This window comes from Toxorhynchites rutilus, chromosome 1 (assembly GCF_029784135.1).
Source record: "Toxorhynchites rutilus septentrionalis strain SRP chromosome 1, ASM2978413v1, whole genome shotgun sequence".
In the NCBI taxonomy this organism is placed as follows: domain Eukaryota; kingdom Metazoa; phylum Arthropoda; class Insecta; order Diptera; family Culicidae; genus Toxorhynchites; species Toxorhynchites rutilus.
In genome coordinates this window covers 106,939,958-107,084,136 of record NC_073744.1, presented here as the reverse complement: position 1 = coordinate 107,084,136, position 144,179 = coordinate 106,939,958, and the positions used below count along the sequence as shown (strand labels likewise).

Genomic DNA, 144,179 nt, shown 5'->3' with positions numbered 1-144,179 from the left:
ATTTGCTTTCAAAACAGGCTATTGAAATCACCAATCGGTATATAAGCGAGCGCCGCTCGGAAATCCACTCAGTTCTAATTGAACAGCGATTGGAGCATGTTGTCGCTGTTATGGTGAAGCTCTTCATTCATCATGAAAGCGCGGATGAACGGTGTCACCAAGAGCCTGTTTGTGCACCTTAGGCCAGAAGGGAATCCATCAGGAGGAGAGTGATGCCACAAACGGTTCCCCGGGAAGATCTCGAAGCAGCCGCTACACACACACACACACACATACACGCGCGGAATTCTTTCCGTTTGGCATTCTTTGTGTGGACACCGACTGGACAACATCGTTGCTGGACGAGCTGGACGGCGAGGGATCGAGTGCCTTTCTCAAGGCAAGAGGGTGGAGGTGGTAGCGCTGGATTAAATAGAGTAGAGTTTTCAAAAGGCTTTTCTCAAGGCTAGAGACGAATGAACTGCAAAAGTTTAAAGTCTCTCTAATACAAGACCTTCCTTCCTTCCCTCCCGTTTGGATGCCATTCAGCATCGAGAAAGATCCGGAAAATAATCTGCCAGTTCCTCTAGGAATTTAAAAATTCATTCATGTGAAAGAGTTTATTTGAATGTTTTCTATCCATGTAACACTGTGACCAAATATGTTTCAATCAAGTGCTATTAACAGATGGTTATCGAGTTAGCATAAACCACTGGTGGGCTTCCAGTATCGAGGAAAATGTGGAGATATCTAATCGTTACTGAAAATAATCGTCAGTTCCTCTGGGAATTTAAAAATACATTCATGTGAAAGAGTTTATTTTAATGTTTTCTATCCATGTAACACTGTGACCAAATACATTTGGTTTTGTGATTTTTCAATCAATCGCAATTAACAGGATAGCTTCTAAAGATTATTCTTCTCCATCAGTAGGATATTTCCGTATCCAATATTGTATGCGCCCGCAATCGATTATTGCTCAGTCGCCGAAAGTTCCGAGCTCAGAGAGTTCATTTCCCTCTAGTTTGCCTTCCAAATTGCCATCGTAAACCACACCTTCGCTCGATTCAATCACGCACCAAAAGCATACTTAAGCGATATTCTGATGGTGAGACGCATTCATTTTTCGTGAGGTCATCGACAAGACAACATCGTTGCTGAGGGTGCTGGATGGCGAAGGATCGAGATCTGCCCTGAAACGCAAGCAGTTTATTTGAAACTGTGAGGAGCACAGAGAAGCCGATCCTTCAGGAGAAGAGAAAGTGACCATCGAAGCAGCCGCTACACACACACATACACGCACGGAATTCTTTCCGTTTGGATGCCATTCAGCATCGAGAATGATCCGGTAAATAATCTGCCAGTTCCTCTAGGAATTTAAAAATACATTCATGTGAAAGAGTTTATTTGAATGTTTTCTATCCATGTAACACTGTGACCAAATATGTTTCAATCAAGTGATATTAACAGGTGGTTATCGAGTTAGCGTAAACCACTGGTGGGCTTCCAGTATCGAGGAAACTGTGGAAATATCTAATTGTTACTGAAAATAATCTGTCAGTTCCTCTGGGAATTTAAAAATACATTCATGTGAAAGAATTTATTTTGATGTTTTCTATCCATGTAACACTGTGATCAAATATGTTTCAATCAAGTGCTTTTAACAGATGGTTATCGAGTTAGCATAAACCACTGGTGGGCTTCCAGTATCGAGGAAAATGTGGAGATATCTAATCGTTACTGAAAATAATCTGTCAGTTCCTCTGGGAATTTAAAATTACATTCATGTGAAAGAGTTTATTTTGATGTTTTCTATCCATGTAACACTGTGACCAAATATGTTTGCATCAAGTGCTATTAACAGATGGTTATCGAGTTAGCATAAACCACTGGTGGGCTTCCAGTATCGAGGAAAATGTGGAGATATCTAATCGTTACTGAAAATAATCTGCCAGTTCCTCTGGGAATTTAAAAATACATTCATGTGAAAGAGTTTATTTTAATGTTTTCTATCCATGTAACACTGTGACCAAATACATTTGGTTTTGTGATTTTTCAATCAATCGCAATTAACAGGATAGCTTCTGAAAATTATTCTTCCCCATCAGTAGGATATTTCCGTATCCAATATTGGATGCATAAAACCTTGTGTCTCCAACGTAACGCTCTCGTTTTCGAAGGACTCCAAATATTCATTCATTCAGAATGAATTCAGATTCAACTTCAAACAAATGATCTCTAAATCAACGATAGTCCTACGTCACCCTTGCGGTTATACCATAGATATAACCCACTTCCTGTTTTTTGACGTAGAACTACGTCTTTCAGGAAGGGTGCCAAATCCGAAAACAGGTCACGTTTTTATGAAATAAAGTAAACGTTAATAACTATTATCACTGTGATCGAATTCTCATGATTTTCATACCAATCGAATCAGAAATTCTCTAAGATTAGTTTGATATGCTATACATTACAATTTGCTAATCTCTAAACGGTTTAAATTCATGAAAACTGGACGAATTTTCTTTTTCCCATATATTTGTTCTGCCGATTTGTGTGCTAACCCTATCCGTATTTCGAATGCTTATAACTCGAACATTTCTTAATAGATCGGAAAGATGTTTGCATCAATTGATAGGAGATAGGAGATGTACCTGTGGAAATCCGCTTTGCAAATATACATGCAAGTCGGGGGTATTTTTTGTTCCAACCGAGCTGTGTTTCCCCAACACGGACTTCAAAATCAATGTGCCTGGGGGAATCCGCTTTTCAAATACATGCAAGTCGGGGATATTTTTTGGTGTTGAATACTTTTGGACTCGCTTGTCGTTGTGCAGACCGGAATATGTTTCCCTAAAGGTACTTTTAAACTGAGAAGCCTGGGGAAATCGTCATTTCAGATACTAGAAGTGAATGAACTTTCGCGGTTCGAGAACTACGTAAACATGAGATGTGCAATAATTTCAGAGGGAAATGTAAAATACAATGATCGTTTGACAATTCTTCCGTTCATTTATTTTGGTAGTCCTAGGCTTCATATCAAATGTAAAAGGACGTTCATTAAATTTGCTTGTAACGAAGAACACAATCTATTACAATGCATGAATTGATCTTACATGGCAACTGTTCAAAATCATACAAACTTCTAATATGTAAATCTACGGTCTGGTAACGATATCCATATTATTCTCTATCAGTTTACCAGGCCAGGCCTACCAGTTTGAAATTGTGACAAGTCACCTTGTCCGCTCGGGTTGTTCGAGGCTCTGTCTCCTCCCACGGCAAATAGTGAATATAATAACAAAGGCAAACACACCAGTATTCAAAAAACGAAGCTAGCTAGGATATTAAAAAACAAACATATACCTAAAATCTGCTTCATCTATACCTGTTCCTCAGAAACGCCGATGTCAACGTTTAATGATGTTTCCTTCGTTGTGTCCCCGTTTCATATCCCTCCTATCCGATCGATAAACTTTTACTTAGTCGCGGCAATACATACACACACTCTTTACAGATGCACGGGTCAAAGGTTGTGCAGTCCACTGATCATTCAACAAGAGCCAAAGGTTGTACCGCTCATGACAACTCTACACGAACTGATGATTGCGCCGGCTAGTGACCATTCTATCCTGGATTCCTCGAGTCGAGAAAGACGCACCACGCTAGATATGGGGTACAGACTAGGGAGCGTTGCTGATTAATGGTCAGCTGCATCCCAATAGGAAGTAGCCCGTGTCGGGCACACGTATAGAGCATCGAAGACTGCAACATACCAATTATGAGAACACTTGTAATACTAACCTCGAGCCAACCGCGAGTAATCGGTTACATATTACTAACATAGTTGTAAGACAAAAATTGTCAAAATATTGGACTCCCGGCCCCGTCAGGCTAACGCCACATGTGCCTTAATAAAAAATATATTTTGGAAAAAAAAAAATATACCTAAAATAAATAAAATCTTAAAGGATTATAAAAAAAAATTATATAAGCTATCTAGATTAAAATGACGGCACAGGGTTATCACAACACAAACTAGAATTTATGTTCAGCCAACACAACACTACACGCCACAAACCACATCGCAACAGTTGGCAAAAGTGTACCATAGTCGGTGTAACCAGACCCGAATATTTCTTGGCGGGTTTGACAGAGTTCCGCCATGCTCGAGGGGCACTTAAGCTTGAACCACCGGACAGAACGTACTCAGAAACACTCGTTCCTTCCCGTTCCAACCGCACAAAAGTCCCCGTTTACGGAGGAAGTTCTGTAGCGAAAATTGTATCGCTTTGCTATCGGTTGAGCAGCAGATAGTGAGGACCTGTGCTTTCCACGAGTCCGGTTCCAAGTTCTCGTCTCCTGTACACCAGGCAAGGAGCGGAAATCGGACGTGCAGGTGCACTAGCACACTGAACCCACCCAGAAGAACTGAGATTATACTCTAGTGAAGCAGCGGATCGTGACCGGAATAATGTTCCGGACCGGAACCGTACCACAGCAGAGCAAGGATTCAGCAGCGGGCCCAGACACTATAATACACAAACACCGTGAGTAACGTGTGAAACAAAAAGAGTAGGGAACTAGGGAAATAGGAAGGTTAGGATAAAAAAATATAATAAATTGCCGTCGTAAACAATAGAGACACGTGTGTTTCCCTTTTTATAACCTCTTTTATAACGGGTTAACCTAGATAGGCTGTGATTGAGCCGACCCTGAGAGGAACCACAGAGTCCATGCGGGCAGCTAGGGCGTAACAGAGTCATGTTACAAAATTGTTCGAATCTCAAATGAAAATTTTAGTAACAATTTCAGTAGTAACAATAAAAAATGGGTGGGTTATATCTATGATATAATCGCAAGGTTGACGTGGGACTATCTTAGGTTAATAATCATTTGTATGTATTGATCAAATTTTTGATTAACTTAAACAATTTCCGAATTCAATATATTTGCGTTGTGAGTAAAAAGTTTGAACGAATGCCATGTCTCTAGTGTCTGCACGATTTTACTAGGTACCTAAGTTTAGAAGACCGTGTTAGGGAAACGCGCTCTAACACGGTCTTCTAAACTTGCTCTGCACAAAGGCAAGCAAGTACAAATGTACTCGCAGTTTGCATGTATTTGCAATGCCGATTTCCCCAGACACCTTGGTTTAGAAGTCTTTATAGGTAAACAGATTTCAGTCGGAACAAAAATACTCCCGATCTGCATGAATTTGCAATCCCAATTTCCCTAGACTCCTTGGTTCTGAAGCCTGTGTTGAGGAAACATATTTTAGTCGGAGCAAAAATGCCCCCGACTTGCATGTATTTGCAAAGCCAATTTCCTCTCGCTCCATGGATTTGAAGTCTGTGTTAGGGAAATACATTTCAGTCGGAACAAAAATGACCCCGACTTGTATGAATTTGCAATGCCAACTTCCCCACGCTCCTTGGATTTGAATTCTGTGTTAGGGAAACACATTTCGGTGGAAACAAAAGCTCCCCCTACTCTCATGTATTTGCAATTCCGATTTCCCCAAGGCTGCTTGGTTTCGAAGTCTCTGTGTTGGGGAAACCGTAAAGCGGGCCAATCAAAACGAGGTAGTTAGGGCGTTTAGATAACGCTTAACATTTTAAAGTTATTCAATTATTTATCTAATGAAAAATAACATTTTATTAATTGCGATAGATGCGTAGAAATATTCCCTATCAATTGATGCAAACATCTTTCCAATCCAGTAGAAAATGTTCGAGTTATAAACATTCGAAATCTTGCATTTTTTCCTGCATGTTCAGTGTTTATGTTTTCATTTTACCCCCCATATATTCCGGTTAGACGTAGTCCCACGTCAATAGAAAAAAATTATAGGAGGTTGTGTCCAAGATACGACCGCATTGCTGACGTAGAACTACGCTGTTATTTTATACAGGGATACAGGCTTCCGAAAGTATACAGCCCTGCGCTGACAACCGTTTGACATAGCTGTCAACCAAAGCGTCATATCGTTAGTTGAATGTCTGCCATTTTACAATATGGATCGTTTTAGCATCGCACAACGTGTTAATTTTGTTAAATTTTACTATAAAAATTATGAAAAACCGGCAAATGTTTTTCGAGCATTACGGACGGATTTTGGTCGTCATGGACGGCCTACAGAGCACACAATCGCTAATGTAGTGCGTAAATTCGAACAAACTGGATCCGTAGCGGATATTGTGATATTGTGCCTGTGCATCATCGTAATGTGCGTTCGGTCGAAAATATTGCTGCTGTTGCTGCCAGTGTGGAGGATGACCCAAATGTTTCGATTCCACGACGTGCTCAGCAATTGGGCTTGTCAAACACATCATTGTGGCGAATTTTGCATTTGGACTGGCACCTACATCCATATTAAGTCCAACTGGTACAAAAATTAGAGCGTAGAGACCATGGAATGCGTCGGGCATACGTCAATTGGGTGAACGAACAACAGCACCAAAATGCTGAATTTTCGCATCAAATTTTCTTCAGCGATGAGGCACATTTCGAGCTTGGTGGCTATGTGAACACCCAAAATTTCCGTATATGGGGCTCAGAAAATCCACACGTGATTGTTGAGAGGCCATTGCATCCGCCAAAAGTCACTGTTTGGTGCGCATTATGGTCTGGTGGAGTCATCGGGCCGTAAAATGAAAAAAAAAAGACGGATGGGTAATGTCGGGGACATAACCGGAGTGTCGTAGGACTATACAAAGGGGACAGCTTTTGTTAAATATATATTTTAAATATATTGTTTTATTTTCTTCTCCTACGTGAATACCTACCTATCTACCTGAAAATTGGATTAGTTTACTGTTTACTCTTTATGAATATGTTGATGGTTCTGAAAAGAACCTTTGGTGTTGTGTTTTTGTTATCACTCGATATTCCCATCTTGTTCGGTTAAACCTTCCTGTTTAGCTATTGCGTTTGCCACTCGCCACAGCTTTCACAGTTGGAAAATTTCTTCCCATCCAGCTTGTGACATATTGTTCAGTAAATTACATTTAATGCGACGTGCCGGAGAAACACTTTGCCACTCACTGAAACTAATTGTTGCCTTAATGAGCGCCGAACCGAAGCTGCTCTGTTCTTGAAGCGGGTTTTCTGATTGTCGTGAGCAGCTTTGCAAGCCAACTCGAGCACTCCGACGGCCGAAACTCTATAATCGCTGTTAGGTATACTGGTGCTCCGGCACCAATCCGTTCGGCCTAGTTACCCTTGCGGAGCAATTAGTGAATGCGACCAACAGGGAACTGGAGACCTGCACGGTTCGAGTGAGACTTTGCCTTTCCCTTAACTTGTCCTCCTTTGTTACGTCCACGATGCCGATGACGTACAACCACACGGGTTTACGGTTTGAAAGAAAATAAGATATTTTTTTGAGGTCCGCGTGTTTTATACTCTAGCGGTACACACTCACAGGATAGAGACAAATCGGCAGACTCAGCTAGAGGGGCGAGTCCAACGAGACGAACGAATGAGCGTTAAAAGGGAGCGATGGCAAAAAAATACATCAAAAACAACATACTGATTTTAACCTCCGACCGAGAAGGTCGTTCTTTTGACGTAGGACTACGTCTAACCGGAAGATACAGGTGGTGAAATGGAAATCTAGGCACTGAACAAGTAGGAAAAAATGCAAGATTTGGAACGCTTATAACTCGAGCATTTCTCAATAGATCGCAAAGGTTTTTGCATCAATTGATAGGAAATATATCTACGCATCTATCATAACGAATAACATATCATTTTTCTTGAGATAAATAATTGAATAATTGTGAAATATCAAGCATTGTCCAAATGCATTTTTGATTGGTCCATTTTGTGCTCCTCAAATCATACCGACCAAAACGGGCAACCAGAGCAGCAGCGAAATAGAATGAAGCACGATTGGAAAGGAAAAAGAAAAAAAAGACGGGTGGGTAATGTCGGGGACATAACCGGAGTGACGTAGAACTATACAAAGGGGACAGCTTTTGCTAAATATATTTTTTAAATATATTGTTTTATTTTCTTCTCCTACGTGAATACCCACCTATCTACCTGAAAAATGGATTAGTTTACTGTTTACTCTTTATGAACATGTTGGGGTTTCTGAAAAGAACCATTTGTGTTGTGTTTTTGCTTTTTTTTTACAAACTTTCTCAATTTTTTCTCACTATTTCATAGTTGATTCTTGATTTTTTTCTGAAGGCTTTGTACTTATTAAATGTTCAACGCCGGGCATCTTTTGGCGTTAGCACATATCGTACAATCAAAATGATGGCTGTGATAGGGAATGCATAGGTGGTCATCAGCTCATTCACTATCATATATTTCACTATTGAGCACATTACCGTACCTTAAACTGTGGTTTCGGAGACGAATGAATTGTAAGATTTGTAGTCTCCGCAAACAAAGTAAATAAAAATGAAAAAGAACTGATGTTTTGAAGACGAACTCTACGATCTGTCGAGAAATAAACGAGCTATAAGCATTCTGAAAAACCAACAGTAAATACAGGGACGGATGACCTTCGGATTAAAGTCCTTTAAAATAAGAACAGAGCAGCAGGAAATACATAGCTCATCATGTTGCTCCTTAGTAATGTTTCTATACAATGCAGATGTAACGTCAGTCAATTTTCAACATCAGTTATCAACCAAAGAAAGCAGTTCTTGCTACCGAGAAAATTCGTTAATGCCATCCTGCATACAATGTGTTGTAATTTGAAGCCACTTTTAATTCGGAAACCATGCATGGGTTTGTGAAAACTGAATGATCAATTTAAAAGACCCCAAACCAATAAATTCAAGAACAAGCATAAACAAAATAAATCAGTTTATATTATATGTCATATTATGTAACTTTAGAATGCATTGGTATTGTGAAAAACTTTTAATAACTCTTCTTCGAAAGGTTTAATGGCCCTGAAAAGCGCCGTGTTTTACGGTGGCTGGTTTTGCCACCAAAACAGTCAGTATAAACAAACTTTTTCCTTGTTCTACCTGCTGCCGTTTTGCGATTGCGTTTGCCACTCGCTGAAACTAGTTGTTGCCATCGAACCGAATGTGCTCTGTTCTGTAGGCGGGTTTTCTTATTGTCGTGAGCAGCTTTGCAAGCCAACTCGAGCACTCCGGCGGCCGAAATTCTATAACCGCTATTAGGTATACTGGTGCTCCGGCACCAATCCGTTGATGCGATGTGATGTGAAACGATGCCATACAACTACACTGATTTACGGTTTGAAAGAGAATGAGATATTTTTCAGCGGATTCGCGCATTTTGTACTTTAGGGGTACACGGTCACAGAATAGAGACAAATCGGCAGACTCAGCCAAAGGGGCGAGTCCAACGAGACGAACGAAAGAGCGTTAAAAGGGAGCGATGGCAAAACAATACATTCATTACGATTTGTTCGCTCGTTGGATTCACATGCAGGCTAAAAAGGGTCCTTTTCAGGATCACAAAATTATCTTCAATCTAAAGAGTTTATTGTTTTGTTATCACTCGATATCCCCATCTTGTTCGGCTAAACCTTTCTGTTTAGCGATTGCGTTTGCCACTCGCCACAGCTTTCACAGTTGGAAAATTTCTTCCCATCCAGCTTTGTGACATGTTGTACAGTAAATTATATTTAATGCGACGTACCAAAGCGCCACTCAGTGTCGCATTGGAGGCGATTTTAACCTGTAATTGAACATTTGCGATGACAGTGGTACAGTGTCGACTTTCAATGTGCGGTCATAATTTGGATCTCTATGTTTACAAAAATGTCCACCTAAATAAGTCGCATTACATGTCCGTCCAATTAGCTAAATGTCGAACTAATTGTAAATTACTGTACTTTTAATCTGGAAACAATTTAAGAGTTGGTGAAAATTGAATAATCTGGAAAGTCCCCAACTATCAATAAGCTCAGAACAACTGCCAAATTCACATACTCATCAGATCCTGGCAAACAAATTATGAAAAAATCAATTTATTATTATTTTGGATAATGTTTTAGAAAGCATTGAACTGTATTTCCTAAACTCTTTTTTGGAAGGTTTAATGGCCCTGAAAAACGCCTTGTTTTATGGAATGGTTCCAATTTAGAAAACTTTGTACTCGTGGTTTTGAAAAAAAAGACGGGTGGGTAATGTCGGGGACATAACCGGAGTGACGTAGGACTATACAAAGGGGACAGCTTTTGCTAAATATATATTTTAAATATATTGTTTTATTTTCTTCTCCTACGTGAATACCTACCTATCTACCTGAAAAATGGATTAGTTTTCTGTTTACTCTTTATGAACATGTTGGGGGTTCTGAAAAGAACCTTTGGTGTTGTGTTTTTGCTTTTTTTTATACAAACTTTCTCAATTTTTTCTCACTATCTCATAGTTGATTCTTGATTTTTTCCTGGAGGCTTTGTACTTATTAAATGTTCAACGCCGGGCATCTTTTGGCGTATGCACATATCGTACAATCAAAATGATGGCTGTGATAGGGAATGCATAGGTGGTCATCAGCGCGCGTTTTGTACTTTAGCGGTACACGCTCACAGGATAGAGACAAATCGGCAGACTCAGTCAATGGGTCGAGTCCAACGAGACGAACGAATGAGCGTTAAAAGGCAGCGATGGCAAAAAAATACATTCATTACGATTTGTTCGCTCGTTGGATTCACATGCAGTCTAAAAAGGGTCCTTTTCAGGATCACAAAATTATCTTCAATCTAAAGAGTTTATTGTTTTGTTATCACTCGATATCCCCATCTTGTTCGGCTAAACCTTTCTGTTTAGCGATTGCGTTTGCCACTCGCCACAGCTTTCACAGTTGGAAAATTTCCTCCCATCCAGCTTGTGACATGTTGTACAGTAAATTACATTTAATGCGACATGCCGAAGCACCACTCAGTGTCGCATTGGAGGCGATTTTAACCTGTAATTGAACATTTGCGATGACAGTGGTACAGTGTCGACTTTTAATGTGGGGTCATAATTTGGACCCCGAACTCTATGTTTACAAAAATGTCCAACTAAATATGTCGCATTACAGGTCCGTCCAATTAGCTAAATGTCGAATTAATTGTAAATTACTGTACTTTCAATAAGCTCAGAACAACTTCCAAATTCACATACTCATCATATCCTGGCAAACAAATTATGAAAAAATCAATTTGTGTTTTATTATTATTTTGGATATTATTTTAGAAAGCATTGAACTGTATTTCGTAAACTCTTTTTGAAAGGTTTAATGGCCCTGATAAGCGCCGTGTTTTATGGAATGGTTCCAATTTAGAAAAATTAGTACTCGTGACTTTGAAAAAAAAACATTTCGAACGCCCTCGATGCCGCCTTCTTCTGGATTTGCCACCAAAGCAGATTGTATAAAGAACAAACTTTCTTCTTCTGCTACCTGCTGCCGTTTTGCGATTGCGTTTGCCATTCGCCACTCGCTGCAACTGCCTGTTGTCTTGATGTCCACCGAACCGAATGTGTTCTGTTCCGAATGCGGGTTTTCTTATCGTCGCGAGCAGCTTTGCCAGCTAACTCGATCACTTCGCCTTTCCCTTCACTTTTCCTCCTTTACCATGTCCAGACATGACTGCTTGGATTGGTTTGTTGATGTGTTGTGATGCGAAACGATGTGGTGTACGGTTTGAATGAGAATGATCGTTACGGCAGCGGAGCGGGGATTTTTAAGCTGACTGGCTGGCTCAAGAATTACGCATGTGTGAGACTGCGACCAATGTTTCGTTCATTTTTTTCTTTTTCCTTTCCAATCGTGCTTCATTCTATTTCGCTGCTGCTCTGGTTGCCCGTTTTGGTCGGTACGATTTGAGGAGCACAAAATGGACCAATCAAAAATGGGCACATAGTGCATTTTGACAATGCTTGATATTTCACAATTATTCAGTTATTTATCTTAAGAAAAATGAAATGTTATTCGTTATGATAGATGCGTAGATATATTTCCTATCAATTGATGCAAAAACCTTTGCGATCTATTGAGAAATGCTCGAGTTATAAGCGTTCCAAATCTTGCATTTTTTCCTACTTGTTCAGTGCCTAGATTTCCATTTCACCCCCTATATATTCCGGTTAGACGTAGTCCTACGTCAAAAAACCATTTCGAACGCCTTCGATGCCGCCTTGTTCTGGATTTGCCACCAAAGCAGTTTGTATAAAGAACAAACTTTTTTCTTCTGCTACCTGGTGCCGTTTTGCGATTGCGTTTGCCACTCGCCACTCGCTGCAACTGCCTGTTGTCTTGATATCCACCGAACCGAATGTGTTCTGTTCCGAATTCGGGTTTTCTCATCGTCGCGAGCAGCTTTGCCAGCTAACTCGATCACTTCGGCGGCCGAAACTATATAACGCCGGCTAGGTAGACTGGTGCACTGGTACTAACGCGCTCGGCCTAGCTACCCTTGCGGGGAACTCCAGATCAACACGGTTCGAGCAGGATTTTGCCTTTCCCTTCACTTTTCCTCCTTTACCATGTCCAGACATGGCTGCTTGGGTTGGTTTGTTGATGTGTTGTGATGCGAACTGATGTGGTGTACGGTTTGAATGAGAATGATCGTTACGGAAGGAAGGAAGGAAGGTATTGTATTATAGAGACTTTGAACTTTTGCAGTTCATTCGTCTCTAGCCTTGAGAAAGGCCCTTTGAAAACTCTACTCTACTTTACTCCAGCGCTACCACCTCCGCCCTCTTGCCTTGAGAAAGGCACTCGATCCCTCGCCGTCCAGCCAGTCCAGCAACGATGTTGTCCAGTCGGTGTCCACACAAAGAATGATCGTTACGGCAGCGGAGCGGGGATTTTTAAGCTGGCTGGCTGGCTCGAGAATTACGCATGTATGAGACAGCGACCAATGTTTCGTTAATTTTTTTTCTTTTTGCTTTCCAATCGTGCTTCATTCTATTTCGCTGCTGCTCTGGTTGCCCTTTTCGGTCGGTACGATTTGAGGAGCACAAAATGGACCAATCAAAAATAGGCACATAATGCATTTGGACAATGCTTGATATTTCACAATTATTCAATTATTTATCTCAAGAAAAATGAATTGTTATTCGTTATGATAGACGCGTAGATATATTTTCTATCAATTGATGCAAAAACCTTTGCGATCTATTGAGAAATGCTCGAGTTATAAGCGTTCCAAATCTTGCATTTTTTCCTACTTGTTCAGTGCCTAGATTTCCATTTCACCCCCTATATCTTCCGGTTAGACGTAGTCCTATGTCAAAAATGAACGAAACATTGGTCGCAGTCTCATACATGCGTAATTCTCGAGCCAGCCGGTCATTCTCATCCAAACCGTACACCACATCGGTTCGCATCACAACACATCAACAAACCAACCCAAGCAGCCATGTCTGGACATGGCAAAGGAGGAAAATTGAAGGGAAAGGCAAAATCCTGCTCGAACCGTGTTGATCTGGAGTTTCCCGCAATGGTAGCTAGGCCGAGCGCGTTAGTACCAGTGCACCAGTCCACCTAGCCGGCGTTATATAGTTTCGGCCGCCGAAGTGATCGAGTTGGCTGGTAGAGCTGCTCGCGACGATAAGAAAACCCTCATTCAGAACAAAACACATCAAGACAACAACAGGCAGTTGCAGCGAGTGGCGAGTGGCAAACATAATCGCAAAACGGCAGCAGGTAGCAGAAGAATAAAGTTTGTTCTTTATACAAACTGCTTTGGTGGCAAATCCAGAACAAGGCGGCATCGAGGGCGTTCGAAATGGTTTTTTTCAAAACCACGAGTACTAAGTTTTCTAAATTGGAACCATTCCATAAAACACGGCGCTTATCAGGGCCATTAAACCTTTCAAAAAAGAGTTTACGAAATACAGTTCAATGCTTTCTAAAATAATATCCAAAATAATAATAAAACACAAATTGATTTTTTCATAATTTGTTTGCCAGGATATGATGAGTATGTGAATTTGGCAGTTGTTCTGAGCTTATTGATTAATTTTTTAATTTTTTTAATTGATTTATTAAATTTATCACCAATTCTTAAATTGCTTCTAGATTGAAAGTACAGTAATTTACACTTATCTCGACATTTAGCTAATTGGACGGACTTGTAATGCGACATATTTAGTTGGACATTTTTGTAAACATAGAGTTCGGGGTCCAAATTATGACCCCACATTGAAAGTCGACACTGTACCACTGTCATCGCAAATGTTCAATTACAGGTTAAAATTACCTCCAATCCGACACTGAGTGGTGGTAATGCGACGTGCCATTGAATGTAATTTACTGTAAAATATGTCACAAGCTGGATGGGAATAAATTTCCCAACTATGAAATCTGTGGCGAGTGGCAAACGCAATCGCTAAACAGAAAGGTTTAGTCGAATAAGATGGGGATATCGATTGATAACAAAACAATAAACTCTTTAGATTGAAGATAATTTTGTGATCCTGAAAAGGACCCTTTTTAGCCTGCATGTGAATCCAACGAGCGAACAAATCGTAATGAATGTATTTTTCTTTCTTTCTTTCTTTGTTTTTAAGAGGCTTTAAACTTTGAAGTTCATTCGCCTCTAGCCCAGTGGAGAGCCACAATAAAACCAGCCCAGAGGGGACTGTCGAAAGGGAAACCAAAAAACGCAAAAACACAACGCCAAAGGTTCTTTTCAGAACCACCAACATGTTCATAAAGAGTAAACAGTACACTAATCCATTTTTCAGGTAGATAGGTAGGTATTCACGTAGGAGAAGAAAATAAAACAATATATTTAAAATATATATTTAAAAAAAATATATATATTTAACAATATTTAACTGTCCCCTTTGTATAGTCCTACGTCACTCCGGGTTTGTCCCGACATTACCCACCCGTCTTTTTTTCAGCTCGGCATTCTGAATTCCTGGACAGTGGACTAGGACGTCTCTCGTTGGCGAGTTTTCATTATTGCAGCGCGGCAGCAGAAGAAGAAGCAGATAGCAACGGCTAGTTTCGACCGTTAGGAGCGGGCGCTTGCCGGCAAACCGGAAAAGCGCGCGCTTTTCGGCGTCACCAACTCCACGCCCCCTTTTTCTTTTTGGGCAGTGTTGGCAGTTTATTTGTAGCGATTAGTGATCTTGAATATAAATATAATTTAAAAAGAAGACGTGCGCTTACGGACAGTGAAGTGACTGGTGAAAACAATTTCAATAGCTTATTCGCGATATTGGCGGTTTTTCAAGTACTTTCTTATAAAAAGTAGTATTTTCTGGGAACATATCCCCAAGTGTCAAGCCCCCACAAGAATTATTCAGTGGTTTAGTGCAAAGTTAAACCCACTTGTCGGCTATACCTAGGGTGTAGCCAGACAACAAAATGGCTTCCAGTAGCTCCGGGCCTCCTAAAGGCCGGGCTACAAACCTATACGAAGGGAAACCTACCCAACGTACCTCTCCAAAGTGGGCCGACCCACTCAACGGCAATTTGCAGATTCTGCTCCTTCGTGCAACAGGAGAGAACGTGATCCCTCCCAATCCGTTCATAGTTAGCCAAACTATCTCCAACGTTGCTGGGGATAAATTTAACAGCGCGCGACCACAACGAGACGAAAAAAAGAGGACGCAGTATATTCTTACAACCAAGGACAAGGATATTATTGGTAAGCTCCTTTCTATAACTAAATTAATAGATGAAACCCCTGTTGAAGTTATCTTTCACCCAACATTAAATCAACGCAAATGCGTTGTCACTTGCCGTGATATCATTGACATCAAAGAATCCGAACTGGTTACTGAGCTTTCCGATCAAGGTGTGATCGATGTCAAGCGTATTATCAGGAAGGATAACAACATTGTTTTTCCACCGGCAACTTTAATTTTGACCATTCGTGGAATGGTTGTTCCCGATTTCATTTATTTCGGGTTCATTCGAGTCGGGACTAGAAACTTCTATCCTAATCCCATGCAATGCTACAAATGCTACAAATTTGTGCATACGACCAAACGATGCAAACGAGAAAATCCGCTTTGCAGAAACTACGGTCAAGAACACCAGGAACAACAAACAAAAGCAATCAAAGTATGCAATGCTTCAGCTTTTTGTGTCAACTGCCAAGGGAACCACTCCTCTTACAGTAGGAATCGTCCCGTATGGCAAAATGAAAATAAAATTACCAGAATAAGAATCGATAATGGAATTTCATACAAAGAGGCAAAGGAACAGTTTCAACTTCAAAACAATGGCTCTACATTCGCAAGTGTTCTGCAAAACAGACTCAACAACTTGCAAAAGCCAGCACCCACATGTAACTGCAAATGTAACTGCGCCTCGGCTGCTTCGGCCACTTCTAGCCGCGAAAGCACCCCCCCAATTGACAACTGATTCTGAAAACGAATCAGTCGTCTCTATGGATACGTCTGATGTTCCAAACAAAAACAAAAACAAAAGAAAAATTACTAAAATCTTCAGAGTCAGATAAAAAATCTGAAGATGAGACCCAAACAAACAAGGACAAGAAAAGAACAAAGACAGGCACCAACAACAAATAACAATACAACCCCAACAGAAAACAACAACAACAACACACATCAAACAAAAAACAACAATAACAACAACAGCAACGCACATCCAACAAAAAACAACACAAACGCAACAAACACTCCAAAGACTTCTACACCAAACAAAAACAACACCAATACCTCAAAGAAAGCTTCTCTTTCCAAGGGTAAAGGACCATCGAACTAATTCTCTTTGAATAGTTCAAACATACACACAATTAAGACTTAGGAATTAGAGTTAAAAACACCAACACATTCACTCCAACACAGAAATTCGGGATACAATGGAACATCAGAAGTATCCGACAAAATATTCTAGAATTGAAAATGCTTATTTCGAACTCTAATCCCACAGTCATAGCCCTTCAAGAAACTATGACACCAAACAATTTCAATAAACACGTCATCTCAAAATACATCACATATTTCAAAGAGGGTCCCAACCCCTCAAAACACGGAGTTGCAATCGCAATCAAGGATGGCACTCCACATGATCTTCTTCCCATTACCACCGACCTTCAGGCAGTGGTAGTGCGCATTAAACACCCCTTTCCAATCACCGTCGTTAGCATCTACATCACTAATGATTCCGATCTGAACACTCTACGCGGCCAACTGGACCATCTGTTCGTCCAACTTCCCGCCCCAATCATGCTTATGGGTGATTTCAACGCCCACTCATACGCCTGGGGAGGTGCATACCTCGATCGAAAAGGATCCATCATTGAGGATTTCATATCCGACCATTCTCTTCTCCTCCTTAACAACGGCCAACACACCAGAATCCATTATTCTGGTACTACTTCAGCCATCGATCTCACTATAGTATCAGACAAACTCTCTTCAAAACTTTCTTGGAACATCCACGATGATACTTGCGGAAGCGATCATTTTCCAATCTTCACTTCCTTCGGCCAAACTTCTCCAGAGTTTTCAACAAGGCCAAGATGGAAATTTGAATACGCTGACTGGGCTGGCTATCAGTTTGACATTGAAAACCGCCTCTCCGCTAAACGAGATTGGACAGCCGAGGAATTCTCCAAAGTTGTCCTAGAAGTTGCAATGTTGCACATCCCTAGAACCAGTGGCATCCCTGGCAGGAAGTGCGTCCCATGGTGGTCGCCTGAGGTGAAGGCAGCGATCAAAGGTCGACGTAAGGCCTTACGCAAACTTAGGCCCATCCGGATAACCCCCATAAGCCCATTCTGCTCACAGAGTTCCAAAGGGCTCGCAAAGAAGCTAAGACTGTTATCAACACAGCCAAGCACAACAGTTGGGTTAAATTCGTCAGCGAAATTAATCCCAACGCGTCAACAAAGGAGTTATGGAGTAAGATTGGCAGGCTTCATGGCAAGAAAAGGAGCAAAGAATATAATCTTCTAATTAACGGTCAATATACCAATGACCGGAAAATCATCGCCGAGGCGTTTGGAGATTTCTTTGCATCCGCCTTCTCCAATCAAAACTACGACCAAACCTTTCTAACCCACAAAACGGAATGCGAAAGAATTCCCATCGATTTTCATACCGATGTGGAATTTGAATTCAACAAAAACCTCTCCCTCAAAAGCTCGATTGGGTACTGAACAAAGTCAAAAAAGGATCCACAGGACCTGATGACATCAGCTACCCTATGCTTAAGAATCTACCCCATCTCGGGAAAAAAGCACTTCTGAAGCGCCTCAACAATGTCTGGGACAGTGGAACCCTCCCCAGTTGCTGGAAAGAGGGTTTAATGATCTGTATCCCGAAACCAGACATGAACAACCATCTTCTTGACAATTTCCGCCCCATCACTCTCCTAAGTTGTGTTGGGAAAATCATGGAAAAAATGATCAATCGGCGCTTAACGACTTTTCTAGAGTCAAATAAGCTGATTGATCCCAGACAATTCGCCTTCCGTGCGGGAAAAGGTGCAGAAGATTGCCTTGTAGCAATCTAAAAAATTCTAGACGACGCAACTGAAAAATTACACCACATTGATATTATTTCCCTGGATTTATCCAAGGCCTTCGATCGGGCATGGAGGTACCCAGTGCTAAAAAGCCTTTTCGACTGGGGAATTCGTGGGGAGGCGATCTGGCGTAGTGGTAACATCCATACCTCTCACGCAGAGATCACGAGTTCAATTCTCACTCCCAACATTCTTCCAAAAATGGAAGTAAAAGTGACGAACCAGCCGAAATGTGTTGAAAGTCACTATAATAAAGAAAAAAAAATGGGGAATTCGTGGGAGGTTAGGTCTCTTCATTAAAAGTTTTCTAGAAAACCGGTCTTTCAAAACCGTTTTTAACAACCACCAATCTTTTCTAAAAATCCCAGGAAACGGCTTCCCCCAAGGCTCAGCACTTTCACCAACCCTCTTCAACATTGCCATGCAATCTCTATTCGAGATTATCCCGGACCATATAAAAATCATAGGATATGCAGATGACATCACTCTTATCTCTACGAGCTGCTTCGGCTTAATTCAGAGAAAGAGGCTTCAAAAAACTTTAGACTCCATTCAAAACTGGACTCTAAAAACAGGTTTCAAACTTTCCCCGGAGAAATCCAAACACATACACATCAGAAAAGCTCTCAGAAGGAGAACCTATCTTCAGCTCAACAAAATTCCGATCCCTACAATGAGGACATTGAAAATACTAGGGGTTACTTTCGACAAGAAACTCAACTTCCTATCACATTCCCAAAAGACCAAAATAGCCACCAGAAAGAAACTGAACATCATCAAGGCTATCGCAGGCAACCTAGTCAAAGCCTGCTTCAATAACCTCGTTGCATCCAATTTTCAAATTAATCACCAGGTATACACAGATGGTTCAGTCAGTGTCGATGGAGTTGGATGTGGAATTTTTGAGAGTAGATACACTGGTAGCTTTTCTCTTCCACCGCAATGCTCCATCTTCAGTGCGGAAGCTTTCGCCCTTTTAATTGCTACCCAAGAATGCACCCATGATTTTCTTCCTACCACAATATTCTCCGACTCAGCTAGCTGTCTCCACGATCTTCTGAGTGGAAACAGCAAACACCCATGGATTAAGCAAACAGAAGAGGCTGCTTCAGATAAAAACATCTCCTTCTGCTGGGTTCCTGGTCACTCAGGAATCCGCGGAAACACAGCCGCCGACATACTGGCCGGCAAGGGCAGCAAAATAGAACCCCCAGACATGCCCTGTCCTCCATCTGACATTGTCCGCTGGGTAAAACAGCAAGTCCGTGAAAGCTGGGACATAGGTTGGATAAACAGCCGTCCCACTCATCTTCATCAAATTAAAAATTCCACTCTTCCTTGGGAGGTCCGCCTCAATAGTAGGGAAAGGCGAGTCCTTACCCGTCTTCGAATTGGGCACACTAACTTCACCCACTCACACTTGTTCTACAGAGCCGAAAAACCCCAATGTGCTTGCAACGAAGCTCCGGTTTCCGTTAGCCATCTTTTACTTGAATGTCAACATACCAAAGATGCTCGAGTCCGACACAACATAGGTCAGAGTCTCCGAGATATCCTCAGTAGAGACGAGACCCAAGAAACCAATTTAATTGCGTTTCTGAAAGAAACCGACTTCTTTGGTAAAATCTAAACCGAAATAATAAATACCTTGGAAATTGCTTATTAAAGTTCGCCACTTCACAGTCATGTATGCGTGTTTATGTGTGTATACACGTGTATGTACGGGTCGGAAGGAAGGTATTCATACATGTATATACACGCATTCAATAATAATAAATAACAAATAATATAATATATACTTTCATACCCACATCTATCTTCTATCCATTACATTATACTTTAATCAACTTCCTATTCCTACAGCCACACTCACCAAGGAGGATAATTCATTAAATTAATCATTAATAAATTAATCATTAATCATTAAATAAACCTCTCCATTTTTCAGCTATACTATATACCATTAAATTCAAAACCATCATATTTTATTATCTATTCAAACTGTATTTCATTTCATTTCACCCCACCCCACACCCACTCCTCCCCTCTTTCCTTCCCATACCACTCCCACCCCCTTCCACTCCACTAATCCCACTCAAATCCTTTCCACTCCTTTCCTTCCTATCCTCCTGAGAAGGGCCTTTTTGTTTTTTGGCTTTGGAACACGCCTTTCGCTGGGTCACTTGTGCTTCGTTACTGCTTTGGTCCTCGGATCAGTAAATTTTTACTTTTCTTTACAGCATATATTAAATATCTTATGAAGCATAGGATCCCTTCCTACCTTCTTCTTTAACCGAGAGTCGAGCGGACAGATCTGATGAGTGATTTTTTTTGGTTTCCCTTTCGCCAGTCCCCTCTGGGCTGGTTTTATTGTGGCTCTTCACTGGGCTAGAGGCGAATGAACTGCAAAAGTTTAAAGCCTCTTAAAAACAAAGAAAGAAGAAGAAAAATATCTTATTTTCTTTCAAACCGTAAACCCGTGTGGTTGTACGTCATCGGCATCGTGGACGTAACAAAGGAAGACAAGTTAAGGGAAAGGCAAAGTCCCACTCGAACCGTGCAAGTGTGCAGTTCCCCGTAGGTATATCCGCCAATTGCTCAGCAAGGGTAGCTAGGCCGAGCGCGTTAGTACCAGTGCACCAGTCCACCTTCTTCTTCTTCTTCAATGGCACTAACGTTCCTAGAGGAACTTCACCGTCTCAACGTAGTATTACTTGCGCCAAATAACACGCCTTGAATGCATTCTGAGTGGCAAGCTCTAGAATACGCGTGATCACAGTGCAAGTCGGAGGAAATTTCTTTGACGAAAAATTCCCCCGACCAGAACGGGAATCGAACCCGAACACCCGGCATGTCCACCAGTCCACCTAGCCGGCGTTATATAGTTTCGGCCGCCGAAGTGATCGAGTTGGCTGGTAAAGCATAAAGCTCGCGACGATAAGAAAAACCGCTTTCAGAACAGAACACATCAAGACAACAACAGGCAGTTGCAGCGAGTGGCGAGTGGCAAACGCAATCGCAAAACGGCATCAGGTAGCAGAAGAAAAAAGTTTGTTCTTTATACAAACTGCCTTGGTGGCAAATCCAGAACAAGGCGGCATCGAGGGCGTTCGAAATGTTTTTTTTTCAAAACCACGATTACTAAGTTTTCTAAATTGGAACCATTCCATAAAACACGGCGCTTTTCAGGGCCATTAAATCTTTCAAAAAAGAGTTTACGAAATACAGTTCAATGCTTTCTAAAACAATATCCAAAATAATAATAAAATAATAATGAGCTTATTGATTTTCACCAATTCTTAAATTGCTTCTAGATTAAAAGTACAGTAATTTACAATTAATTCGACATTTAGCCAATTGGACGGACCTGTAATGCGACATATTTAGTTGGACATTTTTGTAAACAAAGAGTTCGGGGTCCAAATTATGACCCCACATTGAAAGTCGACACTGTACCATTGTCATCGCAAATGTTCAATTACAGGTTAAAATTACCTCCAATCCGATACTGAGTGGTGGTAATGCGACGTGCCATTGAATGTAATTTACTGTAAAATATCTGTAATTTACTGTAAAATATATTTGGGAAACCAAAAAAAATCACTCATCAGATCTGTCCGCTCGACTCTCGGTTAAAGAAGAAGGTAGGAAGTGGGATTAGTGGAGTGGAAGGGGGTGGGAGTGGTATGGGAAGGAAATAGGGGAGGAGTGGGTGTGGGGTGGGGTGAAATGAAATGAAATACAGTTTGAATAGATAATAAAATATGATGGTTTTGAATTTAATGGTATATAGTATAGCTGAAAAATGGAGAGGTTTATTTAATGATTAATGATTAATTTATTAATGATTAATTTAATGAATTATCCTCCTTGGTGAGTGTGGCTGTAGGAATAGGAAGTTGATTAAAGTATAATGTAATGGATAGAAGATAGATGTTGGTATGAAAGTATATATTATATTATTTGTTATTTATTATTATTGAATGCGTGTATATACATGTATGAATACCTTCCTTCCGACCCGTACATACACGTGTATACACACATAAACACGCATACATGACTGTGAAGTGGCGAACTTTAATAAGCAATTTCCAAGGTATTTATTATTTCGGTTTAGATTTTACCAAAGAAGTCGGTTTCTTTCAGAAACGCAATTAAATTGGTTTCTTGGGGTCGTCTCTACTGAGGATATCTCGGAGACTCTGACCTATGTTGTGTCGGACTCGAGCATCTTTGGTATGTTGACATTCAAGTAAAAGATGGCTAACGGAAACCGGAGCTTCGTTGCAAGCACATTGGGGGTTTTCGGCTCTGCAGAACAAGTGTGAGTGGGTGAAGTTAGTGTGCCCAATTCGAAGACGGGTAAGGACTTGCCTTTCCCTACTATTGAGACGGTCCTCCCAAGGGAGAGTGGAATTTTTGATTTTATGAAGATGAGTGGGACGGCTGTTTATCCAACCTATGTCCCAACTTTCACGGACTTGCTGTTTTACCCAGCGGACAATGTCAGATGGAGGACAGGGCATGTCTGGGGGTTCTATTTTGCTGCCCTTGCCGGCCAGTATGTCGGCGGCTGTGTTTCCGCGGATTCCTGAGTGACCAGGAACCCAGCAGAAGGAGATGTTTTTATTTGAAGCAGCCTCTTCTGTTTGCTTAATCCATGGGTGTTTACTGTTTACACTTAGAAGATCGTGGAGACAGCTAGCTGAGTCTGAGAATATTGTGGTAGGAAGAAACTCATGGGTGCATTCTTGGGTAGCTATTAAAAGGGCGAAAGCTTCCGCACTGAAGATGGAGCATTGCGGTGGAAGAGAAAAGCTACCAGTGTATCTACTCTCAAAGATTCCACATCCAACTCCATCGGCACTGACTGAACCATCTGTGTATACCTGGTGGTTGATTTGAAAATTGGATGCAACGAGGTTATTGAAGCAGGCTTTGACTTTTGGAGAAGGGTCTCCCGCCCGAACTGCCTTGAGAAGTTCAAGGTTAATGTTCGGCGGTTTGACGTTCCAATTTCTTCCCGTCGCAGATGAACGTTCACATATATCGGGAAGATCTTTGTTCGTGAGATTTTTGAACCATGTTTTAGCCCTATGTATTAATGGGACATTGTGGTCGCTTTCGGGGAGTGACAAGTGACGGATGGCTTTATTGGTGATGGCTTTTGTTACCAGGTGGGTGAAGGGAAGTTGCCCACTTTCTGCCATTACAGCAAGAGTAGGACTGGAGGGAAAAGCGCCAATTGCGAGCCTAATTGCTTTATTGTAAGTTGGTTGAATGGTGTTTAACACCCTGTCCCCTCCACGGCTGAAGGTGCCTATTCCGTAAAGGATTTGTGGGACCAACCAAACATTTACAACATTTAGCAGCGTCTTTCTATGAACAGAGGCTAGGTTGCCTGCGATAGCCTTGATGATGTTCAGTTTCTTTCTGGTGGCTATTTTGGTCTTTTGGGAATGTGATAGGAAGTTGAGTTTCTTGTCGAAAGTAACCCCTAGTATTTTCAATGTCCTCATTGTAGGGATCGGGATTTTGTTGAGCTGAAGATAGGTTCTCCTTCTGAGAGCTTTTCTGATGTGTATGTGTTTGGATTTCTCCGGGGAAAGTTTGAAACCTGTTTTTAGAGCCCAGTTTTGAATGGAGTCTAAAGTTTTTTGAAGCCTCTTTCTCTGAATTAAGCCGAAGCAGCTCGTAGAGATAAGAGTGATGTCATCTGCATATCCTATGATTTTTATATGGTCCGGGATAATCTCGAATAGAGATTGCATGGCAATGTTGAAGAGGGTTGGTTAAAGTGCTGAGCCTTGTGGGAAGCCGTTTTCTGGGATTTTTAGAGAAGATTGGTGGTTGTTAATAACGGTTTTGAAAGACCGGTTTTCTAGAAAACTTTTAATGAAGAGACCTAATCTCCCACGAATCCCCCAGTCGAAAAGGCTTTTCAGCACTGGGTACCTCCATGCCCGATCGAAGGCCTTGGATAAATCCAGGGAAACAATATCAATGTGGTGTAATTTTTCAGTTGCGTCGTCTAGGATTTTTTCGATTGCTACAAGGCAATCTTCTGTACCTTTTCCCGCACGGAAGGCGAATTGTCTGGGATCAATCAGCTTATTTGACTCTAGAAAAGTCGTTAAGCGTCGATTGATAATTTTTTCCAAGACTTTCCCAACACAACTTAGGAGAGTGATGGGGCGGAAATTGTCAAGAAGATGATTGTTCATGTCTGGTTTCGGGATACAGATCATTAAACCCTCTTTCCAGCAACTGGGGAGGGTTCCACTGTCCCAGACTTTGTTGAGGAGCTTCAGAAGTGCTTTTTTCCCGAGATGGGGTAGATTCTTAAGCATAGGGTAGCTGATGTCATCGGGTCCTGTGGATCCTTGTTTGACTTGGTTCAGTACCCAATCGAGCTCTTTGAGGGAGAGGTTTTTGTTGAAGTCAAATTCCACATCGGTATGAAAATCGATGGGAATTCTTTCGCATTCCGTTTTGTGGGTTAGAAAGGTTTGGTCGTAGTTTTGATTGGAGGAGGCGGAAGCAAAGAAATCTCCAAACGCCTCGGCGATGATTTTTCGGTCATTGGTGTATTGACCGTTAATTAGAAGATTATATTCTTTGCTTCTTTTCTTTCCATGAAGCCTGCCAATCTTACTGCATAACTCCTTTGTTGACGCGTTGGGATTAATTTTGCTGACGAATTTAACCCAACTGTTGTGCTTGGCTGTGTTGATAGCAGTCTTAGCTTCTTTGCGAGCCCTTTGGAACTCTGTAAGCAGAGTGGGTCTCAGTGGGCTGTCCGGATGGGCCTTTCTTAATTTGCGTAGGGCCTTACGTCGACCTTTGATCGCTGCCTTCAGCTCAGGCGACCACCATGGGACACATTTCCTGCCAGGGATGCCACTGGTTCTGGGGATGTGCACCATTGCAACTTCTAGGACAACTTTGGAGCATTCCTCGGCTGTCCAATCTCGTTTAGCGGAGAGGCGGTTTTCAATGTCAAACTGATAGCCAGCCCAGTCAGCGTATTCAAATTTCCATCTTGGCCTTGTTGAAAACTCTGGAGAAGTTTGGCCGAAGGAAGTGAAGATTGGAAAATGATCGCTTCCGCAAGTATCATCGTGGATGTTCCAAGAAAGTTTTGAAGATAGTTTGTCTGATACTATAGTTATATGATATATAGATCGATGGCTGAAGTAGTACCAGAATAATGGGTTCTGGTGTGTTGGCCGTTGTTAAGAAGGAGAAGAGAATGGTCGGATATGAAATCCTCAATGATGGATCCTTTTCGATCGAGGTATGCACCTCCCCAGGCGTATGAGTGGGCGTTGAAATCACCCATAAGCATGATTGGGGCGGGAAGTTGGGCGAACAGATGGTCCAGTTGTCCGCGTAGAGTGTTCGGATCGGAATCATTAGTGATGTAGATGCTAACGACGGTGATTGGAAAGGGGTGTTTAATGCGCACTACCACTGCCTGAAGATCAGTGGTAATGGGAAGATGATCATGTGGAGTGCCATCTTTGATTGCGATTGCAACTCCGTTTTTTGAGGGGTTGGGACCCTCTTTGAAATATGTGATATATTTTGAGATGAAGTGTTTATTGAAGTTGTTTGGTGTCATAGTTTCTTGAAGGGCTATGACTGTGGGATTAGAGTTTGAAATAATCATTTTCAATTCTAGAATATTTCGTCGGATACTTCTGATGTTCCATTGTATCCCGAATTTCTGTGTTGGAGTGAATGTGTTGGTGTTTTTAACTCTAATTCCTAAGTCTTAATTGTGTGTATGTTTGAACTATTCAAAGAGAATTAGTTCGATGGTCCTTTACCCTTGGAAAGAGAAGCTTTCTTTGAGGTATTGGTGTTGTTTTTGTTTGGTGTAGAAGTCTTTGGAGTGTTTGTTGTGTTTGTGTTGTTTTTTGTTGAATGTGCGTTGCTGTTGTTGTTATTGTTGTTTTTTGTTTGATGTGTGTTGTTGTTGTTGTTGTTTTCTGTTGGGGTTGTATTGTTATTTGTTGTTGGTGTCTGTCTTTGTTCATTCTTAGTTCTTTTCTTGTCCTTGTTTGTTTGGGTCTCATCTTCAGATTTTTGATCTGACTCTGAGGATGATCCTTTAGTTATTTTTCTTTTGTTTTTGTTTTTGTTTGGAACATCAGACGTATTCATAGAAATGACTGATTCGCTTTCGGATTCAGTTGATGAACTACCAGTTGTTGAATCTGTCATGGTTGTATCGAATGTAGTGTCAATTGGGGGGGGGGGGGGGTGCTTTCGCGACTAGAAGTGGCCGAAGCGGCCGAGGCGCAGTTACATTTGCAGTTACATGTAGGTGCTGGCTTTTGCAAGTTGGTGAGTCTGTTTTGCAGAACACTTGCGAATGAAGAGCCATTGTTTTGAAGTTGAAACTGTTCCTTTGCCTCTTTGTATGAAATTCCATTATCGATTCTGATTCTGGTAATTTTATTTTCATTTTGCCATACGGGACAATTCCTACTGGAAGAGGAGTGGTTCCCTTGGCAGTTGACACAAAAAGCTGAAGCATTGCATACTTTGTTTGCTTCTGTTTGTTGTTCCGGGTGTTCTTGGCCGCAGTTTCTGCAAAGCGGATTTTCGCGCTTGCATCGCTTGTTCGTATGTCCAAATTTGTAACACTTGTAGCATTGCATGGGATTGGGATAAAAATTTCTAGTCCCGACTCGAATGAACCCGAAATAAATGAAATCGGGAACAACCGTTCCACGAATGGTCAAAATTAGAGTTGCCGTTGGCACAACAATGTTGTTGTCCTTTCTGGTGATGCGTTTTACGCCGATCACACCTTGAGCGGTGAGTTCTTTCACCAGTTCGGATTCAGGAAGGTCGATAACTTCGCGGCAGGTAACAACGCATTTGCGTAGGTTTAGTGTTGGATGGAAGATCACTTCTACAGGGGTATTGTCGATCAGTTTGGTAATAGAAAGTAACTTACCGACTGTATCCTCGTCCCTAGTTGTCAAGATGTACTGTAGTTTCTTTTGGTCATCTCACTGCGGTTTTGCGCTGTTGAATTATTTTACCGTTGCCTTGATTGTGTTGCTAACGGTAAAGGGGTTTGTTGGAAGCACCTTGTCTCCTGTAGCTCTCAGAAGCAGTATCTGGAGATTACCGTTCGAGGGGTCCGCCCATAGTGGAGCGGTGGCTTCGGTGGGCCTGCCCTCATAGAAATTTGTAGCCCGGCCTCCCGGAGGCCCGGAGCTACTTGAAGCCATGCTTCTGCTTGACTATACCTAGGTTATAGTCAGCAGGTACGAATATCAAATCACTGAAATTCCTTATTGGGGGATTTTCACTAAGGGGTATTTTCCCAGAAAATTACACTTTGTTCTAATAAAGCACTTTGAAAAGCCACCAATAGCTGCGGAAAAATTGCAAATCACACTTAATGTAACAATTGCTTCAGTCACTTCACTGTTTGTATGCGTGTTTTTCTTTTTGAATTTTATTTAATAATAAAGATTCACTACTAGCACTACAATAAAACTGGCAACACTGCCCGAAAGAAAAAAGGGGGCGTGGCGTCGGAGACGCCGAAAAAGCGCGCGCTTTTCCGGTTTGCCGGCAAGCGCCCGCTCCTAACGGTCGAAACTAGCCGTTTCTATCTGCTTCTTCTTCTGCTGCCGCGCTGCAATAATCAAAACGATGCTCCTTCAAAATTCGCCAACGAGAGACGTCCTAGTCCGCTTGTCCAAAACGTCAAACTGCTGAGCTGAAAATAAAAGCGACCTTCTCGGTCGGAGGTTAAAATCAGTATGAGATATTTTTTTGGGGTTCGCGTGATTTATACTCTAGCGGTACACACTCACAGGATAGAGACAAATCGGCAGACTCAGCCAGAGGGGCGAGTCCAACGAGACGAACGAATGAGCGTTAAAAGGGAGCGATGGCAAAAAAATACATTCATCATACTGATTTTGACCTCCGACCGAGAAGGTCGTCTTTTTCAGCTCGGCGTTTTGGCGTTTTGGACAGCAGACTGGGACGTCTCCTGTTGGCGATTTGTGAAGGAGAATTACTTAAATTTTCACAGCGTGGCAGCAGAAGGCGAATAGGAGAAGGCATCAGCTCGTTTCGACCGTGGAGAGCGGGCGCTTACTGGCTAGCCGGAAAAAGCGCGCGCTTTTGTGGCGTCACTGACGCTACCCCCATAGTGCTTCTTTTAATGTTTTAAACCAAATAATATATAGCGTGAATATATGCAGACGAATTTAACGGTGAATTGATTGAACTGAAAGTGTATACGACTGAAAATTTTAGTACGTTCTTTCCAAATTTTTCGCGTTACAGTGAATCAGATTTGGGCTATTTCGTTTTTCTCCATTTAGTGTGTTAAGCGTTTTCTCGCACATATATCCGAATAGTGTTTTGTTAGGTTTGTGTAAACCGAAACCATTCTGCCGGCTATACTCAGGGTGTAGCTAGGGGTGCTGTTCTTTCCGGATCTCTTGTTCACTCCAACGAACAAACTAGCTATTCAGTGGAACATTCGAAGCCTACAAATAAATTTTCCGGAATTACAAACATTAATCAATAAATATAATTCCACAATCATAGCTCTCCAAGAGACTATGACGCAGAGAAATTTTCACAAAGATTCTATCAAATGTTACATAACTTATTTCAATGAAGGACCCAACCCCTCATTCAACGGGGTTGCAACTTCAATAAAAATCGGCACCCCCCCTAATTTTCTCCCCGTTAACACCGCTCTACAAGCAGTGGCAATACGCATAGTGGCAATACGCATAGATCCCCATTGATTTTGACACCGATGCAGATTTTGACTTCAATAGAAATCTTTCATTCAAAGAACTAGAATGGGCCTTAAACAAAGCAACACGCGGCTCCACTGGACCAGATGACATCAGCTACCCAATGCTAAAAAACCTACCCTATCTTGGAAAAAAAGTTCTTTTAAAACTTTACAACAATGTATAGAACAGTGGAATTTTCCCAAATTGCTGGAAAGAGGGCCTAATGGTCTCTCTGCCTAAACCAGACAAGAATAATCACCTGCTGGACAACTTCCGTCCCATCACTCTTCTGAGTTGCGTCGGTAAAATCATGGAAAAATTATCAACCGGCGCTTAACGACCTTTTTAGAGTCTAACAAGCTGCTCGACCCTAGACAATTTGCCTTCCGCGCGGGTAAAAGTACAGAAGAATGCCTCGTAGCTCTCGAAAAAGTCCTAGACGACGCCTTAGCAAGGCCTTCAATCGAGCATGGAGGTACCCAGTTCTGAAAAATCTTTTGAACTGGGGGGCTCGTTGTAGATCAAGATTCAGCTAGCTGTCTTCAAGACCTGCTCAGGCTTCTTCATCAAAGGGTTTCTGGAAAACAGAACCTTTAGAACAATCATCCACAATCACAAGTCTTCATTGAAAATCCTTGAAAACGGGTTTCCCCAAGGTTCAGTTCTTTCTGCAACACTCTTCAATGTTGCCATGCAACCTATTTTTGAAAAAAATCCATTCTTGTTTATGCCGATGATATCACTCTTGTTTCTGTCAGTGCCTTTGGGTTAGCACAGAGAAAGAGACTTCAAAGTACAATTGATTCCATACAAAACTAAGCCCAACACATAGGATTCCAATTTTCGCCAGAAAAATCCCGTTTCATTCACATTGGCAAAACACTCAAAAAGAAATCCGTCCTAAAGCTTAATCAATCCGAAATCCCTCAGAAGAGAACACTCAGAATACTGGGTGTTACCTTCGATACCAGGCTTAACTTTTTACATCATGCTCAATTGGTCAAAAAAGCCGCCAGCAGGAAAATGAATATCCTCAAGTCCATTACAGGAAGTTTATCCTCTGGACACAGAGAAACACTGCTTAAAATCATCAATATCTGGTTGGTCCCCCAAATCCTTTACGGAGTAGGCATCTTCAGCCGTGGTGGGGACAGAGTACTCAACGCCATTGAACCCATCTAAACCAAAGCAATAAAGCTAGCAACAGGAGCCTTCGTCACGAGTCCCACTTCTGCCGTCATGGCGGAAAGTGACCATCTACCTTTCAAATACCTTGTGACAAGAATTATCACAGGTAAAACCATCCGACAACTTTCACTTCCTGACAATGACCCCCATGTACCATTAGTAATTCGAGCTAAAAACTGATTCAAAGACCTCACAAATCAGGACCTTCCCGATATATGCGCACTTTCAACTGCCACGGGAAGAAAATGGAACGTCAAATCGCCGAACGTAAATCTTGATCTTCTCAAGTCTGTCCGTGCGGGATACCTACCACCAAAAGTGAAAGCCTGCTTCAATCACCTCACGGCAACCCACTTCAAATTCGAATACCAGGTCTATACAGACGGTTCTGTTAACTCCGATGGAGTTGGGTGTGGGATTTTCTAGAACAGATACACCGGTAGCTTCTCTCTTCCACCGCAATGCTCCATCTTCAGTGCGGAAGCTTTTGCTCTATTAATAGCTACACAAGAGTGTACCCATGATCACCTTCCTATGGTAATTTTCTCCGATTCAGCTAGCTGTCTTCAAGACCTGCTCAGTGGAAACAGTAGACACCCATGGATAATACAGACAGAAGAGGTTGCTTCAGAAAAAAACGTCTCCTACTGTTGGGTTCCTGGTCATTCCGGAATCCTCGGAAACACAGCCACAGACAAACTGGCCGGTAAGGGTAGCAAAATAGAACCACCAGTTATACCCTGTCCTCGAACTGATATAGTTCGCTGGGTCAAACAGCAAATTCGCGAAAGCTGGAACATAGGCTGGTTAAATAGCCCTCCCACCCATCTTCATCAAATCAAAAATACCACGCTTCCTTGGTTTGATCAAAACAACATCAAAGAAAGACGGGTGGTAACCCGTCTTCGAATTGGACACACTTTTTTCACACATTCACACCTAATGGAAAAAACCGAAAGACCACTTTGCGCATGTAACTCAGCCCAAGTTTCAGTTAGGCATCTTCTACTAGAATGCCAACACACCAAAGATGCTCGTGCCCGACACAATATAGATCAGAGTCTCCGAGACATTCTCAGTAGAGACGAGACACAGGAAACCAATCTAATTGCGTTTCTGAAAGAAACCGGCTTCTTTGGTAAAATCTAAAATACATTCTTATTTCAGTTAGTCACTTCACCGCCGCGTATGCATATACATGTAGATATAAATAAATAAAATGTATACATATGTATACATGTACATGCGCATGCATGCACAGGTATATGTACAAAATTACAATCTAACAAATAAATTGGCGTATGTATGTGTATGCATCTATAAACATAAAACATACAAAAATATTAAAACAAATAAAAATATATAAACATAACCATCTTCCATATATAACTCACAAATTAACTTTTTCCAGCATATGCAGCAGTACTATATAATCAAACAGCATACCTTTCAAACATATTATTATTTTATTTACTCAATTCTAACCACACTAATTCATTCTTATCCAGCATTTTACTAACACCATTAAATTTAACTACATTTATAAATCATCCAACATCACATCATTCCTTCCCACTCTATCCCACCCCTTTTCCTTACCTTTCCTTTCCTTCAATTTGTGTTTTATTATTATTTTGGATAATGTTTTAGAAAGCATTGAACTGTATTTCCTAAACTCTTTTTGGAAGGTTTAATGGCCCTGTAAAGCGCCTTGTTTTATGGAATGGTTCCAATTTAAAAAACTTAGTAATCGTGGTTTTGAAAAAACCATTTCGAACGCCCTCGATGCCGCCTTGTTCTGGATTTGCCACCAAAGCAGTTTGTATAAAGAACAAACTTTTTTCTTCTGCTACCTGATGCCGTTTTGCGATTGCGTTTGCCACTCGCCACTCGCTGCAACTGCCTGTTGACTTGATGTCCACCGAACCGAATGTGTTCTGTTCCGAATGCGGGTTTTCTATCTTCGCGAGCAGCTTTGCCAGCTAACTCGATCACTTCGGCGGCCGAAACTATAGAACGCCGGCTAGGTGGACTGGTGCACTGGTACTAACGCGCTCGGCCTAGCTACCCTTGCGGGGAACTCCAGATCAACACGGTTCGAGCGGGATTTTGCCTTTCCCTTCACTTTTCCTCCTTTACCATGTCCAGACATGGCTGCTTGGGTTGGTTTGTTGATGTGTTGTGATGCGAACCGATGTGGTGTACGGTTTGAATGATAATGATCGTTACGGCAGCGGAACGGGGATTTTTAAGCTGACTGGCTGGCTCGAGAATTACGCATGTGTGAGACTGCGACCAATGTTTCGTTCATTTTTTTCTTTTTCCTTTCCAATCGTGCTTCATTTTATTTCGCTGCTGCTCTGATTGCCCGTTTTGGTCGGTACGATTTGAGGAGCACAAAATGGACCAATCAAAAATGGGCACATAGTGCATTTTGATATTTCACAATTATTCAATTATTTATCTCAAGAAAAATGAAATGTTATTCGTTATGATAGATGCGTAGATATATTTCCTATCAATTGATGCAAAAACCTTTGCGATCTATAGAGAAATACTCGAGTTATAAGCGTTCCAAATTTTGCATTTTTTCCTACTTGTTCAGTGCCTAGATTTCCATTTCACCCCCTATATCTTCCGGTTAGACGTAGTCCTACGTCAAAATGAAAATGAGGACGGCGAGACGGTAACTGTGAATGGTGAGCGCTATGGCCGCATGTTAACCGATTTTTTTTTGCCACAAATTGAAGATATGGATACGGATGACATGTGGTTTCAGCAGGACGGCGCCACGTGTCACACAACACGACCGAACATGGCCATATTGCGAACGAAATTTGAGGGACGCATAATTTCGCGTTTTGGTGGTGCCAATTGGCCGTCCAGATCATGCGATTTGAACCCGCTAGACTTTTTTTGTGGGGTTATGTGAAAGACCGTGTCTATGTCAACTCTCCGCAAACTCTTGAACATTTGAAAGACAACATTCGTGAAGTTATGACCGAGATACCGCCCCATATGTGCCGAAAAGTAATCGAAAATTACCTGTTCCGGATCAAGGTGTGCGAGAAAGCCCTAGGTGGACACTTGAATAATGTTGTATTTCACACATAATGGCATAAACCAAACTTTAATTTGAAATAAAAGTTTCATCGAAATTCGAATTCTAAGTGTGTTTTATTTTAATTTACTTTCGGAATTTTAAGTTGAAAAACCATGTATAAGTCGCTTGTTTATACCTTCATATATTATTCTATAATGCTGTGAAATTTTAGAAACAACTTCTTAGTAGAATAATCTTTGAAATGGTTTTTTCATTGTAGAATCAGTTGACGATAATTGATTGATGATTCATTCCTGCCCTCGCAAAACAATACACTAACTGATCGTATGTCGCAATTTATTTCATGTCAATGCATTGAAAATTTACTACGAATGCTATTCCGGTGGCCTTTTTAGAAATTGACATAGACTCGGCTACAGTCGATTCTATACATGTTGCACCAGCACCATTATTCCACATCTCATAACTACATCAATATATCTTTGGCACCGCATGGAAACAACAACAATGACAACACTTGCAAGTATCAAATATCATGCTACATGTTATTTAGTATTGCCTCAAAGCAATCGCACCTCTAGGCATCGTTCGTACAACGTAAACCAAGCGCCAAACAAGCGTTCGCCATAGCATGCATACAGAACCATAAATTGGTGGCTTGAAACTACTAGGAATGTAAACACTTCTCATCATTTGGCGCTATTCTCAAAAGAAACGCTTCTGTTAATATTACTGGCCTCGAAAAAAAAAGCATTACTTTCTCATGCTCGAGAGAAGCGCAGCTGTCACCCTTAGTGGAGGAAGTTTTGCTACTGGCAAGCGAAACCTAATCACATACAAAATTCCAGAACATTTACTTGCTTGGTGACTAAACAAGCGAAATAAACTCTTCTTGTTAATAACAACCTCGAAAACAGTAGCAATGCTTCATTATGATCAATATTAGCGCAAATGCAATCCTATTTGAAGGCAGTTTTACGACTGGCACGCGAACCCAAATAACTTATAACATTCCAGTAAGACATTCAAGATGCTTGGTATGCCTCAAATAATTTTTTGGCGCACAACCTTAACGCCTGCTTCGCCATAACTTCAGGTTAATGCATTGATGCATTCTCAAAGGCACCAACGAAGCCCTAATGATGACGGAAAACAATCAATGTTAACAGCTTGGAAAAAGACTGAATTATGCCACACAGCTTGTACTCTGCTGTAACACCCGTCGATGCGAATTCGCTTAAGAGTTTGTCAAGAGCGACCGCCTTCACCACTAGCGGGGGGAGCTTGATTTTGGTTGCTGTCTGGGTAACGACATTTACATTTTCGACCGACGCGCCAAAATCGCCTACTTCGCTGTTGTTCGATGCGGTGTCACACTCGCGAAGGTTCGGTTCAGTGCGAGCGCTTTTCACTGCACCAACTTTGCCTCAGCAAGATCCACTGTTTATACTGTAGGCAAGTATTCCCCTTCATTCTTCTACTTTTCCTTTGTTCACGGAGACTTTAAATCCTACGATTTCCCCTCCGTTGGTCGGCGATAAGTTGCTCGTTATTGACAGTTCTGTTCGGGAAAGCACACAAATGGACAGAACAAATGTATGGGAAAATGGAAACGCTTAAAGTTTTCATGAATTTTAACCATTTAGAAACCAGGGGATTCTAATGTATAGCATATTAAACAAATCTTACGAAATTTCCGATTCGCTTAGTATGTAAATCGCCAAAATCCGTTCGCGGCAAAAATAGTTATTAACGTTAACTTTATTTCATAAAAACGTGACCTGTTTTCTGATTTGACAACCTTAATGAAAGACGTAGTTCTACGTCGAAAAACTTAAAAGTTATTTAAAAAATTTCGATGCATTCTAAAATAATATTCGACATGGTAAATAAGTGGATTGCATAATATAATTGCGTAGTTCTACGTCAAAAATGCGGTCGTGTTCGACATACAACACCTTACCATTTTTTGTGCTAGTGCGGATATGTAAGAGTATCCAGAATTTTGGAATATAGATATACACTGCATTCATTTAGATAAACGTATATTTCATGAAATATGCTTTCAAATTCCAGCAGGGTAACCTAACTATTACATGTTGTGGGGTTCGATCACATCTCAAGCGGAATATAGGAGCAAAAGAGTTCATAGTTTGTGATCGTAATCTGAGTGTGAAGAAGTAAGTCTGGTGCGATATTTGAACCAAATATACGAGAAGTGCTGATAGCTTTCGACTCTACTCGACTCTTTCGAGTCTACCGAAGTAATAAAAAATTAAATAGCTTAAAAGATATACAAAAATTTCGATGCATTCTAAAATAATATCCGAAGTGATAAACAAGTGGATTGAATAATATAATTCCGTAGTTCTCATCGAAAACTGCGGTCGTGTTCTAGATACAACCCATTACATTTTTTTTAATACGCAAAACAATCAAAAACATTGAAAAAATTGGTGGCAATATAGTTGCCACCTGTCCGGCTAGCGTAAAATGTTGGTGGCAATATAGATGCCAACTACCCGGTTAGCGTAAAATATTGGTGGCAATATAGATGCCACCTGCCCGGCTAGCGTAAAATGTTGGTGACCCAGGCTGGAGCAGCATATCTAAGTATCGATGTGGATACGCTAGCCAGAAGTCGCCTTTTACTGCTACTATTCCAGTCATTATTCGGCATGATTCTGGCTATCGTCGTTATGGCCTTTGTCACTTTTTTGCAGGCATAGTTGACATGACCCCTGAAGTTAAGTCGGTCGTCTATGATCACACCCAAGTATTTAAGTTCCCGTTTGGAGACAATGGTGTGGTCTCCCACGGTGATTTCCGCTCTTTGTACAGCCCTGCAGTTGCTGACCAGTATAATTACCGTCTTGTGATGCGCTATCTGCAGTTTTGCCTCGAGGATCCAGCTCTCTATCGTTCTTATCGCCTCGGAGGTACTTCCACCTCCTCCAGTGTCGCCGGTTACTGTTAGAGAGATATCATCTGTGAACCCGATGATGTTGACGCCTTTCGGGAATTTTCAGAAGACAAATAGGCCTGTATGATGACGGCTCTCCTGGTGTTTTCCCCGGCTTCGGCAGTAGTATGAGTTTCTGCCTCTTCCGTATATCGCGTAAGTCTCCTTCATTCAGACAATTTTGCAGAGTTTCAGAGTTTGAACATATTCGGGTTCGCTTGTATGGCCGCTTTTAACGCCACATTGGGGATTCCATCAGGGCCTGGGGATTTATTTCCCTTCAATCTTTTTGCTGCAGCTAATAGTTCTTCCGTGGTCACTATCTCGACTTCTTCTCTTTCTTGGCTGTATGGTGGACGTGGCCAACTCGTCGGTTCATGCTGCGGGAAGAGCCCCTAAATAATGCTATTTATCATTTCCTGGCACTGTTCGATGAAGGACGATGGGCTTTTGATTTTTGCCATCACAACTCTATACGCGTTGTTCCAAGGGTTTGTCTCAACGTCATGACAGAGTTCTTCAAAACATCGTCTCTTGTTGAGCCTGATTTCACGTTTTAGTGAAGATTTTGCCACTCTAAGTACTTCCCTGCGTTCTTCTCTGTCTGCGGGAGACCTAGCCATCTGCATGCTCCGCCTAGCTCGAAGACAGCTAGCGCGTAGAGAGTTAATCTCTTCGCTCCACCAATAAACTGATTGGCGTACGTTTTTTGGTTGTAGCATTCGTGGCATGGCAGTGTCACACGCTCTCGTCACAGTATCGGTCAGTTCGCTTGTATTAATGTTGGGCGGAGTTTGTACACGAAGTGCTTCGATGAAGAGATCTTTGTCAAAATTCCTCATTTTCCACTGCCGTTCTCTGGGCCTTGGCCCTCGAGTTGATGATGACTTCCGACTGCCGAGATTATATCGAATGGCTTGATGATCACTGTGGGTGTAGTCGTCGCACACCAATTCATATTCACCGCTAGCATTGGACTACAGAAAGTGACGTCGATGATCGATTCTCGACCATTCCTGCGGAAAGTTCACCCAGGCGTTGAAGTCACCGCCGATGACGAGGGGCTTCCGACCAATGAGCTCTTCTGTTAACTTGTTATTTTTGGTTATGGTTATTTTTAAAATTTCGTAGTATTATAAAATAATATTCGCATCTATAAACAAGCGACTTGAATTTAACTACAGCGTAGTTCTACGTCAACAATGCGGTCGTGTCTTGTACACAACCTCCTATAATTTTTTCCGACTGAAATGTGTTTCCCCAACACAGACTTCATAACCAAGATGCCTGGGGAAATTGGCATTGCAAATTCATGCAAGTTGGAGGTATGTTTGTTCCGACTGGAATGTGTTTCCCTAACACAGATTTTAAATCCAAGGGAATCGGCTTTGCAAAAAAAATGATGATAATGATGATGTTGAACTTAAGAGGCTTCAAACTTTTCAGTTCATTCGCCTCTAGCAAATAAATGCAAACTGCGAGTACTTTTGTACTTTTTTGTGCAGACTAGAATATGTTTCCCTAACACGATCTTCTAAAAAAAGGAACCTGGGAAAATCGTTCAGACACTAGAGGCGAATGAACTTTCAAGTTTCAAGCAAATTCGCGGTTTGAGAAGTACGTACACTTAAGAGATGCAAACTTCAGAGGGAAATGTCAAATAAAATAATCGTTGGATAATTCTTCCGTTCACACATTTTGCATCATACCAAACGAAAAAGGAATGTCATTAAATTTACTTGCAACGAAGAACATAATGTATCACAATGCACGAACTGACCTTATACTTATGACAGACATACAACTGTACTAGCGTTGTACTTCGAAAATTGTATGTCTGTCACCATGTACAGCGCTAGAACCATGCAAGCAACTCGGTACAATCGCTGTACCTGTACCGACCTATTTTACCGCTGTACATGGCTACAGTTGTACTGTGTGCAGCGCCATAGACGGTTAGTGGTGGGTAGCATGAACAAATCGTATCAAAACACTTGGCAAACAGTCTTTTCACTGACTTTCTCTTGAGTTAAGGTGGCCGTACACTGTTTGCCCGGAGGTCAAATATTTGTTATTTTTTGACAGATAAGGTTTGATTTGATATTTGTACAAACACTATTTTGTTTGCCACTCTTCAATTTTCAACAGTAGTAAACAATATCAAACACCGAACATGGAAAAAATCAACTGAAATATTCAAGGTAACCTTAACCATGTACCGACAGGTTCGAAGAACAGACTGAAAAAATATTTTAGGCATGCAATAATTGAATATTTGCTTGTCGTGTTTTGTGTAGAATATATTTGATCAGTACACGTTGACCAAATTTTATCTGTCAAAAAGAGTCAAATATTTGGCTTCGGTCAAACAGTGTATGAGCTCCCTTAATAACTCAGAGTGGAAATTTGCTTGTTGTGTTTGATAGTTGAGACGCTAAATAAAAACCTTTTTCATTGAAATATGTGGTGAAAATTGGAAAAATTCTGATTGTCAGTTTGACATACGGTACAATGTACAACCAAAGTATGTCTGTCATGGTACGATAGTACCTGTACAACGCTGTACTCTTACAACGCAAGTACAGCTGTATGTCTGTCCCTGGTATTACATGGTATTTGTTCAATCTTTGTACTCACAAAGCAAATATATTGAATTCAATTAAATTCGAAAATTGTTTCATTCAATCAAGAATTTAATCAATACAAACAAATGATTCAGTTTGTTGTAATCAAGATCTTACTGGCGTCGATCCTGATGTGCTTGGTACTCTTTCCGTTGCTCCTGTTCACGGTATTTCCCCCGTGTTATCTCCGTAGGCTTTACCGCACCCTTACTCGCGTTGTCACCCGATTAGTCACTTCTTACGACAGGGACAGGGACCAAGACCCGAAGTGCTATTCTAGGCCGGCAATTTCATTTAGGCGGCGTTACCACTTTCCACAACGCCCAAGAGAGCTGGTATTTCCTTAACAGTTGGTCTCCGCAACACTTAGTTTTCGGTTTTTAGGTCGACTTTTCCTTTCTGCCTATCTACACCAGAATTGGTAACTGGCCCGTGTAACCATCTGCTGCGAACCAACTCGTCTTCGATCACCGTGAGGTCGCCTTCCACGAACTGTCGTTCTTAGGATAAGGATAGGACGTGTTTCAGCAAATCCATCAAAGCTGTATACGTTCTCAATTCTTTCGTAGGTACATATAATCATTATTGGAGATTTTGGTTAGATTATTAGCTCCACTTGAACTCATGACGTCCCAGATAGTGACAAAAAACATTCCACGTTTCCAAAGCGCCACTTCCGTGATAGTTTGAGGAGTCAAACATGTAAAGACACAAAAAAAATTACCACGTGTTTCAGCAGGACATGCTGCGGACATGCTTACTGCGAATCTGGTTCAGAATTGATAACGGGAATGTTTTATCGAAAGTCCTAGTTCAACAGATCTAAACCCGTTAGATTACTTCGTATGATAAAGTTTTACCGAAAGACCTAGTTCAACAAATCTAAACCCGTTTGATTACTTCATATGATCATAAATACTGTCGAGTGTAAACGAGCACAAGGTGTCTTCTTTGGGCCTCCGAAATGTCGATGTATCTCCGATCGATGGTTATTTCGAATCCCATGAATTTTTGATCAAAATTAACAGAGGAATAGATGTAGCCAGAACAACAAAGACGGTTTGGAGTAAACGAAGAAGGTTCAACATGAAGAAGCATGAAGATGAATTCATGATACGAACTCATGAATCCAGAGTGAAAGTTTAGCTCGATAAGCCATAACCTTTCACCGGGTGAGGAATCGGACGAATGCACTTGTACTGTACTAATGAACAAAGTGAATTTTGTAATTGCTTCTTAAATATTTTTATTTACAGTAACACATCAATACATAAATCTTTTTTTTTTTTTCAATATACGTCTATAAAGTGTCCCAACGATATTGATTTCAGGATGTATTCAAGATCCAGCGTATTATCAATTTTTATACAACATTAAATAGTGCAAATAGTGTATATTTATTCACTTTCATTTGATTTCTTTTGATTATCGAACTGTTGTGATATGAAGACTTATATATATATATATATATATATATATATATATATATATATATATATATATATATATATATATATATATATATATATATATATATATATATATATATATATATATATATATATATATATATATATATATATATATATATATATATATATATATATATATATATATATATATATATATATATATTTATATCTATATCTAAATGATATTTCTCAAAACAATTTATGTAAATGTATGTTGGTATCTCTGGATCTTGTTCCTAGGTAAATATTACACTGTACTGCAACGGTTCAATATACGTTTAATATATGTATAAAGAGTTACTATGCTAAGTTTGGTGGGAATTACTTTTACTTTCAACCATCGAATATTGTAAATTTTGCCAACAATGAGCAAACTTTGATTTGTATTACCATAAACTTTGACTTTCTTCCAGATAGTTTGCTTATCATTTTACCATAGCCTTTCTCATATATACCAATATAGATTCACTCTTTTCGTGTATACCCGCGTTTTTCATATTTTGGCCGATTCAGTCTAATTACATTAAAGTGTTGTTTTTCTTTGATTAACATTCATTTGTATAACAGTTCGTCTGACTAATACTTCTAAACATATGATCACATTTTACTAACCAATTAGCTTATTGATAACAATTACCAAATGTGAGACACATGTGTTTTTATTCATTTTTTATAAGAACAACCTTTGATATATAATTGTGTTTTGTTTGGAAATCTTGAAGTATATTAATAAAATGTTAACACGATTCTTGAAGTTCACGATGAATACATTCAAAACATTCTTTATTCCAACTCTTGTATTCTAGAACATTATTTGTTATACTTCATATATCAGATATATTTCCTAGAATTTGAAACATGTTTATTAAATATATTAAACAACATTTTGATTATTTCATTGTATTGATTCATTCAATGCCATTTGCGAACCAGTGTAGAAATAGAAAATGCACAGTTCGTGTTATTTGTTGGTATTGTCATGTTTAATATTCTTTGAAGGTTTGATGTGTTTTAGCGCGACTAAATGTTTCTAGGGCTATCAGAAAGTAAACTAAAACTTAAACGAAAAAAAATTATGCCCATGATCCACAAACCAAATTGAAAGAAGACCATTAAAATGTTTTTTTTTTCTGTTGATTTTTGTTAATATGTGCAATCTAACAAAATAATAAACAATCTTCTGTGGAATTATGTGCTGTTGAGTTACATTATTTTTATTTTTGATCTGAAACCGATTTAGTAATGAATTTACTCGAGAAAATAAAATGAAAATAGTTCGCTGTTTAGGAGAATGAATGAATACAACATACGTGAATGTTCTATTATTACTGAATATATTAGCCTTCTTTAAAACTTCTAGTATCACGGCTTTGTTTTTGAAAATATGATAGCAAATTCATGATTGTCTGTTTTTTCTTTGGGTTTGATGCTTCCGATTTCGATTATTGTATAGATGTTTCATTTCCAATTTGCCGGTCATGTGATGTTATGGGTTTCCTTAATGATGGTTATATTCGCGTATTCGACCGAAGAGTCAAATGGTGTATTTCGTGTGTGTCGTATATTATTGCTAGGTAACGTTGGGTAAAGTTTGAGAGCATCATGGAATGAAAAATGTAACAATGTGCCAATGTAAAGAGAATTGCTGAGAATATGTTCAATTTTGGACAATCTAGGTTCATTTACTTAGCGTCAAAATCTAACGATCCAGGTTATCCGTGATTCATTTCCAGTCAACACCCCGTCTCAATTTAAGTGAAGACTGAATTTTTATTTCCTTTGTATCCTAATTTGTTAACATAACTCGAATGATCGAAATCAAATTGTGTGTCTTTTAAACCATGCTTTACACATACGCGAGTAAACTCGTGGTTTATATTAGTACTTGGTTGGAAAACACACTTTTAATTAATTTCTGGTGAAAAATTCAAAGTTACGTATATCGGAAGATTCTCATACAGCAAAAATGGATAAATTTGACCAAAAGACTTTAGCTGTTCATAATATTTTTTAATTGCTCACACTTTTTTTCCATAACCAGAAATTGAGAAATTTGCACCGGTCTCATCGGAACGACAATAGTTTGAAGAGTGTCAACACTGGGAACAACAGCAACAAAATTAGAAAACGTTTTTTTGCTGTATTATAGTGACCCTCAGCCTTTGGGTGGTTCGTCACTTGGACCATCGAATTTACAGAGACCTTTAGCGTGAGAGGTACGGATGTGAACCACTACGCCAGGTCGTCTCCAGAAAATGATTTTTAGAAAAGTCATTGTCGATCTCCTAATTCTGTTGGGGCTCAACACGTTAATGATGCATGTTGGTGTCAAATTGATATCGTTATACCGATGTGAAGCATGCTCATTGTGTTATTGACATAGGGTCTTATCACGGATGCCACTTCACGGTGAAAACTAAATGGAGTGCATATAACCTTGATGTGATTAATGAAAAAATAAAAATATAAAAGAGATGGTGGGAAAAAAATAGTTTGAAGAAAAGGTGATTTCTGATTCTACAAGAACTGAAAAAAATTAAGCCAAGGCAAAACCTCAAAAAGCAGTAGAGAAAAAGAACAGTGCCAATCCACGATCATTTACAAAGAACTCGAATTCAAGATGCTGTTCGACTTCCGCTTATCCATCATCGATGCCGTTGGCATTGTGCTAAATACTTCCGATGAACCGATCACCATGAACTGACGGAACTTCGGTGCAAGGCTGATTTGACGCGGTGACAAGTTCGTCTTTTCCGGGGACATCAAGTCCGGTACTACAAACAAAAAGAAACAGGGCGGTGCTTTCTGAAGATCTCTAGGCGGATCACCATGTAGTTCTTCACACAGATACGATAAACTTCTACTCTTAAACCGATGCCGACTACCCGCTAGACATAACCGTTTCTAACATCAGCGACGACTGCTCTAGACCTACAACTACTTCCCGGTAGCGTCTGAACTGAATCAAGTCATCCACCAGCGGAGGCATTACCGCAGGCAGAATTATCATCGAACCAACCCGTCCCAGCGGTTCGTGGAGGGGCCGTAGCGACGAGAACTCTTGCCTTGCGATGACAGAAGACAGCACCAAGCACTCCCAGAACATGAATGAGCGCAGATCAAACGCCAGTTTTGAAGCACAGAAAACCCATCAAGGAAAATCATTTTTAAATACTCAATAAACAACAACTAGAGAAGAAGCAACGAAAATCAAACAATTCAAGCATGTGACTCCTCAACAGTCCCATTTCACGACGAATTGTAACACTTTCAGTTCAGTTTAATCATTCTAGCGACCTTCAAATGTCCATGGAATCTTGGTTTCTCTAGCAACTACTCACTTTCCGAATCTACGTTAGAAATTTGCCAGTTTGGAAATAAACGTTTTCAATTCATTGTCAGATGCTGCCAACATGTGTCTTGCTCGAAATGCCTTGAAAATTTCGGCTACTTAATAGGCGATTTTTACAACTACAGCACTTGTTCACTAAGTGGGTGTTCTTTAACTGGGTTGCTTTTCAGCTTGGCGCTCGCCCAGTTAAACGGTTAAACGTCAAATATAACATGTGGTGTGGTCCGAGACTTTTTGACGTAGGACTACGTCTAACCGGAAGATATAGGGGGTGAAATGGAAATCTAGGCACTGAACAAGTACGAAAAAATGCAAGATTTGGAACGCTTATAACTCGAGCATTTCTCAATAGATCGCAAAGGTTTTTGCATCAATTGATAGGAAATATATCTACGCATCTATCATAACGAATAACATTTCATTTTTCTTGAGATAAATAATTGAATAATTGTGAAATATCAAGCATTCTCAAAATTCACTATGTGCCCATTTTTGATTGGTCCATTTTGTGCTCCTCAAATCGTACCGACCAAAACGGGCAACCAGAGCAGCAGCGAAATAGAATGAAGCACGATTGGAAAGGAAAAAGAAAAAAATGAACGAAACATTGGTCGCAGTCTCACACATGCGTAATTCTCGAGGCAGCCAGTCAGCTTAAAAATCCCCGCTCCGCTGCCGTAACGATCATTATCATTCAAACCGTACGCCACATCGGTTCGCATCACAACACATCAACAAACCAACCCAAGCACCCATGTCTGGACATGGTAAAGGAGGAAAAGTGAAGGGAAAGGCAAAGTCCCGCTCGAACCGTGTTGATATGGAGTTCCCCGCAAGGGTAGCTAGGCCGAGCGCGTTAGTACCAGTGCACCAGTCGCCGCCGTTATATAGTTTCGGCCGCCGAAGTGATCGAGTTGGCTGGTAAAGCTGCTCGCGACGATAAGAAAAACCGCATTCAGAACAGAACACATCAAGACAACAACAGGCAGTTGCAGCGAGTGGCGAGTGGCAAACGCAATCGCAAAACGGCAGCAGGTAGCAGAAGAAAAAAGTTTGTTCTTTTTACAATCTGCTTTGGTGGCAAATCCAGAACAAGGCGGCATCGAGGGCGTTCGAAATGGTTTTTTTTTTCAAAACCACGAGTACTAAGTTTTCTAAATTGGAACCATTCCATAAAACAAGGCGCTTTTCAGGGCCATTAAACCTTCCAAAAAAAGAGTTTAGGAAATAAAGTTCAATGCGTTCTAAAACATTATCCAAAATAATAATAAAACACAAATTGATGTTTTCATAATTTGTTTGCCAGGATCTGATGAGTATGTGAATTTGGCAGTAGTTCTGAGCTTATTGATAGTTGGGGACTTTCAAGATTATTCAATTTTCACCAACTCTTAAATTGTTTCCAGATTGAAAGTACAGTAATTTACAATTAGTTCGACATTTAGCTAATTGGACGGACATGTAATGCGACTTATTTAGTTGGACATTTTTGTAAACATAGAGATCCAAATTATGACCGCACATTGAAAGTCGACACTGTACCACTGTCATCGCAAATGTTCAATTACAGGTTCAAATCGCCTCCAATGCGACACTGAGTGGCGCTTCGGTACGTTGCATTGAATGTAATTTACTGTAAAATATGTCACAAGCTGGATGGGAAGAAATTTTCTAACTGTGAAAGATGAGGCGAGTGGCAAATGCAATCGCTAAACAGAAAGGTTTAGCCGAACAAGATGGGGATATCGAGTGACAACAAAACAATAAACTCTTTAGATTGAAGATAATTTTGTGATCCTGAAAAGGACCCTTTTCAGCCTGCATGTGAATCCAACGAGCGAACAAATCGTAATGAATGTATTTTTTTTGCCATCGCTCCCTTTTAGCGCTCATTCGTTCGTCTCGTTGGACTCGCCCCTCTGGCTGAGTCTGCCGATTTGTCTCTATCCTGTGAGTGTGTACCGCTAGAGTATGAAACACGCGGACCCCAAAAAAATATCTTATTTTCTTTCAAACCGTAAACCCGTGTGGTTGTACGGCATCGGCACCGTGGACGTAACAAAGGAGGACAAGTTAAGGAAAAGGCAAAGTCTCACTCGAACCGTGCAGGTCTCCAGTTCTCTGTTGGTCGCATTCACTGATTGCTCCGCAAGGGTAACTAGGCCGAACGGATTGGAGCCGGAGCACCAGTATACCTAACAGCGATTATAGAGTTTCGGCCGTCGGAGTGCTCGAGTTGGCTTGCAAAGCTGCTCACGACAATCAGAAAACCCGCATCAAGAACAGAGCAGCTTCGGTTCGGCGCTCATCAAGGCAACAATTAGTTTCAGTGAGTGGCAAACTGCTTCTCCGGCACGTCGCATTAAATGTAATTTACTGAACAATATGTCACAAGCTGGATAGGAAGAAATTTTCCAACTGTGAAAGCTGTGGCGAGTGGCAAACGTAATAGCTAAACAGGAAGGTTTAACCGAACAAGATGGGAATATCGAGTGATAACAAAAACACAACACCAAAGGTTCTTTTCAACCCTCAACATATTCATAAAGAGTAAACAGTAAACTAATCCATTTTTCAGGTAGATAGGTAGGTATTCACGTAGGAGAAGAAAATAAAACAATATATTTAAAATATATATTTAACAAAAGCTGTCTCCTTTGTATAGTCCTACGTCACTCCGGTTATGTCCCTGACATTACCCACCCGTCTTTTGAACTTGGACACTTGTTTATGCTGGCACAATTTGCAGATGGGTTCACTTCCACGCTCGAAGTATTTTGCTGCTAAATGATTGGCGAGTTGGTAATGCATATATGCGCTGGTATTTTGTTGCCGGTGCCGTCTTGAGTGTTTGATTAGCACAAGAATTGGAAGAATTTCGCTGGCACAATATTTGTGCAATAGATGAAGTGGACCAGCTGAAGACTTATTGACGAACCCAGCAAACATTAAATCGTATAATCAACTGTATACATCATCATTTATCCAATATTTTGGGCACAAATATATAAATATTGTCATTCGAATACACGATTTATTACAGACATAGAAAAAAAAACATGTGGCGAAAAATATTTACGTCAACTGTGATTATAATCTCACGAATCGTAATTTGTATATATGAGAATATTTATGGGATATAAATGATGTATCAGGACGTTGTAAAAGTTTTTACTCATCTGTGCTTTGGTGGTTCCGTACGAACGAGAGCATGATGGGTGCATCGAATGTGGTCACGGATGTTGGAAGCAAGGTGGAGCACAGTGTTGCAGCCCGCGTAATAAGGGCATACGATAACGCGCATGATACGGTACCAAGTGGCCTGCGTGAAAGCATGCATAAAGACTGCATGCGATGCGCTCACCAAATGGTGGAACGCAAGGCGGAGCACAGACTCGCAAGCCTGCAGGACGGTCTCGTGTATACGATCGGTCACCAAGTGACCTGCGTATGATAACGATGACGATAGCGCATCATGGGCGCAGTTGCTCCGTGTGAGCATATGCACGACACAGTGTATGCCGGGTATAAATGCCGGGTGTTTAAAAAGCAATAAGATGTGCTACGCTTTTAAGTAATCAAATAACATGAAGTAAGAATTTTCATTTAAATTTTACCAATTTAAAGATGCTTTTAGGCCTATTGATCTGGTAGAGATTAATTTGTTTCCCTAAATCATCATATCACCACCAGACGTCGACACTGTATATACGACATCACGGAACTTGATATGTCAAATTCCTAATACGATGTAGTATGGCCTCAATTACGATCTAATATGATTTACTGTGGAACGATTTCCCACAGCATGTCCCAGCAAATATTAAATCGTATGAGTGGTCATAATTGGAGGCGATATATATGTAGGACGAGTGGGTTATCCCCCGTCTTATGTGACGAAGAAAAACTTTTTGATATGTATTCTAGTACTGCCACTTCCAGTTAGTACTTTTCGATGAAGCTACTCGCGTCGTGTCGTGAAATATCGCTGCGGCAATTTTATTAAATAAATCATGTTAAAGAGATTTTGTGTGTTATTTTACTAGCTCCAAATCCCATCTTTTCTACATGGGGGCTCAACCGGGATGGAGTTTCCGTAAAATATGTGCGAAAAACGGTGAAATCGAACATTAAAAGTTGTGAAAAAGTTGATCATAAAAATTCAAGATGGCTGATCCGGTGGTAAACTTGTGTGATTTACGAAAGTTGGATTGGAGAACGAGTGTAAAAAGTTGGGCTTGTCAGTGACAGGCAGCAAAACGGAGATGGCGAAGCGAATAGTTGCTCATAACACCGATACAGCTGCAAACGATGATCGTCTGAGCGTCAACGATGGGAGGCATGACGGTAGCCATGGTGACGGTGAGAATTATTCCAACAACGACGTTCCGAAGAATGATGAAGAAAAAGACGGGTGGGTAATGTCGGGGACATAACCGTAGTGACGTAGGACTATACAAAGGGGACAGCTTTTGTTAAATATATATTTTAAATATATTGTTTTATTTTCTTCTCCTACGTGAATACCTACCTATCTACCTTAAAAATGGATTAGTTTACTGTTTACTCTTCATGAATATGTTGATGGTTCTGAAAAGAACCTTTGGTATTGTGTTTTGTTATCACTCGATATTCCCATCTTGTTCGGTTAAACCTTCCTGTTTAGCTATTGCGTTTGCCACTCGCCACAGCTTTCACAGTTGGAAAATTTCTTCCCATCCAGCTTGTGACATGTTGTTCAGTAAATTAAATTTGATGCGACGTGCCGGAGAAAGAAGAACACTTAAGAAACACTTAAGAACACTTAAGAAACACTTTGCCACTCACTGAAACTAATTGTTGCCTTGATGAGCGCCGAACCGAAGCTGCTCTGTTCTAGATGCGGGTTTTCTGATTGTCGTGAGCAGCTTTGCAAGCCAACTCGAGCACTCCGACGGCCGAAACTCTATAATCGCTGTTAGGTATACTGGTGCTCCGGCACCAATCCGTTCGGCCTAGTTACCCTTGCGGAGCAATCAGTGAATGCGACCAACAGGGAACTGGAGACTTGCACGGTTCGAGTGAGACTTTGCCTTTCCCTTAACTTGTTCTCCTTTGTTACGTCCACGATGCCGATGCCGTACAACCACACGGGTTTACGGTTTGAAAGAAAATAAGATATTTTTTTTGGGTCCGCGTGTTTTATACTCTAGCGGTACACACTCACAGGATAGAGACAAATCGGCAGACTCAGCCAGAGGGGCGAGTCCAACGAGACGAACGAATGAGCGTTAAAAGGGAGCGATGGCAAAAAAATACATCATACTGATGTTAACCTCCGACCGAGAAGGTCACGTTTTTTTCAGCTCGGCAGTTTGGCGTTTTGGACAGCGGACTAGGACGTCTCCCCCTGGCGATTCCGAAGGAGTTAATTTTAATTATTTTTAAGTGGCAGCAGAAGAAGAAGCAGATAGCAACGGCTAGTTTCGACCGTTAGGAGCGGGCGCTTGACGGCAAACCGGACAAGCGCGCGCTTTTGCGGCGTCACCGACGCCACGCCCCCCTTTTTCCTTTGGGCAGTGGTGCCAGTTTTTCTTTTAGTATTGTAGTGATTTTTAACATAAACAAAAAAAACTAAAAAGAAAACACGCATTACGGACGGTGAAGTGACTGAAGGAAAACAAATTCAAAAGTTTATTCCCTCAAATTGTTCGCGATTATTGGTGGTTTTTGTAAGAGTTCTATAAAAAAAAAGTGACAGTGTTTTTCTAGATAATATCCCAAAGTGAAAAGCCCTCATAAGTGTTCTCTCCTTTAAATAATAAAACGATCTGTCGGCTATACCTAGGGGGTAGCCGACAACAGCATGACTTCCAGTAGCTACACAGCGCGACCGCAACGGGACGACAAAAAGAGGACGCAGTATATCCTTACGGCCAAGGACGAGGATATAATTGGTAAGCTCCTTTTAATCAACAAATTGATTGACGATACCCCTATCGAAGTAATCTACCACCCTACTCTAAATCAACGTAAATGCGTTGTTACTTGCCGTGATGTCATTGACATCAAAGAACCTGAACTAATTACAGAGCTTTCCGATCAAGGTGTGATCGATGTCAAGCGAATCACCAGGAAGGAGAATAACATTGTTATCCCAACCGCTACTCTCATTTTGACAATTCGTGGAACTGTTGTTCCCGATTTTATTAACTTCGGATTTATTCGGGCTGGGACTAGAAATTTCTATCCCAACCCAATGCAATGTTTCAAATGCTATAAATTTGGACATACGAGCAAGCGATGCAAACGCGAGAACCCGCTTTGCCGAAATTGTGGACAAGAACATCCAGAACAAAAGGATGGAATTAAAACCTGCAACGCTTCAGCATTTTGCTTGAATTGCCAAGGGGACCATTCCTCTTCGAACAGGAAATGCCCCGTATGGCAATCTGAAAACAATATAACCAAAATCAGAATCGACTATGGTATCTCCTATAAAGAGGCGAAAGAAAAGTTCAACGGTCAAAATAACGGACCAACTTTTGCAAGTGTTCTGCAAGACAGACTCTCCAATTTGCAAAAGCCAACACCCAGCTGCAATTGCAAATGTAACTGCGCCTCGGCCGCTTCGGCCTCTTCTAGCCGCGAAAGCACACCCCCAATTGACACTACAATCGATACCTCAATGACAGAGTCGACAACTGATAGCTCAACAACTGAATCCGAAAACGAATCAGTCATTTCAATGGACACTTCTGATGTTTCAAACAAAAATAAAAATAAAAGAAAGATTGCGAAAGGTTCATCTTCAGATTCAGATCAAAAATCCGAAGATGAAACCCTAACTAACAAAGACAAGAAAAGAACAAGAAATAAACAAAGACAGACACCAACAACAAATAACAATACAACCCCAACAGAAAACAACAACAGCAACAACAACACACATCAAACAAAAAACAACAATAACAACAACAGCAACGCACATTCAACAAAAAACAACACAAACGCAACAAACACTCCAAAGACTTCTACACCAAACAAAAACAACACCAATACCTCAAAGAAAGCTTCTCTTTCCAAGGGTAAAGGACCATCGAACTAATTCTCTTTGAATAGTTCAAACATACACACAATTAAGACTTAGGAATTAGAGTTAAAAACACCAACACATTCACTCCAACACAGAAATTCGGGATACAATGGAACATCAGAAGTATCCGACAAAATATTCTAGAATTGAAAATGCTTATTTCGAACTCTAATCCCACAGTCATAGCCCTTCAAGAAACTATGACACCAAACAATTTCAATAAACACTTCATCTCAAAGTATATCACATATTTCAAAGAGGGTCCCAACCCCTCAAAACACGGAGTTGCAATCGCAATCAAGGATGGCACTCCACATGATCTTCTTCCCATTACCACTGATCTTCAGGCAGTGGTAGTGCGCATTAAACACCCCTTTCCAATCACCGTCGTTAGCATCTACATCAATAATGATTCCGATCCGAACACTCTACGCGGACAACTGGACCATCTGTTCGCCCAACTTCCCGCCCCAATCATGCTTATAGGTGATTTCAACGCCCACTCATACGCCTGGGGAGGTGCATACCTCGATCGAAAAGGATCCATCATTGAGGATTTCATATCCGACCATTCTCTTCTCCTTCTTAACAACGGCCAACACACCAGGATCCATTATTCTGGTACTACGTCAGCCATCGATCTCACCATAGTATCAGACAAAATCTCTTCAAAACTTTCTTGGAACATCCACGATGATACTTGCGGAAGCGATCATTTTCCAATCTTCACTTCCTTCGGCCAAACTTCTCCAGAGTTTTCAACAACGCCAAGATGGAAATTTGAATACGCTGACTGGGCTGGCTATCAGTTTGAAATTGAAAACCGCCTCTCCGCTAAACGAGATTGGGCAGCCGAGGAATTCTCCAAAGTTGTCCTAGAAGTTGCAATGGTGCATATCCCCAGAACCAGTGGCATCCCTGGCAGGAAATGTGTCCCATGGTGGTCGCCTGAGCTGAAGGCAGCGATCAAAGGTCGACGTAAGGCCCTACGCAAATTAAGAAAGGCCCATCCGGACAGCCCACTGAGACCCACTCTGCTCACAGAGTTCCAAAGAGCTCGCAAAGAAGCTAAGACTGCTATCAACACAGCCAAGCACAACAGTTGGGTTAAATTCATCAGCGAAATTAATCCCAACGCGTCAACAAAGGAGTTATGGAGTAAGATTGGCAGGCTTCATGGCAAGAAAAGGAGCAAAGAATATAATCTTCTAATTAACGGTCAATACACCAATGACCGGAAAACCATCGCCGAGGCGTTTGGAGATTTCTTTGCATCCGCCTCCTCCAATCAAAACTACGACCAAACCTTCCTAACCCACAAAACGGAATGCGAAAGAATTCCCATCGGTTTTCATACCGATGTGGAATTTGACTTCAACAAAAACCTCTCCCTCAAAGAGCTCGATTGAGTACTGAACAAAGTCAAACAAGGATCCACAGGACCTGATGACATCAGCTACCCTATGCTTAAGAATCTACCCCATCTCGGGAAAAAAGCACTTCTGAAGCTCCTCAACAAAGTCTGGGACAGTGGAACCCTCCCCAGTTGCTGGAAAGAGGGTTTAATGATCTGTATCCCGAAACCAGACATGAACAACCATCTTCTTGACAATTTCCGCCCCATCACTCTTCTAAGTTGTGTTGGGAAAGTCATGGAAAAAATGATCAATCGACTCTTAACGACTTTTCTAGAGTCAAATAAGCTGATTGATCCCAGATAATTCGCCTTCCGTGCGGGAAAAGGTACAGAAGATTGCCTTGTAGCAATCGAAAAAATCCTAGACGACGCAACTGAAAAATTACACCACATTGATATTGTTTCCCAGGATTTATCCAAGGCCTTCGATCGGGCATGGAGGTACCCAGTGCTGAAAAGCCTTTTCGACTGGGGGATTCGTGGGAGATTAGGTCTCTTCATTAAAAGTTTTCTAGAAAACCGGTCTTTCAAAACCGTTATTAACAACCACCAATCTTCTCTAAAAATCCCAGAAAATGGCTTCCCACAAGGCTCAGCACTTTCACCAACCCTCTTCAACATTGCCATGCAATCTCTATTCGAGATTATCCCGGACCATATACAGATCATAGTCTATGCAGATGACATCACTCTTATCTCTACGAGCTGCTTCGGCTTAAATCAGAGAAAGAGGCTTCAAAAAACTTTAGACTCCATCCAAAACTGGGCTCTAAAAACAGGTTTCAAAATTTCCCCAGAGAAATCCAAACACATACATATCGGAAAAGCTCTCAGAAGGAGAACCTATCTTCAGCTCAACAAAATCCCGATCCCTATAATGAGGACATTGAAAATACTAGTAACCCCTAGACAAGAAACTCAACTTCCTATCACATTCCCAAAAGACCAAAATAGCCACCAGAAAGAAACTGAATATCATCAAGGCTATCGCAGGCAACCTAGCCTCTGGTCATAGAAAGACGCTGCTAAATGTTGTAAATGTTTGGTTGGTCCCACAAATCCTGTACGGAATAGGCACCTTCAGCCGTGGAGGGGACAGGGTGTTAAACACCATTCAACCAATTTACAATAAAGCAATTAGGCTCGCAATTGGCGCTTTTCCCTCCAGTCCTACTCTTGCTGTAATGGCAGAAAGTGGGCAACTTCTCTTCACCCACCTGGTAACAAAAGCCATCACCAATAAAGCCATCCGTCACTTGTCACTCCCCGAAAGCGACCACAATGTCCCATTAATACATAGGGCTAAAACATGGTTCAAAAATCTCACGAACAAAGATCTTCCCGATATATGTGAACGTTCATCTGCGACGGGAAGAAATTGGAACGTCAAACCGCCGAACATTAACCTTGAACTTCTCAAGGCAGTTCGGGCGGGAGACCCTTCTCCAAAAGTCAAAGCCTGCTTCAATAACCTCGTTGCATCCAATTTCCAAATCGATCACCAGGTATATACAGATGGTTCAGTCAGTGCCGATGGAGTTGGATGTGGAATTTTTTAGAGTAGATACATAGGTAGCTTTTCTCTTCCACTGCAATGCTTCATCTTCAGTGCGGAAGCTTTCGCTCTTTTAATAGCTACCCAAGAATGCACCCATGATTTCCTTCCTACCACAATACTTTCCGACTCAGCTAGCTGTCTCCATGACCTTCTAAGTGGAAACAGCAAACACCCATGGATTAAGCAAACAGAAGAGGCTGCTTCAAATAAAAACATCTCCTTCTGCTGGGTTCCTGGTCACTCAGGAATCCGCGGAAACACAGCCGCCGACATACTGGCCGGCAAGGGCAGCAAAATAGAACCCCCAGACATGCCCTGTCCTCCATCTGACATTGTCCGCTGGGTAAAACAACAAGTCCGTGAAAGTTGGGACATAGGTTGGATAAACAGCCGTCCCACTCATCTTCATAAAATCAAAAATTCCACTCTCCCTTGGGATGACCGCCTCAATAGTAGGGAAAGGCAAGTCCTTACCCGTCTTCGAATTGGGCACACTAACTTCACCCACTCACACTTGTTCTGCAGAGCCGAAAAACCCCAATGTGCTTGCAACGAAGCTCCGGTTTCCGTTAGCCATCTTTTACTTGAATGTCAACATACCAAAGATGCTCGAGTCCGACACAACATAGGTCAGAGTCTCCGAGATATCCTCAGTAGAGACGACCCCAAGAAACCAATTTAATTGCGTTTCTGAAAGAAACCGACTTCTTTGGTAAAATCTAAATCGAAATACTAAATACCTTGGAAATTGCTTATTAAAGTTCGCCACTTCACAGTCATGTATGCGTGTTTATGTGTGTATACACATGTATGTACGGGTCGGAAGGAAGGAATTCATACATGTATATACACGCATTCAATAATAATAAATAACAAATAATATAATATATACTTTCATACCCACATCTATCTTCTATCCATTACATTATACTTTAATCAACTTCCTATTCCTACAGCCACACTCACCAAGGAGGATAAATTCATTAAATAAACCTCTCCATTTTTCAGCTCTACTATATACCATTAAATTCAAAACCACTATATTTTATTATCTATTCAAACTGTATGTCATTTCATTTCACCCCACCCCACTTTCCTTCCCATACCACTCCCACCCCCTTCCAATCCACTAATCCCACCCAAATCCTTTCCACTCATTTCCTTCCTATCCTCCTGAGAAGGGCCTTTTTGTTTTTTTGTTTTTGGAGCACGCCTTTCGCTGGGTCACTTGTGCTTCGTTACTGCTTTGGTCCTCGGATCAGTAAATATTTACTTTTCTTTACAGCATATATTAAATATCTTATGAAGCATAGGATCCCTTCCTACCTTCTTCTTTAACCGAGAGTCGAGCGGACAGATCTGATGAGTGATTTTTTTGGTTTCCCTTTCGCCAGTCCCCTCTGGGCTGGTTTTATTGTGGCTCTTCACTGGGCTAGAGGCGAATGAACTGCAAAGTTTAAAGCCTCTTAAAAACAAAGAAAGAAAGAAGAAAGAAAAATACATTCATTACGATTTGTTCGCTCGTTGGATTCACATGCAGGCTAAAAAGGGTCCTTTTCAGGATCACAAAATTATCTTCAATCTAAAGATTTTATTGTTTTGTTATCACTCGATATCCCCATCTTGTTCGGCTAAACCTTGCTGTTTAGCGATTGCATTTGCCACTCGCCACAGCTTTCACAGTTGGAAAATTTCTTCCCATCCAACTTGTGACATATTTTACAGTAAATTACATTGAATGGCACGTCGCATTACCACCACTCAGTATCGGATTGGAGGTAATTTTAACCTGTAATTGAACATTTGCGATGACAGTGGTACAGTGTCGACCTTCAATGTGGGGTCATAATTTGGACCCCGAACTCTATGTTTACAAAAATGTCCAACTTAATATGTCGCATTACTGGTTCGTCCAATTAGCTAAATGTCGAGATAAGTGTAAATTACTGTACTTTAAATCTAGAAGCAATTTAAGAATTGGTGAAAATCAATAAGCTCAGAACAACTGCCAAATTCACATACTCATCATATCCTGGCAAACAAATTATGAAAAAATCAATTTGTGTTTTATTATTATTTTGGATATTGTTTTAGAAAGCATTGAACTGTATTTCGTAAACTCTTTTTTGAAAGATTGAATGGCCCTGATAAGCGCCGTGTTTTATGGAATGGTTCCAATTTAGAAAACTTAGTACTCGTGGTTTTGAAAAAAACCATTTCGAACGCCCTCGATGCCGCTTTGTTCAGGATTTGCCACCAAAGCAGTGTGTATAAAGAACAAACTTTTTTCTTCTGCTACCTGATGCCGTTTTGCGATTGCGTTTGCCACTCGCCACTCGCTGCAACTGCCTGTTGTCTTGATGTCCACAGAACCGAATGTGTTCTGTTCCGAATGCGGGTTTTCTTATCGTCGCGAGCAGCTTTACCAGCTAACTCGATCACTTCGGCGGTCGAAACTATATAACGCCGGCTAGGTGGACTGGTGCACTGGTACTAACGCGCTCGGCCTAGCTACCCTTGCGGGGAACTCCAGATCAACACGGTTCGAGCGAGATTTTGCCTTTCCCTTCACTTTTCCTCCTTTACCATGTCCAGACATGGCTGCTTGGGTTGGTTTGTTGATGTGTTGTGATGCGAACCGATTTGGTGTACGGTTTGAATGAGAATGATCGTTACGGCAGCGGAGCGGGGATTTTTAAGCTGACTGGCTGGCTCGAGAATTACGCATGTGTGAGACTGCGACCAATGTTTCGTTCATTTTTTTCTTTTTCCTTTCCAATCGTGGTTCATTCTATTTCGCTGCTGCTCTGGTTGCCCGTTTTGGTCGGTACGATTTGAGGAGCACAAAATGGACCAATCAAAAATGGGACAATGCTTGATATTTCACAATTATTCAATTATTTATCTCAAGAAAAATGAAATGTTATTCGTTATGATAGATGCGTAGATATATTTCCTATCAATTGATGCAAAAACTTTTGCGATCTATTGAGAAATGCTCGAGTTATAAGCGTTCCAAATCTTGCATTTTTTCCTACTTGTTCAGTGCCTAGATTTCCATTTCACCCCCTATATCTTCCGGTTAGACGTAGTCCTACGTCAAAACGGCGATGCTGCTGATGACGACGGCAGTTTGAGTGGTACGTCTGACCACGGCTTACAGAGACAAGGCTAGTTCTTTAGCGAGTAAACATTTTTTTTATGACGTCATCCGAGTCGTCAGTGTAATCAGTCGCCAGTTGTATTTTGTTTTCCGACTTACGCGTAAATGTTCCTGAAATGAAAAATCGAAAATGGTTCAATGCGCTGTGAGCGGGTGTATAAATTATGAAAATGACATTATCGGGCCAAAATAGAGATTCTTTCGCTTTCCGAAAAACCGAGAATAATGTTCTTTGTGGATAAATGTTTTATCAAATTATTCATGGTGTTAAATATAATCAGCTATATTATCAACGCACAAACTTACAAAGCACGAAAAATAAAAAATAAGAACAAATTGTTTACTTCAACGACTCAGATGACGTCACTAAAAAATGACTGATCCGGAGTAGCTAGCCTTGTCTCTGTAAGTCGTGCGTCTGACGACGTGGACGACCACAACGACGACGAAGAAAACGACGAAATGAACAGTAGCAACAACGAAGGCAATGTTTTCCTAACAGCTTTGCACTCAACACCAGCAACGAAGAGCAAGAAGACCTCAAACAAATATTCTCAGCCGTACTCTTTCCGTGACGTAGAGGACAGCATTGAATCATTCGGTGCTGAAGAAGGCCAAGACGTAAAGATGTGGATTCGTCAATTCGATGGAATATCAGCTGCTGCTTATTGGACGGACGAACAAAAGTTGATAATGCTGCGAAAGAAATTAACCGGAACAGCGAAACGATTTGTGTTTACTCAGCGCAATCTGGGTACCTATTCAAAGTTCAAAAAAGCTCTAATCGCCGAGTTTGCTCCTTTCGTGAGAGCGTGTGACGTGCATCGGCAATTGGCAGCACGTAAGAAAAAGATGACCGAACCGATAAGAGATTATATCTACGAGATGCAGCGGATTGCTCTTGCAATTGACCTTGACGAACCGAGTATCTGTGAATACATCGTTGACGGTGTGACAGATGACGAATACCATCGCTTAGAGATGGGCAAACCGTTCATGAACTGATCAAAAGAACGAGTTCACCCAAAAGAGTGAACGAACTGCCGTTCTTTTTTGCTGGGCAACAGTTCATATGAACTGTATACCCAGTTCAGAACGAACTGTGTACGGTGAATGATGAACTGATAATACAGTTCAGAACGAACTGTGTACGGTGAATGATGAACTGATAATACAGTTCAGAACGAACTGACCGCCGACTGAACTGTGTATACAGTTCAGACGAACTGACCACGTTCGAGAAAGCTCAGATGAAATCCAATAAGAAATCTCGAACCGACGACCGTGCTAGCCAGAAACGAGACCGCCGTGAAAAAGAAGAAAGAAAAACGAAGGATAAGTCGGAAGCAAAACGGCACTACTTCAACTGTAGTAATTCTACACATGTCGCCAGTGATTGTCCGCAGAAAAGTGATGGCCCAAAATGTTTCTCGTGTAACGGTTTCGGACATCGGTCGAAAGAGTGTCCTAAAAAGGGTGAAAAGCGCAGTGCGAAAGATAGTGCAAGTGTAAACACGATCGAAAAGGCGAAAAAATCACAGCCAGGTGTCAGTGTGATAATACTCGATCACGAAATATCTGCCATTGTGGATACGGGAAGTGAAATTACGTTGATGCGAAAGGATTTGTGGGTGAATATTGAGAAAAGAGGAATCAAATTGGAAAGATCCGACATGAAAATTCGTGGGTATGGTGGAAAGGTGGAAATGGTTTGCGGGGAGGTAGTTTTGAACGCGGAGATCGAAAAAGAGGTGTTCAATATTCGTTTTTATGTCGTGCCTCAAAATGCAATCGATGTGCAAGTACTGATCGGTATGGACTTTCTCGATGGCGTAAACTACTCGATCACCCCAGATGGTGTACGTGTTAGAAGATATCCAAGTGCAGTAGCGAAAGAAGACGAAGATACAACGTGGATCCGACGGATCGAAGAGTACGATGAGAACGAATTAACAGTGCCCTATCAGTATCGATCGAAAGTTTTAGAAATAATCGAACAGTATAAGCCGGAAAATACTGTGACCGCGAAGAAACCTTTGGCAATCAAGTTAACAGATAATGATGTTGTGCGTGAGAACCCCCGACGTCTTGCCCCGTTGGAGAAAGAGATTGTGCGAAATCAAATACGTGAATGGCTCGACAACGGTATCATCCAACCGTCTGATAGCGAATATGCTAGTGCTGTGGTTGTTGTGCCAAAGAAAGACGGTTCCCGTCGCGTTTGTGTCGACTTTCGTGAAGTGAATAAGAAGGTGATCCGTGATAATTTTCCGATGCCAAATGTCGAGGAACAGATAGATCAGTTGAGCAACGCTAGAGTTTATACGACGCTGGATTTGAAAAACTCTTATTTCCACGTGCCGGTGGAGGAAAGTAGTAGGAAGTACACTGCTTTCGTCACTAGTGAAGGACAATATGAATTTTTGCGTGCCCCGTTCGGTTTATACACCAGCGGCAGTGCGTTCGGAAGATTTATTAGTGAAGTGTTCAAAGACTTGATACAAGACGGTACTTTAGTGGTTTTTGTGGACGATTTAATTATACCATCCAAGACGGAGGAAGAAGGACTCGAACTATTGAAGAAAGTAATGAGTTTCGCCGAAAAAGGTGGGTTGATATTCAACTGGAAGAAGTGTGTATTTCTACAAAGTCGTGTTGAATACATTGTTTACGATGGCCGAGTGGAACCCGCTCCAGGGAAAATCGAGAAGGTGAAACAATTTCCCCAGCCAACGAATGTGAAGCAGTTGCAACGTTTCTACGGGCTTGCGAGCTACTTGCTTGCGAGTCCGTTGTCCAACCTGTTGAAGAAAGAAAGCGCTTTTGTTTTTGACGATAACGCTGTGGCGGCTTTCAACCAAATCAAGAATGTCCTGGTAACTTATCCAGTTCTACGAATATTCCAATCGGATAAAGAAACAGAGGTACATACAGATGCGAGTAAGATTAAGATGGCATTAGCAGGTATTTTGATGCAGCGCTGCGACGACGACGGTAAATTTCACCCATGCTACTACTACAGACGACCCCGCCTGAACAAAATTATCACTCGTACGGTTTGGAAGCCTTGGCGGTGATTGAATCTCTGAAGAAGTTTCGCTGTTATTTGTTGGGTCGAAGATTTAAAATAGTCACCGATTGTATGGCGTTTAAAGATTCCTTGCTGAAGAAAAGGGTTAATTCTCGCGTTGTTCGGTGGGCAGGATTATTAGCGGATTTTGATTATACTGTCGAACATCGATCAGGAGATAAGATGCCCCACGTTGATGCGCTATCAAGAGTGAGCGTTCTGACGATGACTGCTGTTGTAAGTGCCAAGATGCGTGCTGCACAAGACGACGATGAAATGGTGAAAGCGATTAAAAAAGCTCTGGAACAGGAGGGTACAATCGAAGGCTATTCGGTTTCAAATGGTGTGCTTTATAAGGAGAAAGACGGAGATCACCGATTGTATGTACCAGAAGCGATGGAGATTGAAGTGGTTCGTTCGGCGCACGAGAGAGGACACTTCGGCGTAAAGAAGACAATGGAGAGGATTGAGGCTGACTACTACATTCAAGGCATAGAGGAGAAGATTAAGCGATGTATCGCGGCGTGCATTCCCTGCATCATTGGCGAAAAAAAAGAGAGGAAAGCACGGTAAGCTGCAACCAATTCCCAAGGGTGATGTATACTCTGCATATGGATTATCTGGGTCCAATGCCGTCCACTAGGAAGTCGTATAATTATATTCTGAACGTAATCGATGGATTTTCGAAGTTTGTTTGGTTGTTTGCCACGAAATCGACGTCTGCTGATGAAGTTATGAAGAAACTCCGAATAATTACCGACGTATTTGGAAACCCAAGGCGAATCATTTGTGACCGTGGAGCTGCGTTCACATCAACACAGTTTAGTAGATTTTGTGAAGAAGAAGGCATTGAACTGCACACGATTGTAACTGGCGTTCCCCGAGGAAACGGTCAAGCTGAAAGGGTGCACCGTATTATAATACCAATGTTGACCAAATTATTTATAGCGAATCCCGACGAATGGTTCAAGCATGTTGCTTCAGTCCAGAAATGTCTGAATAGCAGTTGGCAACGAGCAATACAGACGACCCCATTCCAACTGATGATCGGAGTGAAGATGCGAACAAAGGAGGATGAGATCCTCAAGGAGCTTCTTACCAGGGAAATGCAAGACCAGTTTGAAGCAGATAGACATCAGTTGCGGCAGATGGCGCACGAAGGGATCCAGAAAATCCAGCACGAGAATCGGAAATATTATAACTCCAGTCGTAGACCGACGAAAGCATATCGAATAGGCGATATCGTTGCAATCCCAACTGGTCTTCAGGCCGACACAGTTCGGTGTCGGCCTGAAGGTGAAGCCCCGGTATTTTGGTCCGTACGAGATAGTCAACGTTTTGCCCAATGACCGGTACGAGGTTCGTAAGCTCGACGACGAAGCAGAAGGCCCGAAGGTAACATCAACCGCTGGAGATCGTTTGAAGCCGTGGTCACTTCCGGGTCGGAAGTGAGGTCATGAGAGACCGTGTAGGACGAGTGGGTTATCCCCCGTCTTATGTGACGAAGAAAAACTTTTTGATATGTATTCTAGTACTGCCACTTCCAGTTAGTACTTTTCGATGAAGCTACTCGCGTCGTGTCGTCAAATATCGCTGCGGCAATTTTATTAAATAAATCATTTTAAAGAGATTTCGTGTGTTATTTAATAGCTCCAAATCCCATCTTTTCCACATATATATATATATATATATATATATATATATATATATATATATATATATATATATATATATATATATATATATATATATATATATATATATATATATATATATATATATATATATATATATATATATATATATATATATATATATATATATATATATATATATATATACACAGCAAACATTAAATCGTATAACTTTTGCACATGCTACGTCGCATATAAATTCGTATCAAATAACAATCGTATAAAATATCAATTAAAGGATGCATCATGTATATCCGAAATCGTATAGAATGCCAAAACACGATTTCCTATATCATTGATGGAGTCGTATATTGGCATAACGATCATCCTAGTATCGCGATAAGCAATATTATAATGTCGAGTCAAATCGCATATCAGTGTAAAAAGCATCGTACATCCTTATATACGGCGTTGTATGCGTATAAAATATAGCATCATCGTATACCGTCTCCACTTTGCGTGTATATGCCAGTTATATGCATCATATATCATCCAAATTCGTCGTCGATGTATATATATATATATATATATATATATATATATATATATATATATATATATATATATATATATATATATATATATATATATATATATATATACCGAACTTTTGCCGTCTCAACGTATGCATTAACTAGCGTCATTTGTTAATACTTAGTTAAGATTTCTTAAGCCAAATAACACGCCTTGAATGTATTCCGAGGGGCAAATTCGTGAATACGCGTGACCACAGTGCAAAGTCGAAGGAAATTTCTTTGACGAAAAATCCCCCGGCCAGAACGGGAATCGAACCCGAACACCCTGCATGATAATGTGAGACGCTAACCACTCGGCCACGGGTGCACTAAATTTGGATGATATATGATGCATATAACTGGCATATACACGCAAAGTGGAGACGATATACGATGATGCTATATTTTATACGCATACAACGCCGTATATAAGGATATACGATGCTTTTTACACTGATATGCGATTTGACTCGACATTATAATATTGCTTATCGCGATACTAGGATGATCGTTATGCCAATATACGACTCCATCAATGATATAGGAAATCGTGTTTTGGCATTCTATACGATTTCGGATATACATGATGCATCCTTTAATTGATATTTTATACGATTGTTATTTGATACGAATTTATATGCGACGTAGCATGTGCAAAAGTTATACGATTTAATGTTTGCTGTGGTAATACAATTTTTAGGCAGTACTGCATTGATTAAATCTATATGTTCATGCGAATTTCAAACTACATCAGCCTGATATGCATAAATGATTTCGTATAAATCGGTTTTGCGATAGCGTATATCATAAAAGCGATGTTTGTTATATCTAATTAAGACTTAATCTTTAGTGAACAATGAAATACTGGTTTTCGCATTTTATATGATTTTAAATGTACACAATGTATCCTTTGATCGACATTGTATAAGATTTTGATTCGATCTCACTTTATATACGATTTCTAATATGCCAAGTTGAGCGGTTTAATGTTTGCTGTTTTGTAAAATGAATGTCAGATTCAATGGATAATAAGGTTAGTCTCTTAGACTGTGGTGTGAAAAGTGCGTATTAAATATTTTTATTGTTTGCATAAGGCAATACGGTAAGGTGAGAGGTAAGAGTTTTGATTTAATTGTAACACGTATATTTTCACTGGGTAAATTTAGCCGATATTCGGCTTTCGAATCATGGTGCTGCTTGACATATATGTTTAACAATTTCTCATTGTAGACCAAATTAATAAATATCACGGTAAAAAATGACAAGAAAAATGCAACCATTTTTCGAAAAGTTCGTTATATTTACTAATTATTTCTTTCAGTGTAGTTTTTGTTTTGCCCTCCCATATTTTTCAATAAATATTTTTGAGTGCATCATTGACGTTCCCCTCGGTGTTTTTAGACGTTTGAAAAGTTTGCCCAGTAATTCGATAACTGGGCTGTGCCTTCCGCCCAATTAGCGGAAAACTATATTGTATTTCCCAATGACAACGATAGTTTTTTTGGCAGCAAGAAGAATTTCAAGTGCACTGAGTCTGACCACACCGTTCCTCAGAGATAATCCTCTGATTGGCAAATAGCTCTGTGTTAGATCTCAAATCTCATCCAAAACTGTACAAAATTCAAGAAAGATTGTAAACTTTTCCATGAAGAAATTCCTCACTAAACAATACCACCAATCACTGAGCAGAAGCGAATGAACTATCAAGTATAAATATTCTATAAAATAAACAAAGAATAATCTATAAATTTTGGAAGTATTTTTTTCGAAATAACATAATATAATTATCATTGTCTTGGGTTTTGGGCAGACCGCCCCCTGTACACTACGCCACTGATTGTACCTAACATCCATTGAAAAGGTTAATGTGCGATTTACATAGAACGTTACGGAAAAGAACGTCCACGTTCCGTCACCGTCTCCACCAATTCACACATGCAGTATACGCTTGCAGCAGCACTGTCACGTTAAATGTCAAACAAATGATTTATTCAATGTTATTCATAATGTCGCCACCTGCAACAGTATTGAATTGCAATGCCTTCTTTCGTATCAGCATACCTAAAATCAGTTCTAAATTTGGAAAAAAATAAATGAAAATCATTAAACCCCGTAGCCCCAACACTTATTCATTATTGTTATTATAATATGTACACTATTTTTCTCAGCTAGTCGCGAATGATTTTTACTCCGAAATTTAGAACTAGGAGGTATGTTGGAATGAAAAATACAACTAAAATCAAAACAAAAGCCAAGACACAAAGCCCAGACAAAAACCCAACGAACCGTCCCTCTCCGTCAATTATTCTTTTCTACAAATCCTGCCGGTTGCTTTCGTTGAACGTATGCTGACGGGTCGTTACGTTGCCTGTGTATGTGAATGTTTTCATAAGAATTGCATGGTAAAATAACTGACGTAACGTGACGTGACGGGACGTGAACTTGACGTGGATGTTGTATGTGAATCGCACTTAACGGTATATCTAGTCATCCCAAAGCAGCTCACGAACTGGGTCGAGCGATGCTCAACTTGCGTTCGTGCCAAACGAGCTTGCCAGAAACAGCGGATTATGAAAAACGAAGCTCCCCAAGCCATCAAAAATATCCGATGTGCATTTGTCCTCAAAAACCCGAGGCCCAAATCGCTCATTCTCCTAGCGAACGTCTTTAACCGTTGTATGGAACTAGGATATTTACCAGCAACCTGGGAGGTGTCTAGAAGAACAGTATTACGTACCTTCACGCTATCGTCCGATCAGTCTCCTCTCGTCGGTATGAAAATTGTTTGAGATGTGTTCCTTGACGTGTAATTTGGCTTTCATCGTGGACACATCTCTTAAAAACCACAGTCATGTTCATGGTGGATATAGAAAAAGCCTTTCTTCAAGACGTTTCAACTATCCAGTTTACCTGGTACATTTTAGCGTTACCTAATTTGTATACCACACCTTATGGATCAAAATGTTTACTTGAACAGCCTGAAGGAAAATATGAAGCAAAGTTTTACCGAAATGGGATTGTATATGACCCAAAACCATGGGGCACATGAAGATCGTACATTGCATTACAATAGCTCAAAGGTTGTTGATACCACAATCTCTCAACATCACTCCTGTTAAAAAACTGTGAGAGTTATCTGCCTCGGAAAGTAAGAAACCATCAAAATTGATGAACGTTTTCAAAATCGAATTGAAATTTTTAAATTTTGAAAGCATCTATCGAAAACAGATAGCATACCTCTCATGCAACACTATGACTATCTATGTGAATAGAATGTTTTGAAGGCTTTAGAAAAATTAATGGAGAATAACAATCATGGTATCGTTAGTGTAATTATCTCACATTGAGAAACAACGAGTGAGGTTCGATGTTGTACGTTCTGGCGCAGTATAATCGTCACGAGTGTGGTTCGACGTTATACGTGAAGGGGTTAAAGATAAAGACAAAATCACGTGCCTTCTTCACAGTAAGTCAAATGGCTTCAAAATGAAGAAACATCTTTTTGAGTGTGTTAAATTTAGGTTGACTCAAAATACAAAGAGAAAAACCACGTCTTGGAGTCCTTGAAAATATATGGGCTGAGAATGTGTTGTAAGTTGTAACTAGGCGGATACTCTAAACAAATATTTGAATTGATGCAGAAGCTAATACAAAATTTTGAAAGATCCACCTGTTTATCATTATTTCCAGAACTTCTAGGGATGATGAATAAAAAAGGGGACAATAGGGTGTTCAATAAGTTCGCATACAACCTTTCATCATTGTGTAGGTGTGCGAGATCCAGGCGGTCGTGTACGGCGAGGACGCCAGCAACCATCAAGGTGGTGAGGGAGCGGGTTCGTCGAAAAATGAACCGCTCGATCCGAAAGATTGCGGTTGACCTGGATGTGTCGATCGGGATTGCCCACACCATTATGACGAAATACTTGGGATACACACCGTACAAGGGGTGAAGAAGAGGTTGGACAGAGCCAAACTGATACTTTCGCGGCACGCAGGTTAGTAGTTCTTGTTTTCTGATGAGATGCTCTTTTTCTTGCAACAGCCGCACAATGTGCACAATGATCGACTGTGGGCGCCGCACTTAGGCCAGCATCCCCTCGTCCCACATAAAAATCCACATGCTAGCCAAGCAGAGCGAACATAAAGTGAGCACTATGGACTAATTGAAGAATCTCATTTCCAAGATCTGGGACGAGATGCTGATGGACCAGGTGCGTGCCGCATGCGATTCTATTGAGAAATGTCTCAAGCTTGTAATACAGCACAAAGGGGAGGTGCTTCCAGTTATTACGTCGTAAAGGTTCTTAATAAAAATTGCCTCAATCAAAATTGACGCAGTAAAGGATATCTTGTATGTTAATTTTTAAAGTGTATTCTAACTTATTGATCTCCCTGTATATTACAGGCAAACCTTTTTTGTGCGGGGGATAGGACCGCACAAAAAAGTCGTATAAAAAATCGTGCAAAACTTCACCAGAAGCTTTAAAAAATCATGTTCGGTACACATTTTGAATAAAAACTTTTTTTTGTGCGGTAGATAGGGACCGCATAAAAAAAATTCCCCCAAGAAAATAACTCAAATCCACGCCATTCATCGTTCAATATCCTTTTGTTTCCCTGCTTTGCGATGGGACACTTTGCCTCTTCGGTTGCGCGTGACTGTTTTGTGCTTTTAGTCGCATGTCGAAACGTGCTGCTGTTAAGGCGGAATTCCATATATTCAACATGCTACATGCTACAAGTCAATTGTAAACAACAATGGATATGATACTTGCGCATTTTTTTTATTTTTTTCCACCTCAGCCACTACACAGCAGTATGCGAACGCTCACTGCTCCAACATATCTGTTCTGATGTTTTTGTTTTTATGATCAAACATTCTGTTGTTACATTATTGTCGTAAGTTATAATCGTCAACAAATGACGTAGTTGCTCCAACATTGTCGTGCTACACACGCCGCACCGATCCGCATGCCATTAGATAAGGCCAACATTGCTCGACAAGACCAATAATGGCGTGAAAAGAGACTCTCCAATAAGCAAAACCATTGACTTGTAGCATGTAGCACGTTGAATAGATGGAATTCCGCCTTTAGAAATCATGTCATGCAAAAACTTAGAAAAACTTAGAGCATTTGATGAGAGGAGGGGAATGATTTCAGAAGCGGTCAATTGAGACGTAAATATGCTTTATCCGCACTGAAATGCATATAAACTATCGAAAAAAAACTAAATGGACGATAACTTCGTCAAATATGCTTCTTTTCATACACCGCACAAAAAAAATCGCACAAAAAAAACCGCACAAGAGCAGAAAATCACACAAAAAAAACGCACAAAAACAGGTTTTACTGTACATATATTTCGACGCAAACTATATAAACATTTAGAGGCGAATTGCAACGAAAATTTGATTTCATTCAAGGTTTTCGATTGTTAATTACGTCAATCAATTTTGTTTTACTAATTCATGCTATCATGTGAATATGCAACATGATGTCACTAAACATGTGAATACTGGAGCAGAAATTCATTCTTTTGTGCGTTACTAACTCGGATAACCATCAATAGGTGACGCCACATGAACGTACTATTATTTATTAAAATGAAAATCGCCAATCACGATGTTATGTTGTAGTGACTTGTGAGGGAGTGGACGTATGATTGCGATGATCGTTCTTAAGTGCTCTTAAAACAAAAATTGTTTGTGAGGAATTTGAAAATATATTATGTATTATATGTGTTTAGTGCTTATTTCGTTTGCTTCTACAGGAAACCCGTTTTGTGGTTTTACTTTTTACAGGAACAGTTATTTTTGATATTTCTCGGTCTTTTTCTCTGAGACCATTCGGCTTCGGTGGCAGCTATTACGGATGGATGGCACCTAGAAGCATTGCACGAAGAAATTATTGTTTTCGAGGACAGTATTGACTGCATCTCTGTCTTAAGTAGGTTCGTTTTCCTTTGCAAGAGCAGACTATTAATTTCCGCAGAAGCTACTCTCTTGTGCCGGTTTTTACTTCACGAAAAGATCTTTGAGAGTTGAGCAAATTGATGAGTCACATTTATCATTTTGGTCATCGTCATCTGCTTTACCAAACCAACCAGATGAAGGTTTTTTCGGCGATTTCGATGAGGAATCTTTCGAACTCTTTTTGGATGAACTAGAACCAGTGATGAAATTTTCAATCGCGTGCCCGATCATGCGTGCGTCTACGATAGCACTTCTACCGTCCCACTTCAACTTGCTTAATGGTGACCGTGATTCTTTGGGCTTGGATTTATCTTCATCTCCTTTGGCATCGGCCTTATCCCGAAACTTATCTATTACTTCTTTGGCAAATGAAACTGTCGTATTAGGCGATTTCATTGACTTTCGTCGAGCCATCGGCTGATGTCTCTTGGTGAACCACCCTGGTTCCACCGTAGACTTTTCTGGATCAGTCGCATTCGTAGACGAACTGCTCGCTAATTGCTTAATATTGTTATAAAGAGAAATATCGAAACTGTTAGAGCGATTTTTCTTCAGATTGCTGCCGCTTAATTGTTGTTCTTGAGGGGTTTTTATGATGGATTTAAATGATGGTGATGATTGAGGGGTTTGGGGAGTTGGATAATCTTTATCGCCACATCTATTTATTTCTGTTGCCGATGAAGCTAGGGACGATAGAAGAGATATTAAATCAGTATTTGTACAGACTATTCCCGACTTAATGGTTGTTTTTGGAGATATGATCGATTTTGATGACGCTGTTGCCGGTGCTAGCGGATTTGATGGAGAAATAGGCATCTCGGAAGCACGCCTGAATGACTGTATTGGTGGTAAAGTCGTACCCACGAAATCCGAATAACGCCTATTCGTGTAACGCATCGGTGAACTTGAACCACCACCAGCTTCATCCAGCGTTTGAACTTCACATACTTTTTCATTGCTTGTATTCCACAACTTCATACGTGCCTTTCTGGCTTGGACTATGTCATCCATAATATCTAATTGTAAATTATGTATACTACCTCTATGATCTGTCGATGGAGGTGGACCTGTTTTGCTTTCCCGACGAGAGCTTGCTGTAGATCTACGAATTTATAAAAATTGTTCATATATACTGAGTTTATATTGATTTTCATCAAGCATATTACCTCTGTTCTGCAGGAAGCGCTGCAATCGATTCTCTGCGATTACGTCCAAAAATGGTTGGTGGAACTTTGCTGATCGTAACAACTGAGTGCCTTCGACCACCTGGCTGTGGGGCAGGTGCACTGTATAACGTAGCAAGAAAAGCCTGTTCACGAGGAGAGGGGCCAGATCCTTCGCCACCTCGTTCTGATAAACGTCGAACTTGACTGGCGGTTATACCACTAGTGCATGGTGGTGTTGGTAAGGAATGTTTGCGTGTTTCCCGTGGATCACGCCACGGAGATAGCAAGTATGGATTTTCAGGTGAGTCTATATCCAGACTCTGTCGAGGGGTTGATGTGTAACTTGTCTCCTCTTCTTTTTCACAACTCTCCGACTCTTCCACAACAATGAGCGGTTCTTGATTGCTTTGATTCATGGCAGGCGAGGATCGACGCATTCTGAAAAGCGAGTCTGAATAGGGGAAATAATAAAATTGGGTTTTTTTCCAATATAAGTTTATATCAAATACTGGTCATTTAGGTTTTTTTTACTTGTGTTAACATTAATATGTAAATGTCTTATTGACAGGAGTTGTGGAGAGCTTAAACGAGCATTTCACTCTTTGTGGAATGATATATAAATATCCACATGCCGCAGCTTGGTCGAAAGTACGCCGAATAGGTTGTTTGGACTGGTTGAGCATTAGGGATGGTCTAACAAATCTAAACTTATTGTAATTCATGGGAAATTGATGTTAATTTTATAAAGAAGTGATAGTTTTCCATCTGGTTTTATAAAGGGTCCGACAGAAAAAATGCGAAAACGTACCCTTTCAAACAAACTTATTCGACCAGAAGCTAGAACTCGTCTTTCGAACCTTGCTCTCCGATATCGGTTGCCATGTGCGCGTTGAGACAGACTTCAGGGTTTTCACACTACGGTGAGATATCTGTAGACTTGTATTTCAACATACGCCCAAATTCAATAAAAAGAATCATGCAAACAATCGGCAATATTCAGGGTAACCAAATTTTGTACCATTTCTACCAAGAGTTAATTCTAACAGTACGATGCATTGTAGAACAATAATCGAAGTGATCAACCAGCGAATTAAATAGAATAATTTTTAGTGCTACGTCAGCAAAGCAGTCGTGTTCTGGACACAATCCTCTCCAATTTCTATTATATATAATCGAAAACAAATATGCTCACCCATTTTGTACCGATCAATGCTGATATTCCAACAGTGTGTGTTCCGCAGCCGTATTCGTTTTACATGCCAATTTATATGCTTTCAAAACATAGCTTCCGCGTACATCTTAAAGCACGTAACCTGTCTGATGTATTATGGTTTATGGTATTCGATATAATGATATGCCAGCCTCATAAATCGACAGCTTCGACTGAAAAGAAAAATAAATTGTAAATTGTGATAGAATAAGTCCTTGAAGAAATTCGCCATATACTAAGTTACTTATTATATCATTTGTATTAGTAGTTATATATATATATATATATATATATATATATATATATATATATATATATATATATATATATATATATATATATATATATATATATATATATATATATATATATATATATATATGCCAAATAACATGCCTTAAATGTATTCTGAGTGACAGGCTCTAGAATACGCTAGACCAGAGGGCAAATCGGAAGACTCGAATCTCTAATAAATTTTTTGTAATGGATACCTATACCAGGTTTTATTATTATTTTGGATATTATTTTAGAAAGCATTGAACTGTATTTCGTAAACTCTTTTTTGAAAGATTTAATGGCCCTGATAAGCGCCGTGTTTTATGGAATGGTTTCAATTTAGAAAACTTAGTACTCGTGGTTTTGAAAAAAACCATTTCGAACGCCCTCGATGCCGCCTTGTTCTGGATTTGCCACCAAAGCAGTTTGTATAAAGAACAAACTTTTTTCTTCCGCTACCTGCTGCCGTTTTGCGATTGCGTTTGCCACTCGCCACTCGCTGCAACTGCCTGTTGTCTTGATGTCCTCCGAACCGAATGTGTTCTGTTCCGAATGCGGGTTTTCTTATCGTCGCGAGCAGCACTGTTAGGCTAGGCGCAAATTGAGAAGCGTATAGCGCTCGTAAGCGAACGCGAGACTACCAACACGACTCATACGTGCCACAAACGTAGCGTGGTGGAGCGCATATTGAGTCGCAGTTTGGTGTAAATAACATGCCACTCGCATACAATATATTAATCATTCGATTAACACAGAGTTGCGCGATATATTTATTTACTAACACAATCACCCGACCAGTACAGCCATACAGTGTCAAACCCACGGCGCTATATGATTGTTCACCAACACAACTACCACAACCGGCATGACCAGCAAGAGAAACTGTGGTTCAGCCACAGCGTCGCGCGAGTCGTGTCTCACGAGCGCTCCACCATCTCGCGTCATCTGGCCAATTTGCGCCGTATAATCTGTTTTCATTAGCCACAAAAACAGGCGCTATATCGCGCCAAGTTACTCACGCTATATGCGTCTCAATTTGCGCCTTGCCTTACTAACGCGCTCGGCCTAGCTACCCTTCCTGAGCAATTGGCGGATACACCTACGGGGAACTGCACACCTGCACGGTTCGAGTGGGTCTTTGCCTTTCCCTTAACTTGTCCACCTTTGTTACGTCCACGATGCCGATGCCGTACAACCACATGGGTTTACGGTTTGAAAGAAAATAAGATATTTTTTTGGGGTCCGCCTGTTTTATACTCTAGCGGCACACACTCACAGGATAGAGACAAATCGGCAAACTCAGCCAGAGGGGCGAGTCCAACGAGACGAATGATTGAGCGTTAAAAGGGAGCGATGGCAAAAAAATACATTCATTACGATTTGTTCGCTCGTTGGATTCACATGCAGGCTAAAAAGAACCCAGGATCACAAAATTATCTTCAATCTAAAGAGTTTATTGTTTTGTTATCACTCGATATCCCCATCTTGTTCGGCTAAACCTTTCTGTTTAGCGATTGCGTTTGCCACTCGCCATAGCTTTCACAGTTGGAAAATTTCTTCCCATCCAGCTTTGTGACATGTTGTACAGTAAATTACATTCAATGCGACGTGCCGAAGCGCCACTCAGTGTTGCATTGGAGGCGATTTTAACCTGTAATTGAACATTTGCAACGACAGTGGTACAGTGTTGACTTTCAATGTGGGGTCATAATTTGGATCTCTATGTTTACAAAAATGTCTCACTAAATAAGTCGCATTACATGTCCGTCCAATTAGCTAAATGTCGAACTAATTGTAAATTACTGTACTTTCAATCTGGAAACAATTTAAGAATTGGTGAAAATTGAATAATCAGGAAAGTCCCCAACTATCAATAAGCTCAGAACAACTGCCAAATTCACATACTCATCAGATCCTGTCAAACAAATTATGAAAACATCAATTTGTGTTTTATTTTTATTTTGGATAATGTTTTAGAAAGCATTGAACTGTACTTCCTAAACTTTTTTTTGGAAGGTTTAATGGCCCTGAAAAGCTCCTTGTTTTATGGAATGGTTCCAATTTAGAAAACTTAGTACTCGTGGCTTTGAAAAAAACCATTTCGAACGCCCTCGATGCGGCCTTGTTCTGGATTTGCCACCAAAGCAGTTTGTATAAAGAACAAACTTTTTTCTTCTGCTACCTGATGCCGTTTTGCGATTGCGTTTGCCACTCGTCACTCGCTGCAACTGCCTGTTGTCTTGATGTCCACCGAACCGAATGTGTTCTGTTCCGAATGCGGGTTTTCTTATCGTCGCGAGCAGCTTTGCCAGCTAACTCGATCACTTCGGCGGCCGAAACTATATAACGCCGGCTAGGTGGACTGGTGCACTGGTACTAACGCGCCCGGCCTAGCTACCCTTGCGGGGAACTTCAGATCAACACGGTTCGAGCGGGATTTTGCCTTTCTCTTCACTTTTCCTCCTTTATCATGTCCAGACATGGCTGCTTGGGTTGGTTTGTTGATGTGTTGTGATGCGAACCGATGTGGTGTACGGTTTGGATGAGAATGATCGTTACGGCAACGGAGCGGGGATTTTTAAGCTGACTGGCTGGCTCGAGAATTACGCATGTGTGAGACTGCGACCAATGTTTCGTTTATTTTTTTTTATTTTTCCTTTCCAATCGTGCTTCATTCTATTTCGCTGCTGCTCTGGTTGCCCGTTTTGGTCGGTACGATTTGAGGAGCACAAAATGGACCAATCAAAAATGGGCACATAGTGCATTTGGACAATGCATGATATTTCACAATTATTCAATTATTTATCTCAAGAAAAATGAAATGTTATTCGTTATGATAGATGCGTAGATATATTTCCTATCAATTGATGCAAAAACCTTTGCGATCTATTGAGAAATGCTCGAGTTATAAGCGTTCCAAATCTTGCATTTTTTCCTACTTGTTCAGTGCCTAGATTTCCATTTCCGTTTAGACGTAGTCCTACGTCAATAAGAAATCTTTGAAAAAACTATTCGACACAAAGGACAGTACGAGTTTGCGTGACGCCGGCCGAAAATTTCGCTACTCCCATTCCTATCCTCAAGCAGTAGGGCATCGTCTGTCGGAAGAAGACTAGGTCCCCAGAGGACACGGACGAGCAGATAGCGACCGTGGGGATATGATGAATGATCCAACGAGCTACGAAGAGATTCAGCGACGACCCGACCGAGGTCGTTGGATGGCGGTGATGCACAAAGAGATCTCAGCGTGAACAGGGTATGTGTGCTCACAAATCCGCCTGTAGGGCGGAAAGCAACCCCGAATAAATGGGTGTTTCGGACGAAGAATGGTCCCGACGGAAGGATCCAGAGATCAAAGACCTGGTTTGGATTACAACGAATTGTATTCTCCGGTCGTACGAAACGCGACCGTTTGATACTTGATGGCTCTGGCGGTGCGTTACAATTTGGACATCGATCAGAAGGATGCAGTCATAGTTTTAATGATTTGCTCTACAATAGTAGCGATGACAATGAATTCGAATTTGATCATTCTACTGAAAAATACTGTCTATGATGATTGGAAATGGGAAGTATATGCTATAACATGTAAGCCGGACAGTCATTTTCATGCTTGCAGGAGATGGCAGAGACTATTATGCTGAACGCAACCAGATGTTTATGCAGTTCTAATCTCAAACCCCTTCTCGCTCTAATTTTCCTAAAAGAATGGCACACTTTGACTCACAACTGTTTAGTGATTGAAACATATTTCGAAATTCTTCGACTATAATGAACCAAGTCTTAAAAAGTGCTTCATTGGTTCATTCAAAGTGCTGCTTGTACGTATAGGAAGGCAAATAACTGTCGGTTTTGGACATGAGAATTGATGTTTTTGCGATTATCATACATCACAGTATTGTTAGAGAGTAGCTTACATTTGTGGGAACAATATTGCACAAAAAAAATGAAAGTTTTGCAAATTGCAGAACGCTGAACTTTATGTTCGTTTTTTTCGAAATCATAAATATGTCAAATAGTCCGGTCTGATTCAACACCGACCATCTATATATATATACAGACATTCCATGTCAAACCGATATAGTGGTTCTCAGATTTTCGTGGGAAGTGGAAATTTTGTTCTTTGTCGCAAACCATTAGACTCGTATTTTTTTTATTTTTTTGTTAGGATGACCATTTCCATTTTAGGGTGGTCCGATAAATCCATTTTTTCGCATTTTTGCCAAAAATGACTTTTTTCAAAAATTTATAACTTTTGAACTACTGGACCGATTTAGATGATCGACATATCATATCGACATATATAACTGGTCTTTTTTAGAAAAATACTACAGTTGCAGAAAGTTTGAATCATTTTTTCGTTGTTATTGATTGTATTTGTTTTTTATACTTTCCATGGTCTCGGGACCAAAGGCGCTATATTTTTTTTCTGGAAAGCTGAGTATTTTTCACATAACATATTTTGAAACCAGGGAGGAGTTTTTTTCGTTTTTGAGTTATGATTTTTCAAAGTTAACCGATGGTCTAAAAAATAATTTTTTTCACATTTTTTTCCACTACAAAAAAATCACAACTTTTGTTCTACTGAACCGATTTAGACGATCGATATATCAAATTAAAGCCAATGAGCTAGTCTTTGATAGTCATATTGCATTCTGAATAAAAATGGAGTTTGTTTTTATAATTATTGATTATTTTTGTTTATTCTTTGTTTATACTTTACACCGTTTCGGGACCAAGGGCGCCATATTTTTTATATTTTTTCCTGAAAGCTGGGGTTTTTTTTACATAATATATCCAGATACCAGAGAGGTGTTATTTTTCGTTTTTATGTTATGATTTTTCAAAGTTAACATGTTTCCAGTTTTCGTTCGTATTTCTATGTGACTAGACTGGATGTATGTGACTATAATCCAATTAATTGACAAGTGTGTTATTTTTTCAAAAAAGGCTTGCTAGTAGGCTTTAATTTGAAATGCCGATCATCTGAATCGCTCCAGTAGTTCAAAAGTAATACATTTTTAACAAAGGTTGAGAAAAAAGGAAAAAATATTTTTTGGACCATCGGGTAACTTTGAAAAATCATAACTCAAAAACGAAAAAAAACGCCTCCCAGATTTCGAGATATGTTATGTGAAAAATCCTCAGCTTTTCATAAAAAATATAAAAAAATATAGCGCCCTTGGTCCCGAGATCATGAAAACTATAAATAACGAATACAATCAATAATGACAAAACAAAAACCTAAAATTTTTGCAAACGTTGCATTCTTCGAAGAATGACTAGCTAATTAGCTTTAGTTTAATATGTCGATATGATGATATGTTTAATATGTCCAGTATGATATGACCATCTAAATCGGTTCAGTAGTTCACAAGTTATGATTTTTTTAAAATGTCGTTTTTGGAAAAAAAAGACGGGTGGGTAATGTCGGGGACATAACCGGAGTGACGTAGGACTATACAAAGGGGACAGCTTTTGCTAAATATATATTTTAATTATATTGTTTTATTTTCTTCTACCTACCTATCTACCTGAAAAATGAATTACTTTACTGTTTACTTTTTATGAACATGTTGGGGGTTCTGAAAAGAACCTTTGGTGTTGTGTTTTTGCGTTTTTTTTTTACAACTTGATTCTTGATTTTTTTCTAAAGGCTTTGTACTTATTAAATGCTCAACGCCGGGCATCTTTCGGCGTATGCATATATCGTACAATCAAAATGATGGCTGTGATAGGGAATGCATAGGTAGTCATCAACTCATTCACTATCATATATTTCATTATTGAGCACATTACCGTACCTTAAACTGTGGTTTCGGAGACGAATGAATTGTAAGATTTGTAGTATCCGTAAACAAAGTAAATAAAAATAAAAAAGAACTGAGGTTTTGGAGACGATCTGTTGAAAAATAAACGAACTATAAGAACTTAAAATAAGAACAGAGCAGCAGGAAATACATAGCTCATCATGTTGCTCCTTAGTTATTTTCCTATACAATGCAGATGTAACGTCAGTCAGTCAACCAAAGAAAGCAGTTCTTGCTACCGAGAAAATTCGTTTATGCCATCCTGCATACAATGTGTTGTAATTTGAAGCCACTTTTAATTCGGAAACTATACATGGGTTTGTGAAAACTGAATGATCAATTTAAAAAACCCCAACCAGTTCAAGAACAAGCATAAACAAAACAAAACAGTTTATATTATATGTCATATTATGTCACTTTAGAATGCATTGGTATTGTGAAAAACTTTTAATAACTCTTTTTTGAATGGTTTAATGGCCCTGTAAAGCGCTGTGTTTTACGGTGGCTGGTTTTGCCACCAAAGCGGTCTGTATAAACAAACTTTTTCTTTCTTCTACCTGCTGCCGTTTTGCGATTGCGATTGCCACTCGCTGAAACTAGTTGTTGCCTTGACGAGCGCCGAACCGAAGCTGCTCTGTTCTTGATGCGTGTTTTCTGATTGTCGTGAGCAGCTTTGCAAGCCAACTCGAGCACTCCGACGGTCGAAACTCTATAATCGCTGTTAGGTATACTGGTGCTCCGGCACCAATCCGTTCGGCCTAGTTACCCTTGCGGAGCAATCAGTGAATGCGACCAACAGGGAACTGGAGACCTGCACGGTTCGAGTGAGACTTTGCCTTTCCCTTAACTTGTCCTCCTTTGTTACGTCCACGATGCCGATGCCGTACAACCACACGGGTTTACGGTTTGAAAGAAAATAAGATATTTTTTTGGGGTCCGCGTGTTTTATACTCAAGCGGTACACACTCACAGGATAGAGACAAATCGGCAGACTCAGCCAGAGGGGCGAGTCCAACGAGACGAACGAATGAGCGTTAGAAGGGAGCGATGGCAAAAAAATACATTCATTACGATTTGTTCGCTCGTTGGATTCACATGCAGGTTAAAAAGGGTCCTTTTCAGGATCACAAAATTATCTTCAATCTAAAGAGTTTATTGTTTAGTTATCACTCGATATCCCCATCTTGTTCGGCTAAACCTTTCTGTTTAGCGATTGCGTTTGCCACTCGCCACAGTTTTCACAGTTGGAAAATTCATCCCATCCAGCTTTGTGACATGTTGTACAGTAAATCACATTCAATGCGACGTGTCAAAGCGCCACTCAGTGTCGCATTGGAGGCGATTTTAACCTGTAATTGAACATTTGCGATGACAGTGGTACAGTGTCGACTTTCAATGTGGGGTCATAATTTGGATCTCTATGTTTACAAAAATGTCCAACTAATTATGTCGCATTACATGTCCGTCCAATTAGCTAAATGTCGAACTAATTGTAAATTACTGTACTTTCAATCTGGAAACAATTTAAGAATTGGTGTAAATTGAATAATCAGGAAAGTCCCCAACTATCAATAAGCTCAGAACAACTGCCAAATTCACATACTCAGCAGATCCTGGCAAACAAATTATGAAAAAATCAAATTGTTTTTTATTATTATTTTGGATATTATTTTAGAAAACATTGAACTATATTTCGTAAACTCTTTTTTGAAAGGTTTAATGGCCCTGATAAGCGCCTTGTTTTATGGAATGGTTTCAATTTAGAAAACTTTGTACTCGTGGTTTTGAAAAAAAACCATTTCAAACGCCCTCGATGCCGCCTTGTTCTGGATTTGCCACCAAAGCAGATTGTATAAAGAACAAACTATTTTCTTCTGCTACCAGCTGCCGTTTTGCGATTGCGTTTGCCATTCACCACTCGTTGCAACTGCCTGTTGACTTGATGTCCACCGAACCGAATGTGTTCTGTTCCGAATGCGGGTTTTGTTTTCGGCGCGAGCAGCTTTGGCAGCTAACTCGATCACTTCGGCGGCCGAAACTATATAACGCCGGCTTGGTGGACTGGTGCACTGGTACTAATGCGCTCGGCCTAGCTACCCTTGCGGGGAACTCCAGACCGACACGATTCGAGCGGGTTTTGCCTTTCCCTTAATTTTTCCTCCTTTGCCATGTCCAGATTTGGCTGCTTGGTTTGGTTTGTTGATGTGTTGTGATGCGAACTGATGTGGTGTACGGTTTGAATGAGAATGATCGCTACGGCAGCGGAGCGGGGATTTTTAAGCTGACTGGCTGGCTCGAGAATTACGCATGTGTGAGACTGCGACCAATGTTTCGTTCTTTTTTTTCTTTTTCCTTTCCAATCGTGCTTCATTCTATTTCGCTGCTGCTCTGGTTGCCCGTTTTGGTCGGTACGATTTGAGGAGCACAAAATGGACCAATCAAAAATGGGCACATAGTGCATTTGGACAATGCTTGATATTTCACAATTATTCAATTATTTATCTCAAGAAAAATGAAATGTTATTCGTTATGATAGATGCGTAGATATATTTCCTATCAATTGATGCAAAAACCTTTGCGATCTATTGAGAAATGCTCGAGTTATAAACGTTCCAAATCTTGCATTTTTTCCTACTTGTTCAGTGCCTAGATTTCCATTTCACCCCCTATATCTTCCGGTTAGACGTAGTCCTACGTCAAAAAAAGGGGTAAATGTCGATATTTGGGACCACCTTAAAATGAAAATGGGCACCCTAACAAAAAAATAAAAAAATACGGGTCCAATGTTTTGCGATAAAGAACAAAACTACCACTTTGGTTTCAAAACTACCACTGTATACAGCCATTCCATGCCAAACCGATATAGTGGTTCTCAGATTTTCGTCAAAAGTGGTAGTTTTGTTCTTTATCGCAAACTATGAGACCCGTATTTTTTATTTTTTTGTTAGGATGACCATTACCATTTTAGGGTGGTACAAAAAAACTTTTTTTTCCCAATTGTGCCAAAAATGACTTTTTTCAAAAATTCATAACTTTTCACACAACATATCTCGAAACAAGGGAAGCGTTTTTTTTTCCAAAATATATATTTTTATCAAGGCTCATATGGCGTTAGCCTCACGGGGCCGGGAGTTCAATACTTTGACAATTTTTCTTATTATCTATGTTAGTAATATGTAACCGATTACTCGCGGTTGGCTCGAGGTTAGTATTACAAGTGTTTTCGTAATTCAGATGTTGCTGTCTCCAATGCTCTGTACGTGTGCCCGACACGGGATACTTCCTATTGGGATGCAGCTGACCAGTAATCAGCAACGCCCCCCTAGTCTGTACCTCATATCTAGCGTGGTGCGTCTTTCTCGACTCGAGGAATCCAGGATAGAATGGTTTTTTTTTTGTTTTGATTTTTTTTTTGAATTATGATTTTTCAAAGTTAACCGATGGTCCAAAAAATATTTTTTTCCCCATTTTTTCCACTACAAAAAATCATAACTTTTGATCTACTGGACCGATTCAGATGATCGACTTATCAAATTAGAGCCAATGAGATAGTCTTGTTTGAAAAAATATTACGCTCTGAATAAAAATGGATTTTGTTTTCGTAATTATTGATTATATTTCTTTTTCATAGCTTACATCGTTTCGGGACCAAGGGCGCCATATTTTTTTTATATTATTTCATGAAAACTGAGGTTTTTTCACATAATATATCCGAATACCAGAGAGGTGTTATTTTTCGTTTTTAAGTTATAAATTTTCAAAGTTAACATGTTTCCAGTTTTCGTTCAACATTTCTATGCGACTAGACTGAATGTATGTGATTATAATCCAATTAATTGGCAAATGCAAAAAAAAAATAGCTAACTAGTCGGTTTAATTTGATATGTCGATCATCTGAATCGGTTCAGTAGTTCAAAAGTAATAAATTTTTGTAGAAAGTCATTTTTAGGAAAAAAAGGGGAAAATGATTTTTTGAACCATCAGGTAACTTTGAAAAATCATAACTTTAAACCAGAAAAAAACGCCTCCCTGGTTTCGAGATATGTTATGTGAAAAATTCTCAGCTTTCCAGAAAAAATATAAAAAACTATAGCGCCTTTGGTCCCGAGACTATGAAAACAATAAAAAACGAATACAATCAATAATAACGAGAGTAGAATCCAAATTTTCCGCAGGTATAGCATTTTTTCAAAAAAGACCAGGTGATTTGCTTAGTTTGATATGTGGATCATCTAAATCGGTCTAGTAACTATTGGTATGTAGGGGTTTTTGGGGTGGGGGAAGGTTATTATGATAGTTCGAGACTCCTTCCCCCTCTCCAAAGGGGGGAGGGGGGGGACTGCGATACAAATGGATCAAAAATTTCTACATTACTCGAGAATTAATCAAGTAAATGAAATGAAATTTGGCATGTAGAGGTTTAAGGTTTCAATAAATGATTCTATGATGGTTAGATACTCCCCCCCCCTCTCCTAGGGGAGACTGCCATACAAATGAAACACAAATTTCTACATTACTCGGGAATTGATCAAGCAAATGAAAAGAAATTTGGCATGTGAAGGTTTAAGGGTGCAATAAATGTTTCTATGGTGGGTAGACAATACATTCCCTCTCTAAGGGGGGCTGCCATACAAATGAAACACAAACTTCTGCATAACTCGAGGACTAATCAAGCAAATGGTGCCAAATTTGGGATGTGAGGGTTTTTGGGTATGAGAAATGTTTCTATGATCCATAAAAATAATGCACATATTTCAACCAAACATATTCCAACCAAACATGACAATTGAAAATTTTCGAAAAACTCTGAGGAAAAGTGGGAAAATTCGAAAAATTCAATTTGCATGTGTTCTACAATTGCATTTTGACAAGCGTGGAATAAAATGGAATAACATTTGATGTTTGCCGTAACGAAAATGATCTTCGTTCGAAAGCGGAAATGGATAATAATGTGATGAAACGCACTCCTATATCGTCTTCTGTATATACGAATAAAAATGGATCGCCGAATGTGTTGATAAGAGTAAAACTCGAGAAAGGAATTGTCCGATTTAGGGCTGTCTTTATTCTATCATATTTTCTGTATGAGTAATTCCAAATGAAATCGACAAATGACAAAACATGAGAATTTTTGATTCGAATGAAAGTTTGTATTCCGTTTGGGTTAGAGGAAATATGAGTTTTCCACAGCAATTGGGAATTTTTTGACTCAAGCGTAACTTTTGAAAAGGGCGTATCGATTTGAGTAAGAGAAATCTTTGATGATTATATCTCAAAAAATATGAGTCGTACCGAAATAGTGTGTTAGACAGAGTTATAGAGTATTGTTGGCTTAATTTGAAAAAAACATACACTGAGAAAAAAATTAGTACTCTTTTTCAATTTACAAAATAAAATTTTAATTTGCGATATCAAAAAATATGTTTTTTAAAATTTTTTTTCAATTTTTTCATATAAAATAGAAGTCATGTAGAAAATTTAAAAAATGGGTTCAAGATGGTAAAATGGTTAGGAATTTTCGAAACTTCGAATTTTTGTATGTTAACAATAACAATAAATTAGAAATATTTTTTTAAATATTTCGAGAATGGCTACATTTAGAAGGAGATTGATAATGTTTTAAATCACATGATTGTTAACATACAAAAATTCGAAGTTTCGAAAATTCCTAAAAATTCGATGTTCCACAAAGTTCGGAAATTGAATTTTTATTTTGTAAATAAAAAAAGAGTACTATTTTTTTTCTCAGTGTACATTTTTTTTCATATTCAACCATCAATACTCTATAACTCTTTCTAAGACACTATTTCGGTACGACTCATAGTCTTTGAGATATAAATTATCAAAGATATCTCTTACTACAATCGATACACCCTTTTCAAAAGTTACGTTTGAGTCAAAAAATTCCCAATTGCTGTGAAAAACTTATATTTCATCCAACCTAAACGGAATACACACTTTCATTTGAATCAAAAATACAAATTTTTAAAATATGCATTTTTAGGACGACTTCATTTGGAATTGCTGGTATCAAACATTTATTCTATGTAACGGAGAAACATGTTATTTGCAAGTGGATGGAAAATCTTGCACGAAAATTGAGTCTGAAAATAATCTGATATTATAATGTCGAGTTTTGATAGAAGTAGTGAAATTTTAAAGTAAAAAATAATTTCAAGGGGTAGATTAGAAAATCAATGAATGAACAGTTCTGCGATTGGACCCATGAACGTGCGCTTAGTAAGAAAATGTGGATGTGATAACGAAAAATAATTTTTGGGCGGGACGAAGTTTGCCAGGTCAGCTAGTATTGTATATAATGACAGTTAATGACAAAAAAAAAGCAAAACCTTTACATTAGCCCTTTGCCCTCGGCTGTCCTCTCTCTTGGACAACGTAATTCTAGCATGTCTCTCGGATACCTCCTCCATGGGACATTAAAGTTTATTAGTGATTACGGGGAAATGATTTTATTTCAGCGCAACTTTTTAAGAAATGCATGATTCTTCGAAGATTAGTTTTGAAATGGCACAAGAAATTTGGAAGACACCAGATTAGACAATAAATTATATTTTCGCGATGTGGAACAAAGAGAAAGCGATTGTGTAGTTTGTTCCAACAGTAAAACACAGGATGGCAGGCTCAGACAACATATTTTTGCTAAACGTGCATTAATCAGCCTGCAGTGCACATTGGAAAGAATTTTCAGATTTATTGCACTATACAAAATTGTTAATAATAACATATAATTTTTTTTAGCGAGTATACATTCCTCGATGTCGCCTAATTTACATAAGTCCAATATCATTATAATACGTTGCGTAGTTCCAAAATTATATTGAATAATACGAGAGTCTGTGAATGGACGTTTCCGCCGCAAAGTATCGTAGATTAGCTGCTGGCCAGCGTCCAGAATCGTGCAGAGTGCAAAGGGTTAAAGTGTTGAACTGCTTAGCTCGCTTCAAAATTGAAACATTTTCGTAAGTCGCACATGTAAACTCAATACCACATTCAAAACACCCAGTCGACATTAAATCTAACGATACGCTCCTATGCAACCTTTTTTTATTTCGGCAATGTCAAGTATAGCGGAAACTGATCATTTGTTTTATGTAACAAATTCATTGATTTTTCTACGTGCATTTATCTGGAATGAGAAAAAATATCTGTACTGGTAATTCGAAACGAGTTATATTTTTGAAAAGCATTCACAATCAACACACCGTCGTTGTGGAGTGCTTCTTTTTAAGTGCTTATTTTATGCTCCCCCAGTGTTCCATACGTTAAGTACATAGCTCGCTTATCCTTTCCTGCGGCTTTAGGCTTTTATCCTTTCCAGTATCCCTTTTTTTTTTTTTTTTTTTTATAAATTTGTTTATTTTTACAGGATCAGTTACATAAGTTTAAAGGAGCCGAAATCTTAAATATATTTTTAAAACTATATATATGAACAATTTTCTTAAATCTATGGTTAGTAATGTGGGAAACCGATTACTCGTGGTGGACTCGAGATTAAAAGGGTGACATTTTCTCAGGAAAAGGATGGGGTATAAGGAAATTATTACAATGTTGATAATCACACACACTCAATTCTTAAATCTATTCGTACATCAGTTGTGAATTTACATTTCATTCTTCTGTTTATAGCAAGCGGACCAATTACTCACAAAGGAAGAAATGGAGGGTATAAGGATATAAGGATAATCACACACGAACATCGATAGATTTAAGGAAAACATATATTTGGGACATGTAATCAAGGTCTAACCGAGCCAACACATCTCTCACCGGCACATTGGGCTGCCTTCCTCTAGCAGGCAGTATCCCTTCATTCCATTAAAATAGACGGTAAATTACATTAGGAGAAATGAGATAAGAAGAATGAGCAACAGTTTGAAGTCGTTTTACGAGAATGATTCAAAAACATCATGGAGCGTAGATTGGTCTGAAAAAACACTTCTCAAAACCTCAAACGACGATGATTGAGTTGAGTATTTATCGGATGGGTGATTCTAAATTATGGCGCGGAATGCAATTAACGGAGGAAGGTTTGCTACTGATGGGACAAGATATTTTACCCTTTCGTTTATTTGATTTAGGCGCACTAGCATCTTCAACAGTGGCTGTATTGAATCAAGTACATGTCATCTTATCGATACATATGGTAAACTATACACTATCGTTTTTCAATGTAAGACGATTCCTATTGTTCTATTTCTTGTTACAAAGCGGCAGCGCGTGTGTGGGTGGAGAGAGGCTGGGATTTCCATCACCGATGAGTGTTGCGTAGTCTTAGTTAATCTTCAATCACACACAAAGATGAACAAAGATTGTCCTGAGATTTGAACAGACATTCGTTCGCCTCATAAAAGGACGTGCTGCCTTTGTTCCAGAAGATATAGTATATATAGTAGTATTTTCTTTCAAATACATACCGAGTATTTTCGCTGAACACTTTCCAATTTTTTAGAATTAGTACTACTGTCACGTATCTTAATGTAAATTTTGAGCGCGATCTGTTATTTAGTTTATTTACAGCGTCATTAAGAAAAAGATAACTTTTTTTTTTTGCTCGGCGATTTTTATATGGATAATTCTAGTGGTCAAAGATATTGGGTCTGATCACGAACATCACTGCCACGTACGCTTTCACGTCACTTACACTTCACTTAATCTTTTTGTGTCTATCATCATTGTCACGGACAGTTGCGTGTAAAAATAAACTCCGTGAAGTGAAAGAGTTCATTTTCGTTGATAAGAGACATGTCAGTTGCATAATTTCGGACGTTTCAACGTTCTTTTTCTTCTTGGATGGCACTAACGTTCCAGTGGAACTTTTGCCTTCTCAACGTTGCAATACTTACGTCAATTTTATTAGCAGTACTTGGTTGAGATTTCTATGCCGAAAAACACGCCTTGAATATACTCTGGAATGGCAAGCTCTAGAATAAGCGTGGCCACAGCGCAAGCCGGAAGAATTTTCTTGAATAATGTTGAATAATAATAATACCTTCTCCAACTCAAAGAAAATCTGAATTTATCCACCCCACGATCAGTATAATCTGAGCTACTTCCATATGGGTTTCTGAATATCCTTCATATTCTCGTGTTATTTCATATACGGGACACGAGGTTTGATTTAATTATTTGAACAGAAACTGGTTAACAGCATCGGTCAGAAACATAATCTTCATATAAAACATCTGATGGATTTCAAGGAATTTTCTAAAAGCAGAAAGTAATACAGATTTTCTTTTGACGGATATCAAAATTATGGAAAAAGAATTTCAAAACCGTATCTTGTGAATGCTATGCAATGATAGACTCATTTTCCCCTTGTTTGAAACTTATTATCAGTTCAGTTGTCCCTTTTTTTAACAAACAACTTTGCAGTTCATTTCGCTCGAAATGTATTGAGGTAGCATCAAAGCTAAACTGCAGAAAAGTGAATGTTACTTCACTGAGTGGCTGAAACGTTACTTCAAACAACCATCATGCTCCAAAGCGTCATTCATTTATCAGCGTAGACTCACAAAACCCCATAAGAAATAGTACAACGATGATCGATTCACAGTCGGAGTCTTGGCCTCTCTCCATCCATACAAGCTCTGCTTGCTACAAACAACATTGGGCTATAAACCTCTTCATTTTTTCTAACTTGGATACTTTTAGGGTATGATATAAATAAAAATTCTCTTGCGTAAATTTGTTTTACCATGTTTTATTCATCGATGCACCCCTTGGTTTTGACAGTTGGTTGTTTACATCTGACACAAACATAATTTTCGTAGCTGTTTAGTCTACTTTTGGTGCGCATGGAGGTGTTTTTGGCGCTGAGGAAGCTTCCGGAAAATGGATAAAATGCAAATCTCAACACAGGTCCGAAATTTAATGATGCGTGACCTCTAGTGTAAGAAACGAAACATTGCTGGAAGCATGGAGTAAGCCGTGGTGTGGTCCAGCTGGTCATTCGGAAGCATCAGATGCTCGGCAGCGTGGTCATTCGACCGGAATGAGGACCGAAACGTAAGACTGATGCAAGAACGGACACGGTAATCATCCGGGATGTAAAGAAAAACCCACGAATGACCTTTCGGGCGATTAAAGAAAGGTTAGCTCTTTTCCAATCGCACCATTCGACGACGCTTGGTGGAACAGGACCTGAAAAGCTATTTCGCCAAAAAAGAGACCGATGATCAGCAACATTAATAAAAAAACGACTTGTGAGGAACCATATCAACAAGCCGCTGGAGTTCTTGAAGCGTGTCACTTGATATGACGATGTAACGCCCTTATTTAATTTCTCAGTCCCGCTTATGTCGAACCGGTCCCACTTTAGTTTTGTTTATTCGCCAAATTTCCAGGGGGCAAGTTCAACATAGCGGTTTTGATTGTACAACAGGGGTTTGCGCAGAGTCAGCACCACGGAAACGTGTGCGTACAATTCTAGCGCGACCCGAAAAATTAAGTTAGTAAATAAGAAATTGTAATTGTAAACATAAGATGAAATAAAAAGTACTGAGCCAGTCGGGCCAGGGGTAGTATGCTCAGTATGCTGGATAATATTATACCGTGTTTGTCTTTTTAATGACAGGTGACAAAACTAGTGCTACAAGTGGTGACAGCGGTGGGATGCTGTCCAAGTGGGGACAGCAGCCCATCCATCGGCGTGTTTAAACTTTTTTTCCCCACGGGCCACCGTGGCTGTGTTTAGTTGTGTTTCATCGCTGCGATAAGGGAAGGAATTTTGTGCTATATTGTGCGTGGATGGCAATGCATATCAAGAGTTACTGTTAGTGGCCCAGGTTGGCACACGGTGGGAAATTTGCCACACAAGTATTTGGATATACGAAGATTTTTCCCAAATGTGATATGCGCTGCGGTTTATCAGAATCATGTCTGCTTCAGTATGCAGTGCGGTTGGAATAGTGTTTAAATACAATTTTTTGTGGAGGCGGAATGAAAACAATAAAAGCAAGTTTGGGTGAAGGCGTATTCGCTATCAGTGAGATGAAAACCATGCCGCTGGAACAGCTGATACGTTACATTTATCCGGATTTTCATGGGCTCGACGAGTTGTTTCTCAGTGATTCCCGGAAGACAACCGATGGAGAAGGTCATTTGGTTGAGCCATCGTTGTCTGCTGAGAGGTTTGATTCACGATCGCTGTTTTTGCTGGACTGTGGCTCCGAGACGTTCATTTACGTCGAATCGAATGTGGCATCAGACATCTTGAGGGATGTTATAGAAGTGAACTCCGGTTCTGGAATTCCTCTTTGCATTTATGTACAATATCAACGAAGGTAAGCACATATTTTATAATGAAAGCGGAAAAAATGTTAGAACTAACCATATGTGGAAACACGATAAACAAAACTTTGCAAATCGTTGGGTGAAATTGAGGGAAAAAAAACATGGATACATAAAAAGAAATTTTATTATAAATGTTAGACTACTGTAAACCAAAAAAAAAATTTTTTTTCGACGACTGCAAAACCTAATTTCATTGTAACAATATAGGACAACAGCGAGAAATTGAATAGGACCAATTAATTTTTTTTCCACTCAAAACAACCAAATTTTAAAAAGTAGAACAAAAAAAAAGCTTTTTCCAAATGAATTCACATCAACTGTTGGAAGGAGAATCAATTTTTAAATCAACTAGAATATTTTGAGAATAAGTACGATAAAATGTATGTGAAGGGAAACTATGTACCTAAAAGAAAGTTGTACAATCTAATTCTTGCGTTGAAACAGTATATCTTGATAAACCCCTAAGTAATCAATAATATTATGCATATTTGGATTAGTTTGTATCGTTATCATTTTGTAAGGATAAATGCTTCTATAAACTGTTGATTTTAGTCAACGGTTTTACTTCTGCTTAATTGAGTTATTCGACCCACCAGAGAAAAGTCTCGAGAAACATAAATAAAAATTATTAATTAATATTATTCCATCAGTTCTGTAAGCACTGATTATTCTGTTTGGGAAAACACAATCATGTCTCCCATACTTTAGTTGTATGAACTGGGTAATATGGGGAAAGTACTTATCGAATTAAAAAAATGCGTGATTCTTTCTTTCACACACGCTTTGAAGTGGGATTTTTTTTAGAAAAATGAAGATATTGAATCGTATATGTCTACAGCCAATTAATAACGAGAATGAGTCCATCAATCGCTAAAATAGCTTTTGAATGTACCGAAGGGCTGGAAGGCCAGGAATGAATTCCTGTAAGGGCATGTATGAATCGATATTTACATAAAAGTTCACGAGAAACTAGAAATGTGGGATATACCGATGATAGCAATTAATTAAATAAAACAAAATGAAGATGATATTGACGAATGATAAAGAAAAATAAAAAGAAGTAGCGCTACGAAAGCGAAGAAGAATCATGGGAGATGAATTTACCTCCAACAATAAAGATATAAATAAAGAAAACTACATATTGAAGAAGATAAAAGATTAAAGATTAAAAGAATATGAAGATGATGATGATGAAGATGATGAGAGGGAGATATATTCAGCAAGAATGATGAAAATAAACATATTGCACCAAGAAAATTTTTAATGAAGCTGTGAAAGCTCATCAATAATGATCGATAAGACTTTTGGGGAAGCTTTAAGGAGATATGACCATTTTTTATTCCCATTTAGAATTGGGGGATTACAGAGTTGAAGGAATTTAATTTTTAATTACAACCGGAAATAAAGAACAGTAACTGAAACCACATTTTTTACGATATTTTGTACAAAAAAAAAATTAACCCAAATTTTCGTTTTTTTTTGTGACAAGTCGATCTTATACAGATCTTATAATGACAAATGAAAAATAACAAGAATTTATAAATGTGGGATTCTAACAACACTTAAATTCAATAGTTGCATACTAGTTCATAGCAACTAGAAATGTGTAATCCAAAATAAAAGAAAAAAATGAAGTATCAAAATGTTTGATGATAAAACATTAAAAAACAAATGAAACATTTTTTTTTTGCAAGGGAACAAAAAAATTATAATGAAAAGAAAATTAGGGAGATGTATAATACTGAAAAGCAAAAGGTCAAGAAAAGAAAAGCATACAACCGAATAGGTATTTACTAACAACAAACAAAGAAGACAAGGCAAAATAATATATATATAAAAAGGTTTATGGGATATGAATTTTTGACAGCTATTTTATAACAATTAATGCGTTCATCAATTTGGCATTATTATGCAGAACAATTTTGAATGAACCGTAGAGCTTAAGGGACGATTAAGAGGGGAAATTATGGCAGAAAAAAAAGGAAATAACAAGCCAAATAACTTTTGAGTCTACAGTCAATGATATAACAATAAATGTGTTTTCCAATCGTTAGCAATTAACTTTTGAGTTAACCGAAGAGCTGGCACTGGACTCATTCTAAAGTGGGAAATACAACAGACGAGTAAACAGAGTAAAAACAAAAATAAGAAGAATAAAGAAGAAAAAAGTAAGAGATAATAAAGAAAAATTGAAAAATAATCGATTATATAAAAAAAAAGATTGTAAGAGAAAAGCAAGGTAATATATAAAAAAAAAAGATATGAAGGGTTATGATACTAAATGAAGAAAAAAACCAAGGGTGGAAATGAATAAAAGAAGAATCTATTTGTTGGGGAGTACAAAAATAAATGTAAAGAGAAAAAAAGAGAAAATGGAAGGTAACTTGATAAGGAATAATATATAAAAGGAATGGTAGTAATGGAATACAAAAAAAATAAATAAATACATGAACATGGAAAAAATATCAAAGAATAATTAAAATCGAAGAATAGAGCAGAAAAGAGGAGAGGAAAATAAGGGGACTGAAGATGTAATGTAATGCAGAATTGCGGTAAAAAATAGTAATTTATTTCTTTTTTCTTTTCTTTTCCGAGTTTTTTTTGTTTCGCGAGTTTTTCTATCCACAGAGTATATTTACAGGTATTCGAATGCGGAACGACAGAATGGACAAGGAGTCATGACACGGAATGAACGCGCTAGAGTGATACAGATGCAAGAATGGAAGGAGAGGAAGACCGTACAACCGAAACCTCAACCTGGTCAATAAAAGGGGAGGCACACACACCTGCACAGGCACTATCCACAGATATTTTTTTGGCACAGGCACACACACCTGTAAGATTTTATGATTTTATGATTTTTTTTAGTTTATGATTTTATTCATCATTATTTTATGATTAATGATTTTAATTTGCTTTATTTCAATGGTTTTATAATAACTTTAACTTTAACTTTAATAATAACTGGTTTTATCATTTAAAAAAAAATTAAACTCAGATTAAATATACAAGGGTCATGTGTGGAAGAGAACATTCTATTCAAATATATCATTTTAGAAAAAAAAAGAATATAAGAGGAATACCCAAACTAGGGAAGAAGAGCAAACTAAGTAGCAGAACAGAAGTTCGATTTAGAAAATAAAAAAAAATTGCTTTAAAACGAACGAAAATTTTATAATTAAGAAACGATTTCTAAGAAAAAAAAATTGTTTAAAAGAAAAAAATATGTTAAAAAAAAAATGTGTGTAAATGAAAATAGAATAAAATGAACGATGGAGATGGATTGTCGACGAGGAGCGATACATGGCTAGGCGAGTCAAGGTCAAAACTCAGCATACCGCTGAAAAGGGGAGAAGTGATTCGGCATCCCAGCCGGATAGTCACAGGAAGGAAGAGGACGACGAGTCATGCGGAAGGTCAATGATCGAAGGTGTCGGGTACTGTAAGATGATGGAGAAGAAAACAACAATAAGCATTCGAGAGTATTGGAAACGTGGAGTGATCAATCTGGCTCTAACAAATCTGGAATAAAAGCTGTGAAGAACGTGATACAACTAAATTCCATAAATGAGGTAATGCAAAGGTTGACGCAATAAGACTACAACTACCTCCATAACGATTATTTATCGCCGAAAAATCTGAAGTTGAAGATAAACAGAAATCACATGATACTAAAATGAGGATCGAAGTTGAACTAGAAGAGATGACATAACATTATATTGAAAGTTAAGATTGCTGCCGATATACCTAAACTTCAGTATGATTGAAGAAAAAGCTGGAGAAGGAAAGGATGCAACCCAATGGGGCAAAAATGGTGACATGGAATAAAATGAACGCAAACACTACAACCGAAAAATAAAATCAAATAAAACTTTATGAGTCGGTTGAACTATTGGGCCGTTGGAATGTTCAGGGAAGGACCGCAAATACACGTATCTGGTGGAGAAGGAAGGATGAGACTGCGCAACGCGGAAGAAGACAAGCAGCAACCCACTACTAGTATCAGAGACCAACCAATTGATGAGTCACAACGGAAGACGGGAGCAGCTGAGGAACAAGAGGAACGACTGTATGAATTGATATAAAGAACCATAAATTCCTATATTCCTGTTTTAACAAATGTTTTAATTAAAAGAAAAAAAATAGTGATGTAAACAGTAAGCCAATATTTTGTTTGTTTGTTGTGAATAAACAAATATAGGATATAGGAGTATTAACCCGCACGACCCAGTTTTAGGGAAAACTCTGCAAGTTTCCCCTAAAACTCATTGAGTAGGGGGAGATGTAACGCCCTTATTTAATTTCTCAGTCCCGCTTATGTCGAACCGGTCCCACTTTAGTTTTGTTTATTCGCCAAATTTCCAGGGGGCAAGTTCAACATAGCGGTTTTGATTGTACAACAGGGGTTCGCGCAGAGTCAGCACCACGGAAACGTGTGCGTACAATTCTAGCGCGACCCGAAAAATTAAGTTAGTAAATAAGAAATTGTAATTGTAATCATAAGATGAAATAAAAAGTACTGAGCCAGTCGGGCCAGGGGTAGTATGCTCAGTATGCTGGATAATATTATACCGTGTTTGTCTTTTTAATGACAGGTGACAAAACTAGTGCTACAACGATTCAGGAAAGGATTTGGTTTGAGCTGTTTAACAAGAAATGGTGTCTCCGAGAGAGGCGGATGAGCAACAAGGGCCTCCAGGACCGGCACACAGTAGTTGCTCAGAAGTTCTAGGTGGCATTAAATAGAAAAATGAATGGAAATGCCTTGAAATTTGGTGTACGGGGGTTTTCAAAGGTGCTGGTGACGTAGGACTATCGTTGATTCAGTGATCCTTTGTTTGAAGTTGAATCTGAATCCATTCTGAATGAATGAATAAATTAATATTTGGGGGACTTCGAAAACGAGAGCGTTACGTTGGAGATACAAGGTTTTATGCATCCAATATTGGAAACGAAAATATCCTACTGATGGGGAAGAATAATCTTCAGAAGCTATCCTGTTAATTACGATTGATTGAAAAATCACAAAACCAAATGTATTTGGTCACAGTGTTACATGGATAGAAAACATTCAAATGAACTCTTTCACATGAATGTATTTTTAAATTCCCAGAGGAACTGGCAGATTATTTTCAGTAACGATTAGATATTTCCACATTTTCCTCGATACTGGAAGCCCACCAGTGGTTAATGCTAATTCGATAACCACCTGTTAATAGCACTTGATTGAAAAATATTTGGTCACAGTGTTACATGGATAGAAAACATTCAAATAAACTCTTTCACATGAATGTAATTTTGAATTCCCAGAGGAACTGGCAGATTATTTTCAGTAACGATTAGATATTTGCACATTTTCCTCGATACTGGAAGCCCACCAGTGGTTAATGCTAACTCGATAAACATCTGTTAATAGCACTTGATTGAAACATATTTGGTCACAGTGTTACATGGATAGAAAACATCAAAATAAACTGTTTCACATGAATGTAATTTTAAATTCCCAGAGGAGCTGGCAGATTATTTTCCGGATCTTTCTCGATGCTGAATGGCATCCAAACGGAAAGAATGCCGTGCGTGTATGTGTGTGTGTAGCGGCTACTTCGATGGTCACCCTCTCTTCTCCTGAAGGATCGGCTTCTCTGTGCTCCCTCACAGTTTCAAACAAACTGCTTGCGTTTCAGGGCAGATCTCGATCCTTCGCCGTCCAGCATCCTCAGCAACGATGTTGTCTTGTCGATGTCCTCACGAAAAATGAATGCGTCTCAGGTAAGGTAAGGTATTGTATTATAGAGACTTTAAACTTTTGCAGTTCATTCGTCTCTAGCGTCTCAAAGGCCCTTTGAAAACTCTAATCTACTCCAGCGCTACCACCTCCACCCTCTTGCCTTGAGAATAGAGATGATGATGGTCCCACCTCATTCCCCTACAAAGGTTTGAGCGGGACGAGTTATCTTATTGATAATTATTATATTACGGTATTTATATTTTTCATTAACTAACCAGTATGCAAATTGAAATTGAAAGGAAAACGGACTGGTTATCTCGCAGACATAGATTACTAATCGAAAGAACAATATAAGCCATTATCTGATCGTATTTATTCCATGGCATGTCGAGAGAATTTCCAACCCGGGAAGACCCTAGACCGATCGGGAATTGAACCCAATACCTATGTCAGTATTAGCCACGAATTTACAAGGGAATTCTCGCTTTATGAGATCCCCGGCCACGATGCTATCGTTTCCGAGTTCAAGCAGCTGAGCAAACCCAAGCCTAATTCTAGCCGATACTCCAGGCCCATTACTTATCCCAAGGCATGTCAAGAAAGTTTCCAACCCGAAAAAATCCTTGACCGATCAGGAATTGAACCCAATACCTATGTCAGTATTAGCCTTGAATTTACAAAGGAATTCCTGCTTCACTGGATACCCGAAAACGGTCTGTTAATCGTTTTCGAGACCAGACAGCTGAGCAAACCTAAGCCTAATTCCAGCCGATACTTCAGGTCCTACATTCAACATGGAGTATAAACGTATCAACCTGAAGTCTGCAATGAGATCCGCCACAACACAGAAAAATCTCGTTATAATTATCTGTTTTTTTTTTTTATAAATTCGTTTATTTTTACAGGCTCAGTTACATAAGCTTAAAGGAGCGGAAATCTTAAATATATTTTTAAAACTATATATATATGAACAATTTTCTTAAATCTATGGTTAGTAATGTGGGAAACCGATTACTCGCGGTGGACTCGAGATTAGAAGGGTGGATAATTATCTGTTGAAAAGATGAATTTACGAGTATTCCGTTTGAGCTATCCCTAGCTTCATTCCGATTTCCACATACAACCCCTTGGAATGCTTTTATTTTATTCGCGATAAACTACTTTTGCTTATGCTCGATCTCAAGTATTTCTATGTTTGACAACGCGCGCGGGCTCAAACTATTGCAGACTTCACAATTATTTTATTTTTTTAAATTGAATTGAAAAATTGAATTTAAATAAAAAAAAAAACAAAACAAAACAATTAATACCATCATCATCAGTCTTAAGATAAAATGAGTAATAAAAAAGGACACACTCACACACAAAAGACAATACATAATTCATTATATGAAATCATGATGATGGTCCCCTTACAAAAGTTTGAGCTGAACGAGCTCTTGTTGATAATTATATTTATATTAAAATTTATTGTACTATACAACTAACCAGTTAAAATATTGAATAAAAAAAACAAGAAAGAGACGAACTGGTTATATCACAGGCATAGATTCCTAATCGAAAGAACTACTTAAATCATCATTTTGACACATTTATTCCATGGCATGTCGAGAGAATCTCCAACCCGAGAAGACCCTAGACCGATCGGGAATTGAACCCAATACCTATGTCAGTATTAGCCACGAATTTACAAGGGAATTCCCCCTTTATGAGATCCCCGGCCACGATGCTATCGTTTCCGAGTTCAAGCAGCTGAGCAAACCCAAGCCTAATTCTAGCCGATACTTCAGGCCCATTACTTATCCCAAGGCATGTCAAGAAAGTTTCCAACCCGAAAAAAAAATGGGTGGGTTATATCTATGATATAACCGCAAGGTTGACGTGGGACTACCTTAGCGTAGCAATCATTCGTTTGTATTGATTAAATTTTCGATAGAATGAAACAATTCCCGAATTCAATTGAATTCAATATATCTGCTTTGTGAGTAAAAATATTGTATAATTCCATATAAGGTCAATGCATGCATTGTGATAGATTATGTTCTTCGTTACAAGTAAATTTAATGACAGTCCTTTTACATTTGGTAAAATATATGTGAACGGAAGAACTATCAAACGATTATTTTATTTTACGTTTCCTTCTGAAGTTTGCTCAAGTGTACGTTTTTCTCGAACCGCGAATTTGCTTGATTTGATGAACTTCAGGTAGTTGCACAAAGGCAAGCGAGTACAAAAGTACTCGCAGTTTGCATTTATTTGCTGAGCCGATTTCCCCAGACAACTTGGTTCTGAAGTCTGTGTTAGAGGCAAACACATTTTAGTCGGAACAAAAATGCCCCGACTTGCACGAATTTGCAATGCCAATTTCCTCAGACACCTTGGTTCTAAAGTCTGTGTTAGGGAAACACATTTCAGTCGAAACAAAAGTACCCCTGACTTTCATGTATTTGCAATGCCGATCTCTCCAACGTTGCTTGGTTTTGAAGTCTGTGTTAGGGAACACATTTCAGTGAGAACAAAAGTCCCCATACTTTCATGTATTTACTATGCCGATTTGCTCAAGGCTGCTTGGTTTTGATGTCTGTGTTAGGGAAACCGTAGATCGGGCCAATCAAAATGATACAGTTAGTGCGTTTAGATAACGCTTAACATTTTACAGCTGTTCAATTGTTTATCTAATGAAAAATAACACTTTATTAATTGCGATAGAAGCATAGAAATATTCCCTATCAATTGATGCAAACATCTTTTCGATCCAGTAAGAAATGTTCGCGTTATAAGCATTCGGAATCTTTCATTTTTTCCTGCATGTTCTGTGTTTAGGTTTTCATTTTACCCCCCATATACTCCGGTTAGACGTAGTCCCACGTCAAAAATCCTTGACCGATCAGGAATTCAACCCAATACCTATGTCAGTATTAGCCTTGAATTTACAAAGGAATTCCTGCTTCACTGGATACCCGAAAACGGTCTGTTAATCGTTTTCGAGACCAGACAGCTGAGCAAACCTAAGCCTAATTCCAGCCGATATTTCAGGTCCTACATTCAACATGGAGTTTGAACGTATCCACCTGAAATCTGCAATGAGATCCGCCACAACACAGAAAAATCTCGTTATCTGTTGAAAAGATGAATCTACGAGTATTCCAGTTGAGCTATCCCTAGCTTCAATCCGGTTTCCACATTAAACCCGTTGGAACGTTTTTATCTGATTCGAGAAAAATTTGTTCATGTTCAATCTCATGCTTCTCTATGTGTGTAAACGCGGGCGGGCTCAAACTATTGTTTAAAATTAAATTTGTATGTACGACTAAAGAAAAAAAAATACGACTTAAGTTCCGCAAACAATTAACATACCATCATCATCATAGTCATAAGTTAAGAAACACAAATATCTGTTATAACTTCGTTATTTTACATGCTAACATTGATTAACATTGATTCTATACTGGGTTACAAATCCAAATCATGCTTCAAAAACTCTTTACAAATACTACGGAACCTTCGAAGATTTGTTGCTGTCTTTGCTTCATTTGGTAATGTATTGTAAAGTCGATATCCTCTGTAAAAATGCGAATTTTGGGTACAAGACATTCGAAAGTTCATGGTTCTGAGGTCACTTGCTTGTCTTGTGTTATATCGGTGCATATCTCTCCCATACGTTATCGTGTTTTGTAGATAATTCGGTGTCATACCGTTAGTCATCTTATATATGAACGTAAGCGTGCAGTACTTAATACGCTGACTCACTGACATCCATTGCAGGCATTCGAGCATAAATCTTCGTGGAGTTAGTCGATCACATCTCAATATAAGGCGCATCGCCTTGTTTTACACAATTTGCATTCATTGCATTTGCCTCTTATTTGCAAGAAATAGCACAGATGCACAATAATCAAAATGTGGAGCAATTAGTGCCTTATAGATAGTGATTTTACTTTCAAAGGTCAAGAATCGATTAATTCTACAGAGCACTCCATATTTTTGAGCTGCCTTCTTTATAGTATAGTTTATATGTTCGTCGAAGTGCAGCATTTCGTCAAGAATAACGCCAAGATATTTGATCGATGATGCTCTTTCCACCGTTTGCCCATCAATAGTTATATTAAGACCTTCATTGTCAAGATTTCGTGTAGATACTACCATATACTTCGTTTTGTTTATGTTTAAGTTGAGTTTCTTCCATTTCAACCATTCGTCTAAGTTTAGCAGTTCATGGTTCATCTTTATGTAGCAATCTTGCAATGTATCAGCTACAACGAAAATAACAGTGTCGTCAGCAAATAAGTTTACGTCACTGCCATTTAACACCTGTTTGATATCATTGATATAAAGCAAGAAAAGCAGCGGCCCAGAACACTTCCTTGAGGCACACCCAGATTCACTGGTACCGCCGATGATTTACTGTCCCTATAAATAGTGATTTGTGTTCGCCCTTCCAGGTAACTTCCAAACCAGTTCAATACAGGTCCAGTTACATTATAATTGGAAAGCAAGTTTAGTAACTTATGTCGATCTATAGTTTCAAAAGCCCGTTTCAAATCAATAAAAACACCCAATACTACTTTCTTCGCCTCTATAGCCTGTTTCCACTTCAAGAGCAACAAATTGAGAGCCGTTTCACAAGAGTGATTTTTTCTAAACCCTGACTGTTCATCTACCAGTATCCCATTTTCCGTTATATGTTCCAATAATTGATCTTTGACAACAAACTCTAGAATCTTTTCGTACAGTGGTAACATATTAACTGGCCTACGGTCTTCTGGTTTGGATGATTTTGGATTTTTTGGAATCGGTATGACAACATATTTCTTCCAACTATGTGGGCATTCGCCACGAAGCATTGACTCATTTACTATATAAGTTATCGCCAGGCCCATATAATCAAACCAGCAACCATACCCACGGCATAAGACGTGCTGTGACTGTAAACAACGGAACCGGATCGCAGCAGAGACCAACCGCGGAGGCATCAAATTATGCCGATTCAACATCTCTCCAAGTAATAATGATTTCCAACTCGTATTGTACCAAAAAGAAATTGAATAAAGATTCAGATTAAATTAGTAAGCCGACGAGAACAGTCGCGTTTTCCTTTCTAGCTTTAGCTTAGTTTAGTTAGTCTTTTTAAAAACTCCACTTCCTCACATGGGAAGTTAAGTGGCGCAGTCGGTAGGATTAGTTAGCGCCCCGTGTTGAGTGTTTAGTGAAAGTGTTCCCTGAGTGCATATCAGATACAAAACGCAGCAGCTGACACATCACGGAGCTAACGACCTGCTTCTACATAAAAAGAACCCAAAGGATATGGGACCATTTCTTTTTCTAAGGTAAGAATTTTATTTTATTCTACTAAATAAATAAGAAAAATAAAAGTGAAATAAAACAATACATACCAATCACTCAATTACGATTTAACTATCTATCAAGTGCCAAAATAATTAAAGAGTTTATTCTATTAAATAAATAAGAGATATAAGTGAAATAAAATACTTTCAAAAGAACAATAAGTACACCGTAAAATAGTGATTTGATTATTTACTTTTATCAAGTGCGGAACTAATTAAAGTAAAAATGGATGCGCATATTGCAGAATTGCAACAAGCCATCATGGACCGAGATGATCAAATTCAACAGCTTCAGCTTGAGATACAAGGCGCCGTTGAAGCAGTACGCGCTGCTCAACATGCCGCCCCACAAATTGTTGCTCCGCAAGCAGCACAAATTATTCAACATCAACCTGAACCTGTGAACGTTCAAAACGATGTTGCCAACAATTTTGCCAGAACAGAAACAATCATAAAATCTTTGCAAACACCACAAATCATAAGGGACATCGCTTGTTTCGATGGAAACCCAGTGAAACTGCACAGTTTCATCAAATGCATCGACAATTTAATTCCACTTCTGGCCGAAGCTAGAAATTCCCCTATATTTGAAGTCTGGATGCAAGCCATCCGTAGCAAAATAATAGGAGATGCCGATACCGTTCTGGAAATTTACGGCACCTCGACAGATTGGGACGATATTAAAAACACATTGATTACACATTATAGCGATAAGCGGGACGAAATTTCGAGGATTTCTAGGAATACTCGGTTATTATAGAAAATTTATAAAGGACTTTGCAAAAATTGCAAAACCTTTGACTAACTCTTTGAGAAAAGGTGAAAAAATAGTTCACAATGAAGACTTCGTAAAGGCATTTGACAAATGCAAAAACATTTTGACCAGTAGTGACATCCTTCAGTACCCAGACTTCACAAAACCTTTTATTTTGACCACTGACGCGTCTAATCACGCAATAGGTGCCGTACTTTCGCAAGGGCCAATAGGTAAAGATAGGCCAATTGCCTATGCCTCTCGTACCCTTAATAAATCCGAGGAGAACTACTCCACCATAGAAAAGGAGCTATTAGCAATAGTTTAGGGTTGCAAACATTTCAGACCATACCTTTATGGCAACAGATTTACACTTTATACTGATCACAAACCGCTCACCTACAGCCTAAACCTCAAAGAACCAAATCAAAGGCTCATTCATTGGCGGTTAAGTTTATCAGAATTTGATTTTGACATCCAATACAAACCTGGCAAACAGAATGTGGTAGCCGATGGATTGTCCAGAGTTTTCCACGAACTTTTTTTTTTTTTTTTTATTTAAATCGTTTATTTTTACAGGCTCAGTTACATAGGTTTAAAGGAGCCGAACTCCTTACTGTATTGTTACTAGTATATATACATTTTTCCTTAATTCTAATGTTAATAATATAGGAAACCGATTACTCGCGGTCAACTCGAGTTTAGAAGGGTGACATATTTTCTTCAGGAAAAGGAGGGGATATGAGGATATGTTGACATTGATCACACTCACACTCTCAATCACACTCTCAATCACACTCATCACACTCAATTCTTAAACCTATCTTATATCTAATATGTATTTACATTTCATCTTATTCTTAAGAAGGGATCCGATCTCTCACAAAGGAAAAGGAAAAGGAAAAACTAAGGGTATAAGGACAATCACACACGAAGATCGATAGCTTTAAGGAATACATATATTTGGGACATGTAATCAAGGTCTAACCGAGCCAACACGTCTCTCACCGGCACATTGGGCTGCCTTCCTCGGGCCCGAAGGGTGACTACTAAACTCGATCTGGCGACAAGATACAGCTCGCACGACCAAACAACGTGCTCGATGTCGTGGTAACCTTGGCCACAAACACAAAGATTGTTGTCGGCAAGATTAATACGAAAGAGTAGCGCATCTAACGAACAGTGATTGGACATGAGTCGGGAGAAGGTGCGAATAAAGTCCCGGCTCAAGTCCAGACTTTTGAACCATGGTTTGAGGCTAACCTTAGGGATAATCGAGTGGAGCCACCGGCCCAATTCATCTTCGTTCCATTTGCGTTGCCAGTTAACTATGGTATTTTTGCGGACTAAAGAATAAAATTCATTGAAGGCGATTTGACGCTGATAAATATCGCCTTCAATTGCACCTACCTTTGCTAATGAGTCAGCCCTCTCATTACCCAGAATTGAGCAATGTGAAGGGACCCAGACAAAGGTAATGACATAACAGCGTCTGGATAAAGCACTCAAAATTTCTCGTATTCTCTCAAGGAAGTACGGCGAGTGCTTTTCCGGCCTCACTGAACGGATAGCTTCGACAGAGCTAAGACTATCCGTTACAATGTAATAGTGTTCAACAGGTCGTGAGGCGACGCTGTCCAGCGCCCAGTGTATCGCTGCCAATTCAGCAATATACACTGAGCAAGGATTCTGAAGACTGTGTGAGGTGCTAAAAAATTCGTTGAACACTCCAAATCCTGTGGACTCATTCATAGAGGACCCATCAGTGAAGTACATATTATCACAATTGATATCCCCATACTTTGCATCGAAGATCGTTGGAACGATCCTCGATCGAAGATAATCTGATGTTCCATGGATATCCTGCTTCATGGACAGATCAAAATGCACAGAGGAATTGATGTAGTCAGGAAAACAAACACGGTTGGGAATATACGAAGAAGGATCAACCTGCATGGAGACGAATTCATGATATGAGCTCATGAATCCAGAATGAAAATTTAGCTCGATCAGCTGCTCAAAATTTCCGATCACCAATGGGTTCATAACCTTACACCGGATGAGGAACCGAAGAGATAATAAATTGAAGCGATCTTTTAGTGGGAGTAGGCCTGCCAAAACCTCGAGACTCATGGTATGCGTTGAGGGCATACATCCCAACGCGATACGGAGACAAAGATACTGAATTCGCTCGAGTTTAATGAGGTGTGTTTTGGCAGCTGATTGAAAACAGAAACTGCCATACTCCATCACTGAGAGAATAGTTGTTCGATACAACATTATAAGATCTTCGGGATGGGCTCCCCACCAGGTGCCGGTAATTGTACGGAGAAAGTTTATTCTTTGTTGACATTTTTTACTCAGATACCTAATATGGGCCCCCCAAGTACATTTAGAGTCGAACCAGACCCCAAGATACTTGAATGACATAGCATGAGTGATCGGTTTACCCAAAAGTTGAAGCTTTGGTTTTGCTGGTTTATGCTTCCTAGAAAAAACCACCATCTCTGTTTTCTCCGTGGAGAATTCGATCCCTAGCCCAATGGCCCAGGTTGAAAAATTGTTCAAATTCCACGAACTTAACATTAATGAAACTGATTCATCTTCCGACGATATCACCGTGCATTCAGCGAATACTGATGATTCAGAATTCATACAATGCACAGAGGCTCCCATAAATTATTTCCATAATCAATTGGTGAAGAAAGTACTACTTTCGAAGAAGTGTTTCCCTGAGTTTACAGGCGGACTATTACCAAAGTAATATTTGGCGTACCGTTTCTAATTAAAATGTTTAAAGAATATATGGACCCTCGACGCACAAATTGCATAATATGTCCAGAAAATCTCATAAACCAAATTCAAATAGTTTATAAAAATTATTTCAGTAGATGTCGTACTTTCAAGGTTAGAATATCACAACGCTTACTAATAGACGTGAGATCCGATGAGGAGCAAGATACTTTAATTGAAGAAACTCACGAAATTGCACATCGTGGAATTCAAGAAAATCTGGCAGTAATGAGAAGAAGATTCTATTTTCCAAAAATGAAAATTAAGATAAGGAAGTTTATCATATTATGTAATACCTGCAATCGAATGAAGTATGAGAGAAAACCGTATAAGATTCTTCTAGGCGAAACCCCTATCCCAAAGCAACCATTGGATATTATCCACATTGATGTGTTAATATCCCAACCTAATTTATTTTTATCAATTATAGACAAACTGTCTAAATTTGGATTTCTACTTCCTATTAAATCAAGAACCACAGTCGACATTAGAAAAGCTATTGTCAAATTTATTTCATTATACGGAACACCTAAAATGATAATATCTGATAATGAACCAGCATTCAAATCCATTGAAATGCGGGACATGCTAGACAAACTTCATATTCAACAGTATTTTACACCAACCAACTACAGTGAACAAAATGGAACGGTAGAACGATTCCATTCAACAATAGAAGAAATTTTCAGATGCAATAAAGACAAATATGAGAATGTCACCAATAAGGAAATGTTTCAAATATCGTGTAGCTTGTACAATAATATAATTCACAGCTCTACCAATATGAGACCTCGCGAAATATTCTACGGAATAAAAAGCGAAGAAGAACGACCTTTAGATAGAGCCCAGCTTTTGGAATACCGTGACAAAATTTATAAAGAAGCAGAGGCTAGAGCTACTGATACACAGCAGAAACAACATCAACAACAAAATGCCTCTAGAGAAGACCCACCATTACTTGAAGCCGATCAAACAGTTTTTAATAGACGGCAGGGTATTAAAGCAAAAACTAAAGAATGGTTTCAACCTGTTAAAGTTGTCGAAGACAGGAACCAAACGTATGAAGACGATAAAAATAGGAAACTACATAAAGCAAAAATGCGTAGAATAAGGAAGTAATAAAATGAACTCTAATCTATTTTTCTATTTTAGGATATGGACCGCCGTCCGAACTCTCTTATTTCTCGTTTTAGTATCTGGAACTATGGGCAGGCAACCTACCATACAAATAATGGAACTTAGTCACAATCCAGGTCTGCTAGCAATAGCATCAGGTAAAAACTACATCAAAGATGGGGAACACAAAATTTACCACATCATAGATTTCGAAATTTATCACCCCACTTTGATAACGATAAAAAATATGATCGACGGAATAAAGAATATTTGCAATACATCGGAATTGAACGAAATTATCCTTTCAAAATTTAATAATCTTAACTATCTTTATCATAGCCTTCAGAATAAACCACGACCCAAAAGAGGATTATTGAATTTTGTGGGAAGCGGAATAAAATTTATCACCGGAAACTTGGATAACGAAGATTACAATGAAATTATTAAAGATTTGGAGGAGCTAAGAATTAAAGGCAATCAACTTATCAATGAAAATAACAAACAAGCCAAGATAAATTATCAATTGAATAACAGAATAGATACAATTATAAAACAAATTAATAAACAGCAAGAAATCATTGTCAAAAATTTCAATCAGGCTCGTATGGATAACACAGCAAAACAAATACAAATAATCAAAGATGTAATGAAAATCAACATGTTACTAGATAACTTAATCTCACATTTCAAGGACATAGCAGAGTCGATTCATTTAGCAAAATTTAACATTATCTCGAAACATATCCTCCACCCAGAAGAACTTTTGTTTTCAATAGAAAGATTAGAAGAAAAAGGCATAGAAATCAAAAATATAGAGCAAGCTTACGACTTCCTTGAAATATCTGCATTTTTTAATTCATCTGAACTGATATTTGTAGTCAAGATACCTTCTCTTCAAAATGTAACATATAGTAATTTGATACTAGAAACCTTACCAGTTCGAAACAAGATATTGAACATACCAGCAAACAAAGCAATGACGAGCGAGATAGGAACTTACTTCATCACGAGAGAATGTCAGCAGATCGAGCAGAACAACATTTGTAACGAAGACATGCTCCTAAACTACAGCGATGATAAATGCTTCTCAAAAATATTACGAGGATTTACTGGAAATTGTACGTTTGAAAAATATGAACGGAAAAATGAAATCAAGCTTCTAACTGATCACCATGTCGTTTTAAAATCTATGATTCCTCTGGAAATCAAAACAAACTGCGGAATTACTGATAGAAATTTATCTGGATTATTTTTGGTGAACAAAACAACATTTACAAACACAGAAATAATCAGAAACGAAATTCCAATAATACTCCCTTTCGATGGTTTGAAAATCGAAGTACAAATTACCCAAAACCAGACCGCTATTGAAGATCTACACATTATCAACAGAAATCATCTGGATTCATTGGTGGAAAGCTATAAAATTCACCATTACTCATCAATGAGTTTATCTATTGTCAGTATCCTGGGAGTTATAATAATGATCGTGCTGTACTTAATAAAATCCAAAAGCATCAATATCAGAATTCTTGGAAAACCTCAACCACACGAATCTTTCTTAGATCGTTTACCAAAACCAGCAGAAAATCCCATAACAGCATCCGAAGAAGCTAAATCATCCTTAGTGAGCCGGGACGTCTCATTCTTACCAAAGGGAGAAGTTATCGCCAGGTCCACAAGTTATCGCCAGGCCCATATAATCAAACCAGCAACCATACCCACGGCATAAGACGTGCTGTGACTGTAAACAACGGAACCGGATCGCAGCAGAGACCAACCGCGGAGGCATCAAATTATGCCGATTCAACATCTCTCCAAGTAATAATGATTTCCAACTCGTATTGTACCAAAAAGAAATTGAATAAAGATTCAGATTAAATTAGTAAGCCGACGAGAACAGTCGCGTTTTCCTTTCTAGCTTTAGCTTAGTTTAGTTAGTCTTTTTAAAAACTCCACTTCCTCACATGGGAAGTTAAGTTATACAGTAGATTCTCTTTGATTAAATCAAATGCATCTACTAATACTGTTTTATTAATATCATCAACACCTGAACAGTTTCTTAAATCCATTACTACCTTCCTCAGTGTTTCCATGCTGATGGTTCTGAAGCATCTCAATTCTGAAGACAGACTAGGAAAAGCAAAATTAAGTCGATTTGTAGAAGATACAATACCATTGTGGATTTCCTCCACACTTGACGTGAAAAATTTGTTTAGCTTTTCTGCAGTTATGAAGTCATTTTCCTTATTACCGTCGAATTCAATGTCGATATCTCTATTTCCGCTTGGATTACATAAAGTTTTTATTTTTTTCCACAGGATCATGCTGAATTGCGCTGATTTCATTTTGAATTAATTTATTTTTGGAACTTTTAAGTTCACGTACATACATGTTTCTCCATACCCTATACGTGATCCAATTTCTAATACTGTTTGTACGTTTCGCTATTAATAAATAATGATCTCGTCTTCTCTTGAAGGAAGCCAATGTAGAATTGTACCAGGCCTTGTTTGTGCCCTGTCTTAGTGCTGAAATCTCCAATTCCCTAGCCGCCAATATATGTTTCATTGAAGAGCAAAGTGCTTCTTCAAGATTTTTTGCAGCATCATGAAGAGAAAATAGCTCTCCAATCGGCGTTATTTTACACTGCAAAACAGATTCCAACTTGCGTTTCGAATAGTTATTCCAACTCTTATATAACTTTTTCTTCGTTTCGGTAAAGTTGAAAAAGTCATCAGATAAGCTAGATAACATACCGATTGTTTCATGATCGGAAATTTTGCTGTCATGAAGAATCTCGATAACACCGTCGTCAAAATTAGTAAAAACTAAATCAATAGTCGTCGAAGTTGTTCTTGTTATCCTGGTGTAATCATTTATTCGTTGTTTGAATCCAGCAGCTTGGGTGATTGCCTTTAATTCATGAAACTTTCTATGTTCGACCCAGTCAATATTAAAGTCACCAGTAATGATGATTATTTTTTGTTCAGGATTTTGCATGTGTTGTAACCACACATCTTCCAGAAATTCTAGAAAGTCTTTATCGCTACTACTAGGCGAATGATATATTCCAGCGTAGATTCCAGATATTTTAGAAACTCTGACTTTTACAGCTAGAAACCAATTGTCCCTGTATGTATTATTGTATATTTCTTTAAAATTCAAAATGTTCGAAATGAACATAGATACACCTCCTGTATGCACAGACCTCGACAAACAGTTTACCATTGTATACCCAGTTACATTAAATTCATTTAGATCGGTTAAATCCGTCAAATGTGTTCCAACCATTATTAGTATTTTCGGTTTTTTGATGGATATCAATATTTCTATTTCATCGAAATGTGTGCGTAATCCTGCCACATTTAGATAAAGTATATCATATCCTTGATACACTCCTTTTTTGGATGGCTAGATGGAAAAGTCTACCTGTTCCTTTTTCCTTTCATAGTTACGAAGGAATATAGGGCAGTTGGTACTCCAAGCAAAATGTTTAGTATCTATGTCCATTCTTCGTTCCTTTTTAATTTTGGTACAATTAGAGCATTGAATTTCTTCAGAGTTACAATCTTTGAACTGATGATTTTTACCGCATTTTGGGCACATACTAATTTCTGATTTGCAATCGACAATCTTATGGCCGTATTCGCAACATTTAAAACTTCTCAGAATCATCAAACCATCGATTACCCGACATTTTTCGAAACCACAAAATACTGATTTGGCTTCCATCATTTTATTATATGTATCCCCATCGATTTCTATAATCGCACTGTATTTATTGTACCTCACAGCATTGTTACAATATATTTTCCTAACTTTTTTTTTTTTTTTATCTTCGCTTATTTTTCGTCGGCCTATTTCCGCCACTTTAGTGCCAATCACCGACATCAGGGAGGCGACTCCACCTGTTCCTACCTATCAGACTCAACAACTCATGAGCCGGGCCAACTTCTTTTACTTCCGCTCCGAAGGAAGACGTAACCAGAGATTTTTCGCCTCAGAAAATCCCAACGACGCCAGCTGGGATTGAACCCAGGCCGATCGGATTGTGAGGCTGTTACGCTAACCATACAACCACTGGCGCCGTCATTTTCCTAACTTGAAAATGCTTATTTTTCTGTAACAAAGGGTTTTGCTTCATCAACGTCATTTTTAAATCATTTTCATTTAATTCTTCACTAAATCCAATTACTTTGATCGTCGGTTTCAGTGCTTCTGGTATTTTAACCTCATAGTCCTGACCCAACTTTTTCTCTAAATTAACCTTTAATAACTCTATCGAGTTTTTATCCGAAGTAGAGACAACAACAGAGCCGTTTTTCCCGTTTCGCAGACCATTTATATTCAATCCCTTGGGATTGACATTTTCTTTTAAAATTTTTCTTGTAAAGTCTGATTCTTGCTTTGTTTTTGGTTTTATGATTAGGATTTTCTCCCTGGTCAAGGTTTTGTTCACCGTACTAGGCCTTTTATTGGATACTCCTTCATTAGTTGTTTTCCCTGCATCCTTCAAGACCGCAGCAAAACTCAACGGTGTTGTGTTTTTATTCTCATTTGCTGACTCGTCACGACGGCGCTTTTTCGAGTTTGAACGCAGATTGTATCGCTGAGGTGTTTCCTCTGCATCTGCGTTAATATCATTACTATTCTTCAATAAATTACCAATTTCCGATCTTACTACTTCTTTAACTTTGAGCTCAAAGTTGTTGGCCAAGTCAACTAAACATTTCAGCTCATTGATATTATTTAAAATTTTACTTACGGAATCATCAAAATGATTATTCCCAAAGCCATTTTCATGTAGCAGAAGACATGTATCACATACGAAAACTGAATTTTTATTTTTTTCAATATATCGATATTTTCACGCACCGCGCTCGGCAAACATACAATGTGTATTGTTTCATGGCACTTGCCGTAGCACTCTATCGCTTCTGTGTTCGGATTTTCTATCTTCTCACAGCAGCGGCTGCACATATCTACTAGACCCATATCAATACACTCAACAGAATCCGCGTGTGCACCGGCCATCGGCCGGGCCGTGCGAGGCAAATGAAAATAAAAACAATAACACAAGCGCGTGCTGGTCGAAAGTGCTAGGAGAACACACTATGTATGAGAAAGGCACTCGATCCCTCGCCGTCCAGCTCGTCCAGCAACGATGTTGTCCAGTCGGTGTCCACACAAAGAAATGAATGCGTCTCACCACCAGAATATCGCTTAAGTATGCTTTTTGTGCGTGATTGAATCGAGAGAAGGCGTGGTTTACGATGGCAATTTGGAAGGCAAACTAGAGGGGAATGAACTCTCTGAGCTCGGAACTTTCGGCGACTGAGCAATAATCGATTGCGGGCGCATACAATATTGGATACGGAAATATCCTACTGATGGGGAAGAATAATCTTCAGAAGCTATCCTGTTAATTGCGATTGATTGAAAAATCACAAAACCAAATGTATTTGATCACAGTGTTACATGGATAGAAAACATTAAAATAAACTCTTTCACATGAATGTATTTTTAAATTCCCAGAGGAACTGGCAGATTATTTTCAGTAACGATTAGATATTTCCACATTTTCCTCGATACTGGAAGCTTACTTTTTTTTTTTTTATTAATTCGTTTATTTTTACAGGCTCAGTTACTTAAGTTTAAAGGAGCCGAATTCTTAAATATAATTTTAAAACTATATATATAAACAATTTTCTTAGATCTATGGTTAGTAAGGTGGAAAACCGATTACTCGCGGTGTACTCGAGTTTAGGAGGGTGACATATTTTTAGGAGAAGGATGGGATATAAGGAAATTGTAACAATGTTGATGAACACTCATTTCTTAAATCTATTCGTATATCTATAGTGTATTTACATTTCAACTTATTCTACTATTTATAGCAAGGGGACGAATTACCCGCAAAGGAAGGAAAGGAGGGTATAAGGATGTAGGGACAATCACACACGAAGATCTATAGCTTTAAGGAAAACATATATATGGGACATGTAATCAAGGTCTAACCGAGCCAACACATCTCTCACCGGCACATTGGGCTGCCTTCCTCTAGCCCGAAGGGAGTTTTCTAAATTCGATCTGGCAACAAGATACACCTCACACGCCCAAACAACGTGTTCGATGTCGTGGTAACCTCGGCCACAAATGCAGAGATTGCTACCGGCCAGATTGAAACGAAAGAGTAACACGTCTAACGAACAGTGATTGGACATGAGTCGGGAGAAGGTGCGAATAAAGTCCCGACTCAAGTCTAGACTTTTGAACCACGGTTTGAGGCTAACCTTAGGGATAATCGAGTGAAACCACCGGCCCAATTCATTGGAAGCCCACTTGATTGAAACATATTTGGTCACAGTGTTACATGGATAGAAAACATTCAAATAAACTCTTTCACATGAATGTATTTTGAAATTCCCAGAGGAACTGGCAGATTATTTTCAGTAACGATTAGATATTTCCACATTTTTCTCGATACTGGAAGCCCACCAGAGGTTTATGCTAACTCGATAACCACCTGTTAATAGCACTTGATTGAAACATATTTGGTCACAGTGTTACATGGATAGAAAACATTCAAATAAACTCTTTCACATGAATGTATTTTTAAATTCCCAGAGGAACTGGCAGATTATTTTCCGGATCTTTCTCGATGCTGAATGGCATCCAAACGGAAAGAATTCCGCGCGTGGATGTGTGTGTGTAGCGGCTGCTTGGAGATCTTCCCGGGGAACCGTTTGTGGCATCAAAACTCAACAAGACGATGAGCGTGCGCAAGATGATAATAATCGGGCGTCAAATCCTTCAGGCACTTTTTAAATTTATCTGTATTTTACACATACACGCGATTTAACACAAAAGAAGTCACCATCAAATGCACGTCCAAAATGTGCTCCTGATGTTTTACTGTATAACAAGCTTGCCAAGCAAGGTTGCAAGTTCATTTGCGTTCTAAAATACGTTGAAGCTTGAATGACAATACACTCATCTACTAATTTAATTCAAGAGATCATAAAGTGTTTACATAACTAAATAAAGTAAACTAGAATAAAACGATTGAAAAAGAATTTACAAAACAGGAAGTGGGTTATATCTATGGTATAACCGCAAGGGTGACGTAGGACTATCGTTGATTTAGAGATCATTTGTATGAAGTTGAATCTGAATTCATTCTGAATGAATGAATATTTGGAGAACTTCGAAAACGAGAGCGTTACGTTGGAGGCACAAGGTTTTATGCATCCAATATTGGATACGGAAATATCCTACTGATGGGGAAGAATAATCTTCAGAAGCTATCCTGTTGATTGCGATTGATTGAATATATTTTGAAAATTCCCAAAGGAACTGGCAGATTATTTTCAGTAACGATTAGATATTTCCACATTTTCCTCGATACTGGAAGCCCACCAGTGGTTAATGCTAATTCGATAACCACCTGTTAATAGCACTTGATTGAAACATATTTGGTCACAGTGTTACATGGATAGAAAACATTCAATTAAACTCTTTCACATGAATATATTTTGAAAATTCCCAGAGGAACTGGCAGATTATTTTCAGTAACGATTAGTTATTTCCACATTTTCCTCGATACTGGAAGCCCACCAGTGGTTAATGCCAACTCGATAACCACCTGTTAATAGCACTTGATTAAAACATATTTGGTCACAGTGTTACATGGATAGAAAACATTCAATTAAATTCATTCACATGAATATATTTTGAAAATTCCCAAAGGAACTGGCAGATTATTTTCAGTAACGATTAGATATTTCCACATTTTCCTCGATACTGGAAGCCCACCAGTGGTTAATGCTAATTCGATAACCACCTGTTAATAGCACTTGATTGAAACATATTTGGTCACAGTGTTACATGGATAGAAAACATTCAATTAAACTCTTTCACATGAATATATTTTGAAAATTCCCAGAGGAACTGGCAGATTATTTTCAGTAACGATTAGTTATTTCCACATTTTCCTCGATACTGGAAGCCCACCAGTGGTTAATGCCAACTCGATAACCACCTGTTAATAGCACTTGATTAAAACATATTTGGTCACAGTGTTACATGGATAGAAAACATTCAATTAAATTCATTCACATGAATATATTTTGAAAATTCCCAAAGGAACTGGCAGATTATTTTCAGTAACGATTAGATATTTCCACATTTTCCTCGATACTGGAAGCCCACCAGTGGTTAATGCCAACTCGATAACCACCTGTTAATAGCACTTGGTTGAAACATATTTGGTCACAGTGTAACATGGATAGAAAACATTCAATTAAACTCTTTCACATGAATATATTTTGAAAATTCCCAAAGGAACTGGCAGATTATTTTCCAGCAATGATTAGATCTTTCCGGAACTTTCTCGATGCTGAATGGCATCCTAACGGAAAGAGTTCTGCGCGTGTATGTGTCGATCCTTCGCCGTCCACCTCCTCCAGCACGTTAGGCAACGATGTTGTCTTGTCGATGTCCTCACGAAAAATGAATGTGTCTCACCACCAGAATATCGCTTAAGTATGCTTTTTGTGTGTGATTGAATCGAGAGAAGGTGTGGTTTACGATGGCAATTTGGAAGGCAAACTAGAGGGGAAAGAACTCTCTGAGCTCGGAACTTTCGGCGACTGAGCAATAATCGATTGCGGGCGCATACAATATTGGATAAGGAAATATCCTACTGATGGGGAAGAATAATCTTCTGAAGCTATCCTGTTAATTGCGATTGATTGAAAAACCACAAAACCAAATGTATTTGGTCACAGTGTTATAGAAAACAGTGGATAGAAAACATTCAATTAAACTCTTTCACATGAATATATTTTGACAATTCCCAAAGGAACTGGCAGATTATTTTCAGTAACGATTAGATATTTCCACATTTTCCTCAATACTGGAAGCCCACCAGTGGTTAATGCCAACTCGATAACCACCTGTTAATAGCACTTGATTGAAACATATTTGGTCACAGTGTAACATGGATAGAAAACATTCAATTAAACTCTTTCACATGAATATATTTTGAAAATTCCCAAAGGAACTGGCAGATTATTTTAAGTAACGATTAGATATTTCCACATTTTCCTCGATACTGGAAGCCCACCAGTGGTTAATGCCAACTCGATAACCACCTGTTAATAGCACTTGATTGAAACATATTTGGTCACAGTGTTACATGGATAGAAAACATTCAATTAAACTCTTTCACATGAATATATTTTGAAAATTCCCAAAGGAACTGGCAGATTATTTTCCAGCAATGATTAGATCTTTCCGGAACTTTCTCGATGCTGAATGGCATCCTAACGGAAAGAGTTCTGCGCGTGTATGTGTCGATCCTTCGCCGTCCACCTCCTCCAGCACGTTAGGCAACGATGTTGTCTTGTCGATGTCCTCACGAAAAATGAATGTGTCTCACCACCAGAATATCGCTTAAGTATGCTTTTTGTGTGTGATTGAACCGAGAGAAGGTGTGGTTTACGATGGCAATTTGGAAGGAAAACTAGAGGGGAATGAACTCTCTGAGCTCGGAACTTTCGGCGACTGAGCAATAATCGATTGCGGGCGCATACAATATTGGATACGGAAATATCCTACTGATGGGGAAGAATAATCTTCTGAAGCTATCCTGTTAATTGCGATTGATTGAAAAACCACAAAACCAAATGTATTTGGTCACAGTGTTACATGGATAGAAAACATTCAATTAAACTCTTTCACATGAATATATTTTGAAAATTCCCAAAGGAACTGGCAGATTATTTTCAGTAACGATTAGATATTTCCACATTTTCCTCGATACTGGAAGCCCACCATTGGTTAATGCCAACTCGAAAACCACCTGTTAATAGCACTTGATTGAAACATATTTGGTCACAGTGTAACATGGATAGAAAACATTCAATTAAACTCTTTCACATGAATATATTTGGAAAATTCCCAGAGGAACTGGCAGATTATTCTCAGTAACGATTAGATATTTCCACATTTTCCTCGATACTGGAAGCCCACCAGTGGTTAATGCCAACTCGATAACCACCTGTTAATAGCCGCGCGTGTATGTGTGTGTAGCGATGTCTTCCCAGGGAACCGTTTGTGGCATCACTCTCCTCCTGATAGGTTCCCTTCTGGCATAGGATGCACAAACAGGCTCTTGGTGACACCGTTCATCCGCGCTTTCATGATAAATAAAGAGCTTTACCGCAACAGCGACAACATGCTCCAATCGCTGTTCAATTAGAACTGATTGGATTTCCGAGCGCCGCTCGCTTATATACCGATTGGTGATTTCAATAGCCTGTTTTGAAAGCAATTTTAAGACTATTGAAACAAGTTTTTGGATCAAAAAGTAACAAGTATATAACGCGTAGACATTTTATCTTTCGAATGAATTGTTTATCATACCATTTCGTTCAATTGTTTAGGAGCTATTAACGCTCAAAATCTCGGTCTCCGGCGTAACGCTTTCGTTTTCGAAACTTTGATTTTACACCCCGGTATAGAAATGAAAGACGTAGTCCTACGTCAAAATGCTTGGTTACCTTTGCATGTGGCGTAACAAAAAAAATTGAAATTATTTCAGGAAACTTGAGATGGGATGATTTTCTATCCAGCTGGACGAGTCTCATTACCAAGCAATGAAGGTCTGTTGTTAGGGCATGTTCGAAATATTTAAGATGAAAATATGTGGCAAGAAATGTTTTTTGCTACATATATCGAGAAACGATCTTTCAGGCCATGGAACGGGTTTTTTCGTACCGACAAAGCTATTCCATGGTGACTGATAGTGCACCATCTATGGATGGTCGTCATCGTGGTTTTACAGCTTTTTTAAAATTACAACCGCGTGAGGTACTGGTCATTCATTCACAGACAGCATTTAGTAGCAACAAATCTGAGTCCTAGATCGCATCAGTCTTTACTAGGGTAAGTGTACCAATTATGGAGGACATATGTCGCCAACTTGCAGAAATTGGCGAATAAGTACTCTTGGTTTAAAAGTATACAAAAGAATACTTTTTCTAGCAGTTTGAACTCTGTTTTTGAAGATTCTCACTGATATTTCGATGATTAATGGCTAAATTGTATAAAAAACATGTTTGAAAATGCCACTTCGATGTACCCATTATGGTAATAGTGTTCCTTGAGTTTCGTAATAAATGTGCCTATCATGGTAATAGTCGGTGTCACAAGTGTTGAATAGGATTCAAATAATACTTCAATAATAACTTTCACATCACTATGCCTCGAAATCTTCTTCTAGTATGCAATACTATGTCGTTGATTCTACACTCGACAAAAATTATGGGAACGGAGCGCGAAGTCGAAGTTTTTAAGTGATTTTAGAAACTCTGTAACTTTGTGAAAAGCCAACGCATGAAGATAGGATATACATAATTGTAAAGCTTCATTTAAAGCTTCAAGTTTTAAGATGTAATACTTGAATACTTCTATCTTTTCGTGTGTAGGTGTAGTGGATAACAATACAACAATTTTTGTGGATTAACACAGTGTTTTATTAACCAAGTTAATAGTAAATCCAATTAACCTTATCAATTAGCATTCATTTGATTCCAAGAACGCTCCTGTAGGTCATTTTACAACAGGAAAAAGTTTTAATAGAATAAAAAAATTCCCCCAACAAAGAAGAGATTTCTGATGTTTAAAAATTATATTAGAGCCTTTTAAAATAAGATGTTTTCTAAACTAATAAAAAACTCACTCGCCTTATCATAATAGGTACTATTGCGATGATAGGTACTTCTACCCTATATGTTATAAGTGCTATCAATAAGTTCGAAGCAATTCCTTGAACACTCGATTATTTGCTCAGCTATATGAGTAAAACGACGAAATCTTTACTCGGTTATATCTACACGCTGAAGTTCGCTGACCGCCAAGAGGTTCTTGTTTAGCAAGATTTTCAGCTTTTTCGAATTTGTGTTTCAGCTGCAGGGCGACGACTTCGTCTTGATTGAAGGCTTTTCAAGAATATCGGCTTTTCTTACAAAACTTTAAGAACAATATTTAAGCAGAAAAGAATTTTCACAGTTTCCACCTTTGTCAAAATCAAAGTCAAAATCAATATCACAAAAGTTTCCATACGATGTTATATTATCATATGTCACACACTTGGACTCATTACCCAAGAATTCGACTAAAAGGTTTGATGATCTCCTAAATGACTTCATTCTGGAAAACGGGTCTCTCGCCCAAAATAGTTTGACAACCCCTGCGCTATTTTCAACAGATTCAGTCAATTCATTTGCTTCGCTGATGACGTGAACATTGTCGGTAGAACACTTGAGACGGTAGCTGAATATTATATCTGACTTAAGCACGAAGCTGAGAGAGTTGGACTGGGAATTTATGTGACTAAAGCCTAATACTTGCTAGTTCCGGATTCGTAGGGCCCGATTAGGTAGTATTGTAGTGATCGTCGTTGAATTCTAGGTAGAGGACCAATTTTACTACATTTGCTCAATGGTAGTCACATCTGACGACTACACCAAATACAGGATCCAGAGATGACAATTCAATGGGAGTCGTATCTACTATGGTCTTCACAAACACTCGAGGTCAAACAGACTTAGCAATCGTTCGGTTGTTCATGAGACGTGGACAATGCTGGAAGAAGACGTGCGACCACACGGAGTCTTTGAATGATGTGTGTTAAGAACCATCTTCGGTGGTTTGCAGGAGGACGGTGTATGGAGCCGAAGGATGAACTACGAGCTCACGCAACTCACCGGTGAACTCAGTATCCATAAAGTAATCAAAGCTGGAGGGATGCGCTGGACAGGACAGCTATCCTTCAACAATGGTGTTCATCAGGAATACGGCAGGTACGAGAGAACGAAGAGCGAGCAAGGATCTGGCGAGCACTGGGTGTCCGCGGAATTGAAGAAAGAGAGAGATAGGTAGGGAACCGAGTTAATTGGAAAAATGTTGTAAAGACGTTAAGCCAAAATGAATAAACAAAGGACAATTGTTGCCGAATGTATGATAGCTATGAATAGTGAAGACGTTTCAATTCCTACGATTTAGTTAACGGGACATTTATCAGATCAAGAACAACGATGTAGGAAGAACGACATCGACGCGAAGCTTTTCAAAGCGCATAACTCATAAAAGAAGTCATTGATGTCAAACGAGTCCGTGTCTAAGAATGCTGGACAACAGTTCAGTCTGGCGTTCCTATACCCACCTAACGAACTGGATGGTTGAGCCAATTGAACGTGGTAAGATATAAGAGAGTAAGAATGTTTCTTAAATGAGAGTGCAAGGGTTCTAAAAAAAACTTGGAGTGCCCGAAAGCATATCCCCACTCTTTGAATGTTTTGATACCTTGCATCAAATGAATAATATGTTGCTTTTCATAGCCTTATACTCGTTGAATGAGATCGAACTCATAATTCAATTTCTGCTAGATATATAGTTGTGATAATATTGAACGCAAACAATGTCGTTGAAACCATAAAAGATGATATACCTTATCCTACAAGGGAAAATCATCAAATGAATAAAATCGAGTCTCATCACTTGTCATTTTCTTTTGTCTAAATATTCGTCAGTCAGCATGTGAAAGAAATAACAATTGCTATTTTCCCGAAAATTTCCTCGGGTATAACACATTCACTATCGATGAATAAATTTTCTCCGACAATTGCTGTTCTCTTGCTTCAACCAACCTATCGTCGAAATATCCAAACAATCTTGGAGAGGTAAGAATGATTTTTGATACAAATAATGTAACAGAATTCCACGAATTAGGCTTCACAAATTCAGTTTTCGAAACGATTCAAAGCGAATTTGATTCTCAAGATGCTCACGGGAATTCTAAAGTGAGCTCATTTTAGCAAATGAGAGATCGATAAAAATCAGTCGGTAGACAGTAGTTTTTTCATAATAATGTCAATTTTGATGGATACTTTTATATGGAATGTAGGGAAAATGTTCAATTCATAATCCATTCAACGCCTTCTGCTGAAACTAAATTGAAACACCGATTCCTTCATTCCGTTGTTTTGATAATATAAATGCAAGAATGAACGATTTCATTTGGTGATCCTTGATAGTTTCGGGGTTGTTTGGTGTGTATTTTTGAAGCTGCGCATTTATCACTGCTATATTTTAGATTTCATCTTAAATCGATACTGTGATTGAGATGCATTCATTGCCGGATATTGCTATATTCAAACAACATATTCCAGATTCGCAGCTTCGTCATTGCAGAATAAAATGGGTGGTGTTTTGATAAAAGAAACGATAAAATTTAAACGATTTTTTCATTATCCACTATTCTTGCTCCTCAAATGTAACGATAATACATATTTTCCAAAGCATTATTGAGGAAAAAGCAGGAATTTAACGTCAACATATCACAAATTATATATCACATGTCTCAGTAAAAATATTTTTTAGCACGCAAATTTGTATTCACCCAAAATAATATTCATCGTATATTTTGTATTATTTTCCTGTATATATGGCACTGCTTCGGAACACTTTTTATCTGCTCTTATCCTTGTAAGCAATTCTTACATTTTTATGATTCTTCTCACTTTTATACACATATATGATACTGGAACTTTAAATGAGTACCTCAATTGTTAACATGCGTTTCTTCGCAATGCAAATTGCACTGGTTTTTCGTAAATATTCCAGTTGATAGCTGCCGTTACTTATGTTTACTGTACAAAACACATTGATGAACGATATGTAAACGTATTAAAATATAGTTTATAAGAGCAACGGGTTTTGGTAATAACAGTCAGGCGGGGAGCAGCATTATCAGTGTACTGACAGTCTCCAGCCACACAATCCGACAAGTTCACTCTTTTCTTATTAAGGATATCAGCAGAAAGTACTCACGCGCGTGAGTACCATCATTGCCCCATGAGTAGCATAGATTGTTGGTATTCCAAAACATATGAAAGCCGATTGTGCGTAGAGAGTGGGTAACAGCATCCCAAATAGCATCACAGATGACAATTTAGAAAAAAGGATGTGAGGATTGTATGTACAGTCAATCGCAAAATTAAGTATACAACTCATGCTGGTCTGTTATTGTTGAGTTTTTCGGGGTTAAAAAATAAATAATAAAATACGACTTATATTCATCGTAAAATCGATCCATTTTACTCTCATGTAATCATGTAAAAATTGAAATGGTTACATTTCTACTTCATGTTTAAAATACAAACAAAAAATCTCCAATTAAGGCGTTGCAAAATTGAGTGTACAGTTCAAGTTTTTCTTAAAACGAATATTGAAATCAGTTCAGAAATGTTAATAGATAGCAAAAATCGATCCCCTAGTATTTGGTATGGTCTCCCTTTGACGTCCAGCACTTCCTGCAAGCTCCAAGGCGAGATTTCAGGTCACTGTAGACGGAAGAACCTCCCAGATCTCCGTAATCGTCGTTTCGAATTCCGCTTCGTTCCCTGGATTTTGATGAATGGATGGTTCCTGATTTCCCGCCATATACACTCAATAGTGTTCAAGTTCGGTGATTTCGGAGGTGTTTAGAGTTGATTAGGACATAATAGAAGAGGCATTCCAGCACCACGAAGTCAGTTTGCTTCGGGTCATTATTCTGTTGAAAGTAGTAATCACGAAGGAGACCGAATTTCAGAGCGGGAGACTGCAGGTTACGTTTCACGAAGATCAATTAAGCCATATTGTCCATCGCCGAATCGATAAACGCCATGGTTCCAGTTCCAGAAGCCGCCAATATACCATGCATCATCTGGCTACCGCCGCCGTGTTTTACTGTGATAACCAAATGCTGAATCTGAAGCACAAATCTTGGTTCCCTCCACGCCATCTGTCTTCCATTCAATTCAAAGATATTGGTTTTCGGCTCATCCGTATAAAAGACCTTGTTCCAGAACTCCTTAGGTCTGTTTACATATGCCTTAGCAAACTGTAGTCGTTTTTTTCATATTCACCTTTGAGATGTAATACTTTTCACGGATAACACGACCTTTCAGATTGTTCCTGTATGCTGCTCTCCGGACAGTTTCTGCGCAGACAGGTCTCCCAATGATGTCGGCTAGTCAATTCAGGAATGTTTGTTTTAGGATTCTTTCGCAATGTTCGAACAATTACCCGTTCATCATCAGAAGATAGAATCTGTTTGCGTTCTCTACCGGGAGATTTTCCATGGTTCCTTCGTATTTCCACTTGTTTATGATTTTCTCTACTGTAGAGTGGGTTCTTCCGACAGCAGTTGCTATTTCCTGCAATGTTTTTCCACGACAATTCATACTTGTTATCACGTACGTGTAACAATATTTATTTCTTTCCTCTAACTTGCTATTTTGATAAAAAAAAAATCAAATATCAATAAAAAACAAAAACTAACACTGCTCAAGCAATGGTTAGGTGTTGACACCAATCACTGATGAGACAATGTACACTAATTTGCAAAGAAACTTACTTACAAGACTAATTTGTTCGGAGAAACTTAAGGTGTACACTCAATTTTGCGATGCCTAGAATAGAGATTTTTTTCATTTTTTAGGAGTAAACAATTAGTTGAAAGCTTTTCTCGGAATTTTATTGCACGTACAGCTAGCCAAATGTGTGAGTAATCATCAAAAGTGTATTCAAAATATTTCATACCAAATAAATGTAAAGTATCGTCAAGTAGCATTTGTACACTCAATACTTACTCCCTCTTACTTACACTCAATATTTACGATCTAACCGATGAACTTATGGCAGCAGTTGAATGAAACATCTCGAACATGCCCTGAATCACTGTTTCGTTTCATTAGAAAATTTACCTGTCTAATACAGCAAAAATACATACAAGTAAAAATAATCTAGCAAGATCAGTTTTTCAACTGTTGAGTCTATTTAAGATAGCTTTTAGTGTTTCGCATATGACCTGAAGACGGTTAGTAGCATAAGTTTACCGTAGACAACTGTTTTAACAAACGTTCTGGTATGCATTTTGTCTCGATTCGATCGATAGGTTTTACATATCCGGATACACTATGTTTCATAATTATGGAGCCATCTCAGTTTTTTTCTTATTTTCCAGATATATGTAAGATCTCGGTTGAAATAAAGTATACCGTGTAAGATATATTCGTTTATAATCTAGCTCTAATCACTTTATTGTTTTGTTCAGGCGTGAAACTATAAAAAACAAAATGCCAGTGCTATATGGCAATAGAACCAGATGGACATTAATTACTACTACGCAAAATTAAGATCAATTTCGTGTACATTACAACAACTTTCTAATTCATAGGTCTTGTTCTAAACCAGTCATTTGACATAATCATAATCTTGAAAATTGAAATTTGAAATTTATATCACGGTTCTCGTTAATAAAGTTGATGAAGACAAAAATAGTTAATATAGTACTTACAAACATATCGCCGAAACAGCGAATCACCAGTGAAAGAAACCATGCCACTTACAATGATAATCAGGAAGCTTATAATCGATTCCAGCAGCATCTTACGGGCGAAGGAAAGTATGAGAATTACCGTAGAAGTGGTCCGGTGAAAAATTTTGGATGAATGCTATTATAAAAATTTAAAATTTGTTGAATTTGAACTTATGCATGTGATGAAGAAAAAGTCTGGGCATTCCGAATGGGAGAAAAAATTTAATTGAATAAATTAAGGAAATCCAAACTAATGATAAGTCCTATATTTTCTTCAAATTTCAAGAAAATACGACACAAGACGAAATTTTGGTATGTGTAATTTTTATCGAATATACCATTTTTAATCGTTTCGAGCGATTTTGCCTGTACCGTTGCAGAAAGCTATATACACAGATATTTTTCAGATTGTAACAGTTCAGTTAATGAATGGATAAATAAATTGAATTATAGCATAATTATAAATCGAAAATTTTTGCTTGTTGCATTGGAAATGAATAAATTGATATCTATAGATTCTTCCTTAGAACAAGATGAATAAAATGTGAATTTTCTTTCGGTTTTTCACAACCGCAATCACACTTGAGGTTTCATCTTTTGCGAATGCTTCAATTGAAACCGTAGTTTCGATCGGAAACAGCGGTAGTAATTAAAAGCTTCGGGTGATGAAAACCAGTTGAAGTGGAAGAATGTTGGCAAATATTTATTTTTGGAGCCAAATCGAAGGTATTCTCTTGAAAGATGAAGCGCTGCTGATAGCTGAAAACAAAACAACTTCTAAACGTGAGATCTACACACCTGTACCTAATCGTTGAACATGCGCAGGGATCGGCAGAGGTTCTCACCAAAAACATTTGTTATTTGCAGACAAATGTGTGTTTGTATCATTCCTCAAGCATATCTTCGGATAAATTTATGAAATTAGATTTAAAAAAAAACTACAAGATGTTTTCATACATTCAATAGGGATCCCTTATCGTCCCGGAACTTGTAACTTGTTATTATTTGAGAAAACATAAGAATAACGAAGATTTTCATACATTGGAAATTATGGACAGAAAAATTTATCTATAATTACGTGATATTCATTCTATTTTGGAATTTTATGTTTAAAGATATCAATAAGGTGTTTGTTTCATGTGGCGAAACGATCACTGGAGAATATCATCTAAGAGTGTTTAAGCATAAATGCATGTCATAATTGGCCATTTCGTTTATGGCCAGAATTCGCTGAATTTGGCCCGAATATCCAGTAAGATTCTATTCTAAGTTGCTATTCTAAGTTGTTTCATCGGTTTGGCATTTGGCCCATAGGGCAATGCTGACCTTAAGGCCCATTTATACGTTGCTAGTAGCTGACTTGTCAATGATCAGCTACTGACCCGGGGGACTCGCTTGACAATTGGTTGACTCGCCTTGTCCGTTCACACAGTGTGAGCTGCTGGCGAGAAACTAGATACTACGGCACGGGTTTACCAGGGATGCCAGGCGATTTTTCAAATGTCCATCAAATAGTCAGGAACAGCAATCAGGTCCAAATTTGTCAAATGATTGATCCGAAATCGACTTCTTTATTGGCAGTTTCCATCTTAGGTTTTCAGTTGAATGTATCATTACACAATTTTATAGCGTAACACACGCTGATCGTGTTTAAAAATACATACTTTGTGTTGAACTTCTTTGAACTGAAGGTACTATCCGAAAAAAGCAGAAAGAAACAAGGATTCGGGCCAGGAATTGGATGCAAAGAAAAGGAGCAACAAATACAATATTGAAGGAACTCTAAGATGAGGATCCCCGAGATTACAGATCAGTGTTGAGAATAACACCTGAACAAGTGGAAAAACTGTTGGATTTAATTGCTCCACAAATACAACGCCAAGATACACTCATGAGGGATGCTGTACCTGCACCAGTGAAATTAGAAATGACATTGATGTGCCTTTCTTCTGGAATGTTCAGATTGTTGTCGGTATTTTTTAGAATCTCGAAAGCATCCATAGCTAAGATAATTCCGGAAGCTATAAATAACAGTCTAAAAGATTTTTTTTTAATTTTATTTATTTCGTCCTGCCAGCAGCTTTGTGTACCAATTTGTGAAATGAAAATGATAGTAGATTTTCGGGTGGAATAAATACGCGTCAAAAATTAAAATAATGAATGGAAATGTACCCAGCAAACATTAAATCGTATAACTTTGCACATGATAAGTTACATATAAATTCGTATCAAATCACAATCGCATAAAATATCAATCAAAATATCGATCATGTATATCTAAACTCGCATAAATTGCAAAAACACGATTTTCCATGTCATCGATGGATTGAGTGGTAACATTGTCGGATCAAATCGCATATCAGTCCAAAAAGCATCGCATATCGTTATATACGGCTTTATATGCGTACAAAATATGGCACATACGTATATCGCCTCCACTTTTGCGTGTATATGCTAGTTATATGCATCATATACCATACAAATGTGTCTTGGTTGTATGTATATCGCCTCCAATTATAGCTATTCATACGACTTATTGTTTGCTGGGTACTTTTTTAAATCGAATATGTATTCTGTTTCTTAAAAAAATACTTTTTTTCAAGTTGTGAGTGAATTTTGAATGAAAATTGTGCCTGAAAATGATTCTATGTTAGAAATTCTCTAGAAAACTATCTCAAAAACAAAACTAAATAACAACGATTTCGTTCAGAAAATATGAGCGTTTTATTTGTTCTTCCAATAATTTTCAAGTCTTTAAATATCTTTGCATATTTTCAAATATCTTAAAAATAGAGACATTTCTTTACATTTGGCATCCCTGATTCGAACGCTAAATTCTGTTTTTGGCGTTTTGAGGGATGCGAGTGCGAGTAAATTCAAAAACAGGAAGTGGGTTATATCTATGGTATAACCGCAAGGGTGACGTAGGACTATCGTTGATTTAGAGATCATTTGTTTGAAGTTGAATCTAAATCCATTCTGAATGAATGAATAAATGAATATTTGGGGGACTTCGAAAAAGAGAGCGTTACGTTGGAGGCACAAGGTTTTATGCATCCAATATAGGATACGAAACCTTGTTCTGAAGAATAATCTTCAGAAGCTAACCTGCTAACTGTACTTGATTGACAAATCACAAACCCAAATGTATTATATGGATATTTTATGGATAGAAAACATTAAAATAAACTCTTTCGCTTGAATGTCATTTTTAATTCCAAGGGGAACTGGCAGATTATTTTCCAGCAACGATTAGATATTTCCACATTTTCCTCGATACTGGAAGCCAACCAGTGGTTAATACTAACTCGATAACCATCTGTTAATAGTACTTGATGAAAATTTTTGGTCACAGTGTTACATGGATAGAAAACATTCAAATAAACTCTTTCACATGAATGTATTTTTAAATTCCCAGAGGAACTGGCAGATTATTTTCCAGCAATGATTAGATCTTTCCGGAACTTTCTAGATGCTGAATGGCATCCTGCGCGTGTATGTGTCGATCCTTCGCCGTCCACCTCCTCCAGCACGTTAGGCAACGATGTTGTCTTGTCGATGTCCTCTCGAAAAATGAATGTGTCTCACCACCAGAATATCGCTTAAGTATGCTTTTTGTGTGTGATTGAATCGAGAGAAGGTGTGGTTTACGATGGCAATTTGGAAGGCAAACTAGAGGGGAATGAACTCTCTGAGCTCGGAACTTTCGGCGACTGAGCAATAATCGATTGCGGGCGCATACAATATTGGATACGGAAATATCCTACTGATGGGGAAGAATAATCTTCTGAAGCTATCCTGTTAATTGCGATTGATTGAAAAACCACAAAACCAAATGTATTTGGTCACAGTGTTACATGGAAAGAAAACATTCAAATAAACTCTTTAACATGAATATATTTTGAAAATTCCCAAAGGAACTGGCAGATTATTTTCAGTAACGATTAGATATTTCCACATTTTCCTCGATACTGGAAGCCCACCAGTGGTTAATGCCAACTCGATAACCACCTGTTAATAGCACTTGATTGAAACATATTTGGTCACAGTGTTACATGGATAGAAAACATTCAATTAAACTCTTTCACATGAATATATTTTGAAAATTCCCAGAGGAACTGGCAGATTATTTTCAGTAACGATTAGTTATTTCCACATTTTCCTCGATACTGGAAGCCCACCAATGGTTAATGCCAACTCGATAACCACCTGTTAATAGCACTTGATTGAAACATATTTGGTCACAGTGTTACATGGATAGAAAACATTCAATTAAACTCTTTCACATGAATATATTTTGAAAATTCCCAAAGGAACTGGCAGATTATTTTCAGTAACGATTAGATATTTCCACATTTTCCTCGATACTGGAAGCCCACCAGTGATTAATGCCAACTCGATAACCACCTGTTAATAGCACTTGATTGAAATATATTTGGTCACAGTGTTACATGGATAGAAAACATTCAATTAAACTCTTTCACATGAATATATTTTGAAAATTCCCAAAGGAACTGGCAGATTATTTTCCAGCAATGATTAGATCCTTCCGGAACTTTCTCGATGCTGAATGGCATCCTAACTGAAAGAGTTCTGCGCGTGTATGTGTCGATCCTTCGCCGTCCAACTCCTCCAGCACGTTAGGCAATGATGTTGTCTTGTCGATGTCCTCACGAAAAATGAATGTGTCTCACCACCAGAATATCGCTTAAGTATGCTTTTTGTGTGTGATTGAATCGAGAGAAGGTGTGGTTTACGATGGCAATTTGGAAGGCAAACTAGAGGGGAATGAACTCTCTGAGCTGGGAACTTTCGGCGAATGAGCAATAATCGATTGCGGGCGCATACAATATTGGATACGGAAATATCCTACTGATGGGGAAGAATAATCTTCTGAAGCTATCCTTGTTAATTGCGATTGATTGAAAAACCACAAAACCAAATGTATTTGGTCACAGTGTTACATGGATAGAAAACATTCAATTAAACTCTTTCACATGAATATATTTTGAAAATTCCCAAAGGAACTGGCAGATTATTTTCAGTAACGATTAGATATTTCCACATTTTCCTCGATACTGGAAGCCCACCAGTGGTTAATGCCAACTCGATAACCACCTGTTAATAGCACTTGATTGAAACATATTTGGTCACAGTGTTACATGGATAGAAAACATTCAATTAAACTCTTTCACATGAATATATTTTGAAAATTCCCAAAGGAACTGGCAGATTATTTTCAGTAACGATTAGTTATTTCCACATTTTCCTCGATACTGGAAGCCCACCAGTGGTTAATGCCAACTCGATAACCACCTGTTAAAAGCACTTGATTGAAACATATTTGGTCACAGTGTTACATGGATAGAAAACATTCAATTAAACTCTTTCACATGAATATATTTTGAAAATTTCCAAAGGAACTGGCAGATTATTTTCCAGCAATGATTAGATCTTTCCGGAACTTTCTCGATGCTGAATGGCATCCTAACGGAAAGAGTTCTGCGCGTGTATGTGTCGATCCTTCGCCGTCCACCTCCTCCAGCACGTTAGGCAACGATGTTGTCTTGTCGATGTCCTCACGAAAAATGAATGTGTCTCACCACCAGAATATCGCTTAAGTATGCTTTTTGTGTGTGATTGAATCGAGAGAAGGTGTGGTTTACGATGGCAATTTGGAAGGAAAACTAAAGGGGAATGAACTCTCTGAGCTCGGAACTTTCGGCGACTGAGCAATAATCGATTGCGGGCGCATACAATATTGGATACGGAAATATCCTACTGATGGGGAAGAATAATCTTCTGAAACTATCCTGTTAATTGCGATTGATTGAAAAACCACAAAACCAAATGTATTTGGTCACAGTGTTACATGGATAGAAAACATTCAATTAAACTCTTTCACATGAATATATTTTGAAAATTCCCAAAGGAACTGGCAGATTATTTTCAGTAACGATTAGATATTTCCACATTTTCCTCGATACTGGAAGCCCACCAGTGGTTAATGCCAACTCGATAACCACCTGTTAATAGCACTTGATTGAAACATATTTGGTCACAGTGTAACATGGATAGAAAACATTCAATTAAACTCTTTCACATGAATATATTTTGAAAATTCCCAGAGGAACTGGCAGATTATTTTCAGTAACGATTAGATATTTTCACATTTTCCTCGATACTGGAAGCCCACCAGTGGTTAATGCCAACTCGATAACCACCTGTTAATAGCCGCGCGTGTATGTGTGTGTAGCGATGTCTTCCCAGGGAACCGTTTGTGGCATCACTCTCCTCCTGATAGATTCCCTTCTGGCCTAGGGTGCACAAACAGGCTCTTGGTGACACCGTTCATCCGCGCTTTCATGATAAATAAAGAGCTTCACCGCAACAGCGACAACATGCTCCAATCGCTGTTCAATTAGAACTGAGTGGATTTCCGAGCGCCGCTCGCTTATATACCGATTGATGATTTCAATAGCCTGTTTTGAAAGCAATTTTAAGACTATTGAAACAAGTTTTTGGATCAAAAAGTAACAAGTATATAACGCGTAGACATTTTATCTTTCGAATGAAGTGTTTATCATACCATTTCGTTCAGTTGTTTAGGAGCTATTAACGCTCAAAATCTCGGTCTCCGGCGTAACGCTTTCGTTTTCGAAACATTGATTTTACACCCCGGTATAGAAATGAAAGACGTAGTCCTACGTCAAAAACTTTGAAGTAGCTCGCACGCCGGATCACACATGACACTAACTGGCATGATGTGTTCACACGGTGTGAGTAGCTGCACTGCAGTAACTGACTAGATCGACTCATATACTTACTCGCACCGTCTGAACCCGGCTTTAAGGCCCATTTATACGTTGCTAGTAGCTGACTTCACAATGAGCAGTTACTGACCCGGTGAACTCGCTTGACAAATGGTTGACTCGCCTTGTCCGTTCACACAATGTGAGCTGCTGATAAGAAACTAGATACTACGGCACAGGTTTACCAGAGATGCCAGACGATTTTTCAGATGTCCATCAAATAGTCAGAAACAACCGATTGATCCGAAATCGACTTCTTTATTGGCAGTTATCGTCTTAGGTTTTCAGATGAATTTATCATTACACAATTTTATCGCGAAACAAACGCTGGCCGTGTTTACAAATACTTTGTGCTGAATTTCTTTGAACTGAAGGTACTATCCGAAAAAAGCAGAAAGAAATAAGGATTCGGGCCAGAAATTGGATGCAAAGAAAAGGAGCAACAAATACAACATTGAAGTAACTCCACGATGATGATTCCCGAGAGTACAGAGCAGTATTGAGAATAACACCTGAAAAAGCGAAAAAACTGTTGGATTTAATTGCTTCACAAATACAACGCCAAGATACACTCATGAGGGATGCTATACCTACAAGCAGGGCTAGTTATTTTCGAAGCTAATAAATGTGATTGAATTTTATTCATACAGCTCTCACTTCCACTACAGTCATTTTCGGTGAATTAATTTCAGTGTATCGGGGTGAAGTGGAAACGAAATATTCTCTACGCATACAGTAACATTGATTCTTTTGTTTCGTTCCTTTCCTCTTTCGTTCTCTTACAAGTATAAAAGCAAAAGCTTTCACTGACGATTAAAACTGCCTGAACGGGTTATATTTATTTTCATTTCGCATGTTAGAGGATGCTTGCAGCTTTCAAACGTAAGTTTTATTTTACCAAAATGGATCGTCGCGGACCATGTTCAAAATTCTTTAATCACTTGTAAATAACATGTTTCTCTGTTATTTGGAATACATGTTTATTACAGAAAATATAATAAAATGAAAGACGGCACAGATCGGACTATTCCTTTCTCGAGTTTTAGGGGGCAAGAAATATTTCTATGAATTTTACCCTCTCTAAGGGTGAAAGGAATAGTCCGATTTGAGCTGTCTTTATTTTATTATATTTCCTGTATCAAACATGTATTCCATGTTACGAAGAAGCATGTTATTTGCAAGTACAATGGATTCATTTTTATGCGTTTTTTGCGTGATATTTTTTACGCTATTCGCTCAAAATTACACGATTTTTTTATGCGATTTGCTTGAAATTACGCGATTTTTTTACACGATTTGCTAGAAATTACGCGATTTTCGACTAGGTCTGCGCTTTCAGCATGCCCACGCAGAATTGCGAGCGCACGCACAAACGCATACACAACGCCGGAAGTACGCGCACGCACATACCAAATGCGTGCACAAACACGCACACACACGCGCAAACATACACAAAAACGCGAGCGCACACAAACATACAAATGGACGCACAGGTGCGCACAAACGCACACACACAAGCACATACACGCGCACAAATGTGCACACGCACAGACGCACGCACGGAAAGAAACGAGCACGCACGTGCACACACGCACACAAATACGTGCACACGTACGCACACACACCCACACATGCCCACGCATAAAGAAACGCGCACTCCTGCACGCAAGCAAGAAAAAAACACGCGCAAACGCACGTACACACGCGCACACAAACACGCACAAATGCGCGCAAACACGCCTACACATGCCCGCGCATAAAAAAGCGCACACCTGCATGCAAGTAAAAAAAACGCGCAAACGCACGCGCACACACGCACACAAACACCCAAAAAACGCGCGAACATACACAAACACCCACACAAATACACGTACACGCACACAAACAAGCACAAACACAAACATCGGGCTGTCGAATACTCGGCTATCCGGACTCGAAGCTGACCGGTATCCAGTATCCGACCAAATCACTATTCGTTTCATCACTAATTTCACGCTGACAACTAGCACCGGTAAATGATTACTCCTGCACCGTTTTCATTAGTTTCAGTGAATAAGTTTCGAATGCAACAAGAAAACATTCATTTCTATACAAACTGCCAGAATACATGGATGCTTCAAATTAATTTCCAAGTGACGATTTCTAACGTCGCTTTTGTTTGCAGAATGAAAGGAATCAACGTGAAATGAAAGGAATATGTACGAAAGAGACGAGATATTTTTCTTATTGTGCGTGAAAAGAGAATAGACATATTTTTAGCCTGCATGGTTCTGGTTCTGTTCTGAGAAGCGATAGACACATTATTGAGTGACGATGTGCTAATTGATGTGAAATTGTCAGGCCTTGCCTACAAGAGTGAAACTAGAAATGATGTGCCTTTCTTCTGGAATATCGTTCAGATTATTGTCGATATTTTGACGTGGGACTACGTCTAACCGGAGTATATGGGGGTGCAATGAAAACCTAAACACAGAACAAGCAGGAAAAAATGAAAGATTCCGAATGCTTATAACTCGAACATTTCTTAATAGAGCGGAAAAATGTTTGCATCAATTGATAAGAAAAATATCTACGCGTCTATCACAATAGACAAAATGTTATTTTCCATGAGATAAACAGTTGAATAACTGTAAAATGTCAAGCGTTATCTAAACGCCCTAACTGCCAAGTTTTGATTGGCCCGCCTTACCGTTTCCCCAACACAGACTCCAAAATCAATGTACCTGTGGGAATCCGCTTTGCAAATGTACGTGCAAGTAGGGGGTATTTTTATTTCCACCGAGCTGTGTTTCCCTAACACGGACTTCAATATAGATGTATGCATTGTCCGTTCTGTGGTTCAAATTTTTAGTATCAATAACAACTCCACAGCCAGTCCGCTTGCAACTAGTTGCCGGTGGCGGCTATGGTGCCCATCATCATTAGCATCGAGATATTTCCGTCGAATGAAAAGTGGAGGAAAGGAATGAGAAGGTCCCACGTCTCTCCGGGTATGTCAACGACATGACCCACTCGCCTTTTGACGTAGGACTACGTCTTTCATTTCTATACCGGGGTGTAAAAACAAAGTTTCGAGAACGAAAGCGTTACGCTGGAGACCGAGATTTTGAGCGTTAATAGCTCTTAAACAACTGAACGAAATGGTATGATAAACACTTCATTTGAAAGATAAAATGTCTACGCGTCAGATACTTGTTACTTTTTCATCCAAAAACTTGTTTCAATAGTCTTAAAATTGCTTTCAAAACAGGCTATTGAAATCACCAATCGGTATATAAGCGAGCGCCGCTCGTAAACCCACTCAGTTATGATTGAACAGCGATTGGAGCATGTTGTCGCTGTTGTTGTGAAGCTAATTTCGTTTATCATGAGAACGCTGATGAACGGTGTCACCAAGAGCCTGTTTGTGCACCTAAGGCCAAAAGGGAATCCACCAGGAGGAGAGTGATGCCACGGTTCCGCTTGAAACATCGGAGCAGCCGCCACACACACACACACACATACACGCGCGGAATTCTCGTTGCTATCATCGTTGCTGAAAAATAATCTGCCAGTTCCCCTGGGAATTGAAAAATACATTCATACGAAAGAGTTTATTTTAATGTTTTCTATCCATATAACACTGCAACCAAATACATTTGGTTTTGTTATTTTTCAATCAATCGCAATTAACAGGAAAGCTTCTGAATATTTTTTTTCCCCATCAGTGGAAATTTTCGTATCCAATATTGGATGCATAACATGAAAAACGGAAAATGTTTCACATCGCGAAAATCAAGTCATTTTCGAGCGATTATTTGCTTTCTACTCATATAATGCTGCGACCAAATACATTTCGTTTTGGATTTTTTCAATCAAGTGCGATCAACGTAAGACCACGTCTTTCGGCAATTTATTAGAGGTGCAATGAATCTTTAGGAATTCCCGCTCTACGCGCACTGGAAACAATGTTTACTCAACAATTTTTCAAACGAGAAATGGGTGTTGTGAGAAAGGATTAGCGAACGCGAAAACGACAAACGGGAGAAAGATACGTTTGGAGGTTGAAGGAAATTGGCAGAAAACTTCTTCATTCTATCATTCAAATAATGTGATTCATACCACATCGTTTTGCCAGAAAGAGATTATTAATGTTCAAAGGAGGAATCGAGTCCTCCGAGGAAATTACCCAGCGCAAATTAGAGTCGACTATCGGATTGCGGCATTCGTACACAAATAATTTTATAATGCAGTTTCACCAAAGTGATTTCTTCGGATATATTCACTACATCATGTCATGTATTTCATATTCTTCATTAAGAAATCCATATCCATGGCACCTATCGGTAACGAATTATTATCGAAACCACGATTTTCGCTAAATGCTCCTTTCAGTTCGGCCTGTAAAAAACTTTTCTGTACTCTAATCCATCAAATTTGGAGCCCTGAAAAGGGCTGTTGATTATATGCTAAGCTAATATAGCACGCTCTCCTCGGATACGATGGGCCAGCTGGATGTCCTTGGGCATGATGTGACGCGTTTTGCATGGATAGCACACAAATTGGTATCTTCGAATAAGCCTCCTGCAGCGTCATAGCCGCGGAACTTTGGAAGCGCAAGTCGGTTTTGAAGTCCTGAGCAATTTCATGATCCAAATGCTGGCTTCTCCACCTATCCTGCAAATGGTGCGCTTATCCGAGCTGACTTCGTGTGCCTTACCACCGAATGACTAACGAGCTGTCTGCGAAAGACTAACGAGCTCGAGCCCTCACGGTGCGAGAGTAGAGTAAGAAATGAACGAAAGCAAAGGAAGCGTCATTTTATAAACCATAACAGTATAGAATCTAAATCCCACCCTTATTATATTCGTGAGTATACAGTAAGCTTATATAATAAAGAGGGTGGGGTTTACATTCGATTCTTTTATGTTTTATAAAATGACACTTCCCTTGCTTTCGTTCATTTCTTACTCTACTCTCGCACCGTGAGGACTCGTTTCATCGGGACTAAGCAGACAGCTCGTTAGTCCTTCGGTGGTAAGGCACCACGAAAGCATACCAATTTGTGTGCTATCCATGCAAAACGCGTCACATCATGCCCAAGGACATCCAGCTGGCCCATCGTATCCGAGGAGAGCGTGCTATATTAGCTTAGCATATAATCAACAGCCCTTTTCAGGGCTCCAATTTTGATGGATTAGAGTTCAGAAAAGTTTTTTACAGGCCGAACTGAAAGGAGCATTTAGCGAAAATCGTGGTGTCGATGATAATTCGATACCGATAGGTGCCATGGATATGGATTGCATAATGAAGAATATGAAATACAAGAATACAAATACATGTAGTGAATATATCCCCATATCGAAGAAATCACTTTGATGAAACTGTTTACCGTTTGTCGTTTTTAAGTGTTGGGAAAGGGCATTATATTTGCTGAGTAAATTCCAAGAAAAACAGGAAGTGGGTTATATCTATGGTATAACCGCAAGGGTGACGTAGGACTATCGTTGATTTAGAGATCATTTGTTTGAAGTTGAATCTAAATCCATTCTGAATGAATGAATAAATGAATATTTGGGGGACTTCGAAAAAGAGAGCGTTACGTTGGAGGCACAAGGTTTTATGCATCCAATATAGGATACGAAACCTTGTTCTGAAGAATAATCTTCAGAAGCTAACCTGCTAACTGTACTTGATTGACAAATCACAAACCCAAATGTATTATATGGATATTTTATGGATAGAAAACATTAAAATAAACTCTTTCGCTTGAATGTCATTTTTAATTCCAAGGGGAACTGGCAGATTATTTTCCAGCAACGATTAGATATTTCCACATTTTCCTCGATACTGGAAGCCAACCAGTGGTTAATACTAACTCGATAACCATCTGTTAATAGTACTTGATGAAAATTTTTGGTCACAGTGTTACATGGATAGAAAACATTCAAATAAACTCTTTCACATGAATGTATTTTTAAATTCCCAGAGGAACTGGCAGATTATTTTCCAGCAATGATTAGATCTTTCCGGAACTTTCTAGATGCTGAATGGCATCCTGCGCGTGTATGTGTCGATCCTTCGCCGTCCACCTCCTCCAGCACGTTAGGCAACGATGTTGTCTTGTCGATGTCCTCTCGAAAAATGAATGTGTCTCACCACCAGAATATCGCTTAAGTATGCTTTTTGTGTGTGATTGAATCGAGAGAAGGTGTGGTTTACGATGGCAATTTGGAAGGCAAACTAGAGGGGAATGAACTCTCTGAGCTCGGAACTTTCGGCGACTGAGCAATAATCGATTGCGGGCGCATACAATATTGGATACGGAAATATCCTACTGATGGGGAAGAATAATCTTCTGAAGCTATCCTGTTAATTGCGATTGATTGAAAAACCACAAAACCAAATGTATTTGGTCACAGTGTTACATGGAAAGAAAACATTCAAATAAACTCTTTAACATGAATATATTTTGAAAATTCCCAAAGGAACTGGCAGATTATTTTCAGTAACGATTAGATATTTCCACATTTTCCTCGATACTGGAAGCCCACCAGTGGTTAATGCCAACTCGATAACCACCTGTTAATAGCACTTGATTGAAACATATTTGGTCACAGTGTTACATGGATAGAAAACATTCAATTAAACTCTTTCACATGAATATATTTTGAAAATTCCCAGAGGAACTGGCAGATTATTTTCAGTAACGATTAGTTATTTCCACATTTTCCTCGATACTGGAAGCCCACCAATGGTTAATGCCAACTCGATAACCACCTGTTAATAGCACTTGATTGAAACATATTTGGTCACAGTGTTACATGGATAGAAAACATTCAATTAAACTCTTTCACATGAATATATTTTGAAAATTCCCAAAGGAACTGGCAGATTATTTTCAGTAACGATTAGATATTTCCACATTTTCCTCGATACTGGAAGCCCACCAGTGATTAATGCCAACTCGATAACCACCTGTTAATAGCACTTGATTGAAATATATTTGGTCACAGTGTTACATGGATAGAAAACATTCAATTAAACTCTTTCACATGAATATATTTTGAAAATTCCCAAAGGAACTGGCAGATTATTTTCCAGCAATGATTAGATCCTTCCGGAACTTTCTCGATGCTGAATGGCATCCTAACTGAAAGAGTTCTGCGCGTGTATGTGTCGATCCTTCGCCGTCCAACTCCTCCAGCACGTTAGGCAATGATGTTGTCTTGTCGATGTCCTCACGAAAAATGAATGTGTCTCACCACCAGAATATCGCTTAAGTATGCTTTTTGTGTGTGATTGAATCGAGAGAAGGTGTGGTTTACGATGGCAATTTGGAAGGCAAACTAGAGGGGAATGAACTCTCTGAGCTGGGAACTTTCGGCGAATGAGCAATAATCGATTGCGGGCGCATACAATATTGGATACGGAAATATCCTACTGATGGGGAAGAATAATCTTCTGAAGCTATCCTTGTTAATTGCGATTGATTGAAAAACCACAAAACCAAATGTATTTGGTCACAGTGTTACATGGATAGAAAACATTCAATTAAACTCTTTCACATGAATATATTTTGAAAATTCCCAAAGGAACTGGCAGATTATTTTCAGTAACGATTAGATATTTCCACATTTTCCTCGATACTGGAAGCCCACCAGTGGTTAATGCCAACTCGATAACCACCTGTTAATAGCACTTGATTGAAACATATTTGGTCACAGTGTTACATGGATAGAAAACATTCAATTAAACTCTTTCACATGAATATATTTTGAAAATTCCCAAAGGAACTGGCAGATTATTTTCAGTAACGATTAGTTATTTCCACATTTTCCTCGATACTGGAAGCCCACCAGTGGTTAATGCCAACTCGATAACCACCTGTTAAAAGCACTTGATTGAAACATATTTGGTCACAGTGTTACATGGATAGAAAACATTCAATTAAACTCTTTCACATGAATATATTTTGAAAATTTCCAAAGGAACTGGCAGATTATTTTCCAGCAATGATTAGATCTTTCCGGAACTTTCTCGATGCTGAATGGCATCCTAACGGAAAGAGTTCTGCGCGTGTATGTGTCGATCCTTCGCCGTCCACCTCCTCCAGCACGTTAGGCAACGATGTTGTCTTGTCGATGTCCTCACGAAAAATGAATGTGTCTCACCACCAGAATATCGCTTAAGTATGCTTTTTGTGTGTGATTGAATCGAGAGAAGGTGTGGTTTACGATGGCAATTTGGAAGGAAAACTAAAGGGGAATGAACTCTCTGAGCTCGGAACTTTCGGCGACTGAGCAATAATCGATTGCGGGCGCATACAATATTGGATACGGAAATATCCTACTGATGGGGAAGAATAATCTTCTGAAACTATCCTGTTAATTGCGATTGATTGAAAAACCACAAAACCAAATGTATTTGGTCACAGTGTTACATGGATAGAAAACATTCAATTAAACTCTTTCACATGAATATATTTTGAAAATTCCCAAAGGAACTGGCAGATTATTTTCAGTAACGATTAGATATTTCCACATTTTCCTCGATACTGGAAGCCCACCAGTGGTTAATGCCAACTCGATAACCACCTGTTAATAGCACTTGATTGAAACATATTTGGTCACAGTGTAACATGGATAGAAAACATTCAATTAAACTCTTTCACATGAATATATTTTGAAAATTCCCAGAGGAACTGGCAGATTATTTTCAGTAACGATTAGATATTTTCACATTTTCCTCGATACTGGAAGCCCACCAGTGGTTAATGCCAACTCGATAACCACCTGTTAATAGCCGCGCGTGTATGTGTGTGTAGCGATGTCTTCCCAGGGAACCGTTTGTGGCATCACTCTCCTCCTGATAGATTCCCTTCTGGCCTAGGGTGCACAAACAGGCTCTTGGTGACACCGTTCATCCGCGCTTTCATGATAAATAAAGAGCTTCACCGCAACAGCGACAACATGCTCCAATCGCTGTTCAATTAGAACTGAGTGGATTTCCGAGCGCCGCTCGCTTATATACCGATTGATGATTTCAATAGCCTGTTTTGAAAGCAATTTTAAGACTATTGAAACAAGTTTTTGGATCAAAAAGTAACAAGTATATAACGCGTAGACATTTTATCTTTCGAATGAAGTGTTTATCATACCATTTCGTTCAGTTGTTTAGGAGCTATTAACGCTCAAAATCTCGGTCTCCGGCGTAACGCTTTCGTTTTCGAAACATTGATTTTACACCCCGGTATAGAAATGAAAGACGTAGTCCTACGTCAAAAATCCATTCCTTCTTTAAGCGTGATTCATTCTGCTTCGGATCAACAGAACAGTGATAATCATTTCATACAAAAGATAAAATGTCCAAGAGTTATATGATTGCTATTTATTGAGTCGGAAAATTGTTTCAATAGCTTAATGATAGCTTCGAAAACAGGTTATAAAATGACGCTTCCTTTGCTTTCGTTCATTTCTTACTCTACTCTCGCACCGTGACGACTCGTTTGTTTGGGACCAAGCAGATAGCAGGTTAGTCTTTCAGTGGTAAGGCACACGAAAGCAGCTCGAATAAGCGCACCAGCCGCAGGATTGGTGAAGAAGCCACATCGCTATCGACCGGGAACTTTGCGTGAAATTCATCGCTATCGGAAGTCGACCGAATTTCTGATCCGCAAGCTACCTTTGCAGCTTTTGGATCGTGGAATTGCTCAGGAACTCAAAACTGACTTGCGCTTCCAAAGTTCCGCGGTTATGACGCTGCAGGAGGCTTATTCGAAGATACAAATTTGTGTGCTATCCACGTAAAACGCGTCACATCATGCCCAAGGACATTCAGCTGGCCCGTCGAATCCAAGGAGAGGGTGCTATATTAGCTTAGCATATAATCAACGGCCCTTTTCAGGGCTCCAAATTTGATGGATTAGAGTTCAGAAAAGTTTTTTGCAGGCCAAACTGAAACGAGAATTTTCGTTTGGATGCCATACAGCATCGAGAAAATTCCGGAAAGATCTAATCGTTGCTGAAAAATAATCTGCCAGTTCCCTGGGAATTGAAGAATACATCCATGCGAAAGAGTTTTTTTAATGTTTTCTAATTATATGGCGAACACAGCGACCAAATACATTTGATTTCGTAATTTTTCAATCAAGTGTAATTAGCTGGAAAGCTTCTGAAGATTATTCTTTCCCATCAGTATGATATTTTCGTATCCAATATTGGATGCATAACATGAAAAACGGAAAATGTTTCGTATCGCCAAAATTATATAATTTTCAATCGATTATTGCTCAGTCGCCGAAATTTGCATACTCAGAGAGTTCATTCTCCTCTAGTTTGCCTTCCAAATTGCCATCGTAAACCACACCTTCTCTCGATTCAATCACGCACGAAAAGCATACTGAAATGATATTCTGGTGGTGAAACCCATTCATTTTTCGTGAGGCGTCGTGCACAAATTACGTAACGCGATAAGGGGGGAGGGGTTAGATGTTGCGTTACTTTCTGTTTATTAGAGATAGGAAATTGCGTTACGAAAGGGAGGGGAGGTTCAAAATCCGGATTTTTGCGTTACGTAATTTGTGCACGACGCCTGAGGACATCGACAAAACAACATCGTTACTGAACGAGCTGAACGGCGAGGGATCGAGGTATTCATTACCTGGCTTGACCTGACCTGAAGTGCAATCAGTTTGTTTTAACTGTGAGGGAGCGCATAAAAGCCGATCGATCAGAAGGAGAAGAGAAGGTGACCAAGAGAGTATCAGCATCGAAATACGGTTCCTCGGGAAGACATAGAAGCAGCCGCCACACACACACACATACACGCGCGCAACTCTTTTCGTTTGCTGGTTATCGAGAGGAAACCTGGAAAGAAATGATCGTTGCTGAAAAATAATCTGCCAGTTCCCCTTGGAATTGAAAATTGCATTCAAGCGAGTTTATTTTAATGTTTTCTATCCATATAATACTGCGACAACATACATTTAGTTTTGTGATTTGTCAATCATTAACTGCAACAGGAAAGCTTCTGAAGATTATTCTTCAGAACAAGGTTTTTTGTATCCAATATTGGATGCATAAAACCTTGAGTCTTCAAAGTAACACTCTCGTTTTTGAAGTCACCCAAATATTTATTTATTCATTCATTCAGGATGGATTTAGATTCAACTTCAAACAAATGATCTCTAAATCAACGATAGTCCTACGTCACCCTTGCGGTTATACCATAGATATAACCCACTTCCTGTTTTTTCATTTTTGACGCAAACGTGTGTAACGCTGTAACTGGGTGAAACTGCCGGACTATCGTGCTGAGCAGACATTATTTTTTAGACGTAGAACTACGTCTTTCATTAAGGGTGCCAAATCAAAAAACAGGTCACGTTTTTATGAAATAAAGTTAACGTTAATAACTATTTTTGTCGCGAACGGATTTTGGCGATTTACATACTAAACGAATCGGAAATTCCGTAAGATTTGTTTAATATGCTATACATTGGATTCCCCTGGTTTGTAGATGGTTTAAATTCATGAAAACTTTAAGCGTTTCCATTTTCCCATACATTTGTTCTGTCCATTTGTGTGCTTTCCCGAACAGAGCTGTCAATAACGAGCAACTTATAGACGACCAACGGATGGGAAATCGTAGGATTTAAAGTCTCCGTGAACAAAGGAAAAGGTAGGAGAATGAAGGGGAACTTGCCTAGAGTATAAACAGTGGATCTCGCTGAGGCAAACTTTCATTCGGCATCGGACTGTTGAGCAATCCAGTTCACTTTGCTTTCGCTGCACTTCGATCTAAGATTGGACCCCACCAGTGGTAATCCAACTTGGATATCGTCGTTTGGTTTTTCTGTTCGTTTTTTTGCGTTATTCGTATCGTGTGTTTTTCTTTCCACGTCATAAATTGGACGCTTCGCGTAGTGTGTGATGAGCAAGAAGAAGAGGAAGGCAAGTTCGGGCCCTGTAAAAAACGAACGCCAGGGGCAATAAAATTTGGAGGCAAGCGTCATCTGCACGCGATGTTGGTGCAGCGAGAAGCGCTCGCCCCGACCAAGCCTTCGTGAGTGTGACACCGCATCGAACAACAGCGAAGTAGACGATTTCGGCGCGTCGGTCGAAAATGTAAACGCCGTTACCCAGGCAGCAACTAAAATCAAGCTCCCCCCGCTGGTGGTGAAGGCGATCGCTCTTGACAAACTCATCAGCGAATTCGCATCGATGGGTGTTACAGCAGAGAACAAGCTATGTGGCATAATTCAGTATTTTTCCAAGCTGTTAACATTGTTTGTTTTCCGTCATCATAAGGGCTTCGTTGGTGCCCTTGATAATGCATCAATGCATTAAACTGACGTTATGGCGAATCAGGCGTTAAGTTGCGCCATAAAATTATTTGGGGAATACCAAGCATCTTGAATGTCGTACTGGAATGTTATAAGTTATTTGGGTTCGCGTGCCAATCGCAAAACTGCCTTCAACTAGGATTGCATTTGCGCTAATATTGATCATAATGAAGCATTGCTACTGTTTTCAAGGTTGTTATTAACAAAAAAGAGTTTATTTCGCTTGTTTAGTCACCAAGAAAGTAAATGTCGCTCTGGACTTTTGTATATGATTAGGTTTCGCTTGCCAGTAGCAAAACCCCCTCCACTAAGAGTGACAGCTGCGCTTCCCTCGAGCATTAGAAAGTAATGCAACTTTTTTCGAGGCCAGTAATATAGCGCAAAATGATGAGAAGTGTTTATATTCCTAGCCACCAATGTATGGCGACTTATATAAAATAACAGTGTAGTTCTACGTCAACAATGCGGTCGTATCTTGGACACAACCTACTATAATTTTTTTCGCTCTAACGAGTCTTCGTTGAATTGACGGTTTTTATTGTGATTATTTTCTCCGCCGACGGATTCCGAAAAATATCTGCGCGTTGTGCTGAAGTTGTGTTAGCTGAAGTTAAATAGAGGTGCAATTTAAAAAGAAAAAAACAGAAAAGCAGAAAAATGTCCAAAAGCCCCATTCGCGTGTAATTTTCATTCATCAAAATGGCGTCTTTTTCATCGCGTGTGAAGTGTCCTTGAGTGAAAATTAAACGAAATTTCAAAAAGCAGAGTTTGTGCCAATATTTTTCGGCCGCGCAGGTCACTTTTGGAAGTGAAAAGTGGTCTAAAAAGTCGGTCGAGCTGATTTTTTCCGCTGTGGAGCTGCACCACTTGTGCCCCGTGGCTTCCCAATTGTATATTTCGGAGGGGTGCGAACGAAAAAAACAGGAAGTGGGTTATATCTATGGTATAACCGCAAGGGTGACGTAGGACTATCGTTGATTTAGAGATCATTTGTTTGAAGTTGAATCTGAATTCATTCTGAATGAATGGATATTTGGGCGACTTCGAAAACGAGAGCGTTACGTTGGAGGCACAAGGTTTTATGCATCCAATATTGGATACGGAAATATCCTACTGATGGGGAAGAATAATCTTCAGAACCTATCCTGTTAATTGCGATTGATTGAAAAACCACAAAACCAAATGTATTTGATCACCGTGTTACATGGAAAGAAAACATTCAAATAAACTTTTTAACATGAATATATTTTGAAAATTCCCAAAGGAACTGACAGATTATTTTCAGTAACGATTAGATATTTCCACATTTTCCTCGATACTGGAAGCCAACTCGATAACCACCTGTTAATAGCACTTGATTGAAACATATTTGGTCACAGTGTTACATGGATAGAAAACATTCAATTAAACTCTTTCACATGAATATATTTTGAAAATTTCCAGAGGAACTAGCAGATTATATTCAGTAACGATTAGATATTTCCACATTTTCCTCGATACTGGAAGCCCACCAGTGGTTAATACCAACTCGATAACCACCTGTTAATAGCACTTGATTGAAACATATTTGGTCACAGTGTAACATTGATAGAAAACATTCAATTAAACTCTTTTACATGAATATATTTTGAAAATTCCCAAAGGAACTGGCAGATTATTTTCCAGCAATGATTAGATCTTTCCGGAACTTTCTCGATGCTGAATGGCATCCTAACGGAAAGAGTTCTGCGCGTGTATGTGCCGATCCTTCGCCGTCCACCTCCTCCAGCACGTTAGGCAACGATGTTGTCTTGTCGATGTCCTCACGAAAAATGAATGTGTCTCACCACCAGAATATCGCTTAAGTATGCTTTTTGTGTGTGATTGAATCGAGAGAAGGTGTGGTTTACGATGTGCTCCCTTGGCCGAGTGGTTAGCGTCATAACTAACATGCCGGGTGTTCGGGTTCGATTCCCGTTCTGGTCGGGGGAATTTTTCGTCAAAGAAATTTCCTCCGACTTGCACTGTGATCACGCGTATTCTAGAGCTTGCCACTCAGAATGCATTCAAGGCGTGTTATTTGGCATAGAAATCTCAACTAAGTACAAATAAAAAAACAGGAAGTGGGTTATATCTATGGTATAACCGCAAGGGTGACGTAGGACTATCGTTGATTTAGAGATCATTTGTATGAAGTTGAATCTGAATTCATTCTGAATGAATGAATATTTGGAGAACTTCGAAAACGAGAGCGTTACGTTGGAGGCACAAGGTTTTATGCATCCAATATTGGATACGGAAATATCCTACTGATGGGGAAGAATAATCTTCAGAAGCTATCCTGTTGATTGCGATTGATTGAATATATTTTGAAAATTCCCAAAGGAACTGGCAGATTATTTTCAGTAACGATTAGATATTTCCACATTTTCCTCGATACTGGAAGCCCACCAGTGGTTAATGCTAATTCGATAACCACCTGTCAATAGCACTTGATTGAAACATATTTGGTCACAGTGTTACATGGATAGAAAACATTCAATTAAACTCTTTCACATGAATATATTTTGAAAATTCCCAGAGGAACTGGCAGATTATTTTCAGTAACGATTAGTTATTTCCACATTTTCCTCGATACTGGAAGCCCACCAGTGGTTAATGCCAACTCGATAACCACCTGTTAATAGCACTTGATTAAAACATATTTGGTCACAGTGTTACATGGATAGAAAACATTCAATTAAATTCATTCACATGAATATATTTTGAAAATTCCCAAAGGAACTGGCAGATTATTTTCAGTAACGATTAGATATTTCCACATTTTCCTCGATACTGGTAGCCCACCAGTGGTTAATGCCAACTCGATAACCACCTGTTAATAGCACTTGGTTGAAACATATTTGGTCACAGTGTAACATGGATAGAAAACATTCAATTAAACTCTTTCACATGAATATATTTTGAAAATTCCCAAAGGAACTGGCAGATTATTTTCCAGCAATGATTAGATCTTTCCGGAACTTTCTCGATGCTGAATGGCATCCTAACGGAAAGAGTTCTGCGCGTGTATGTGTCGATCCTTCGCCGTCCACCTCCTCCAGCACGTTAGGCAACGATGTTGTCTTGTCGATGTCCTCACGAAAAATGAATGTGTCTCACCACCAGAATATCGCTTAAGTATGCTTTTTGTGTGTGATTGAATCGAGAGAAGGTGTGGTTTACGATGGCAATTTGGAAGGCAAACTAGAGGGGAAAGAACTCTCTGAGCTCGGAACTTTCGGCGACTGAGCAATAATCGATTGCGGGCGCATACAATATTGGATAAGGAAATATCCTACTGATGGGGAAGAATAATCTTCTGAAGCTATCCTGTTAATTGCGATTGATTGAAAAACCACAAAACCAAATGTATTTGGTCACAGTGTTATAGAAAACAGTGGATAGAAAACATTCAATTAAACTCTTTCACATGAATATATTTTGACAATTCCCAAAGGAACTGGCAGATTATTTTCAGTAACGATTAGATATTTCCACATTTTCCTCAATACTGGAAGCCCACCAGTGGTTAATGCCAACTCGATAACCACCTGTTAATAGCACTTGATTGAAACATATTTGGTCACAGTGTAACATGGATAGAAAACATTCAATTAAACTCTTTCACATGAATATATTTTGAAAATTCCCAAAGGAACTGGCAGATTATTTTAAGTAACGATTAGATATTTCCACATTTTCCTCGATACTGGAAGCCCACCA

At 39.1% G+C, this 144,179-nt stretch overlaps 2 protein-coding genes across 5 annotated transcripts; one reads left to right on the top strand and one right to left on the bottom strand.

Moving 5' to 3' along the window:
- Positions 1 to 62,042: 62,042 nt before the first annotated feature.
- Positions 62,043 to 118,700, bottom strand: LOC129762333 (uncharacterized). Of its 4 annotated transcripts, XM_055760520.1 has the most exons (5): positions 118,496 to 118,700; positions 70,712 to 70,902; positions 69,520 to 69,970; positions 69,394 to 69,455; positions 62,043 to 69,036 (listed from the first exon to the last, which is right to left on the bottom strand). In XM_055760520.1, exons 2-5 carry the CDS (start codon positions 70,713 to 70,715, stop codon positions 68,396 to 68,398), a joined length of 1,158 nt encoding a protein of 385 aa, XP_055616495.1. In that variant the 5' UTR covers positions 70,716 to 70,902; positions 118,496 to 118,700; the 3' UTR covers positions 62,043 to 68,395. The 4 variants fall into 4 exon arrangements, with proteins under 4 accessions (XP_055616495.1, XP_055616493.1, XP_055616492.1 ...); XM_055760518.1 differs by having other exon boundaries at positions 62,043 to 69,455; positions 118,436 to 118,700; XM_055760517.1 differs by having other exon boundaries at positions 62,043 to 69,455.
- LOC129762331 (uncharacterized) lies at positions 99,012 to 105,736 on the top strand. The gene is made up of 2 exons (XM_055760513.1): positions 99,012 to 99,183; positions 103,522 to 105,736. The coding sequence occupies exon 2, from the start codon at positions 103,872 to 103,874 to the stop codon at positions 105,594 to 105,596; it is 1,725 nt and encodes a 574-aa protein (XP_055616488.1). The 5' UTR covers positions 99,012 to 99,183; positions 103,522 to 103,871; the 3' UTR covers positions 105,597 to 105,736.
- Positions 118,701 to 144,179: the final 25,479 nt, after the last annotated feature.

What these genes read in the sequence shown, in the direction of transcription:
- LOC129762331 (XM_055760513.1), top strand. Translation starts at nt 103,872, where the DNA reads ATGAACTCTAATCTATTTTTCTATTTTAGGATATGGACCGCCGTCCGA.
- LOC129762333 (XM_055760518.1), bottom strand. An exon ending in GCGCTTCCTGCAGAACAGAG is followed by an intron (nt 69,456 to 69,519) that starts GTAATATGCTTG and finishes ATAAATTCGTAG; the next exon opens with ATCTACAGCAAGCTCTCGTC.